The following is a 125,097-nucleotide window of genomic DNA, read 5'->3' as shown; positions in this document are numbered from 1 at the left end:
GCCAGGAGCAAGTATGGCATCACTTCTGCCACACTCTTGGTCAAAACAAGGTTCAAGGCCGGAAAAATTTACAAGAAGGGGAAGGATCAATGGTGGCCATCTATGGAAACTATCTACCATATCCTGGATTACTTTTCAGGTGTTTAAGAAATTCACATTCCCTTCTTTTTTACTGTTTGCTGATGTGTAAGAAAGTAAAATTAAAAATTAAAGTAAGAAAATTAAATAAATTCAAAAAAATTTAAAAAACGAAATTCACATTCCCAATAGCTTTGTGCAAAAAGTGCCTATTTCCACAAGCACTAGATAGTTCTCTCTTAATTTTGCAAAAATGTTAAGTTTCCTCCCTTCTCTTTCATATCCTTTTCCCCCTTTCTATCAAATTATCTGTTTATCAGTTTGTAGGAGTTATTTGTAAAATACAAAAATTAGCTGTTTGCCATGTTGTGGAACAAATGTTTTCTGCTAGTCTCACAATAATGTTTTGGTTTGTTTTATGGTATCTTTGGCCATCCAGAAATTTGTACGTGGTTAATCTTGTCAGTCTTTGTCTTGCCAAGCAGATACTCCTTCACCCCCAAAGTTATCCAAATAATCTAAATGTTCATGTGTCTTAATATCTTCAATGCATTTGAAACTTCATATATGATTAACATAGGAAAACTAGCTTTGTCTTCTTTTAGAAGAATACTAGTTATGCCAGAATAATTTATTAAATGTGGTTTCCTTTTCCACTAATTTGAAATATAACCTTTATCACATATTAAATTTACTATTTATATTTGTCTCTATTTCTAGATTTCTCTTCTATTTACTTATTGATCTCATTTATCTTTGTCATTTGAAAAATAAGTTTGTTTTAATAATCAAAAAATACTATGACAGTATTTAGATTTTGAAAAAAAAGAAATGCCAACAGTAAATTTTTTTTTTTTTTTTGAGATAGAGTCTCACTGTTGCCCTGCCCAGGCCAGAGTGCCGTGGCATCAGCCTAGCTTATAGCAACCTCAAAATCCTGAGCTCAAGTGATCCTTCTGCCTCAGCCTCCCAAGTAGCTGGGACTATAGGCATGTGCCACCATGCTGGCTAATTTTTTCTATATATTTTTAGTTGGCCAATTAATTTGTTTCTATTTTTAGTAGAGACAGGGTCTCGCTCTTGCTCAGGCTGGTTACAAACTCCTGACCTCGAGCGATCCACCCCCCCCCAGCCTCCCAGAGTGCTAGGATTATAGGTATATGCCATAGCGCCTGGCCAAATTATTATAATTTTAATAGATCTATGATACTAAAGATGGTTATAAAGTTATACTTATGTGCCTCTTTTCTAGAAAAAATGAAAATTTCTTTAACCTTTATTAATAGTGGTAGTACAATATGACAAGAGGAAAGGGATGAGCAGTATTCCTAAGGAGTTCTTCTACTAGAGATTTTTCAGAAATATATTCTTTCATACATTCACAATGAATTCAGCATTATGCTAGATGATGTAGCCAAACACAGTCAAGGCATGGGTATTGTTATATGTACTTTCCAGAAAGCAGGCAGCAAACTGAAACAAATTAGAGAATAATTTAAGGCAAATGATTGTCTGTAAAACTACACTGAAAATTTTTCTTTTGTGAAGTATTATGTAAATAATTTCATTAAAAGACCATGTATTTGATTAAATTATCCTGACATATAATCTTTTGTGCTTGGAGAAGAGAAGGGCCTAAAACATTAAATATGACAAAAAGCATTCTCTAAACTCCAAATCTCTTGCAGACATGTGATATTCAAATCCAAGAGAAAAAAAAAACGTTCATGTCTTGGCATTTAGTGTTTCATCTTGCTACATTCTAGGAGAGGAAATTTTAGTTTTAAGTCACATTCCTAAAAGTCTACTCTATCTAGCCTTATGTTGTTTGAACTAACCATTAACTATGTGTAGCTAGGACTTAAACTGTAGCAGCCTGCTGAATTTCTGGATCTTAATCTGGCAGGCCTAGCACAATATGCAAGGTAAACCATTATCTAGTCAGTTCTTGAGTTTCTGGCTTTCTGAATAGGATCACATGTAAGGGCTCATAGAAAGTCAGCTATCTGGAGAGTGATCATAATTTATTTCTAGGAAGAATAAAACAAAACATTGAGCCCTTAGCTGTGCAGAGCCTGAGAAAGGAGTCACTTTATGAGATTGCTTTCAAAATGTGCTTAGATGAAATAGCTGAGTGTATCAAGTCCCACTGAGGCTCAGACGAGAGTTTTGTAGGAAAGAATCGCACAATACAGGAAGATTGTTTGCTATGTCAGACGCCTCAAAATGCAATCAGAAGTGCAAAGCTATTTTAGGTTACTTCATGTTATCTTTGGGGAAAAGACAAAGGAGAAGAAAAGGTTATTTTAAAATACTTCCCTGATGCTGGTGGCATTGGAAAGAAATTCTAGACTAGAACCATGCTACTGTTTTCCTAATAGAACATCTTAACCCCGTCCACTTCCTCTTTCCAATGTGTATGAAACAAGCAGTAAGATCAAATTTCTTTTTCTGAAACAACTTATAAATACATGGAGCAGATCTATATAGCCTTGTTTCTCTGGTTTTCTGTGAAACTTTGTAAAAACATATTTTTTAAGTTGTTATGGGAAATAATCCTACCTCCAGGTTTTTTACTTCAAGAAAAGCTCAGAGATACTTGACTGGATCCAGGGAACAAGAATTTAGAAGAAACTGAGATATGATTCCAAGTGCTCTTTTTGACTTTGTTTGCTAGTTCCATAAAATAGCGCTATAATATACAACCTGCCACTCCCAGAGTGGTAGAATTGCTGGCAGAGGGAAAGGTTTTTACTACCTCCAATCACCGGTAATGCCTACCATTTTTTTCTCTTGTTTGTCTCTGACATGGTACCAGCAATAACTAGTTAATAGCTATCCTAGACCTGGTTGTAATAAACTCTTACCACTGTGAGTCAATCTTTTCCTTCTTTTACTTTCTTTAAGGAGCTAAGGGTTTTGTTGATGGTTTGAGTGAGGGGAAGTAGAGCTAATTTGAATATTGGTAGAGTTTTTGTTTTTATTACTTAAGCTCAGTTCTAACCAAACAAATCAGATTTAAAGTAGAAGAAACTGACCTTATTCACATAACTTGTTTTGCTATGTCTTCAAAGTACTGAGGGCTCATACCCCCCACCCCCAGGATATTGCTCTGTTGCCCATTCTGGAACACAGTGGCAGTCATAGCTCACTGCTACCCCCAACTCCTGGCCTCAAGCGATCCTCCTGCCTCAGCCTACCAAGAAGCTAGGAGTATAGGCACACACCACCATGCCCCGCTAATTTTTTAAAAATCTTTTTGTATAGACAGGGTATCGCTCTGTTGCCCAGACTGGTCTCAAACTTCTGGCCTCAAGGGATCCTCTTAGTATGCTTTTTAAAATGCACACTAAGACCATCCATAGTCAAAAGATGAATTAAGCACCCCGTGGTGGAAATGGAAGGATAACAGATCCCTGAAGGTGTCCACCTCCCCATCCCAGGAGCCAGTGATTATATCTGGTTACATGGCAAGGGGGAATTATATGATATGAGAATGCCTCAACCCACCAGTCGTTGGCTTTGAAGATGGAGGAGGGGAGCAATAAACTACAGAATTCAATTGACCTCAAAAGTGGATTCTCCCTTAGAGCCTCTTAAAGGAAACAGACCTGCAAACACCTTGATTTAAACCAGTTACACCCATATCAGACTTCTACCCTATAGAACTCTAAAATAATACATTTGTATTGTTTCAAGCCACTAAATTTGTGGAATTTGTCTCACTAGCAGAATACTAATACAAACTCCTCCTAAGGTTCTAGTAACAGCTGTTTAGAGTATGGACATCAGCTGGGCTGTTAAGCCTTTTTGTGTGGTAAAAGCCCACAGTGGGGTCTGTAAAACTCCTCACACCCTTTCTAAAGTAAGGGATCTGGTAAAAACCCCAATTAGGATCCTTTCTGTAACACTGCTGTGAAGGAATGAGATCAAGCTCAAAGTATTCACATTACAGCATTTAAAATGTTCCACACATCTGGCTGTGGTCCTTACCCTGTGTTTCCTTCCATCTAAGTCCGTTGAAGAGGCGATTCAGCACTAACAGATTCTCTGACAAAAATACCAATGGAATTAGAAAATTCTTTCCCAGATGCAACCTATTGTTTCATCACTAAGCTATCACACACCACATTGTTTAAATATATTGTCCCATGTCTCATGTAGTGCTTCTGACTGAGCCCTGTGAGTGAGTTAGGGAAAATTAAATACAGGGATGCTCAGGCCCGACCTTGGAATAATAAAAACAACATTTCTTAGTGGGACCTAAGCAAAGGTATTTTTTTTGAAGTTCCCTAGGTGGTTCTGATGCAAAGTAAAAATGGAGAACTACTGGTGTGATAGTAATGTATGCCAGAAACCATGACTTTTATAATAAACAAGTTCTTATAAAAGAATAAGCTAGTGCATAATATGATACCACAGAAAACCAAATGTACAAGTAGAATTGTTCTTGCACACTTAAAAGAGTTCCTTGGGCTAATCCTCCATGAAGAAACTAAGACACTACCCTAAAAGGATTTTTATCCTCATAGGAAGCAGATAAGACCGATTGACAGACTGTGACTACTGTTTACTTTTCTCGAAATCGACGTGCTTCTTTCCAAAATTAGGCTACATATCTGTAATGAGAGGAGAAAATATATGCCTGCAGATCTCTTGTGAAAAATTCCACTTAGTTTAGAAAACTTTTTGCTTGCTTTTCCACATTTTCTAAAAAGCATCTAAGAAATTTGCCCAACAGCATGCCAAGTAAGAGAAAACTGTGCTTGGATATTACCGTGATTCCACAAATTCTACCTTGATAAAAGTAATGAAAGAAGTTAGATACTTGACTGCATTGTGACCACCCTCATCATCACCATGGGCACTGCACCAGCTCGGAAGCCCAGGACTGTATTGTTTGAGAATATTCAACTCTTTCCTAGAAGAAAAGAAAGAAGATGGACAAAACTCATGCATTAAGCACAGATGTTACTAACCTGCAAGACAGATTAAGTCCATAGAGCACATACACATAAATACAGACAGAAAAGGCTGGAGAGACCAACACACACTTAATATTCATGAGGTATGAAATACACTAGAGGCACTTAATATTCATTACTATCAATGTATATTCATGATATACTAAATATACAGGAGACCAAACATTCACAGGCCGTAATTCTGCCACCTGGTGGTGACACTCAACCTGGCCCCACCTGTCCTGCCCGAGAAGCGGAGACCTGCACCTGTGCCTGCTCACAGGCGCGCCCCTGCGTCGGAATACAGCTCCTTGAACGCGGGGATCGGGACGACTGAATTCCGTGACACACACTAGGAGCTCAATAAATGTTTGCTAAACGGAAAAGGCTCGATTCAGACCGTGCAGAAACCCCAAATTACATATTTTCTCCAAATACTTAATTTCCAAGCATTATTTGTGGAAATCTGTGACGGCTAAATTCGGGGTACGAGGGTTTTTTGTACGCATGTTAGGCACATAGCCGGCGACACGTAAGGCGCGGTGACACCACCGCCGTCCCCGCCGCGCGGACCGCCGAGCACCGGGCATTCGGCGGGGTAAACGCCGCCGCCCGCCGCCTCTCTCCGCCCAGGCTTTGGGAGCTGGCGCTCGTGGACGGCCGCCTTTGCGTCCCACTCCGAGGCCCAAGCTCGCCGGCGTGTCGCGAGCTGTTCCCGCGCGGCGGTCTCCCTGGGGCGCGGACTCCACTCCGCGTGACTCCGGCCGGCCGGCGCCTGGGCCTTCCGAAATCGCCGCCCTCAGGGCGGCCGCTCGGTCCTTCCGCGAGGTCACCGGCGGGGCAGACCGAGACGCGCGAGTGACGTCATTAATCACCAAAGAGACGCCCCACGGCCGGGCCCGCCCCCGTCCCCACGCCGCCCAATGGGCGTCGCCGCGGCTCGGAGCGCGGCCGCGGGAGGAGGCGTGGGGCGGGCGGCCGGACGCCGAACGGCCGTTCACGTCGACGCGCTGACGTCACGCGCCGACGCTGGGGACGTACCTGTCGGGCGCCGGACTCCTGCGGCTTCTCTTCCCCTTCCGCGGGTCAGGGCTGGTCAGGTGCGGAACCCGCAGCCCCTTTGGAGTGCTAGTTCGCCGGCGGCCCGGAATCGGGCTGGGTCATGAGGCGGAAGGGCGTGGTGGGATGAAAGCCATTCCACACTACTCCTGGAGTTAGAGCACGGATTCGGTGTTAGTCTTGGGAGAGGGAAGTGAGGTTGGAGGTTTTTATTTTTAATTTTGGGTAGAAACAGGTTGACTCCAGGGCCCTCCGGAGCGAGAGGATTTAACTTAATGCTGCTCCCGCGTTCGAAGGCGGACAAAAAAAAAAGTCCCACCTGGCAAAATTTCTCTAATTACCTACTCTGTAGAGAAAGCCAGGTGTCTTAAGTCGCGCTAGTTTTCGTGGTGTCGGGCTTCGGGTGAAGCTCCCAGGGTAGCCAGGTTTAGGTGTGAAGCAGATGCAGAATCCAAAGGCAGCGCAAAAACCAGCCACCGATTTTGCTATGCCTCTGAGCTGCGAGGTGAGTTGCATCGTACGAGTGAAGGTTTGTTAGCTGTCAATGTTCACAGGTTTCCCGGTCACCTGTGAAGCCAGGGCTCTCATCTTGGTTTCTCATATATCAGATGTACCTACATCGTGTGGATAGGTACGTTATGAATCAGGATGGAAACGCATCCTGTTTATGTATTGTACCCTCCGACATTCTTTAAAATTTCACCCGTTTCCTTTAGGACCTTTGAAGCAAATGAAAGTGGGTTCCAGGAAAAGATTAATTTTGAACGTAGAGGTTTTACTTTCGCTAAATTTGCCCAAATCTAAAAATAATATTCTGTTGTTCTATCTTTAGATTTACATGTGTATATAAAACATTTTTGTGTATATATGATATTTGTGTTTTGATCTTGAACTTGTTGGATCAGAAACTACCATAGAATCTCAGAAATAAACTTTGCATGTGGCATGCTTTATTTGTATGGCATTTGAAAACTGTGGATCACATAAAAGATAATTACATATACATTATGCACATTAGAGGCCGATATTTGTTTTCTTTGGAAAAAATTCCTGTTTATGGGAATTGAATCAATAGTGACCATACTTTTTAAAATATATAACTCAGAAGTTCAGTTCTACAAATGTAAACTTTGAGTGATGCAGTTCATTTACTACATCACTGTGGCTTGTGTACTTTTTAAATATTTTCCCAAATGCTTTTCCTCTTATCTCTAGAGAGTTACTTTAAAAGATTATCTTCTTGATCAAGTCGGTATGGAAATAATTTAACTGTCAGTCAATTCTGCATGCCTACATGCACAACTGTATATATTTAGTTCTACAAAACAGTATATATTTAGTTCAAGAGTACATATGGGAGTTAAAATGCTTATGTATATATTGTCAACTTACATCTTAAAAGGTGCTGCTTGTTGTTTTGTTATATAGTATGGCTTAAAGACCATGTGTGTGACCTACAAGTATTTTCTCAAATGGAGTTAGCTTATATGACCTCTAGTTAACAGGGACAGCCTGTGTTGGCAGAATCTATCACAGGTTGCATACCCTTTCCATCCCTTACTTCCCCTCCACCTCAAAGACTTTGATACTTTGAGTTATTTTGTTTAACAGGTCAGTATGAATGTATAGTATCTACATCTTTACATGGAAATTGTGCATTAGCATGTGTTATTAGTTACACATACCTCATTAGGAATGTAAATATTTAACCTGGTTTTGGATGTGTATGGTTCAGGAGCACAGATTTGCTGAGGTTATGTGTTTATGCTAGTATAATAAATTGGCTGTTTTCCAGTCATGTTGGGGATAGGCTTCCGTTTCCTGTTGTGACATGTTGGTAATAATTTTCAGACCACTCAGGGAGCCAGATTTGATCTCTGTGGTCGGTCATATATCAAAGCAGTATCCTGTGGGGTTTGGCTACTAACAAACACTGCTTTGTAGAAGTTCCAGCTTAGTTTGTAGTCAAACTTGAATGCAGGGATCTAAAATGTATAATATGATGTAATAAGTGTTAATATTTATTGAGTGCATGGTATGGTTCAGGCTCTTTTCTAAGTAATTTTTGTGGATTATCTCAATTTTCACACCAACTCGATGAAGTAGGTACTTTCACTATTCCCATTTTACAGGTGGAGAAGCGGAGGCCCAGGGGATTTAATTAACTTGTTCAAGGTCCCACAGCATTAAGTTTCAAACTGAGCCTGAAGCCTGGCAGTATGATTTCAGAGCTCTGGCTCTCAATGGCTGTACTATACTGCAGTTTAGACTAGTCAAAGTGCTATAGAAAAAGATAGTATGAGAGACATGGCACCATGGATTCATTTATTTTTTAGTTAAAAAAGGAATGTAAAATTACAAAAGTATGGAAAATAGTGTTTTTAAAAGAAAAACTCATAATCTTGCTACTCTAATAAACTTTGTTTTTTATATGCACATTCACATCTGTACACAAACATTGTAATTATGATTCATTTGAATTTAAAGGTAAATCTTCAGTTAATTATAAAAAGGAGGACCAACCCCACTGCCCCAGTTACATTGCAGATTTGATCTGCAACTTTGGAACCCAGTTAGATATATTTCTTGACATTTCTATGGGAAATAGTTCAACAGTTTATGTCTTTTAAAATCATGAAAATTATTTGTCAAAGTCTCAATCTTCCACAGGATCTTTTTTATCAGATTAGTGTTTTGTCTTTCTATTTTGTTATTGTTTCAGCCTTATGTTTGTGTACTTTTTCCTTTGTCTTTTTAAAATCATGTAGCAACTCCTTAGGTTGTTTCTATGTCATGGCTATTGTAAATAATAGCATTTAACTTTTCAATGGTGTAGAAAGATTTTGTACGTGCATGTGTAAGAAATTTTCTTCAGAGAGCTATTTCTTTTAGCAGATTATTTATTACTTTTTGAAGAAAAATATAAAGCATAACAATTTAGACATACAGGTAACTGAGTGGACAGTAAGGATAAAATATTAAGTAATATTACTTTCAGGAGAAATCAGTTTCATTATTATCATTTTGTATGTGTTGGCAATTTGTATTAAAATAAATTATTTCTGTTTCAGTAAACCTGTGAGTCTGATTAGCAAACACTTCCACCCTTTCCTCTATTTGATCTTAGTCTTTTGTCTTTTTTTTAAATAAGTCCTATTGTGTATGTGTCTTTTATTGTGATACTTCCTATGGTTCATGGAAGTAGATGGAGTTTAACAGTTTGCTCAAACATATCTCTACATATGATACAGTTTTTGCATTTTTTTGTATTACCAAAAATGAAAGAATACTAATTTTACCTACTTTTGGACAGCATTCAGTGACCCTGGCCTAATCTATAATAGGTCCTTTAGATATTGAATATCTCTAATGTCTTCCATAAATGCACTAGAAAATGAAATCACTGTATCTGAAGAAAGAAAATCCTATAAAATCTGTTTAAAATCAAATGAGTGTAGGAAGGATTAGTTTTGTTGATTTTACTTTGGTACTTTGAGGACTTGTTTTAAATCAAACCCTGCTCAGTGTTGATATAATTGGTAGACCACACTTAATTCCTATGTTATAGTAGTGACCTTTGTAATCTATCTTTTGTAATGTTTTAGATTCTGAATTTTCCTCAAATGATTCTGTAATAGACTGTCTTTGAGTTATTTGAGCTATGGAATTAACTTTCTTGAAAGCTATATACATACTTTTTTAGTGTGCTGCTTTACTATATAAATACTTTTCTCAGTATCTCATTAATTTGATACATCTCAAAATATTTAGAAGATTTAAAATGTGTATACTTTATATCTAATTTCTTTTTCCATTGACTTCAAAATAAAAGTGTTATCTGTGTATAGATAATTAGTATTAATTAGTAAATAGCTCTGCCTAATTTTAATTTAAGTACTGTACTTCCTGTTTTGTTTTGTAATTACTTGATTTAAAAAAGGAGAAAAGATCCTTCCCTCAGTATGAAATCAAATGGAAAAAAAGAATATGACACAAATTTCCATTGGGGATGCAACAGATCCAGCTGCCTGTTAGATAAATATTTCTGTCCAGATATCCTGGAATTATCACGTATGCAACATGTCCACCTAGTTTTCCCTCTGTACTCTTTTCCATCTACTTTCATTTATTGACTTCAATTTCTAGAAAGACACAAGTTTTTTCATTAAAATTTGAGAAATAAATTTTAGACATTAGTCATTGATGCTTACCTTTCACTTGCTCTCCATAAATCCAGATTTATTGATATTTTTTCTTTGTGACCCCTGAATATACATTCTTCTCTGTTTTCACTGTGGCTTTAGATCGTTTATTATTTCATATTGGAACAATTCCAAACTAAGTGGTATGCCTGCTGTCTTCAGTCTCCTCTTCTTGGTACATTTCTTGCACAAATGCAATTATACTCTTCTCAGAACCTAGCTTTGTTTGTATCATTTCTTTGCTCAACCTTCTCCACTTTCCTTTAATTTGGCATTCAAGTTCTTTGATGAGTAGGCTCTGATTTCTTTTTCTAGCTTCCTCTCTCACTCTATCTCTACATGAGCCTTAGTGCCTTGGGCTCCAGGCCAGCATTCCCAAAGTGTATTCTCAGAAATACTATTGTTACGTGGGCTTGAGGAGTCATTCCCTGGTAAAATAAATTTGAGAAATTTTTCATGTATTTTGTTTATGATAATGTTTACTACAGAACCTTTTTTGTACTGTTAGCCATTACAATTCTAGATGGGAATATGATGTATTGCCCAAACTTATTGACCATGAAACCTTTTGTTGGATTAGTATTCTGTGCACATAGTCACCTACAAATATTTCTGTTGTTTTCTCAGCTCCATAGTTTGACTCAAGCCATGAATTTTGCTTAGATATCCTCTTCTCCCATCTCTGCTTCATTAAAATCCTACTTACCTTTCGAGGACCAACTCAGGAGTGTCTGTTCCAAAGAAGTATTCTTATCCTCAGTCATAGTGGGATGTAGTCTTTGAGCTCTTATTAACAATTCTTGTGTTTTCTACCATGCACTACCTTTTATTATAGGGATAAATACTAATTTTTTGGAAGATATTATAGCATCTGTCTTGAGGACAATGTATAATAATTTATGCTCTAGTTTACTGAAAGCCTTAGGGCCTATACAAATATGATGGCATTAATACAATAAAAACTGTGTTTATATTTGTTAAAATTTTTGGTACATTGGTAGCTATTCCATAAACATTAGTAAATGAATATAAGTGATTGTGTTGAAATTCATTGTCACGTTTTGATCTGTTCTTTTTTTTTTTTTTTTTGAGACAGAGCCTCACTCTGTTGCCCCGGCTAGAGTGCCATGGCATCAGCCTAGCTCACAGCAACCTCAAACTCCTGGGCTCAAGCGATCTTTCTGTCTCAGCCTCCTGAGTAGCTGGGACTACAGGCATGCGCCACCATGCCTGGCTAATTTTTCTATATATTTTTAGTTGGCCAGTTAATTTCTTTCTATTTATAGTAGAGATGGGGTCTCGCTCTTGCTCAGGCTGGTTTCGAACTCCTGACCTTAAGCAATCCTCCCGCCTCGGCCTCCCAGAGTGCTAGCATTTGATCTGTTCTTAGCACAAACAATTCTTGAAATGTTTATATGAGAATGCTCCTTCCATACAAATGGCTACATCTGTCAGGATTTCCCCTCCCTGCTCATGAGACTTTTGTTCTAATTGCTGACATTGAGGATTTTTATTTCCACTTTCACCCACATTGTTCCTACTTTTTTCTTTAGCTTACTATTCTGATAGTTGACTGACAAACCTTTGGGGCTTGGTCATGATCCTCAAACCTACCCAGTCTCCTTTGTGGCAGAGACAAACTTTGTTGGGAACCATGAAAAATGAGTGTGCCTGTGTTAGGCTGTGGGTCCCTTAGCCACTTATTCCCTGGGCCTTCCTATTTGTGCTCCCCTATTCTCAAAACCCAAATTGTAGTGGCATACTGCTTAGCGTTTGCAGTTTTGGGGCTAGATCGGTGTGCTGCAGGTAACTTTCTTTATAGTCTGACTTTGAATAGAAACTAAAGCCTGGATGTATAATCCTGAAGTTTGAAAGAACATTCTGGTCTTGAGTTCTGTGAGTTGTAGGAGACTGGAATTTGTTTGTGCCAACTGTTTTCAATCAGCCTAATTGAGAATTTAGTGGATATCTTAAATTTCTTCTTTACCATTCCCCACATTTTATTAATTACCTGGTACTCTTAAATAGTTCTCAAAACTCTCTGTGCTTCTCTATATTGCTGTGTCTTAGCTTGACCAGAAAAAACACACCCAAAGTGTTTTTCTCTTCTCTTACTCAACTCAGCAACAATTAACACACAAGACTTCTGTGAGTAGATGGGGAGGGGGGTACCCTACACACCAGGCAGGCATTCAGTTGTGTGGCAGCCACCAGCTGGGTGTCCTTCAGTTCCTACACTGTCCACCTGGAGATGGTGTCAGATCCCACAAGTTGAGGGCTCAGTCCTAAAAGACCACCCCCCTTCCCACTTGCAATGCCCATGGCAAGCCCCAGGCTATTTTAGCTGTGCTTCTGAGCAGCTGGCTATAAATCAGGGATCCCATGACCCCCTCCTTGCCTTCAACTATTTTGCTAGAGCTGCTCACAGAACTTACGGGAACACATTTACCAGTTTGATATAGAGGATGTTACAAAGGATACAGGTGAAGATATGCACAGGGTTAGGTATGGGGGAAGAGAGGCAGAGCTTCAGTGCCCTCCCTGGGCTCACCACCCTCCAAAACCTCCATGTGTTTAGCTATGTGGACTGTCTCTGAACCCAGTCATTTTGGGTTTTTATGGAGGCTTCATTACATAGGCATGATTGACAACTATGTAGAAATATGACTGGACAAAAAGGGTATGATCTAACACTAATAGACTGAGTGGAGAAACCCAGTAAGACCTGTCCGTTCAGATCCTTCTTGGCTTCTCTGTGCAGCATTCCCTCCTCCATGATACGGGGTAAGACCCCTTCTGAAATGAGGGTCCTGTGACTCACAATCAGAAATGTGGTAGAAGGTGAAAATCCTGCCTTGGGCTGGTGAAAAGAGGGAAAGAGAAGTTCAGAGAGAGAGGTTCTTTTTTCTGAGGCCTAAAGTGCCCCGACATCATTAGAAAAGACTATAAAAAGGGGTATGGGATTTATGAGCCAGGACCTGGATGAAGATCAATGTATATCATAATATCACATTTAGTTCAAGTATGCCCTGTCTCATGTTTAGAATTGTTTAAGGGTCTACTCTCATCTGACTCTTTTCTCTCTTTGTGCCACCATGCTTGGCTAATTATTTTTTTTTCTTAGACACAGGGTCTCATTGTGTTGCCCAGGCTGTTCTTGGACTCCTGACCTCAAGTGATCCTCTGGTCTTGGCCTCCCAAAGTACCGGGATTACAGGCATGAGCCACATGCCTGGCCGCCTCTCTTATCTGTAGTCTTCAGTCTCTTGCCCTTCTGTCTATCCTCCACACTGCTGCTGAGTGCTGGCTTGCCGGAATTCACATCTGATCATGTGGTTTCTCTATTTAAAGCTCTTAATGGTTTCCCCTGCATATAGTGGAGGATGTAAGTTTCTTAGTGTGACACATGAGTCCTTCCCTTCGTGGTCTGGCCTACGTACACCTCTAGCTACTCCCCAGTCCCTTACTGCTAATGTAAGCTACCCAAACAGGTTTCGTTATCATACTTCTGTGTTTTTGTACGTACTCTTTTATTGTTGTTGTCTGTATTAACTTTTCACCTCATCTTTAGCCTACTTAATTCATCCTAATCCTTTAATATTCTGCTTAACCATTCCCTCTCTTTAAGTTGTTCAGACTTTTCCAGCCAGCATGCTGACTTTTTCTCAGGGTTATTAAATACCTTGTGTATGCATCTCCTATGATGCATGTCATACCATATTTATAGTCATTTGTTTATATGTCTGTCACCTTCTTGCCTTGGGAACATGAACCGTATTCATTATGCCAGCACCTGGCTTTGTGCCTCCTACATGCTAGGTGCCCATTTAGTAGCTATTGAATGAATTAATAAATGACTGAAAACTAGCTGTGGCTACTAGCTATTAGTGATCCTATAAACTGAGATAGGAAAAGTGGGACAAGCAAGTTTGGGGCAAGTGTTTAGGTCTTGTTGAATTTTAGCTCTCATACGATATCCAGGAAGAGATGTACCATTCACTTCTTTTTTTTTTTTTTTTTTGAGACAAAGTCTCACTTTGTTGCTCAGGCTAGAGTGAGTGCCGTGGTGTCAGCCTAACTCACAGCAACCTCAAACTCCTGGGCTCAAGCCATCCTCTTGCCTCAGCCTCCCGAGTAGCTGGGACTACAGACATGCGCCACCATGCCTGGCTAATTTTGTGTATATATTTTTAGTTGGTCGATTAATTTCCTTCTATTTCTGGTAGAGATGGGGTCTCGCTCAGGCTGGTTACGAACTCCTGACCTCGAGCAATCTACCCGCCTCGGCCTCCCAGAGTGCTAGGAATACAAGCGTGAGCCACTGCACCCGGCCTATTTTTACTTTTTTTTTTTTTGAGACAGTCTCGCTTTGTTGCCCAGGCTAGAGTGAGTGCCATGGTGTCAGCCTAGCTCCCAGCAACCCCAAACTCCTGGGCTCAAGCAATCCTCCTGCCTCAGCCTCCCGAGTAGCTGGGACTACAGGCATGCACCACCATGCCCGGCTAATTTTTTCTATATATATTCCCATTCACTTCTTATGTACTTGTTATTTACTCATACTATAAATATTATTATAGACCTCCCCAAATTTTTTTATAGATATAGACAAGATTATTCTAAAATTTACATGGAAAGGCAATGAGAAAGAAGAATAAGGTATGAGAAATCAATCTACCCAATTTCAATCTTCTTATATAGCTATAGTAATCAAGACTGTGGTATGGACATAGATAACACACATAGATCAGTGGAATAGAACAGAGAACTCTGAAATAGACCCACATAAATATGCCCAACTAATTTTTGTCAAAGGCGCAAACCAATTCAGTGGAGGTAGACACCTTTTTCAGCAAATGGTAGTATAGCAATTGGACATTCATATGCCAAATAAATAAGCCTCAATCTATGTCTCATACCTTATATGTATAAAAAGTAACTCAGAATGGATCACAGATCGAAATGTAAAAAATGTTAAACCATAAAACTTTCGGAATAAAACACAGGAAAATCTTTGGGAGGCAGGGCTGGGCAAAGATTTCTTTGACTTGACACCAAAAGCATAATTGATAGAAGAAAAACTGTTTAAACTTCATCAAAATTAAATATTTTTGCTCTGTGGTACACTCTGTTGAAAAGATGAAAAGACAAGCTAGAGGCCGGGCGCGGTGGCTCACGCCTGTAATCCTAGCACTCTGGGAGGCCGAGGCGGGCGGATTGCTCAAGGTCAGGAGTTCGAAACCAGCCTGAGCAAGAGCGAGACCCCGTCTCTACTAAAAATAGAAAGAAATTAATTGGCCAACTAATATATATAGAAAAAATTAGCCGGGCATGGTGGCGCATGCCTGTAGTCCCAGCTACGGGAGGCTGAGGCAGGAGGATCGCTTGAGCCCAGGAGTTTGAGGTTGCTGTGAGCTAGGCTGACACCACGGCACTCACTCTAGCCTGGGCAACAAAGTGAGACTCTGTCTCAAAAAAAAAAAAAAAAAAGAAAAGACAAGCTAGAGAGTGGGAGAAACTATTTGTAAACATATCTAACAAATAACTATTACAAGTATCTACAATATATAAGAACTCTTAAAACTCAATAGTACAAGAGCAATCCATTTAGAAGATGGGCAAAAGATGTGAACAGTCATTTCACTGAGGAGGATACACATATAACCATTGACACTTAAAAAGATGTTCAACATCATTACCCATTAGGGAAATGCAAATTAAAACAACAATGAGATACTACTACATACTATCAGAAAAACTAAAATAAATAGTTAAAACACTGAATGCTAGCAAGGATGTCAAAGAACTGAATCACTCATGCATTGTTGGTAAAAATGTGAAATGGTTCAGCCACTCTGGAAAACAGTTTGGCAGCTTCTTAAAAAACTAAACATGTGACTTCTATGTGACCCAACTGTTTCAGTCCTCAGCATTTATCCCAGAGAAATGAAGACTTAAGTTCACTCAAAAATTTGTAGATGGATATCTATAGCAGCTTTATGCGTAGTTGGCAAAACCTAGGAAAAAAAGTTGTTCTCTGGTGGTTAAACTGTGGCACACCTATGTCATAGAAGGGAAGGAGCTGTTGTTAGACACAGCAACCCAGATGAACCGCCAAAGACTCGTGCTGAGAACAAAGAGCAGAAAGTAACGTGTGGTTTCATTTATGTAATGTTCTTGAAGTGGCGATGCTATAGAAATAGATAACAGACTATGGGCTGCCAGGGGTTAACCAGGGGCTTGTGCTCTGGAGAGAAGAGACTGGCTGTGAAAGGGCAGCAGGACAGATTCCTGCAGTGACGGTGACGGAATGTCACGTCGTGCATCTTGACTCTATCAATGTCAGCATCCTGATTGTGATATTGTACTAGAGTTTTGCAAGACGTCACTATCAATAGAAACTAGGTACAGGATTTCTCTGTATTATTTATACAACATGAAAAACTACAATTGTGTAAAAATAAAAAGCTTAATTAAAAAAACTAAACACATAATGTGTCAGATATTTTGCTAACTGTTGAATATGCAGTATTGAGCCAGAATGGTGGTTTTTTTTTTCTTCTTAAGTTGTCAAATTTATAGAAATGCAAACTTATGCAGGTTAGAGTTTAGTTTATTTGGAACAGAGTTGCATGCTTTTTTATAGAGATCAGGAATATAATTGTCTAAGAGGTGTTATGAAATTAATTTTTTAACAGTTTGAAAGAGTTAAATTTCCAGTTATCATTTATGATTTTTTGAGGGACTTTTAGGGAAGAAATGGAACAGATATAGGTCCCAGTACATAGAAAGATTTAATTTTTGTAGAGAGATTTTTCAATGCTGTCTAGCCATTGTTCACTAAAGTATGTTATCACATGTATCAAACACTTCTTCTCTGATCATGTAAAGAAATGAAGAATAGGGTGTCTATATTCTTTGCAAAATCTTAGCATACATGCTTTGATGCATCAAAATTAAAATGATTTTTTTTTTTTTTTTTTTGAGACAGAGTCACACTTTGTTGCCCAGGCTAGAGTGAGTGCCATGGTGTCAGCCTGGCTCACAGCAACCTCAATCTCCGGGGCTCAGCGATCCTTCTGCCTCAGCCTCCCGAGTAGCTGGGACTACAGGCATGCGCCACCATACCCGGCTAATTTTTTGTATATATATTTTTAGTTGGTCAATTAATTTATTTCTATTTTTGGTAGAGACGGGGTCTTGCTCAGGCTGGTTTCGAACTCCTGACCTTGAGCAATCCGCCTGCCTCGGCCTCCCAAAGTGCTAGGATTACAGGCGTGAGCCACCACGCCCGGCTCTTTCTTTTTTTTTTAAATAGTGACAGGGTCTCACCATGTTGCCCAGGTTGGTCTGGACCTCCTGAGGTCAAGTGATCCTCCTGCTTCAGCCTCCTGAGTAGCTAGGACTACAGGTGCATGCCACTGGCTCCCAAATTTAAATGATTCTTGAACTATTACTGTTTATTTTTTGAAAAAGCCTTTTGGTTATTTACTGAAAGGCCACAATATTTAATTTTGGTTGCCTCTATGGAACTGCAAAATTCTTTTTTTTTTTTGAGACAGAGTCTCACTCTGTTGCCCAGGCTAGAGTGCTGTGGCATTAGCCTAGCTCACAGCAACCTCTAACTCCTGGGCTCAAGCGATCCTACTGCCTCAGCCTCCCGAGTTGCTGGGACTACAGGCATGTGCCATCATGCTTGGCTAATTTTCTTATATATATGGTTTTTTTTTAGTTGTCCAGCTAATTTCTTTCTATTTTTTTGGTAGGGACAGAATCTCGCTCTTGCCCAGGCTGGTCTTGAACTCCTGAGCTCAAATGATCCACCCGCCTTGGCCTCCCAGAGTGCTAGGATTATAGGCGCGAGCCACCGCGCCCCGCTGGAACTGCAGAATTGTTACTGTGGACAGTTATTTTCATACTTTTCTATTTCAACATTTAACTTAGATATAAAACTCTCACTATAATATACTCTAACAAATCTCAGTATAATAGGCCATCTTTAGTAGAGGTAACTATAAAATATTCCTAAAGTTACAAAGCAGTAAATATTTAAGTTTTTCTTTGAAATTTATGTGCTAGTTTTAGTTATTTCCTCCAAGACCAGTTTAATACTATTATGGAGAGGATTCATTTATTGAAAATTGAATAGGCTGGGCATAGTGAATCACACCTATAATCCTAGCCCTTTGGGAGGCCAAAGTGGGTGGGTCACTGGAGGCCAGGAGTTTGAGACCAGCCTGGGCAAACATATTGAAACCCCACTACAAAAGATTTAAAAAATTACCCAGGTATAGTGGCACTAGTCCCAGATCTACTGGGGAGGCTAAGGCAGGAGGATCACTTGAGCCCATGAGTTCAAGGCTATAGTGAAGTATGAACACACCATTGCACTCCAGTCTTGGCAGAAAAGAAAGAAAAGGAGAGAGAGGGAAGGACGGACTGAACACATTTCTCTGTTTTTTTTTTTTTCCTGTGCATGTTGGCTGTCATTGACACATTTCTCTTTTGACTTCATTGATTGAATAAACAGTTTGACATTTCTTGTCATTATGTCACATGCTAAGAATGGAGCCATGCTCTCAAGGAGCTCTCAAAACTTCACCTTTTCCAAAGTGATCTTTAAGTTAGGAAATTTATATATAAAATCTGTTTGATAGTTATTATCAATGATATTCTATTTTTCAAAAAGGAACAACAGAAGTTTTATAAATTTTTATTATTTAAGGCTCAGATTATTTTTCCATGTGCAGAAGGAAAATTTACTGAGAACAAGTGATTGTCTTAAAATACTCCCAGGTGTTCTAGAATTGGAGTAAGCTTACTTTTATTCTTTTTTTTTTTTTTTTTTTGAGACAGAGCTTCACTCTGTTGCCTGGGCTAGAGTGCCGTGGCGTCAGCCTAGCTCACAGCAACCTCAAACTCCTGGGCTCAAGTGATCCTCCTGCCTCAGCCTCCTGAGTAGCTGGGACTACAGGCACGCGCCACCATGCCCGGCTAACTTTTTCTATGTATTTTTAGTTGGGTAATTAATTTCTTTCTATTTTTAGTAAAGATGGGGTCGCACTCTTGCTCAGGCTGGTTGGAACTCCTGACCTTGAGTGATCTGCCTGCCTCGGCCTTCCAGAGTGCTAGGATTACAGGCGTGAGTGAAGTTTCTTGGACCATCATCTCCAGCATGATTGCTAGCTAAATGATGCTAAGCGAGTGATCCCAGCTGAAGCCATGTGGGGCAAAAGAACCACAATACATGCTTATATATTTATGAACTTAGAGAAAAGTTAGATGATAGTTGATAGTTTAAACTACTTGATAGTAGTAGATAGTTTCCATAGATGGCCAACATTGATCCTTCCCCTTCTTGTAAATTTTGTCTGGCCTTGAACCTTGTTTTGACCAAGAGTATGGCAGAATTGATGCCATACTTGCTCCTAGGTTAGCCTTTAATAGGACTGGCAACTTCTACGTCTTCCTTATTTGAAGCCGGCTGTTATGTAAGAGGTGTGACTACCCTGAGACCACAGTGTTGTGAAAAACCCAAGCTCGCTATGTGGAGAGAATTCTGGAGTAGCACTAGGGCACCAGATGTGAGTGAAGTTTCTTTCTTTCTTTTTTTTTTTTTCCTTGAGACAGAGTCTCTCTGTTACCAGGGCTAGAGTGCCATGGCATCAGCCTAACTCACAGCAACCTCAAACTCCTGGGCTCAAGCAATCCTCCTGCCTCAGCCTCCCAAGTAGGTGGGACTACAGGCATGCAACACCATGCCTGGCTAATTTTTTCTATATATTTTTAGTTGTCCAATTAATTTCTTTCTATTTTTAGTAGAGACGGGGTCTCACTCTTGCTCAGGCTGGTTTCCAACTCCTGACCTTGAGTGATCCATCCGCCTTGGCCTTCCAGAGTACTAGGATTACAGGGGTGAGCCGCCACGCCCGGCCTACTTTTATTCTTTATCTTCCATCTTCTGTGTGTACTTACTATGACATGTCTAATAAGTCTTGTTTTACAAGGCTTACTGGTTGACTGCTTTTATGATAGTATCTTTCAAGTCTCCCACATGCACCTTTTAAGTCTATTACTAATGTCATCACATTTATGTTCAACTCTTATTTTGAACAAGTAAGTAGATGTATTTAAAAATCAAACTATTTAGGAGTAATATTGGTTTAAAAATATAGAGAGTAAGAACAATGAAAATATATGCTTATTTGAAATTGTCACTTACTTTGACAATTGTCACTTCTTATTTTTTTATTGGCTGATGTTTGACCATAGGCTTTGAAGATTGAAATTTTAAAATGATGGAAGGCGAATGAAAATATTTAAAATTATTTTTTTAATTACAGTATTTATTTTTTAAATTAGGTAGTACTTGCACCTGTTAAAATATTCAAAATGAACAGTCTCTCTCTCACACCTGGTACTTGAGCCATATTTTCCCTTCCCTTTAGTCAACTTTCTTGGAAATCCCTCCTGAGATAGTCTATACATACACAAACAGTTGTGCACTATGTTTTTTACTCTACTTCCCCCTATTTTTGTGAGGAGAAAAAAATCCCACATATATTATAGCTTACTATAAACATTTCTCTGTACTTTACATTTTTTAACTTAATAATTGATCTTAGAGATTCTTTTATACTACGACCTGAAGAAATTCTTCATTTTCTGTGTAGCTGTATAATGAGAATAAAATTATTAAATTATCCCCCAAATACTTAATAGATATAGCTATTATTACAGTGAGTGAATGCAATTTTTTTTAAATATAGAGATTATAACTTTCCTTTTGTGATGTTAAGCTAGATGATTTTTATTATATGTTTGGAAAATGTTAAAACCATTCCCACCCTCCTTTTTTTTTCCAGATAATCAGACAGCTAAATGGAGTCTGAGCAGCTGTTCCATAGAGGCTACTATAGAAACAGCTACAACAGTATAACCAGTGCGAGTAGTGATGAGGAACTTTTAGATGGAGCAGGTGTTATTATGGACTTTCAAACTTCTGAAGATGACAATTTGTTAGATGGTGACACTGTAGTTGGTAAGTTTGGTATTACAACACAATGTTTGTAGTCATGAATATCTACTAATAAATATATACATTGTTTTATTGAGGTTGAATTTTTTGGTAACATTTTAAAAGAACTGAGGTGAAATTTACATATAATATAAACTTTTTTTTGTTTGTTTTGGGACAGAGTCTCACTCTGTCACCCTGAGTAGAGTGCCATGGTGTCAGCCTAGCTAACAGCAACCTCAAACTACTGGGCTCAAGCGATCTTCCTGCCTCAGCCTCTTAAGTGGTTGGGACTACAGGTGCATGTCATGATGCCCAGCTAATTTTTCTATTTTGAGTAGAGATCTAGTAGGGTCTTGCTCTTGTTGAGGCTGGTCTCAAACTCCAAAGCTCAAGCGATCCTGCCTCCTCAGCCTCCCAGAGTGCTAGTATTACAGGTGTGAGCCACCACACCCATACCCAGCCAACATAAACTTAACCATTATAAAGCAGCAGTCCCCAACCTTTTTTGGCACCAGGGACTGGTTTCATGGAAAACAGATTTTTCCCTGGACTGGGGTTGGGGGTGGTTTCAGGATGACTGAAGCACATTACGTTTAGATTGTGTAGTCAAACCTCTCTGCTAGTGACAATCTGTATTTGTAGCCGCTGCCCAGCACTGGCATCAGTGCCTAAGCTCCACCTCAGATCATCAGGCATTAGATTGTCATAAAAGGAGCCACAACCTAGGGCCCTCACATGGCAGTCTACAGTAGGGTCCTCGCGCCTATGAGAATCTAATGGTGCCAGGCGTGGTGGCTCATGCTTGTAATCCTAGCACTCTGGGAGGCCAAGGCAGGTGGATTGCTCAAGGTCAGGAGTTCGAAACCAGCCTGAGCAAGAGCGAGACCCTGTCTCTACTATAAATAGAAAGGAATTAATTGGCCAACTAATATATATAGAAAAAATTAGCCGAGCATGGTGGCGCATGCCTGTAGTCCCATCTACTCGGGAGGCTGAGGCAGGAGAATGGCTTGAGCCCAGGAGTTTGAGGATGCTGTGGGCTAGGCTGACGCCATGGCACTCACTCTAGCCTGGGCAACAAAGTGAGACTGTCTCAAAAAAGAAAAAAAAAAAAGAATCTAATGGTGCCACTGATCTGACAGGAGGCAGAGCTTACGTGGTGATGCCAGCAGTGGACAGTGGCTGTAAACACAGATGAAGCTTCGCTTGCTCACCCACCCCTCACCTCCTGCTGTGCTGCCTGGTTCCTAACAGGCCACAGACCAGTACCAGTCTGTGGCCCAGAGTTGGGGACTACAGTTGTAAAGTATACAATTCAGTGGCGTTTGGCACGTTCACAAGTTGTGCAACTGCCACTTCTATCTAGTTTCAAAACTTTATTTATTTATTTATTTAGAGACAGTCTCTCGCTCTGTTGCCCGGGCTAGAGTGCCGTGGGGTCAGCCTAGCTCACAGCAACCTCAAACTCCTGGGCTCAAGTGATCCTACTGCCTCAGCCTCCCGAGTAGCTGGGACTACAGGCATGCACCACCATGCCTGGCTAATTTTTTCTCTATATATTAGTTGGTCAATTAATTCCTTTCTATTTATAGTAGAGATGGGGTCTCACTCTTGCTCAGGCTGGTTTCGAACTCCTGACCTCGAGCAATCCACCTGCCTCGGCCTCCCAGAGTGCTAGGATTACAGGCGTGAGCCACCGCGCCCGGCTTCAAAACATTTTTATCACCCCCCCCAAAAACCCCCACATTTGATAAACTTGTAAGTTTAAATATAACATAATACAGAGAGGTATACAGTTATCAAATCATAGTGTAGAAACTGATGAGTTTCTACAAAGTGAATGTTCTCATACAACTATTCCTCAATCAAAAAAAAAAAAAATTGCCAGTACTTCCAGAATTTTCTCTTGTTCCCCCTTCAGTTAAAGGTAACTAGTATTTTGATTTTTGTCTAGATTAGTTTCGCAGGTATTTAATCCTTACATAAATGGAAACATACTATATATGTTATGTCTGGCTGCTTTTATTTATGTTTTGAGATTATCTGTGTTGTTGCAAATAGCTGTAATTAATTTATTTCCATTGCTATGTAGTATCCCATGTGTAAGCATACTTCAGTTTAGTTATTCTACTCTTGATAGATATTTTGTTGTTTGTGGGTTTTTTTTTTCTTCAGATTTTGGCTATTACTAATAGTGCTGGTGTGAATTTTCATGTACATGTGTTTTAGTGCACATATGTACACAGTTCTATATGATTTATACAACAGAGTGGAATCATAGAGTATGTGTATCTCATCATTTTCAGATATTGTCAAAGACATTTTCAAAGAAGTTGTGGCGTTTATATTTCTACTAGCAGTGTGTCGTAGTTCTAGTTGCTCTGCATCTTTCCCAATACTTGCTATTATCAGTTTTTAAATTTTTGGCTATTCTAGTGTGGGTCCAGTAGAAGTCTCTCATTTTGGCTTTAATTTATGTTTACCTGATGGCTTGTGCCTTTTTGTATATTTATTGGCTTTTTAGATTGCCTCTTTTTTTTTTAAATTAATTTTTAAAAAAATATTTTTTTTTTGAGACAGAGTCTCACTCTGTTGCCCGGGCTAGAGTGCCCTGGCGTCAGCCTAGCTCACAGCAACCTCAAACTCCTGGGCTCAAGCCATCCTCCTGCCTTAGCCTCCCGAGTAGCGGGCACTACAGGCATGTGCCAGCGTGCCCTACTAATTTTTTTCTATTTATTTTTAGTTGTCCAGCTAATTTCTTTCTATTTTTAGTATTGACATGATCTTGCTCTTGCTCAGGCTGGTTTCCAACTCCTGACCTTGAGCCATCTGCCGACCTGAACCTCCCAGAGCGCCAGGATTACAGGTGTGAGCCACCGCGCCCAGCCAGATTGCCTGTTTTGATGTGCCTGTTTCAGTCCTTTTCCCTATTTCATAGACGTTCATTATGCATTCTGGTTGGGAGTCCTTTCTCAGATACATTTACAGTGTTGCAAATGTCTTCTCTCACTCTGTGGTATGTCTTTTTACTCTCAAAAGAATCTTTTAATGAAGATGTTATCAATTCAGTTAATCTTTTCCTTTATTTTTAATATGTTTTTGTATTCTGCTTCCTATACCTCAAAGTGACAAAGATATCCTCCTGTTTTCTTATAGAAGTTTTATTTTTGTGCATTCACATTTAGATTTATAATCTACCTGGAGTTAAATTTTGTATATGCTGTGAGTTTAGGATTCAGATTTGTTTTTCTCCCCCAATGAATTTAACTAGTTGATCCAGCACCATTTATTGAAAAAAAAAACCTTCCTTTTTCCAGTGTACTACAGTGACATTTTTGTCATGTATGTGTATCAAGTGGCTGTTTTTCCATAGGTCTGTTTCTGGACTTTTCTGCTGTGTTACATTGAAATATTTGTCTATCCTTATACCAAAACCCAGCATATATATAGACGAGTTTTGTTTTTTAAATTTGTCTTTTATTGACCTATAGCCATTTGCATTTAACACGATCACCAATATGTTTGGTTTCAAACCGTCCATCTTTCTGTTTTCTGTTTGTTACATCTGTTCTTTCCTCTCCCCTTATTTCTGTTCCCTCCAATAACTTGATAGTTATACATTCACTTTTTGTTCAGTGGATTACTCTAGAGATTATAACATGCACCTTTGTTTTAGTAGTTCTATTATTTAGTACTTTTACCACTTCCTGGAAAATGGAAGGACCTTAGAATACTTTACCTTTTTATTTTTATCCTCAAGGTGTCCCAAAAGTCACCATACATAGGGAAAATGGGAAATTGTAAATTTTGAAAAAAATTTGTAATGAACATTTTGTAAATAAAAGTACATTTAGCTACAATTTCCCATTTTCCCTACGTCTGGTAACTTTTGGGACATCCTGTGTTTTTATTTTTCATATATTTTAAACTGTACAAGACATTATTGTTTTGTAAGTCAAAGTCTATTTAGATTTAGTCACATCTTTACTTTTTCTATTCTTCATTCTGTACAGACAGAAGCATTTTCATATTTCTGTGTGGGTTATCTTTCTGCATTGAAGAATTCTCATTAGTATTTCTTAAATGACCATCTGCTAGCAATACATTCACTCAGTGTAAAAGTTTTTTTTCACCTTTGTTTTTCTAGTATATTTTTGCAGCTATATTCTAGATTTGTAATTATCTTCTTTGAACACTTCAAAGATGAAGTTTTTTTATTGCATCTTGAAGGGTAGTGTGTCTTTTATTTTTTCCCTCTGGCTGGTTTTAAGACTTTTCTTTGTCTTTGGTTCTCGGAAGCTTAATATGATATGTCTAGGTGTAGCCTTTGCATTTATCCTGACTGGGTTTATTAGAGCTTCCTGAATATGTGACTTGCTTTTATTTTCCATCTTCATATAGTTTTGACAAGTGTATTCTCAAATGTTCCTTCTGCTATTCTGTCTCTCCTCTCCTTTTAGGACTCTTAAGTGCATATGTTAGATCTTTTCAGTATGACCCTTATATCTCATACTCTTTTCTGCATTTTTCATCCTTTTTTCTTTTCCTGTGGATATTTCAGACCATTGAGTAAATATCAACGAGTATGATAGCTGGATCATATGGTAAGAGTATGTTTAGCTTTGTAAAAAACTGCCAAGCTGTCTTGCAAAGTGGCTGTACCATCTTGCATTCCCACCAGCAATGAATGAGAGTTCCTTTTGCTCCACATTTCTTGCCAGTATCTGGTGCTGTCAGTGTTTTGGATTTTAGCCTTCTAATAGGTGTGTAGTGGTAGCTCATTGTTATTTTCTATTGAGTTTTGAATTTTAGTTATTTTTCAGCTGTAGAATTTCCTTTCCTTTATTTTTTATAGATTTCTATACTCTTGGAAAAAAAGTTATACTATCTGTTTTTTTGAGCATATTATTCACTTGTTTAAAGGACTATGGTTATGCACCACCATGCCCAGCTTTTTTTGGTTGTTGTTTTGTAGACACAGGGTCTTGCTGTGTTGCTCAGGGTGGTCTCAAACTCCTGGCCTCAGGTGATCCTCCTGCCTTAGCCTCCAAAAGCATTGGGATTTTAGGCATGAACCACAGCACTCATCCTATTATAGTTATCAATATTTACCATATTATAAATTAAAATAGAACTTTATCAATTCATTTAAAAATAGCAATAATAAACTCATGTTGTAACAATAAGATTTTAATGAAAAAATAAAATCTGTATTTCCAAAAATAAATTTAGTGAGAAGGGTGGCATTGTTTTATATTTTTGTAAATGTCTCTACTATCGGCTTAATAGAATCCACTGGAGTCTCATACATGCTTCAAATTATTGTGATATGTTGTTTTGGTTGAAATATGCAATAAAATTCAGCCTTATACCAAAATATAGTTAGAAAAGGAAGAAAAATTTAATAGCCTTTCAGATCATTGTGGGTATTCTTCTTTGATATTATATGAAAACCTGACAAGTGGTAATTTCTTAAAGGTTAATTGCAATGTGGAAAGTGTATTAATGAACATTCTGTGCTGTGTTAAATGAAAATACATTGGCCTGTTTTGCACTTTGAATGGATCTATTACCCATACATGATTTTATAATGTCATACATTAGCCATTTGGAAAATTGATTCACTGATGCATTGGTTTGCTAGGGGTACCATAACAAAGTACCATAGACTGAGTAGCTCAGACAACAAATTTATTTGCTCACAGCTCTTGAGTTGGCACAGTTGATTTCTTTTGCGGTCTCTGTCCTTGGTTTGTAGATGGCTGTCTTATCCTTATGTCCTCCCATGGTCTTTTTTTCCTATGTGCATTTTGTCCTAATCTCCTCTTTTTATAAGGAGACCAATCGTATTCAATTAGCCCCCCACACCCACCATGATATCATTTAACTTTAATTACTTCTCTAAAGAAGTAATTTGGACCTTATCTCTAAATATGTCATATTCTAAGATAAAGGAGTTAGGACTTTAGCATACAAATTTTGGACGAACACTCTCGTCAGCTCATAATAGCTAATGTATACAGCGCATACATTTCATTACACAAAATCAAGAAGTCACATCTTTTACTATATTGCCACCAATCCCATCAGAAAAGTCTTTAACTGTTGGGAAGCTTTCTGGCTCATAGTGGTGAATACAAGTTTTCCAAAATTTAATTTTTGCTTGAGAACTCAAATTTTTATTATTAACAAATATTATCAGTTGCTTTAATTGAAAAAAACTGGCTCACTTGATTCATGTTGAGAAAATGGCAGATTCTGAGGTCTAAATAGCTACAGTCAATGTGTCGGCTGTTCTTTCAGATAAAAATGGTGTTCCATGAAAAAAGTTCAGCTTGTAATGCAACGTTCATACAAGTGCTTTTCCTTAAGACAGAACCATGGTACAGTATAATAAGCAAAAGTATTCTACATCTTCTTCCCACTTTGTTAGAGTATTAAAAGGATGTATACTCAAGAGTTGCAATTTAATGAAATGAATAACATTTGCTGTTTTATCAAGAACTCTTGGAAGCTTTTCTTTTCCATAAGTACCTGGCGGTCAAAAATACACTGAATTCCAGAACATGATGATGCACTGCTTAGATTTGTGATAGGTAAAGCTGTTTTACCCACTGCTGCTTTTGTGCTATAAAAGAAAAGTCAATACAATGAAAAAAAGAAAGAATGTGTGGTCTGCTGAGCAATCCCTGCCAACCACACCTGGATTCCTGGAGCCTGTAAATATGTTACCTTGTATGACAAAAGGGACTTTGTGGTTGTGATTAAAGATCTTGAAGTGGAGAGATTATCCTGGATTGTATGGTGGCCCCAGGGTAATCACATGGGCCCTTAAAAGAGGGAGGCATGAAGATCAGTCTGTAGCAGCAGACAGACAGTGGAAACGAGGTAGAAGTGATTTGAGGAAAAGGCCATAAGCTAAGGAGTGAAGGTGGCCTTTAGAAGCTGGAAAAGGCAACGAAACAGATTCTACCCCAAATCCTCCAGAAGGAACCCTGCTCTGATGACACCTTAACCTTAGACTTCTGATCTTCAGAGCTGTAAGAGAATAAATTTATGTTCCTTTTTGTTGTTGTTGTTGAGACAGAGTCTCACTCTGTTGCCTGGGCCAGAGTGCCGTGGTGTCAGCCTAGCTCACAGCAACCTCAAACTCCTGGGCTCAAACAATCCTGCTGCCGCAGCCTCCTGAGTAGCTGGGACTACAAGTACGCACCACCATGCCCGGCTAATTTTTTCTATATATTTTTAGTTGGTCAATTAATTTCTTTCTATTTTTATTAGAGACAGGGTCTCGCTCTTACTCAGCCTGGTTCCGAACTCCTGACCTTGAGCGATCCTCCCATCTTGCCTCCCAGAGTGCTAGGATTACAGGCATGAGCCACTGTGCCCTGCCAATTTATGTTCTTTTAAGCTACTAAATTCGTTTATTACCAAGGCAATAGGAAACTGATACAGATGTCTTAGTATTACTTATTGAAAATGTTTTTAACCTCACAGACCTTCTGAAAATTAGATCTTGGGGATCTCTAGGGGGTCTATGGGCCATATTTGATCATACTTTTGAGAATTTTGTTTTAAGCTGCGCAGTGCATGCTGGGCAACTGAATAAGGTGGCTCGCAATGTTCTGTTACAAACTATAAGAGTGGAGGGTTTGAATAAAAAGGGTAAAATCTGCACGTATATATCTCCAACCCAGTTTTCTTCAAATGTTATGTGCATACAGAAAAAAAGTTGGAGGGAAATATACCAAATAATGGTTTTTCTCTTGGTGATGGAATTTGGGTACTTTTCATTTTTCTTTATACTTTTCAGTGTTTTCCTAATTGTCAACAGATTAGCTGCAGAATCATAAAACTGAAGCTAAACTTCCAGGTCATTATATAAGCTATATTTGTCAATGTAGGAGGATAGAACAAATTTTATTAATGTTTTTAAGCTTGATTTATAACTTTACATATTCAGTCATATGGTAAATGGGTCTTCTGTTGTACTGTTGCCCTGGGCCTTGTGAATGTGAGGTTCGAGCTTGTGCCTGGCTGCCGTTTCTCCAGGTCGTCATAGTCTTTTGCCTATAGGAGCAATTATTACTGTACTTTGATTCTTAAATTAGCCCTCAGTCCCTTTAGAAAGTCATACCTTACTTCCACGTTGGAGTTAAGGGCCTCTCCTATGTAGTAAACTGTATTGCTTCTATTGTGTTTGCTTTCTTGACTTTATTGTTATGTCGTGTTTGTGTATAGCCTGCCCTCTTCCTTGATTAAGCTATGCCTTTTTTTAGTAAAATTATCCTAGTAATTTGTTATTTTCCTATGTACATAGCTCTGTTTAGAGCTGATCCATTATATTTCGATTACATAGTTTAACTCTTGATGAACAATCTTATTTTCCTTATTTCCAAACTTTGTGGAAAAGGAATATTTATATATCCTGTATGGCCACATGTGTTGTTTATTGCTTTTTGTTCCCTTCTTACAATGTCTAATACACTGGCATGCAGATAGTAGGAGCTCATTAAAAGTTTCCTGTTTTGTAAAATATTCATCTATTTACCATGTTATATTGTCATATTTTATAACTTTTAGGGGCGTTTTTTTCTTTTTATTTATTGACCTAATATGACTATATAGAGAAAGGTTTTGGTTTAGCTGGACACCTATAAAGTTGGTAGGATATTCAGGAGAGTAGCAGAATATATGTCACTTCCCTGTATTTTTATATCTCTATTGCATAGGGGCCACCAAAATGGTAGTGTTTCCCAGCAGGAAAAAGGGACAGGATGGAAAGCCAGGAGGAATCTACAGAAGATAATGGCTACATTAGTATCTAGCTGCTTGACACTAGTCAGTGTCACTATGTCCATTTTCATTTTCTTATCTGAAAAATGAAGAGAAAAATATTCTACCTGATTAACTCAGATTAGTTTTGGAAACAACATAAAAGAATATGGTAAAAGAAATGGTGGAAGTGTTGCTGCTATACATCTGGATCCTTTGTGGTAATTTTGGCCTGAGTGCCCAAAGTTTAAACCTATCCTTTCTGCAGCTGTCAAACAGACTCCATCATGACGTTCAGATAGATCATCCTAGGTTCATCAAAATCTTACATGGTTAACTTTAGGACTTGAATTGTGTTGGAGAAATGACTAATTCTAGGACTAGGGCAGGGAAAATACAAGATGAGGACAGAGTGTCTTGTAGTACGAGAAGTAAGGATGTGCTCAAAAAACAAAGGGATTGGGGCATGTTAAAGGAACCCAGGAACTAACCTGAAAGAGCACCTAATGGTCACAGTTGGAATAATCTGAGCAGCAAAATAAGGAACGTCATGGATTATTGCCCAAAGTATAAAATGAGCCCATATAAATGATATAAATAAGTAAACGGGGCAAGAGAAACAAGTTTTCCTTGTAGAAGAAGCTCATAATTTATGTAGCTACTCCATCCTTATGGTGCAGGTGCTTAATTTTCCCTCCTTCTCCCTTGAAAAAGAGATGGGCTCTACTTAGTGACTTGCTCCCAAATAATAGGGTAGGGAAAAAAGGCAAAAATAGTAAATGTATAATGGAGAAACCTGGCAAACACTATCTTAGCCTGATGGTGAACATTAATGTCCCCCGTGTTGTCATATGGATGTCGCGTACCCTGCTATGTTGCAAGAAGAGCACACTACCTTTGTGGTCTTCTTTGTAAAGACCCACAACCCCAGTCTAATCACAAGAAAAACGACAGACAAACCCAGACTGGGGGACATTTTACAGGATATCTGACTAATCAAGGTCATGAAAACAAGGAAAGACTGAAAAACTGTCAAAGACCAAAGAAGTTTAAGGAGACATGATAACTAAATGCAATGTGGTATCTGGATTGCAACTTGGAATAAAAAAGAGGACATTAATAGAAAAACTGCTGAAATCTAAATGAAGTCTAGAGTTTACTTAATATACCAGTGTCAGTTTCTTAGCTTTGACAAACATATCATGGAAATGTAAGATGTTAACGGCTGGGAAAACTGAATGGGAAATATTCACTTTGTAATTTTTTGCAAATCTAAAAGTATTCCAAAATAAAGTTTATTTTAAAAACTGTGTTAGAAAGAGTTAACTTTTAAATAATAAAAGAAAAATGTGCTTATTATAGAAAAATATGAATGATGAAAAATGTAAGGTAGAAAATGAAGATCACCCATAAATTTTACACCACCCAGATAACTGATTATTTTGGTATATATTTTTTCTAGACTTAATTCTATGCATATTCCATTCAGCCAATGATTATTAGTCTCCTCTCTGGGCTAGACAACATGGTAGGTACTCAGGGTAGAGCAGGGAATAAGAATGGTCTGAATCTTTTTCTTATGGAGCTTATACTCCAGTGAACGAGAGTACTATTAAGATAAACAGTCCCATAAAAAAAACAGTTACAGTTGTGATATGGTAAATGCTATAAGGAAGAACGGTGTGAGGGGAAGTCTAAGATATGTCATTTAAGGTGAGAAATGAAAAATGAGTACAGGGCAGGCTGGTGAAGGAAGGAAGTGGTGGGGTGTAAGTGCCTGGAGCTTGGGGGAGAGGGAAGGAGCTTGGGGCTTTAGAGGCACAGTGGCTCAGTGTAGAGAGTGAGTGCTGGAAACAGGGTGGGGGAGAGACTGAGTCTGAAGAGGTAGTCACCCAAGGTCCACATCACGCATATTAAGATTTTGGCACTTTTTCCTAAGAGTAGCGGGGAACCATTGAAGAATTTTAAAGCAAGAGAGTGATAGGATCTTGGTCATTTTAAAGGTCATTCACCTGTTGTGCAGGCGAATGTTTTGTTAGGTGGTGAGAGCACAGAGATAAATATAGTGGTTTAGAGGAGAGATGATGGTGTCTAGGTCTGGCATTGTGACAGGGGGAATAGACAGATTCAAAATAGATCTAGGGGTAAAATCAGCCAGAGCTGCTGATAGTTTTGCTGCGGGGCAAAGGGGTAAAAGAGAAAGTGTTGTGTTATTCTAGCATATGCAACTGATAGTGCCATTTATACAGTGGGAAGTTTTTTATTTAATATTAAAAACATTGCCTTATGGTACAGAAGCTTATTTTAATGGTTGCATAATATTCAAATACACAAATGTATTCTAAGTTCTTAGAAATAAAAACTGGGAGGAAGGCCTTTATTAACAGCTGTTAATGTGTAATGAATATAGTGTTTTGAAAGTTGTTGGTGGAACTGTTGCTAAAGATAAGTGTAAATGCTGCTAAGGCAGTTGGAGTTGATTGTTTTTTATGAGTAAGTATAATGAAGCTCTTTGATAGTAACTACAGGTAGAAAACATTAATAAAATGAGGCTATTTTGTTAATAAAATAATCTGAGTAGTTTTTTCGTAAACATAGTATCCTTGTATGTGGATTTATAAATAAAAAGAAATTTGTTATAGAATAGCTCCAAGAAGTATTCTGAGTTAGAATAATCTGACTTTGCCACAGAGTTTCAAAGGTTGTATCTGTGCATGTTGTTTTCAGTAGATGACAAGTTGATTTTAGTTTTTATCTGGCATCTGCCTTTAGCATTGGGCGGTACTATTCTATCTAGTGAGACATTTGGCTCTAAAGTCAAATTTGGCACCATAAACTCTTAAGCCTCATGAAATGATTACATTGTAAATCTTTGGTAAAGAGTTTTTTAGAAATTTTTAAAGTGAAGTTAACAAAACACTGCAGCTACCAATTAATGGCTGTCTATTGGGAAAAGGTCAAAGCTCTTTCAAATGGTCTACTTAGAATTATTTTTAGAAATAAGTAATTCTAAAGTTCATCTGATAATTTATTCTAAGCAGGGTCATGTCCTTAATACATTTGACACCCTTCACATTCTGTTGCCAGCTACCTTGTAAACATTTTCTACACCTGCAACTCTAGACTGTTTTATTTAGAGCAACCTACTTAACTTACTTAATATATGTGGAAGTAGGGGACTGCCCAAATTTATGTGTTTATATACACTAAGGTAATGCATTTAAGGGAAACGTACCCATACTAAGTTTGTGAAGTTTGTAATTCAGGATGTTACTAATGAACTGGGCAAAAGAATTTGGTGTTAATAAACTAGTGCCCTGATAAATTAGCCTGAGATACCAATGGAAAGCCAGTCAAATACTGAATGGATATCATCAGGAAGGCTGTTGGAAAGAAGTGAGCTTAACTTTTATTACAATACACAGAACCTGGTGATTTGTACCTCATATATGACTTGTAATTACTGTCATTGCACTGAAAAAAAAATTTTTTTTTTTTAAAAAAGGTCCAAAGAAAGTTAACTAAAAATATTACTTTACCTCTTCACTCTGTCTCTCTCCTGGATGCCATGATGTAATGAATTAACTTCTGTGCATAGTGAATACTACTTACGAGCTTTCCTTAAGAAAATAGTCAAGTTATGTTTTGTATTGTGGTTCTGAGTAAGAATTTCAGTTGAAAAAAATTGCAGGAAGGTGGGCAAGTCACAGCTACTTGGGAGGCTGAGACAGGAGGGTCGCTTGAAGCTAGGAGTTTGAGGCTGTGATTGTTCCTGTGAATAGCCACAGCACTCCAACCTGGGCAACATAGTGAAACCCTATCTCTGAGGAAAAACAAAAAAAAGAATAAAAAGGCTGCAGGAGTTATGTGCCAAACCTATAAAATCATAAGCTGCTGAAGTACATACAGTTGTCCTTCGGTATACATGGGGGACTGGTATAACAAAATCCACGGATTCTCAAGTCCCTTATATAAAGTGGCATGGTATTTGGATATAACCCATGCACATCCTCCCAGTGTACTTTAACTCATTTCTAGATTACTTATATACATTTATATACAATATAAATAATATGTAAATAGTTGTACTGTATTGTTTGTAGAATAATGACAAAAAAAAGGTCTGCACATGTTCAGTACAGATACAACCATCCTTTTTTTTCTTCCTGAATATTTTCAAGCTCCAGTTGGGTGAATGCATGGATGCAGAACCCACGGATATGGAGGTTCAGTTGTACCTAAAATCATAGGGAGTCTATGGACCTGTTTAGACAGCTCTGAAATACTAAAAGAGGAAATTCCTTGGAAAAAGCAGTGCTTACAAAAAATGAAAGTCAGTGTAGAATGAAACTTGTTACCTACATCTGATTGAGATTGTAAATAATATTAAACTAGAGGAATTTAGATAGGAAAAAAGAAGAAATCCACATTAGATGTTAATAGAATTAGAGATATTTAGGATAAATTTCTAACTCAAGGACTTCATAATTGTGACATTAACACATCAGAAAATCCATAAAACATAATGCATTTTATACAGTTTAATGCATAATTGTACAGTTTAATGAGTAATTACAAAGCAAGCATCTTTGCCTCCCATCCAGGTTAAGAAAATAAATCATGCCGGGCGCGGTGGCTCACGCCTGTAATCCTAGCACTCTGGGAGGCCGAGGCGGGCGGATTGCTCGAGGTCAGGAATTCGAAACCAGCCTAAGCAAGAGCGAGACCCCGTCTCTACTATAAATAGAAAGAAATTAATTGGCCAACTAATATATATATATATAAAATTAGCCGGACGTGGTGGCGCATGCCTGTAGTCCCAGCTACTCGGGAGGCTGAGGCAGCAGGATTGCTTGAGCCCAGGAGTTTGAGGTTGCTGTGAGCTAGGCTGACGCCACGGCACTCACTCTAGCCTGGGCAACAAAGCGAGACTCTGTCTCAAAAAAAAAAAAAAAAAAAAAAAAAGAAAATAAATCATAATGATATTCCAGAAGCCTCCTGTATGTACTTTCCTGATCATAACCCTTTCCTGTTCCTCTAAAGCTAAATACTATTTTCTCTTTGTCTAATCACTTTCTTGCTTTACTTCATGGTTTGATCATCTACATATACATCCTTGGGACCATAATTTAATATTGCCTATTTTTGAAAGTTAAATAAATGGAATCATACAGTTTATATGCTGTTTCTTGCTTTTGCACATTATAGTTTTCAAGAATTTATCCATGTTGTAGGTAGTAGCTGTTTGTGATGTTGCTGTAGACTGTATCATTCTTTTTTATGAATATACTACAGCTTACCTTATGCATGTTATTTTTGATGGATCTTGAAGCTCTTAACAGTTTTTGGTGGCTCCAAACAATGCTACTTTGAATATTATACATGTATACTGGTATGTGTGTGCACAAAGTTCATTTGTCCTGGGTGTGAACTAGTTGGATCATAGGTTATGTTTTCCGTTGTGGTGTTCCAGTTTATACTCACACCAGGAATGTAGGAGAGCTTCCATTGCTCCACATTTACCAACCACTTGATATTGTCAGACTTTTGTCAGTCTGGCTATGTATGGATTCTGATTGTAGTTTTAATTTATATTTTCTTGGTAATCATAGAGATTGAGCATCTTTTCATCTTGGCTATCTGGAAGTCCTTTGTGGAATACCAATTCAGCTCATCTGCCCATTTTTCTATTGGGTTATCGTCCTAGAAATTTGTGGAAATTCTTTATTTTTCACACACATTTTTTGCTGGATAAATGTGTTGTAAATAGCTTCTATGGGTTGCATTTCGTTCTCATAATGGACTAATTATGAACAAATGGTCTTAATTGTAGTGTGGTTCTATGTATTAATCTTTTGTTTTATGGTTAATGCTTTTTGTGTCTTGATTGAGAAAAATGTCCCTACCCTGAGGTCATGAAGACATTTTTCTATACTATTTTGTAAGAGCTTTGTTTGTCTTTACATTTAGGTCAATAATTGAGTGATTTTTGTGTGTTTGTATGTTAGGGTATATTAAATTTTCTTCCATGCAAATAGCCAGGTGTCCCAGCATCATTTACTAGGAATATCATTTTTTACCCACTGTTATATAGTGTCACATCATATACATGAAGGGCCCATATATAGGAGGATATATTTCTTAACTCCCTGTTTGGTACTGTTGGTTTATTTTTTTGTCCTGATAATGGTTATTTGTGTTTTTTTCTTCTCTTTCTTCTCTTTCTCCTTCCCCCTTTCTTTCTTCTACTCGCTCCTTTCCCGCCTCCTTTCCCTTTCTTCTGCCCTCTCTCCTCCCCCTTCCCTTCCCTCCTTAATTTGTGTCACTGTAGATTTATCAGTCATTATTAGTCTTTCCAGTGAATTGGTTTTGCCTCTGTTCTTTTCTATTATGTATTTGCTTTCTGTTTCTGTTATTCATTTCTGATTTTATTTCCTTCTGCTTTTTCTTTGGATTTATTTTGCTGTGTGTTTTGTTTTTGTTTATTTGGTTTTTTTCTTGAAGTGAATGGTTGGCTCCATAGTTTTAAGCCTCCTTTTTAGGTAAATGCATTTAAAGCTATAAATTTTCCTTCAGATCCTATTTTATCTCCATGCCATAAGCCTTTATTATCATTACCACTAATTAGGTGTCATTTTTTTTAACTTCTATAATGATATCTACTTTGGCCTATAGGTTATTTAGAAATACAGTTCATAATTTCCAAACACATGAGGAATTTCTGGTTATGCTTTTAGTTGACTTATAATGTTATTGCATTGTGGTCAGAGAATATACATAATATAATTTCATTGTGTTGAAATTTTTTGTGACTTGCATTGTGGCCCAATTTTTGTAAATGTTATAAAAATTTTATAAATGTTATAAAAGTCAATTTTTATAAATGTTCCATGTATGCTGTAAGAGTACATAATGTGAACTTTTTGGTTATGGTGTTCTCTATGTGTTCATTAGGTAAAGTTTGTTAACTCTGCTTCCCTATTGATTCTTCTCCTTGTTTGTTTCTATTAAGTATTTTACAGTGATGTGTTAAAAACTTTTTCACTACATTTGTAGATTTATCTACTACTATTTTTTGTCATTCTGTCAGTTTTTACTTTATATGCTTTGATATCCCATATTATTAGGTTATATCTTCCTGGTGAATTGAGCCACTTTTATTTTTTTTTTAATGACTCTCTTTCCAATTATAGTTTTTTTTGGTTTTTTTTTTTTAACTTTACAGACTACTTTGATGCTGATATAGCTTCCAAATTTTCTTTGGTTAGAGTTTACATTTTTTTATCCTTTTACCTTTAGCCTTTATGCATCTGTGTGTTTTAGTTGAAACTCTTGTAACCATATACTTGGACTTTTAAAAAACCCAGTTAGGTCATATTTATGTTTAATACATTTAAAATAAATATTTATTTTAAAATAAATAATATTTATTTTTTTAATTGGAGCATTTAGTCTATTTGTACTTAATGTAAATATTGATATTTAGGTTTAAATATTATTTCTAAAAATTAGGACTCTTAAAATGTTTTGCTTAGTTCTTGTACTAGTTTGTGTTCATGCATGAGTACATTTGACAAATTCCTTGAAAAGGAATTGTTTAGACATTTAAAAAATTGGCTATTTTTGGTTCTGATTTTGAAAAAGTGATTGTTTTGTGATGTTTGTGAAAGAAAACTCTTCCTATTTTTAATACTGTCATTTGTTATTTGCGTAACCCCCTGTGTAAGTAAAACTTCTTATGTTTATGAGGTATGAATATTGCAAAACCATTTTGTTTTTTCAATTTATTTTCTGGCTTTTTAGTTTTTAGAATTCCCACTTCTTTTTTTAAGACTTTAAATAACTTTACATCTAACTGTGTGTCTTGTTGATTGTCCTCCTTGAAAGCTTTTCCATGTTTTGTTTTTTTTTCCTGATACATTTTCTTAGGGAGTATGACTGACAATGCAAGTTAAAGCTTAGTGTAGTATCGTGTGTCCAAATGTAAATGTAAAGTAGCCACACTTAATGGATTTTAAGCTACAATTATTTAACCTGCTGCTTCTAGTACTAACATATTTAGTTTGAGGAATAAAGGAAAGAATTTTGTATTAATATTTATCTCAAGGGATTTTATTTATAAGCATTCTTTTTTAAGCCTTTTCATTATAGAAAATTTAAAGCATATAAAACTATAGCAAATAGTATTATGCACCTTTTTGTCCTCATCACTTAGCTTAAGTAGTTATCAATTCATGGTCAATTTTGTTTCCTTTCTACTCTCTCCTGAATAATTTTGAAGCAAATCTGAAAGTATCATTTTATATAGAGAGATAGATGGGTATACGTATATATTTCATTATGTATCTCTGAAAGATAAGGTTCTCTTAAAGGTTGAACAGTTACCATATTATCATGTATTCTGCCTCCTTGGTTTACAGATCCAGAAACATATTCCAGAGAGGGTATGATTTATCCAGAATCCCACATCAAGTTGACATTAGAATGTAGGGTGCATTTGAAAGAGGAAATATCCTCTCCCCTTCTGAATTGTTAAGTCCTGTGTGTGCTCCTTCTTTCTTCAGAGGCTCTACCCTGAGCATTCTCCCAGAGTTGTGTGCAGGATTCTTGATTTGCTTCTTCTGCTCTCTTTCCACTTCAGTCCGCCCCGTGGTCATTCACTTCATTAGCCTGGCAATAAAAGTCTGTCAAAGTCCTCTTTTGTGTCAAAGTCTTCTTTTGCCACACCTTCCACTCTACCATGTCCTTTCTAAAGTGTGATTTTTAACCTAACAATTCTTTTAAGAGAAAGTGGCAGCTATGGACCCCCTAATCATGACAAATTTGTCTAAATCTGAAATTTAGAAAATTTTCAGATTATTATAAAAGTAGCATATTTGTTAAAAAAATTAAAACAGTGTGGAACTATATAAACACTGAATGTACCCCACTTCCTCCCTACTTCTACCTCATTCCTTAGTGATACCAATTGTTGAGTTTGATGTGTCTTATTCTAAATGTAACTCTATATAAATATAATTATATATACACACAATTTTTATTTTTTAAAATAATTCAGATACGGCTACAAAACTTCTACTTATGAAGCATTGTCAATATTTATTTTACAGGAAGGACATTCTTCTCCCTGTAGTTAGTGCTAGCTACCATTTTCATGGTTTATGATCAAGTTGCAGATCAGGAAAAACAAGTTAAGCGAATGCCTACAGATACCAGGAAAACTTGTAGATTAATTTTCATTTTTATGTAAAGGCATGTAAGAACACAAATAATATCATAAAAACTAAATCATTTATAAATGCCATATTATATATGTTTTTAGAAAGATCATATGATAGAACATACCAAAGAACCACAAACAACCAAATTTACATTGAGCTAATTTATAATTTAGTAAAGTTAGCTCTTTGTCAAAGCTTTCCTTATTTAAAAAATTATTTCAGAGAAAATTTGAAAAATACAGAAAACAAAGATTTCCCACTGTCTTATCATAAACGTTAATAGCTAGAATCAGGTTTGGTATTCCTATGGCAGTAATTCTAGTTTCAGATTCCTTTCCTGGAACCCTGTCTCCAAAATCCCAGGTAGGATTTTGTAAGAAGCAATGTTTGTCTGAGGTTCAAACTTTTTGAAACATAGAAACTTGATTTAGCCTATATAATTAAAAAAAACCCAAATAACGAAAATGTACTAGACAAATTAAATATAATTTCCCTCTTGTCTTTACTGCCCTCTCTTCTCTCTCCCTCCCTCCAGTTTTCATGTAAACAGGATGAGTTGGAGTGGACCTTAGAGGTTGTATTATTTGTCAATGGGAAAAAAAGCCAAAATCCGTAAAATAATTTTAAAGAGATTTACTCTGAGTCAAATTTGAGGACCATGACCCGGAGCCACCCTCAAGAAGCCTTGAGCAAGTGGACTCGCTGTGGCTGGGTTACAGTTTGGTTTTATACATTTCAGGGAGACAGGGGTTACAGGTAAAGTCATAAATTGATAGGTGGGAGGCATACATAGCTTGGGCCCCGGAAAGGTGGGCCATCTTGAAGGGGTGGGGCTTACAGGTTATAGGTGGGTTTAAAGATTCTTTGGCTTGTAATTGGTTAAAGACATTAAGCTTTGTCTAAAGGCTTGCAATGTTTTAACTTAAGAAGTTGTTTATCAGAGATAAGCCATCAGACTTAGATTTGTTGTGCTAGTTGAGGACCTGTAGGTTTGTCTTGCATGCCCTTAGGCCTGTTGCTAGGTTACAAAGGAGGTCCCCAAGAAGGGAGGGGGGCATGATGAGGCATGTCTGACCTCCTTCCTCCTGGCAGGCAATTTAGTTTTAGGATATTCCTTTGGCCATGAGGGGGTCCATATAGTCAGCTCGTGTGTGTGTGTGTGTGTGTGTGTGTGTGTGTGTGTGTGTGTGTGTGTGTGTGTGTGTGTGGCGTGGGGGGGGAGGGTGAGCCTTAAAATTTTATTTTAGTTCACACATTCAATACTTAGGAAAACAAATTTCAAAGAACCCCTGAGTTCTATGGAATTGCTTTTAATGAACAGCACCTTTTAAGGAGCCATTTCAGGAAGATAATCTTCTAGTCTAGAGGAATCACTTCAGAAGGATACTGTAAAATTTTGAACTCAGATCTTAAATGAGCATCAGGGGTTTTTTTGTTTGTTTTTTGGAATGACAGGTTTAAATAAAAAGAGTTGCTTTGTTTCTGAATTTCATAAAAATTTATAGCAAAGACAATTGGACTTACCTCACTTCAAGACATATTTTACTAAAAGCCTTTTTTTTTTTACGCACAAAATCTTTGTAAGATGGGGAAAGTAGGAAGATAGGAGAGAGAGGGAAATCTCCTGTTTAGTAAATCTCTTTTGCATAGTTTCTACACACAATAGTCAAGTTACTTAGTGTGTTGATAAGTTTTCTTTCTCTACAAAAGCTAGAATATCTTTGTAGCTAGCTCCCCAAAAAAGGAAAATAAGAGGCTGACTGAGGGGGTTGGTGAGATAAACCACTATTCAACTCTAAAGTTATTCAGTTTTTAAATCTTCAATAAAAGGCTGCTGTCCATTTTAGGCAATTAAGAATAGACTTAAAGTCCCTTGAGAAGCCTTTGGTATGTTGTAGTTTTTATGATTATGACTCACCTGACATTACATAAATTAGCACATTTGTATTATAAAAGCACAACCAGAGTGTTGCTTCCATTTTTCCACATTAGAAATGAAAAAGGACATTGTCTACCTCCCGAATTTCCTTTTTACATCTCTGTGTTAAATACTTTGTTCCCTTCTTTATTTTATCTTAAAATCAAAAAGAAATAATGCTTCTATTGTCTTGCTGTAGTTGCCACTGGTACTACAGAAGCTATATTGTGAGTGCTTTAAAATTCCCAAACCAGTTTTGTCTGTTATACTTGGAGCTTAGTCATCATCCTACGTAGCAGGACCTGATTAAGAAGGAAGGCTGTTCCGCCTCTAAGCCTTGCTCGATTGTAGCCACTAGCAACCAGGCTGCAATAATTTCCCTTTGATGACATCATCCACTGTGGAAGAACCCAGTTGCTTCAGCGATTCGAGCTACAGTTCTAATCCTCATCGAATATGGCATCTCCCTTGCCTGCTGCAGCCGGGGTGAAAGAAATGCCGCTGGCCTTTTAGGCTAGCAAGCCTTTTCTTTTTCTTCTTCTTCTCCTTTTTAAAAATTCTAATCATGGACGCTTCTTCCGATCCTTATTTGCCTTATGACGGGGGAGGAGACAATATTCCCCTGAGGGAATTACATAAAAGAGGTAATACCATCCCTTTGCTCTGAATCCTCTGTTGGTATGTTTTGCATGCGGCTGGGCGGTTCTCTAGTTTAAACTGGTTCTGGTTTGTCCTTTAAACGCTGCAGTGTGTCGTTTAGTTGCCCGGGGTTGTTAGCAAAGGGAAAAAGCAACCTTCCGAATGGTTCTGTAGTCGTCCCTGATTGTTTTCTGTGCCGATTAGTACTGCTTCAGATCACACTGGGCTCCGACTCCATCTTCTGTGTGAAAATCCTCTTGCTGTTTAACTATGAAAATGAATTAATCCGCTTTTACAGCTAACTAAAGTCATGTTGGTTGGCACCTGAAAAGCAATGTTTTTCTTCCTTCAGAAAACTGTGCTTCCTTTAATTTACACAGAGAAGTCCAGTGTCTGTACCATTATATTTCAGCTGCTGCCAATTGCCATGTAGCTTTTACACCACAAAGTAAATTTATAGTAAAAGCTCTATCTACATTTTAAAATGACAATAAAGATGAACAAATTTTTATATTAATATTTTCATTTAATGTGTATTTCAGCTGGTGAACATACTATATTGTTTTCTACAGGTATCTTGTGGAATTTGATATGATAAAACACATTTAGGGGGCTTTTTAAGCATCAGAAAAAATAATAGTAACTTGTGAGAATAGAAGAGCACCATGCACTCATGTAAACCTGCCTTAGTCTCATTAAAACTGTTAATTACTGCCCTTATTTTTCTTAAATTGAGTATTCTAAAAATAGACTGGTTGACATTTGTTCTAGAAAAAAATTGAACTTAAAAATCTCTTAGATGACTTCATTTATTAGCCATATTAGTTTGAATTACTGTATATTGTAAACTCACTTTATGATTTAACCCAAACTTTTATTTATAAGTAAATAAGGAAGTCATACTTTTCTTCAGCATAATTATCATGTTTTATTTAAAATATACTTTGTATTCTGATAATACTTTTTCTTAGTATTATTCCATTAGAATTTAAAAATTATAATGTACATAAATACTTATTGGTTGCATCATGTCTGTTACACACTATTTTAGGCTCTGAATAGTTGTAACATTATTTATCCTGTAGTATTATATAGTTAGTAAAAACTTGCTCTTTACATTTTCAGAAAAACCGTATGAAGATCATGTTACATATATTGTGCTTTCTCTTACAGCATTGCCTTCTTAATAAAATTTCTCTCTCTATATATATATATATATAGAGAGAGATTATGTTAGAACATTTGGGGGAAATATCTAAAAGCATAAGGAAGATAATAATTTCTCATAATATCACCACCCAGAGATGTTGGGGTTTTGTTTTTGTTTTTATTCTTAATGTTGTGATCGTAAGTTCTCCTTTTTCCTACGTTCCCATGGTCTATTTTCTGGTAAGGACTTCTTTAAACAGGAGCAAGGTGAATGAATAGTGACTTGTTCATATGTCATATTTATTTGCTAATTGGTAATTAAACTGTAAAACAAGACAGGCTGTGCTTTCCCTGAGCTTTTACCACATCCGGTTGTTAATGATGATAAACCAGAAGACCTGGGCTTGAGAAATATAAATTCCCTGTGTGAAGCTTGACAGTCTTTGACAGAACTGACTTATAGACTATCTCTGTGTAAAATATACAGATAAGAAATAAGCCAAAACTTATGTGAGAGTAGCTATGTTTACTGATATCAGCAAAATATAAGCTTTTTATTTCTATTATATTTCCATAAATAATTCTTTAGGAATCTTGCTTAGGGACTAAATCAATCCCACTCTTAGCAGCCCAAATAGATTCCTTATCCTTTGATGAGACTTACTGTATTAATATAAGCCAATGTTATTTGAAAGTAGCATTGTGTATTTGTAGTGCAGATCAATTATTAGGCCTATTTGACTATACTGTATTACCTAAAACATGCTGTAATACCCTAGTGTCCATGAGTAAGACACCAGGATATTATTTGTTATTTTTCTTTTTTCCAGTTAAGAAGGTTCCAGTATTTATATCTTCTGGCCTAAGAGTGTACGTAAATGCGGCTTAGCATAATGGTAAACAGAATGGCTTCTGATCGAGACAGCCCTGCAGCTTGGTAGCTGTGCCTCAGTTTCCTCAGCTCTGAAATGAGGCTAATGATAATGTTTACCTATGGGATGTTATGCGGATTCAGTGTGCTAATGCTTGTGTGTTTTTTCCACCAGAACATTATGGGGTACCATTTGTTATTTGTTTTCCATAAAGTAGCCATGGGTCAATACAAAGGAACTGGTGGAGACAGGCAGCTATCATAAATCAGACAGACTGAATCAGCTTCCCTGTGAGGAAGGACAAAACTACAATGATTAAAATTGAGCTTCAGGCTGATAATAAGAGGCAGGTAATCAACTTATGAAATTGTGAAGGATATGGATAGAGTAAGCATGGATCTGCTTACTAAATCCCCAAGTGCTGCAGCTAGCTGGGGATTACCTTTGTTGGGTGAATGTTTTTTACTTTTTTTTGAGACAGAGTGTTGCTCTGTTGCTCTTGGTAATGTGCAGTGGCATCATCATATCTCACAGCAGCCTCAAACTCCTGGGCTCAAACAGTCCTCCTGCCTCAGCCTCCCAAGTGGCTGGGACTATAGGCATGCGCAACTATGCCCGGCTGATTTTTCTATTTTTAGTAGAGAGGAGGTCTTGCTCTTGCTAAAGCTGGTTTCAGACTCCTGAGCTCATGCAGTCATGCCTCCTCAGCGTCCCAGAGTGCTAGTAGCATTACAGGTGTTAGCCACTGCCTGGCCTATTGGGTAAATTAAACTTAACACTGCACTCCCAGGTGAGATGATAAATAATGAGCATGTTATTGCTAGATTAGAAATTAAGATGACATTTCAGAAATAGCCATCTTTGGTGATAAATTTCCTATGCAGAAACAATCAAGCTCTCTCATAAAATGTTTCTTTTTTATCAGGAGACAAAACTGTTGGTTTATTTGGACTGTTAGTTTTACACTTTTACTTTCTTTTTAATTTATTCATGCAGTTTAAGTAGTCTTGGGAGTTAAATTTCTTTCGTCTACCAATCCCTTATAATGAATTTGCTCTCTTGGGCCTTGAGCTTCCATTTACTCCACGAGCCACCATTTGTCTGTGTCTGAGTTGTTTCACTTAAGGTAATACGAAGCTTCCAGTTCCACCCATGTTTCTGCAAAAGACTTTGTGTGTGTGTGTATATTCATGGGTACATGTGCAGTTTTGCTGCATTGATGTACTGCGTTGCGGTAAAGTCAGGGCCTTCAGTGCATCCATCACTAGAGTAGTGCACCTCGTACCCACCGAGCTACCTCCCACCACCCGTCTACCCCCACTTCCGAGTGTGTCCATCTCCGTTCCCCACCCTGCTCCCATGTGTGCGCATCAGCTCACACTGCGAGAACGTCGATATTTGTCTGTGTCTGAGTTGTTTCACTTAAGGTAATACGAAGCTTCCAGTTCCACCCATGTTTCTGCAAAAGACTTTTCATTCTTTTTATGGCTGAATAGTATTTCACTGGGTATATATACTGCATTTTCTCTATCCAGTCCCGTGAGAGGCATTTAAAATTTATTTGAGGCCGGGCGTGGTGGCTCACGCCTGTAATCCTAGCACTCTGGGGGACTGAGGAGAGAGGATTGCTTGAGCTCAGGAGTTTGAGACCAGGCTGAGCAAGAGCAAGAGCCCGTCTCTACTATAAATAGAAAGAAATTAGCCAAACAACTAAAAATAGAAAAAATTAGCCTGGCATGGTGGTGCATGCCTGTAGTCCCAGCTACTTGGGAGGCTGAGGCTGGAGGCTTGCTTGAGCCCAGGACTTTGAGGTTGCTGTGAGCTAGGCTGACACCATGGCCCTCTAGCCCGGGCAACACAGTGAGACTCTGTCTCAAAAGAAAAAAAAAATTTATTTGAATATTGTTTCATTCAAAGTGAGCTGTTTGTATATATAAAGCACTACTACTAGGTGCTGTGGAGAATTGTGGTGATAAGAATAGTAATTAATATTACTCATACATGATACTTATTAGAATTTACTATTTGCCAGATACTCTTTTAAGTGCCTTACATGTATCAAATCGTTTTAATTCTCATCACAACCTTGTGAAGTAGGTACTGCTATAATCTCCATTTCTCAGTTGATAAAACTGAGATTTAAAAAAATGTTAAGAAAAGTCAGGATTCAGTCCAGATATTTGGCTCATACTGTAATCATGAGGCTATACTGCTTCTCACTATGTATATCTCTGTAACAACTCGTGTTTTAGGTCTGGTAGGGACATAAAAAGGCTTCTCAAGTTTGTAAACAAAACCTGAGAGAGTTAATAAATTTCCAGTGAATGACATAGACTGCACGTTCTGTGGGACTTCAGGGGAGAAAGAGCTCAGTCTCCTTTTGACAAGTATAGTCACAGAAGGCCGTCTCCAAGTACATAAGGGAGTCTGATAGGGCATTTTTGGTGGAGAGAATAGACTGAGTAAATGCTGTGACAGGAGGAAATGCCTAGTATGTTGTTCCCTGATTAGCTTTTGTATCAAAAGTAATCCAGTAGTTTTCTTGTGGGTCAGCGAAGGAGATAGTATATAGAGCAAAGTGAAAGGTGGAACAGTGCCAGATCCTAGGGGACTAATGATGGGCTTGAACCCCCAAAAGTGCAACCTTGCCATTGAAATAAGTTTGGGGTCTTATTCTTTCAAGTTTCTACTTGAAAACATTTCTTGACATTCATTAGCTCAGTGATGTGTTTAAATAAAGCTTTTTAAATTCCAATTATAATAGATGAATTTGTTCATTTTTCTTCCCTCCTAAAATTATCAGTACCTAGCATTTTTGTACATTATTTGGAAATTCAGGTGTTATATGATATTCTTATTGCCAGAGAGACATTCTGGAGGCTTTTTGTAAGTGATTTTAAGATTCAGATCCTTATTGTACTTTTATTACCCCTAACCTTTTATCCAACTACAAGATTAAATCTCTTCTTATAAATTAACCCATCTAAGTATCTGCAAATTAAAAGAACAACTAAAGATTCTTTATTCGGTGTCAGAAACTCTGTATTCTAAAGCAATAATATAAAACAAAGCCTGTTTTAAAATTCATTTTGCCCATAGTATCTGAATTTCAAGTCTTCAATAAAATCTGGTTCATATTACTACCTCTAGCTCTGTTTTCTAAAAATAACTAACACTGTACTATGATTCAGATCTGTTCACATTTTGAAATCTTGATACACAAAGCATTTCTGACTTATAACAAGCCATGAGATGGTATGAAATTAATCATAGGACAGGTCTTAATGTGAATAGCATTAGGTCTGTAATGCTATTTTTCCAGCATTGAGGTTTCTGCTTTGTGCCTACACAGTAGACTGGTAGCTTAAATTGTACCTTAAGATTTTGTTTTTGTGTTTAATTAACATATGTTTAATTTATAGGGTTTTTAAAAAATTTATTTACTGTTGTTTACATTTATTTTACGCTGAGTCTGTTTCTGTGCCATAAGTTTTTGTTTCTTCAGGGATATCTTTTCCTGCTGTGCATACTCTTCTTCTGGTTTGGGAACAGTTTGTTCCTTTTTAGTAAGGGTCGTCTCGATGTGATGGTGGAGCTCACATAAGGGTTAAACTGACCGTGAGCTCTGCAAGTCCTGTGGTGCATGCTGGGTGCTTTGTTCACCTGGATGTATACAAGGATCGTAGAATCTGCATCTAAACCCTTAAGTTGGGCATTGCTGTCTGCATTTTTAAGCATATGCTGCAAAAATTCACTCTTTTTGGGTCACCAACCCTGTGTTCAGCCCCACTGTTTGATCTGGGGACACGTACCAACTCCACCATTGTGATTTCAGAATGGTGCACATTGTTTCTGTCAAGTGACATCTCTCAGATACTTGGGGCTTTTTGTATATGCATTGATGGCCTGGGCTGCTTCCTGGGTGTTCTTGAAGTGAAATGAAGATTTGAACCTCTTTTGCTTGATTTTGTGGGGTTTTCCTGGGTAAGTTTAAATAGCAAACCATTTTCACAGATGCTTAGAAAAGGTTAATTTTTGTTTTTTTGTAGTCCTTTTCAACATTAATTAGGTCATAAAATGGATTTACTTTAGTATCCTAAATTTTATAAATTCATAAATTTTATGAACTTTAGCAAATTTCATAAACTTTTTTACTCATGTAATATACAGATCATCTCATATGCAGGGATAATTAATGTGGAACTTGTTTCCAGTTATACAGATGTCTTAATATCCACTTTATCATCTATACCTAAGGGATATGGCTTTTTATTGGCAACAGTTGGCAACAGAACAGAGAAGTAAATGGTGAATTATGTAATGGGCTCAGCATTGCTACTGACTAGTTGTTTATTTTCAGTCAACTCCTTTAGGATTTGGTATTAACTTCCAAGTCTTTTCAGTTTAGACAGTTAAATATGACTGTGAATGACTGAACAGGTTTTAAGAGCACATCCTTCATTTATACTGTTCATTTATCCAGTAGACATTTAACTGACCACCTGCACTGTGCTTGCCATTACCTTTTAATCTTCGATTTGGAGTCAGCTAACGTTCTGGAACTCCCACTATCAGTTTATAGCATTTACTTTCCCCTGCCTTACCAGGATGACTATTTCTTATCAGTAAGGTCACGGGGAGGAAAAAATAGACTGGGGACTAAATTTCCTGCTCTGAATATACAGAAGCGTCTTGGTTGTCAGGGAATACATAGAATTTTGGATTTCTGCCTTTTCTATAATGTTTTTTAAAACCTGTATGTTTTTTGTGTGTCTGATACAACTGTAATCTACATTATGAGTTTTAAGTGGCAAGGATCGCTACGCTCAAATATTTGGAGATTGACCCTGGAGGTAATAAGTAACAGTTTTATTAAATAACTATATGCCTACTTTTTATGTAAAACAATTATTTGGATATTCTTTTTTGAGAAGAGTTAGGATGCTGTCGATGTGACTGTGCAAGTTACTAACATACTGAGGTTAAAGTGCAGCAGTTAAGCACTTTTTTTTAGTTCAGCAAATATATGTTGAAGGCTAGTGGGTGAGAGTATATCTTTATGGGAAAGCAAATAATTTCACTAATGTCTGTATTTTTCTAGTTCAGTGTTTGTCAAACTGTAGATATTAATATGTTGGTCATGAAATCAGTTGAGCTGTGACCAGTATTTAAAAAAAGAAAAAGTAGAAAGTAAAATAGCAGTATATACCAGATATTAAGTAAATATTGTTTAGTAAACTTTGGTTTTACTTAGGCACATATCTATTATAAATACTATATCAATAAGAAAGGTTTCTTCCTGTGAGCCACAGTCAAATAGTTTGAAAACCAATTTCTAAGTATACAGCTGGAGAGGGGTATTGGCGTGGGGTAAAGGTAGGCTTCCTGTGGCATAAGATGACTGGAACATCCTAAGGGTGAGAATGAGGGTGTGTTATTGTGGTAGATGAAAGCATCGGGAGGTGAGTACTGGGAGCAAAACAATGCCTCTTATGGCAGCTTTTTTTATTGCAGCATTTTTAGTAATAGAAGAACAAATGGGCTGGAACCAAAGACAAAGAGGGATGGTGCTGGTGAAGGGTGGGGTTGTATTAATTGTCCAGAAGCTAAGAACATGTGCCCTGTGGTCCCCCACACCCATACCAGTCCTTGGCCTCTTAGGGACCATACAGCAGAACTCCACCACCACCCCCACACCCCCCCCTTTGTCTGTGGAAAAATTGTCTTCTGTGAAACCGGTCCCTGGCGCCAAAAAAGTTGGGGACTGCTACATATTCCTATGTGTTTGGTGAGGAGGCATCACCTAATAGTTTTCTTTTTTTTCCCCCTACATCAGACTGGTAATATGCCAAAATTATTCCGGCTCAGCCTCCTGAAGTGCTAGGATTACAGGTGTGAGCCATTGTGTCCAGCCCCAGCATCATTTCTTGAAAAGACAATTCTTTCCCCATTGGAAACTTTCTATAAAGAATAATGAATAATTTTAAACTTAATTTTCCTATAGATAATTTTTTAAAGTCTTTCTGTTTAGATTACAAATATTAGTAAATAATGGATTTATATTTCCATGGATACGCTTGAATTTTATAAAGTTCTGTGGAAAAAATAAACAAGGCAAAAAGTCTTCTTAGTAAAGCTATTTTTGCAAGAAAGTTGTAAGCCAGTTTTAGTTTATTGATTGGATACTTTTTCCTACTTGCTAAGGTATTTCAGTGTTGGCAATTTGAAGTATGAAATGTCCATTATGGAAAGCTTGGTCATTGACTATGCATTTTAGGAATTTGTTTCTATGTCCATACCAGGCATAATGAATTAAGGTATCTGTTAAAAATCTATAGGATTTTTGCTCAATACACAATTGTAGAACTCATGCCCAAATTTGTATGATACTTTTTTCCTTTCTCTCTGTGTTATATTGTTAATGTACTGTTAAGATTGTTAGGATCTAATTAAGATTAATGCCACATGAGCAGTGTAATGCAGCCTGATGAAGTTTTAAACGCCAGAATATATGAGCAGAAATAATAGCTTGTGTTTATTGATTTCTTACTATTTGTCAAATATAGTATTGCTTAATGTTTTTCATTATTTATCTCGTCTACATACCATACTCTAGAAGTGGGTGAGAAAACCAAGGTACTCCAAAGAGACTAATAAGTAACTTGTGCTGGACCACAGAGCTAACATGTATGTGGCAGGGCTGGAATTTGACGCTAGATCATTCTGACCGCAAAGTGCATTAAGGTCATGGGGTTTCTCTTCTGGGCCACTCTGAAGGAAAAGTGATCTTTTTTTCCAGTCTTTTTTGTTATTGTTTTTCAGCCAGTAAGTAGTAGAATTAGGTAGTAGAATGCTAATTATTGACATCTGGTAGTCAGCCTTCCAAAATAGTTCCTGATTTTTTTTGTCTTGAATTTGGGAGCTAACTTTCAGATCGTACTTTCTTATAATCCAAGATCTAGGGATGTAGCTAGCAGGAACTATTCTATATCCATTGGAAGGTTTAGTTGTTAACATTAATTGGCTCCAACTGTCACTGTGCTCAACATTTACATTTCTGGGAGCTAGAGTTTGATTGGTCTAACTTGGATCATGTATATTTTCTTTAGCTGGGGAGGGGAGGGTAAATAGCTTCACCAAGACTGCAAAGGATAGAAATGTCCTTAATATGATTGGGTTCTGTTGCAGAAAGAAGGGGAAGGAGATACCAGGTAGGCAAAACCAACAAGGGTCCATTATGTAAATAACAACCCTAATGTGAGGATAATTAATGGATAATATGGTTATTTTAAGTTTAGAGATACTGAGTATCTGGGAGTGGAGTTGGGGGAAAATTAAGAAAAAGGAAAGACTTAAATATTTAAAAAATTAATTGAATGTATTAATAATGAGTTAATTATAATTAATTATAGCTAAACTCTCTTGCTTACTCAATTCCCTTTTTTCCCTTCCCCAGCAAACCTCATGTGGTTGGGTAGAACTGGTTCTTCATCTGGCCTATTGTAGAAACTCTAAGCCATTTTACTTAATGCCTTTTGAAACCCAGAAACCCATCTTGTAACTCAAAAGTATTGGCTTTTAAGATTTTGTTTTTTCAATGTGTTTCAGAAGCCTAAATATGAAACTCGGAGGCCATAATGTCGAATTTGGTTCTCTGTGTTCTGTTGTGTATTTCCTTTTCTATGACAGTGGGTGTCTCTGACTGAATGGGTGGGGAGAAAGTGTGTGGAGGGCACAAGAAAGTAGTATAGACTAAGGGACCTTGAGTAGTATTTCCAAAAGATATTCTGCTACATCTCCACAGCCATCCTCACAGCTGAGTAATGAGATCTACATATGCTTTGAGAAGTGGCAAGTCCAGGGCAAATCCTGTCGTTTTAGGGCAATAAAATCTAACTGTAAGAAGAGCTTTTACTGAGGAGAAGGAAAGGCGTAATCAGGGAAGCAGCCATCTCACCACCTTCACCTCATCCCAGAGCCCTCTTCATCTTCTAGAGCTTCCTTCCAGATATCAGTTTTATTAGAAAAGCCTTATTAACATTTCCTAATTAACCAACTCTTGAAATATTATTTTAGGAAAAAGGAGAGATGCACTTTATGTAGGAGAGAACTTGAATTTTGCGCTTGTGGCAATACCTAAAAGATAAATGCTTCCATTCATGCATAAGATGAAGTTGAGAGTTAAAATTAGGTAATTTATATCTTATACTGTTGCTTATTAAAAAATGTTAACACATATAATTTATTTCTATTTATCTCATTTTAATGTAAGTTGAACCTTATGCAAATCTAGGTTGCAACGAACTGTACACAAATGATGCATTAGGAATAACCATCATTATCAGGAAACAAATGGTTAGGAAGCATAATACCTGTAATATTACTCCTGTGTCGGGTATGTAGGCATTTCTGAGATCCCATTAGAAAAGGAGTAGTCCCAGTTTAGTATGTTTGGCAGAAGAAATGATAAAAGAAAATTTTGAAGTGTCACATACTAAAGTAAATCTTTGTTTAAAAATTTCTGGTTTTCAGATCTTTTGAATTACTACCTAGTTTTGTAAGGCAAGATGTCAGTTTCTGCAGAGTAATTACTTGAGTCACTGAAGTCACGTGCCTGACGTCAATGTTTATTGTGCTGCTGCACCTCATTCTATCTCATGAGAATGAGAATGGCCTTCTCTGCTCTTCTGCTTCCTGGTTCATCGGGCTATTGGAGAAAAGTCTGTTTTGTTTGCTTATTATCTTCCTTGTGCAGATAGCCTGGAAATTTTTTTCATGGGGCTGGTGATGTATCATGGATGTTAAGTTGTATAGAAATGTTTTGCTTTTTATTTTTTGTGAAGAGTACATGGCCATGCTTCTTCACTTCTACCCAGAGAAGGGCAACGTAGGGGGAAAAAGTTTAAAGCTTGCAAAATATTTTATAATAGATTTCTTTAAAAAGTAATTTCAGACTTACAGAAGTTGAAAAATAATACAAAGAACCCCATGTACCCTTTACCCCATTCCTGAAATGTTAACGTTTATCACATTTGTTCATTCTGTCTCTGTTCTTTCTCTCAGTGTGCAGTATATAATATATAGCATTTTATATATTGACATATGTAGTGCATGTATACACTACATTATTTTCTGAGCCATGTAGAGAGTAAAATACAGACGTAATGCACTTTTACCCTTGACTGCCTCAGTGTGTCCTTAAGAAAGGACATTTTCTTATGTATAGCAACAGTACATTTTTCAAAATCAGAAAATTGACATTGATGCAGTACTATTATCTGATCTGTACACCATTTTCTAATATGCCAGTCGTCCCACTGTGTCCTTTAGTACAAAAGAAAAAACACTCTCTTCCTGGTCCAGGATCTACTCCTGGAGCACATGTTACGTTTAGTATAGTCTCCTTTAATCTAGAGCAGATCCTCAGTCATTCTTTATCTTTCATAACCTTGACATTTTTGAAGAATACAAGCCATTTATTTTGTAAAATTTTCCTTAGTTTGGGTGTATCTGGTTTCTCCTTTTAAGACTCATTTTATGCACTTTGGGCCAGAACACCACAGAAACGTTCATTATAACAGAAAGCCTTAATAGGCTGCTGACTCTTCCTTCCAAAAACATTTTCTAAATTATTTTTATTTAATATTATCATATGGAAAGCAGAGTCAGATTCACAGATTTGTCAAGATATTATAAATGTTCTATTGTATTTATTCTCCAGTTACTTTTTCTTAAGAAAATTTGTGGCCTTTCAGGTAGCTTTTAGAAAGCGGAAATTATTCAGTAAAATTTGGATGAAGGTGTAGGGAAGAACTTAAGGTTAAGAGCAGCGGTCCCCAACCTTTTTGGCACCAGGTACCGGTTTCATGGAAGATAATTTTTCAGCGGGCCGGGGGTGGGGAGGGTGGAGTTTCAGGGTGATTCAAGCGCATTGCATTTATTGTGCAGTCAAACCCCTCTGCTGCTGATGGTCTGTATTTGCAGCTGCTTCCCAGCGCTGGCATCACCGCCTCAGCTCCACCCCAGATCATCAGCATTAGACTCTCACAAGGAGCACAACCTAGATCCCGCACACATGCAGTTTACAGTAGGGTTGGCTCCTGTGAGAATCTAATGTCCCCACTGATCTGACAGGAGGCGGACCTTCCTTCACTTGCTCACCTGCTGCTCACCTCCTGCTGTGCAACCCCATTCCTAACTGGCCGTAGACTGGTACTGGTCCACAGCCCTGGGGGTGGGGACCACAGGTTTAGAGTATGCGACGTATGTAAATGAACATGGGTATTGCAATGCAGGGACTGGGCGTTTATACCCTTAGCCAAGAATGGTAAGTTACTCATTTTTGGAATACTTCTGCCAAAACACTGAAAGCAATGTACTAGTCTCCTTTTAGAAGTTTTACACCTTTCCAAGGCAAGCATTCAAATGCATTCAATAGGGAGATAAGCGAGAACCCTGTTAATACCTGGTAGAAGCAAGTAGACATTTAAGTTTATTAGTATAGTATTTACAAGTACAGTATATACATTTATTACTTTGTTTAATATATTAACCCCTTCTATATTCATGTCTTGCTCCTGTTACCTCTTTGAATTATCGAGAAACAGAGCTTGCAACCTACAGTATAGCTCATTTGGCTTATAGCTTAACAGTAATAAAACTAGTTCTTAGCACTGACCCGGTGGCTCTCTGTTGCGTCCCTCCTCCTCCCATCGACCAGCTGATTTAAGATCTCTGTTCTAACCCGAGCGTGTTTATAGTGATTAGGGAAAGTTCAAATTCAGGCTTTGCCACGTGATAGTTTGTTAAGTGACTTAATATTTATGATTATTTCTTTATCTGTAAACAAAAGGGAATGAGTCCATTTAAACCATAAAGATTGCAAGAGCAGTCTGGGAAATTTGCTCCACTCCCTAAAAGTCAGGCGGGGCACGGTGGCTCACGCCTGTAATCCTAGCACTCTGGGAGGCTGAGGTGGGCAGATCACTCAAGGTGAGGAGTTCGAACCCAGCCTGAGCAAGAGTGAGACCCCCGTCTCTACTAAAAATAGAAATTAATTGGCCAACTAAAAATATATAGAAAAAATTAGCCGGGCATAGTGGTGCAGGCCTGTAGTCCCAGCTACTCGGGAGGCTGAGGCAGGAGGATCGCTTGAGCCCAGGAGTTTGAGGTTGCTGTGAGCTAGGTTGATGCCACCGCACTCTAGCCCGGGTAACAGAGTGAGACTCTGACTCAAAAAAATAAAAAGTCAGAATAAAATGGTTGGTCTTATGTTTTATTTTTACAATGTTCATTTAAATATTAGCATAGTGCCATTCCCTTTATTCTTTATCAAATAATTAGTTACATTTTCCTTAAAATAGCATACTTCTAAATAATCTCTATTAGTTTTTGGCATAAAATCTATATTACTGCTAAATAATTTGAGGATGTAATTAATAATCACTTATGCTAAAATCACCTATTTGAAATTATGTATGAGGTTTTCAGAGTTTTCAGTGCTTTGGAAAAGTTTCAAATGCTTCTTTATTTATATATGTTTATTATAAGCTGCAGCATATATCATGTAGCTTTCAAGGATGCTGATATATACTTAATATTTAAAGATGACTTATCCAAAGTTACTCGGTTGTCCAGGATTAGAACCTGGGCCTTTTGCTAACACCTTTTTGCTCTTTTCACTTATATGATGGTTGAATCTGTTAGAATTTCTCTATTTTCATAACCCTATGAAAATACTGTTTGTGTGCTTATTTAGAAAAATAATTATTTAGATCAATCTGTAAGTGCAAAGTAGGAAATGAAAGTTTGTTCTCTGTTTCTAACAATTCTACTCCCCAGAGGAAACCCTTATTAACATATTACCTCATATATGGTCATACTGTTTTCTCTGTATTGATAATTACACATGTAAAGCATAATTTTTAAACCAATAAATTTAAAAAATAATTTGCATATTATAAATGCTGGTCTACACCTGGCTTTTTTTTTTTAGACAGAGTCTCGCTCTGTTGCCCTGGGTATAGTACAGTGGCATCACTACAGCTCACTGCAACCTCAAACTTCTGGGCTCAGGCAGTTCTGCCTCAGCTTCCTGAGTAGCTGGGACCACAGGCACATGCCACGAATGCCCAGCTAATTCTTTTGTTTTTAGTAGAGATGGGGTCTCACTCTTGCTCGGGCAGGTACTGAACTCCTGACCTATTTATTTAATTCATCACCAATGGGTGACATTTCTGTTGGTTCGAATTTTTCAATATGACACATCATGTTTCAGTGAAATCTTTAAGTCTTTGGGCACTTGTTGAATCAATCCCAAGAAATAGAAATCTTATCTTTTGATAGATGTTTCCAAACTGCCTCTCAAAATGGTTGTATCAATCTTTACTTCCACTGTCAAGTTGAGCAGTTTTCATGTATTTCTTATCCTGCCCATTTTTTCCCTCCAAACTCTTTTTCTAACAGTCATATAAACTATCTTTTTTTTTTTTTTTTTTTTTTTTTTTTTTTTTTTTTTTTTTTTTTTTTTTTTTTTTTTTTTTTGAGACAGAGTCTCGCTTTGTTGCCCAGGCTAGAGTGAGTGCCATGGCGTCCTAGCTCACAGCAACCTCAAACTCCTGGGCTTGAGTGATCCTTCTGCCTCAGCCTCCCGGGTAGCTGGGACTACAGGCATGCGCCACCATGCCCGGCTAATTTTTTATATATATATCAGTTGGCCAATTAATTTCTTTCTATTTATAGTAGAGACGGGGTCTCGCTCTTGCTCAGGCTGGTTTTGAACTCCTGACCTTGAGCAATCCGCCCGCCTCGGCCTCCCAAGAGCTAGGATTACAGGCGTGACATATAAACTATCTTTTACAGACTGTATTCACATCAATTATTTCTTCTTTTCAGAAATAGGTGTAAGCATGTCTAACATGGAATGTGTAGCTGTAGTTCTCATTGTGAAACGACAGCCTAATTATTTCAAATTGTAATTTAAAATTCATATTTTAAGGAAATTTTCTCAGATTAATTCCATCTAGTTTTAGGTACTGTAGTCCCAAGATTTCTTTGTAACAAATTAAATATAGGCAACATGACTAAAATTTTGTTTTATAGTACTTCAATATTAGAACTTTGTTTTGAAATGTAATTTTGGATTGGGAACCCACAAGTCGTACCTTGAAGTCAGTATTTTTTTTTTTATTATCTTTGTATCTCCTATACTATATAGAAAACTGCTATTCATATACAAAATTCTCAATAAGTATCTTCAGTTGAGTGTGGTATGTGCTGTACAGATTTTAGATCATGAGTTGGCAGTTGGCAAATTATGGCCCATGTGCTAAATCCCGCCCTTCACCTGTTTCGTAAATAGAGTTTTATTGAAACACATTCATACCCATTCATTTACATATGTGTATGATTTGTTTTGTACTCCTGCGGCAGAGTTGAGTAGTTGCAACTGTGTGGCTTCGAAAGCCCAAAATACTCTCTGGCTCTTTGCCGAACCCTATTTTAGATTATAAGCACTTTGGCATTAATATGTTGTTGTTTTCTTTCTGTAGCACATAGTAAGATGTTCTACCCACATTGTGCATAATTTATGGATTTATTCAAGGATTTATGCAAGTGCAACTGCAGAAAAAATTCCTAGAAGTGAACTTGCTGGGTTGAAGAGTATTTGTGTATATTAAATTTTGATAGCTTTTGTCTTCCCAAAGGGACTATTCTAGTTTATACTTAATAATTTTGTGATAGGGCCTTTTTCCACAACTCTTTTGCCCACTCAGTGTGTTCACACTTTTTTAAATCTTTACTAATCTGATTTAGGAAAATGATATTGTGGGTTTCATTTGTATTTCTTTTTATGGGTTAGATTGATCTTTTTTTCATGTTTAAAAGCCATTTGTGGCTGGGTGTGGTGGCTCATGCCTCTAATCCTAGCATTCTGGGAGGCCGAGGCGGGCGGATCGTTTGAGCTCAGGAGTTTGAGACCAGCCTGAGCAAGAGTGAGACCCTATCTCTACTAATAAATGGAAAGAAATTAGCTGGACAACTAAAAAATATAAATGTAAAAAAAACAAATTAGCTGGGCATGGTGGCGCGTGCCTGTAGTCCCAGCTGCTCGGGAGGCTGAGGCAGGAGGATTGCTTGAGCCCAGGAGTTTGAGGTTGTTATGAGCTAGGCTAACGCCACGGCACTCTAGCCCAGGCAAGAGAGTGAGACTGTCTCAAAATAAATAAATGAATGAGTGAATGAATAAATAAAAGCTATTTGTATTTCTTTTTCTTGAATTGTCTTTTAATGTCCTTCCTAGTACATTTGTTAAGTATGCTATACTCATATAAGATATACAGTAACCATGTGTCAAAGATTTATTTAACTCTAATGAGGGAACCAGCATGATGACAAGGCTGATTCAGAGGATGATAAATGCAACTGATATGTATATAGGCAGTGAAAGAAAGAAATTTCTTACAGGGCAAAAACAAAGAAATAAACAGAACCACAACTCTAGGGTTATTTTTTTCTACTGGACAGAACTCATTTTTGTTTTGCCAGTGAAAATAACCATTTTCAATTTATCTTCTGCAAGTCATTTTCTAACATTACAGAGTCTATCTCTTAATAGTAAATAGCAAGGCATGTATAGTTCTCTTCTCTAGAGCATCAGATGACTATTAGGCATGCTTGTTGTTGATGCTCTAGTATGACTTTGAAAGGACATGCCAGAATCTTTTTGCCTTATTTTCAGGTTTGGGGCAATTTTTCTTAACACTTTCCTCTATTTAATTGAAATTATTTCAAATGATACAATTTATGTATGATTTACCAATGAACTTCTAAGATGGTTACAGAGCTCACTATTGTCTCTTGTCAAACATACTCACCCTTCTTTTTTTGCTCTCTAGGAACTCATTATACAATGACAAATGGAGGCAGCATTAACAGTTCTACACACTTACTGGATCTTTTGGATGAACCAATTCCAGGTGTTGGTACCTATGATGATTTTCATACTATTGATTGGGTACGAGAAAAATGTAAAGACAGAGAAAGACATAGAAGGGTAAGTTCTGCCAATGATACCAGACTGCCAAAATGTATGTTATAGATTAAAGTAAATATAAATAAATTTCTGCATTTCGTATGTGATATATTTTTTCTCTAAGAGTTTGTATGTTTTGTTTTGTTTTATTTTTAGTTTACTTATACCCCATATCTTTCCAGAAAGGATTTGAGGTAGCTTAAAAACAGAGAAATATTAATACATAAGAAGACAAAAGTAGGAAGGAAAGGGGAAGACACAATGTAAGAGTTGCGGGGAGAGCAAACCAAGTGCAAGATGGGGAGGTCAGCATGATTTTTGGCTTTGAGCAGCCCAGCAGTTAAGGCAAAAGAGGAAACTTGTTGCATAACTCTTATTAAAAAAGAACAAATGTACGAGGAGATGGTTTTGTGGGATTTTGCTGTTTTCTTTTATCCCCCTTTCTAGTATTAGATTCCGAGATAGCTCTCAAATTGGATCCTGAATAAGGCTTATTGAGTGTTGTCATGAATCACTAAATCAAAAAAATTTTTTTGGCTTTAACATAAAATATAATTTATGGATCCTTTTTGTTGGTAATTGTGACTTACTGGCATAATGTAATCCAAAATACATTTTTCGAAAAAGAAAAAAAATATTTTTCAAAAATAGAATTCTAAGTCTCAAAAGACCCTATATAATTTTGGTGTCAGCAATGTACTTGTAAGTGAAAATTACTGTTTATACAAATTAATTATAACCTTTCATATTGTATATATGTGTGAAATCTGAAATTGAAATTAGAATACATTGTTTATGAAAGGTACAGCTTCTAAAATTAATCAGATATTTACCTTTAGGACATCATTGGATAAAAGATACAATATATAAAATCAGTGTTCTAATCCAGTGATTCTTACACTTTTTAGTCTCTAATCAGTGATTCTTACACTTTTTAGTCTCAGATCCTCTTTAAACTCTAAAAGAAGACCCCAGGGAGCTTTTGCCTATATGGGTTATATCAACTGATATTTATCATAGTAGATAGTAAAACCCAGGAATTTTAAAAATACTTACTCATTTAAAAATAACAGTAACAAAAGCCATTACATGTTAACATAAGTAACATTTTTATAAAAAGTAACTATATTTTCCAAATAAAAAATATTTAGCAATAGGATGACATTGTGTTACATTTTTTAATGAATCTCATTGTCTGCCTTAATAAAAGACTTGGATTCTCATATCTGCTTTTTTTTTTTTTTTTTTTTTTTTACATTCAGTGTTATCTGTTGTTTTGATTGAAGTATGTGAATAAAATCCAACTTCACAAATAATGTAGTTGGAAAAGCTACAAATATTTTCTTTTTTTTTTTTTTTGAGACAGAGTCTCACTTTATTGCCCAGGCTAGAGTGAGTGCCGTGGTGTCAGCCTAGCTCACAGCAACCTCAAACTCTTGGGCTCAGGCGATCCTCCTGCCTCAACCTCCCAGGTAGCTGGGACTACAGGCATGTGCCACCATGCCCGGCTAATTTTTTCTATATATATTAGTTGGCCAATTAATTTCTTTCTATTTTTTTATAGTAGAGACGGGGTCTCCCTCTTGCTCAGGTTGGTTTTGAACTCCTGAGCTCAAAAGATCCACCTGCCTCAGCCTCCCAGAGAGCTAGGATTACAGGCATGAGCCACCGTGCCCAGCCTACAAATATTTTCATAATCTTTTTAGATTATCGTGCATCTTTGAATATATCCAATAAAGTGACAAGTGGTAGTTTCATAAAGGTTAGTTGTAACGTACACTCTGAAACTGTATCAATGAACCTTGTCTTCTGTTACATTAAAATCCATCGGATCACCTTGAACTTTCTACATGATTTTTGTAACATCATACAATGATCATTTAGAAAATATTGATTTACCAATTTATGCAGATCTTTCAAATGTTGACACTTTTCATTATACAATATCACAATACAATATAAAAATCATAGTGTTGATATCACCACTGATTTCTTCAGAAAAATCTTTAACTATTGGAACCCACCATCCTCAGAGTGATGAATACAAGTTTTCCAAAATTCTAATTTTTACTTGAAAGCTCCAACTCTATCATTGGAAACAAACACATTTATTTTACTTGAAATGACAGTATTCCTTGGTTCATTACTGAGAAAATACCGGTCAGATTCCCAGCTCTGAAAAACTATAATTCAATGTCCATCTTTCTTTCAAGTAAAACTGGTATTTCATGTAAGTGTCTTTGCAACTCAAATAAATTACACATAACCTCATACTTCGGTATGCAGCAGAAATGCTTTATAGTTCTTATTTCATCACGTAAAATATTAACAGTACTCAGTGATTGAGGCATTATAATTTTTATTGCTTCATTAAAAATGTTCATAAGTGAAACTGGCTCTTATTTTTGTACTGGGGTGCATGGCAGTAAAAAATGTAATGACTACCAATAAATACACTGGGTGCCCCTGCCTGATTCCTAATACGCAGCCAGCAGTTTTGCTATTGCTTTTGCATTTTCAGTAAAAAGGTAACACGGTGAAAACAGACACATAATGTCTTAGTATTGTTATGAATAGTTCTGATCGTGCATACCCCTGGAGAATGTCTCAAGGACTCTCCAGGGTGTCTGTACCATACTTTGAGAACCATTGTTTTAATCCAAAATACCTAAGTGAGACACACTATAAATCCTGTGTCTTGGATGATTATTAGATAAATAAAATTGTACTTAGAGGTATATATTCAAACCATATTGTCTTGCTCCATTAGTGTAAAAGATAGTTATGTGTACCAATTAAAGTTTGAATTTGATTCAATTTAAAATGGTCTATGTCAGACTTTATGTGGTTTGTGGACTCCATGGGCTGTCGAAACCGCAAGGGGGTTTCAGCCTAGGTCCATTTGCTCACCATATAAAGAGCCACTTACTGAAACAATGTAGACTGCCAAGGAAGAAAGGAATTTTTTTAATATGAAAGGAGAATCACCCTAAAATCTGTTTGTCCAATGAATGCATTGGAGCAGGTAGTAGTGTGATCAACAAGGTTGTGGGGCATGGTGAGTCTGCCTGGGGCCCTTTAAAATCTCAACTGTTTTGCAGAAATTCTGCCATTTCTGGGAAACAACTCAAAATTTCAACTAGTTAGTTAAGGGAGAAGATTATAAAAAGACATATAGGGGTAATTGAAATTTGTTCATAGAGCTGGTCACACTTGCACTCAAATCTTGAGGTTCTTATTAAAAATGAAGATATCTGGGTAAATGCTTGTCACCTGGTTTAAAGGTGTAACAACCGTCTAGCATAGTGACTATATCCCAAACTCACCTCTTATGTTATTTAGTTCAGAAAGTACTGTTCTATGAATGGTAACTGAGAAAAATTGCTAGATTCTAGAATTGTGGCTTCTATTCATAGTTTGAAAAACGAAGCGTAAACATTTCTAATTTCAGATCAACAGCAAAAAGAAAGAGTCAGCATGGGAAATGACAAAGAGTCTGTATGATGCGTGGTCAGGATGGCTAGTAGTGACACTAACAGGATTGGCTTCAGGTAAAGAACATTTTTAAAACAATCCTTCTTTAGTTAACAGAACTTCAGTAGTTCTCCCCACCTCCCCTCAATTTTTTTTTTTCAGGTGTACTGTTGGATTTTAAAAAGCATTTTCCTTCTCCTTCAAAAAATCTTCTTAAATGTAAGAATAGGAGGCACGAGACTTCCAAGTCTAGTCTTGGTTCTGTCTCTTTAAGTGTCTATCCAACTTGGTCGGTCTCTCTAGGCTCAGTTTCCCTATCTGTAAAATAAGTGTTTTGGACCAGGTGCCCAGTAAAGTATCTTTTGATGTTAACATCGTAATAGATAGCTAATAATATTTATCAAGTGCTCCTTATGTGTCATGCACAGTTCTAAAAACTTTACACATATTTAAAACTCATGGCAATCCTATGGTGCAAGTGCTGTCATTACCGCCGTTTTACAGAGGAGGGGGCTGAAGCACAAGAGAAGTGAAGCGACTTGACTAAGGCCACATAGCTGGTAAGTGGCCAGGGCAGGGTTTGAATCCAGCCAGGCAAGCTCAAGAGCCTACTCTCAATCACCATGTGGTGTAGCACGGCCACAAAGTCCCTGTGTGTGAGATTTGAGAAATAGAAGTTGAGGATCTGAAAACAAAGGTTAAAGAATGTTTTAATCGCTTTCAGCTTCCACTGTAGAACATTATGTCCAGAAGAACATGAAAAATTAAAATTTTTATGGAGAATGAAGGGAAGCCCTTTTCTCTCTGATATCTCTAATTGGGTGCACCCAAGAATTTGGTGGCCTCTGCGTATGTGACCCATTGATCTTTTTATATAAGAAGGATATACTATAAGAGAGACCATAAATTTGTGTATCTTTTTATTCTATCAGTAAAATAATCTCTCTTACATATATGATTTTCTTTAAGAAAAAAACTACAAATCTGAGTGTTACGAGTTCCACTAATTATTTCTAATTTTTAATGAGATTGACATCATTTTTAAGTCTATTGATTAAGTTTTTGGATTGAAACATATTGGTAAACACCCTAACTTCAATAGCTAGATTTATAAATCTCCTGTCTTTTGAAGATATTTCAGTATCTTTTAAACACTCTTGTTTTGGATCACAATTGATTTGGATGATGTGACTGGCTTTAACTCCAAAGAATAGCAATTTTTATTTTAAAGAATGGCTAGTTACAGTTTTTAAAAAGTAATATAAACTTACTTATATTTAAAATTGAAGATCTTAAATTCATATTAGAGTCCCTAAATGACCCTATATTTATAAGGAGCCCCCTGCTTTTTACCAGTCTTTATAGTTCTCAACTCCAAAAAACGGAGGTTATTTTTTTTACCATCTCCAACGCGTTTTCACAGGGGCGCTGGCTGGGTTGATAGACATCGCTGCTGACTGGATGACCGACCTGAAGGAGGGCATTTGCCTTAGCGCGCTGTGGTATAACCATGAGCAGTGCTGCTGGGGCTCCAATGAAACGACGTTTGAAGAGAGGGACAAATGTCCACAGTGGAAAACCTGGGCAGAATTGATCATAGGTCAAGCAGAGGTGAGCCTCGCTTCGTCTCCAGATAATTGACATACCAAAATGTCTCCAGTTCATTTAACTATAGAATTAATCACATATTGGATGATTGGTTGTACCCACATTAAAGGGGAAAAAAGAAGAAATGTAATAGAGTAGAATGAAAACTATGAGAATAAATTACAGCAAGAAAGAAGTAAGTATTGTTTCAGAACCATTTGTATTACTTGTATTAGTCAACTACATAGTCATGTATGAGTCTACTGGATTCTGATGCAAATATGTTTATTTTGAGTTGTAGGAGAAAAGTGATTGCAGTAGGATCTGTGTAAAGTTAATATGAAGTCAGGTTATTAAAACTAATTTATATCACTAAGGTTAGGAAGTATGGATTATGAAACTATGAATTTTCAAAAAATGTAAGATAAGCCTTTTAAGTGGAGAGAGTTCAGAGATTTTTCTCTGTGGCATTGCAGTGTTATTTTGCCACTCTAATGTTCTGTAAATAACATTCCAGAACTTGTTGTTGGTTTTTTTTTTACATGATCACATATGGATATATTTTTAAATTTTTGTTATAGCTTTAGAGCTAAAAAATATATATTCATTGGTAAAATGTGCAGTGTGCCATTTCTCAGCAGAGGTTGAAGTGTCGCTGAGATGTGTTGGTAACAAGACTTTGGGATCAGGAAAAGGCTAGGAAAAAGATTAAATGAGATTAAGGCTCCTTAGTATGTATAGGAATTAATTTTTGGATTCTATTTAAATATTTTGTTCATGTAAAGATTTTATTATTATCAAAATAACCCAGGAGCCTTTTACACATTTTACCCAAATTTCTTATGTGGTAAACACTTGCATTATTGGTGCGCTGTAAATTAAATTCATATTCTTGAACTATTTGCTTTTTAGGGTCCTGGTTCTTATATCATGAACTACATAATGTACATCTTCTGGGCACTGAGTTTTGCCTTTCTTGCAGTTTCCCTGGTAAAGGTATTTGCCCCATATGCCTGTGGTTCTGGAATTCCAGAGGTAAGCCTGGGTACATCCTGTCATTAAACAATCAGTGCGATGCTTATCTTTTTGCCTGTAGGGGAAAAAAGTAGTTTGGGTGAGGGGAATGGTTGGTTAGTAATATGAAAAAGAAAATTTTAAAAGTATAAGCTGATTGTAGACATTATTGAAAAATAACTCTTCCCTATAGTCATTTTAACATTTACTGTGAAGGTTTATTTATTTATTTTTTTCTCTCACCTCTAATTTAACACATGACCAAGCAGATTTTCAGAAGACTTGGTTTAACATCTGAAGCCTGGAAAAAATATCTTGTGGCCTAAAGTTATTTGATGGATTAGTTGATATTTTTGCTGTTATGACCCTAATTTTAAAACATTCATTCTCTTTTTATAATTGTCTTTGATTAGATAAGTTAATGATTCTTGAATTTGGCCATTGTATACTTTAAGAAAGCAATTGATCATAGTGGGTCAGTATTACAAACTTTTAGGCCTTATTTTTCAATAATAATTTAAGGGAGAATTATACTTAGGATTAACTGTGTTACAGCAAGTGTTACAGTGGATGGTCCTGAGGACAAACCAAGCGGCACTTGGACAAAGTTTTATTTGCAGGTGGGCTCAGAGGGGCCTCGCCACCAAATTCTGGGAACCATCTACCCAATTTTTCCCACTTTTATTAAGTTGGGGTGGTCCGTGGGGTGGGGTATCAGGTGCAGGTTAGTTGATGTGTCAGATAATAGGTTAATATTACGTTGATGCGCCAGGCAGTAGATTCAGTGTTATGCTGATGCCAGGCAATAGACTAGTTGATGGGCCAGGTAACAGGTTAGTGTGTGGGTCTTCCCTGAGTGGTGGGGTCTCAGGTGCCCAAAGTGCCAAGTAATAGATGAGGGTTCCCTTATCAATTGAACTTAATGTGAGCTCATTTCTTTCCCTTTTTTATTTTTCTGTACTTAAATAAGTTACCAGCTTTTTCCTAACATATTTCTTTTTAAAATAAATTGTAATTATTTTTAAAGCTGTATTAAGAATATCTTTAATTAAAGCAGTATCTTGTGATATTTAGCAGTTGTCATTCATCCTTCTTGACATATAGAAAAATATTAGAGATAATTACAGTACTCTGAGAAGGCATAATATTCTTTATTTTTGACACAACATCCAGAATGTATCTAAAATATGTTGCGCTTATTTCTACAACAGAAATTTTCAAATTTGCCTTTTCTTGGTTATATAATTATAACCCTGGTAATTAAAGTTTGTATTCATTTTAACATGGCCTGATTTTTTTTTTATTTTTATTGAGACAGAGTCTCACTTTGTTTCCCAGGCTAGAGTGAGTGCCGTGGCATCAACCTAGCTCACAGCAACCTCAAACTCCTGGGCTCAAGCAATCCTGCTGCCTCAGCTTCTCGAGTAGCTGGGACTATAGGCATGTGCCACCATGCCCGGCTAATTTTTTCTCTATATATTAGTTGACCAATTAATTTCTTTTCTATTTATAGTAGAGACAGGGTCTCACTCTTGCTCAGGCTGGTTTTGAACTCCTGACCTTGAGCAATCTGCCCGCCTCGGCCTCCCAGAGTGCTAGGATTACAGGCTTGAGCCACCGTGCCTGGCCTGGCATGATATCTTGATTTTGTTCATAAGGTTTGCCTTCTAGCCTTGTTTGGGTAGAGAATTAGAATATGATACAGATTTATTATGTGTAGCTTAATAGGTAAAGTTCTTGAAAAATTAACTGTGAATTGTTACATAATTTGTTAAAATGTGCAAGGTAGTTTTTGGAAGTTAAACAAGAGAATAACTTGGATTCATTAAATTCTCATGTTTTTTAAAGGAAACTAAGCTGCTTAATCTTTCTTTTGTAGATTAAAACTATTTTGAGTGGATTCATCATCAGAGGTTACTTGGGAAAATGGACTTTAATGATTAAAACCATCACGTTAGTCCTGGCTGTGGCATCAGGTTTGAGTTTAGGAAAAGAAGGTCCCCTGGTACATGTTGCCTGTTGCTGTGGAAATATCTTTTCCTACCTCTTTCCAAAGTATAGCACAAATGAAGCTAAAAAAAGAGAGGTAAGTGTCTTTTGTAGTTCATTTGACAGAAAAATAATCTGTTTATACAGACTGTCAGTGAAGAATTTCCTAATGTAGAGATCATTTTATATCTAATCTATATTCCAGTTAGAATTTTTATTTGACATTAGTTTGTGTTTCTTTTCCTTTTTCTGAATAATCTCTAACGTCTTTCTGGAATCCATTGCCAGTGCTCAACTGCTCTATTTTAGAGAAGCTTGTGATAGACTAGCTGGTGTCCATTGGGTTTCACTTGAATTTCACAAAGATCTTTCCATTTATTTTCACTTTAAGTTACATCTTTCCTCTTCAGAAGTGTTTTCTAAGGATAACATTGTTTTTACTCTTATTTCTCAACATTAGTATGTCTCTAGGGTTGAGAAATCTTCATAGCTGTGTTTCGCTCCTGGAGGCGTGTCTGTTAGAATGGAAGTGGTTGGTCTCTGATATGTAGAGCTCTATCCAGGACCATGGGGAAGTCCTGAGGGCCTTTAGGATATTTGCTGGATTAAGGTAGTGAAAGCAGTATAGATTCTTAGAAAGATAATTGCATATAAATGCTTAAAGAAATTATATGTGTAATTGGCTTCATGCTGGTAGAAAGTGGGCCAGCGATAGACAGGGAGTTGAAGAGAGAGGACCCAGAAGAGTGTTGGTGGACTTTTTCTCCCTTTAGCTTTACTGTACAGATTCTGGCTGTGGAGACTGTAACTTGAGGAGACGTTATTTGTGCTTTCACAATGAGGGTCTCTGTATTGACAGTAGCAGTGTTTTCAGAGGAATTAGAATAGTGAGAATATATTGAAACTCACCAGGTTTTAAGTTCCCTGGATGTCTTGCTAGGATTTGGAATAGAGTAATTATTAATGGTGAAGCAGTTAGTTCTAAAATCTATAGAAATGATATCCTATTTTAAAATAAACAAAACTCCTCCTTCAAATTCCAGTTAGCTCTCCTCTGGTCTTCTCAAACATACATCTTAAAAGCTGTCTGTGTTCATTGCTTCCTTACATCCTATTCACGTTAATACATCTGGCACTAATATTTTTTGACTGAATAGCGAATATATGAATGACCTGTCCAGCAGGAGAGGGGAAAAAAAACTTTCTAGAATTCATGAATACTTGCCTTTGCTTGGGGAGGAGGGAAATGCTCAAGTTAAATTCATAAGAGGGATTTGGAAAATTCAAGTAACATGACGAATTTTTATTTGGTATTTTTCAATTTATAAGAAATTATGAAATAAGCCACATCCCCTCTCTCTAGGTGCTATCGGCTGCCTCCGCTGCAGGTGTTTCTGTAGCTTTTGGTGCACCAATTGGAGGAGTTCTTTTCAGCCTGGAGGAGGTAGGTGAAAAGTGCATCAATTAAAAGTGTATAGAACTACCATTAAAAATATATTTTGGCACACATTTCAGTTTTATAGCTGATACAACAGAGACTTCATTTTAAGTTTTCAAATTTCTTTTTATATGGTTGTTTTTCACTCATTCTTACATAAAAAGTAATATGCTATATATGTTCCATACCTGGGGAAAAATATCTTTAAAATCTATTTATGTATAAATATTAGTAATTATTTAAAATTTACTTTGTTTACATACATATTTAAAAGTAAGAAGATGTGAATTTGGCTTAATAGAAGACACTTAAAACTCTATTGGCTAAATTATCACCTGTGTTTCTATTTTAAAAGTTTTCATTAATTCTTACAGTTTGTATTATGTGATTATTTCTGTTGCAGTTATTGATGTTTAAGGATATAATTTTAGTCACTTCAGTGGATTTTTTTTTTTTTGGTTTCTCATTGGGTGGGGTTTAAGACTTTTTATTGGTTTACACAAAAATGTGACAAGGAATGTTTTTAAATTTACATTTTTCTTCTAGCTTGTGTTCTGTTCTTCTTTTTTTAATATAGAAGAGGCAAACTAAATATATCTTTATAAGCTAACATGAGTTGGTATGGTACCTTTATTTTTAACTACCATGATTGAATTGGACATGAAATTCATTTTGGGAAAAAAAACAATGCTAGGTATTCTAAATAATTATTAGACACTGATGATCAGTTGGTATTGTGAATTTGTAATGATGTGATAGCCAAACATAAAAAAAATTAATATTTCTCTTATTACAGTAAAGTTCATTACATGTAAATTATAGCTGGGTGTGGTGGCTCACACCTGTAATCTCAGCAACTCAGGAGGCTGAGGCAGAAGGATCCCTTGACCCCAGGAGTTCAGGTCTGCAGTGAGCAATGATCACACCACTGCCCTCCATAGAGAGAGGCTCTGTCTCTAAAAAAAATTAATAAAGTAAAAAAATTCTAACTACAGAAAAATTTAGAATTAGTTGTGGCTAAATTTAGAGATCTGATATTTACCATTCAAGTCATAATATATCAGAAACATTTTATAAAATTAATTTTTCTTTTCTTTTCTTTTTTAGGTTAGCTATTATTTTCCTCTCAAAACTTTGTGGAGATCATTTTTTGCTGCTTTAGTGGCTGCATTTGTTTTGAGATCCATCAATCCATTTGGTAACAGCCGCCTGGTCCTTTTTTATGTGGAGTATCATACACCCTGGTACCTTTTTGAACTGTTTCCTTTTATTCTCCTAGGGGTTTTTGGAGGGCTTTGGGGAGCCTTTTTCATTAGGGCAAATATTGCCTGGTGTCGTCGACGCAAGTCCACGAAATTTGGAAAGTATCCCGTTCTCGAAGTCATCATTGTTGCAGCCATCACGGCTGTGATAGCCTTTCCTAATCCGTACACCAGGCTAAACACCAGCGAACTGATCAAAGAGCTCTTTACAGACTGTGGTCCCCTGGAATCCTCCTCTCTTTGTGACTACAGAAACGACATGAACGCCAGTAAAATTGTCGATGATATTCCTGACCGTCCGGCAGGCATTGGAGTGTATTCGGCTATATGGCAGTTATGCTTAGCACTCATATTCAAAATCATCATGACAGTTTTCACTTTTGGTATTAAGGTAAGTGCTAACGTGAGGTGATTTTAAGTACTCTTGGCGTGTTAAAATTTATGTGTGGAATGACAAATGGAATTTTTATCTGAGAGTTGTTTCATAACTGTAGACTGAAAAAAGTAAACCTTTTGAGTTTAAGTACTGAACAAGATAATTCCATAGGATATATTGTTGAGCATGTTGTTTGTTGCTATGTAACAAACTACCCCAAAACTTAGTGGCTGAAGATAACTACTTATTTTGCTCTTGATACTGGGTCAACAGTTTGGGAAGGGCTGAGCTGGGCATTCTTTGCTTATAGTCTTTCATGCAGTTGTTATCAGACACAGCTAAGGCTGATCGTCTCAGACACTTCATTCAAACATCTAGCACTTGGGCTAGGAAGATTCAGACGGTAGGGGCTAGAACATCTGGGCTCCTGAGATTGATTGGTCTCTCTCTCTCTCTCTCTCTCTCTTTCATTCTCTCTCATTCTCATTTTTCCAGCATGGTGACCTCAAGATAGTTGGATTTCTTACATTGCAGCTTAGGGTTCCAAAAGCAGTTGTCCCAACAACAGGGTTGTTTCTAACCTAGCCCAAGAGGTCATGCAACAGGATTTGTTCTATTCTGTTCATTGAGGTAGGGACATACACTTAGTGGGACAGGTATCAGAGAATTCATGATCGTGTTCTAAAACTTCTTATATTAGTTTCCTATTGCTGCTATGGCAAATTACCACGCACTTAGTGGCTTAAAACCATGCAAATTCATTATCTTATAGTTCTGGAGGTCAGAAGCCTGAAATGGGTCTCACTGGGCTAAAATCAGAATGTCCATAGGGTGTTTGCGGCTGTAGGAGAGAGTCTGTATTTTGCCTTTTTCGGCTTCTAGAGGCTCCCCACATTCCTTGGCTCATAGCCTCCTCCTTCCATCTTGCCAGCATTGGCTGGGCAAGTCTTTCTCTCTTCTCATCACTCTGACACTTTTTGAAATCCACCTTTTAAAAACCCTTATGATTACTTTTGGCCCACCCAGATAATCCAGGATTATTTCCTGTTTTATAGTCAGTTGATTAGCGACTTTTATTCTATCTGCAACATTAATTCCTCTTTGCCCTGGAACATGGCACATTCACAGTCTCTAAGAATTAAGATAAAGCAGGGTGTGGTGGCTCACACCTGTGATCCTACCACTTTAGGGAGGCCAAGGTGGGAGTATTGCTTGAGGCCAGGAGTTCGAGACCAGCCTGGGCAATATAGCAATACCCCATCTCTACAATAAAATAGAAACATTAGCTGGGTATGGTGGTGCACAACTATAATACTCCCAGCTACTCAGGAGGCTGAGGCAAAAGGATCACTTAAGCCGTGAAGTTTGAAGTTGACAGTGAGCTATGATGATGCCATGGCACTGTAACCTGAACAAGACCTTTTCTCAAAAAAACCCCCAAAAGATGGACATCTTGGGAAAGCCATTATGCTGCCTGCCATACCTCTATAGGGTGTTAGCTTGAAAGGACACTGCAGAGTCATTTAAATTCCTAAGCTTAGGAATGCATGCCTTTTTCCATCAAGGATTTAAGGCAGATAGGCCTTATGCCCTGGGGCATCGCTGCTTTTGGATTTATGAAAGTAAGAATAAAATTTGTTGATGAGTGATCTGTAGTAAATACAACTTTCTTATATGACAAACAGTGATATATATGGAGAAGCAGATGGCACTTGATCCTTGTTCTTTAAATTATTCGCCCTATAGTTCACATATTAGTATTTGCTAGTTGACAGCGTTCTTTCACAGGTGTAAATCATGTGGAGTAACAGCTTTATTTGAGTAAGATTGGAGTAGTGTTAGTTTTTGTAGTAAAGTCTCTTTTCTCTTGTCCTCTGTGTTTAGTCCACTGAGTGTCAAGAGTTAATAAAAAAAGCCTTGAAGTTTTGTTTTTTTTCTTGGGAAACCAAGTTGAAGGAGCTGTGAAAGCTCCTTTTTGTACAGTAAATTGGTTTTCTATAAAGTGCAACTTTCTCATCATCAGTTGAACTACAAGAAGCTGAAGGCAATTGGTAGGCCTTTGTTAAGTCCTGCCTTCCACTCAGCTCTGGCTCAAGAATTATAACTGGCAGGAGAGTGCAAAACACGCTTTGATCCTTTCTACTGTGTATGCATTTAATGAGCCTGATAGACTCAGACATGCTGTCATTTTGTGTTCAGTTTGTTTCATATCCAGAACAGTTTATAGCTATTTTGTGTTCAGTTTGTTTCATATCCAGAACAGTTTATAGCTATTAGTCTCTCAGTAGTTTTTAAAAGATCTTGCTTATGGTGTTTACTATTCCTATACCTCATTAAATTTGATCTCTATATATATTTTTTCTTTTTACTTGATTCATATATACAGGCATACCTTGGAGATTTTGTGGGTTTGGTTCCAAAGCACCCCAATAAAGCGGACTTTACAATGAATTTCTTGGTTTCTCAGTGCATATAAAAGTTATATTTACACTATACTGTAGTCTGTTAAGTGTGTAATAGCATTATATTTTTTAAAAATGTCCATACCTTGATTTAAAAATACTTGATTAATAAAAAATGCTAACAATCATCTGAACCTTTAGCAGGTCATAATCATTTTGCTCATGGGGGTCTTGCCTTAATATTGGTGGCTGCTGACTGATCAGGGTGGTGGTTGCTGAAGGCTGGGATAGCTGTGGCAGTTTCTTAAAATAAGACAGCAGTGAAGTTGACTCTTCTTTTTTTTTTTCTTGTGCTATTAAAGTGGAATGACTCTTCCTTTTGTGAAAGATTTCTCTGTAGCATGCATTTGGTAGCATTTTACCCACAGTAGGACTTCTTTCAAAATTGGAATCAATCTTCTCAAACCCTGCTGCTGCTTTATCAACTTAAGTTTAGGAAATATTCTAAATCCTTTGTCAGGTGTATACCAGGTGTATATTCCACCTTAAGCAACCACTTTCTTTGCTCATCCTTAAGAAGCAAATCCTCATCTGTTCAAGTTGTATCATGACATTACAGCAATTCAGTCACATCGTAAGGTTCTACTTCTAATTCTAGTTCTAGTTTTCTTCCTGTTTCTACCACATCTCCAGTGACTTCCTCCACTGAAGGCCTGATCCCCTCAGCGTCATCTATGAGGGTTGGAATCAGTGTCTTGCAAACTCCTATTCATGTTGATATTTTGACCTCTTCCTATGAATCACCAAAGTTCTTAATGGCATTTAGAATGGCAAAAACTTCCAGAAAGTTTTTAACTTACTTTGCCCAGATCTATGAGAGGAATCATTATCTATGGCAGCTATACCCTTACCAAATGTGTTTCTTCAGTAAGACTTCAAAGTTCAAATTTCTCCTTGATCCATGGGCTACTGAGTGGATGTTGTGTTAGCTGGCATGCAAGCAACACTCATCTCCATCAGCGCTCCTAAGAGACCAGGTGCATTGCCAATGAGCAATATTTTGAAAGGAATCTTTTTTTTTTTTGAGTAGTAAGTCTCAACAGTGGGCTTAAAATATTCAATAAACCATGGTTTAAACAGAGGTGGTGTCATCCAGGCTTTGTTGTTCTATTTCTAGAGCATAGACAGAGTAGATTTAGCATAAATCCTTAAGGGCCCTAGGATTTTTGGAATGGTAAATGAGCGCTGGCTTCATCTTAAAGTCACCAGCTGCATTAGTCTTCTAACAAGAGAGTCAGCCTGTCCTTTGAAGCTTTGAAGCCAGGCACTGACTTCTCCTCTCCAGCTATGAAAATCCTAGATGCCATCTTCTTTCAGTAGAAGGTATTTTCATCTACATTGAAAATCTGCTGTTTAGTGTAACCAACTTCATCAGTGATGTTAGCTGGATCTTCTGGATAACTTGGTGTAGCTTCTATGTCAGCACTTGCTGCTTCACCTTGGACTTTTATGTTATGGAATTGGCTTCTTTCCCTAAACCTCATGAACCAACCACTGCTGGCTTCAAACTTTTCTTCTGCAGCTTCCTCACCCCTCTCAGCCTTTACAGAATTGAAGAGAGTTAGGGCCTTGCTCTGGATTAGGCTTTGGTTTAAGGGAATGTTGTGGCTGGTTTGATCTTCTATCCAGACCACTGAAACTCCATCCATATCAGCAATAAGGCTATTTCATTTTCTTATCATTTGTGTGTTCACTGGAGTAGCATTTTTAATATTCTTCAAGAACTTTTCCTTTGCACTGACACCATGGCACAAGAGACCTAGCTTTTGGCCTGTCTTGACTTTCAACATGCCTTCCTCACTAAGCTTAATCATTTCTGCCTTTTGACTTAAAGTGAGAGACATGCGACTATCCCTTTCAGTTGAATTTAGAGGCCACTGTAGAATTATTAACTGGCCTAATTGCAATATTGTTGTGTCTCAGGGAATAAGGAGGCCCGAGGAGACAGAGGGAGGATGTGGGAATGGCCAGTGGGTGGAGCAGTCACGATACACACACTTACTAAGTTTGTTATTGAATGAGCATGGTTTGTGTTGCCATAAAACAGCTACAATAGTAATGTCAGAGATCGTTGACCACAGATCACCATAATAGATATAATAATAATGAAAAAGTTTGGAATATTTTGATAATTACCCAAATGTAACACAGACACACAAAGTGAGCACATTATTAGAAAAATGGCACCAAGAGACGATCTATGCGGCGTCGCTGCAAACTTCCAATTTGTGAAAAACACAATTTCTATGAAGCACAATACAGTGAGGTATGCCAATATGTCACTCAAAATATCTGGGCACTCCGTAAGATTGCCCACTTTATATTGTACCAGATAAGACAAATAGCATCTAATATCTTATTTGTAAATGTGTAGGAAGGACATAATCTTGGGATAAAGTACAGTGCTTCAAACTAGTCAGCTCAGTTTTATTAAAAATACTTAATATAGTGTCCTTTTTTCCCTTTCATTTCACCATGGACTAATGAAAATTTTATTAGGAAATGGCAATAGAGAACCTCTGAGCTAAAGGATAAACAACCCTTGAATTATTTTCTCTTTGTCTTAGAGAATGTGGTTTTGCTAATTTATAATTGAATTCGTGGAATTAAGGTACAAGATTTTGCTCATAGTTTTATTTGTACTAGGATTTTGCTATATGAGTAAGATGTGCAAAGAATCAAAAGCGTTAGAAGCAGATGCACAGCATGTAGGTTTCAGCACGTAAGCGAGGATCCCTGCTCTGTTAAGAGTTCTGCTCTGGTTACAGGTCCCTTCGGGCTTGTTCATCCCCAGCATGGCCATCGGCGCGATCGCAGGAAGGATCGTGGGCATCGCGGTGGAGCAGCTGGCCTACTATCACCACGACTGGTTCATCTTCAAGGAGTGGTGTGAGGTTGGGGCCGACTGCATCACACCTGGCCTGTATGCCATGGTTGGGGCCGCTGCGTGCTTAGGTAACGCGGCTGTGCGTGCTTGTGTGCGGATGGATGCGCTCAAGTCAGAGAAACGAGCGCGTGGGAGCGCGTTCTCAATTCCTGGGTGGATTGGTGGGAGAGGGAAGGGTGCGGGACGGAGGGAGGAATGTTTTATTTATTTATTTATTTAACTTTTTAACTTATCTGTATTTGTTACAAGTTTTAAGTGGATTGTGACATGGGCACTACATTTCTATTCACAAGCCTCACTTTTCTTTTTTTTTTTTTTTTTAAGAGACGGGGTCTCACTCAGGCTGGTTTTGAACTCCTGACCTTGAGCAATCCGCCCGCCTCGGCCTCCCAAAGTGCTAGGATTACAGGCGTGAGCCACCACGCCTGGCCAAACAAGCCTCACTTTTCAAAACAGTTTTACAACACATATGGGCAGGGCTTATAATTTTGCTCCTCTAAACAGTACTTCTGGCCAGGCATGGTGGCTCATGCCTATAATCCTAGCACTTTGAGAGGCTGAGGCGGTGGATTGTTTGAGCTCTGGAGTTCGAGACCAGCCTGAGCAAGAGCAAGACTCTGTCTCTACCAAAAATAGAAGTTAATTGGACAGCTAGAAATATACAGAAAAAATTAGCCGAGCATGGTGGTACATGCCTGTAGTCCCAGCTACTCGGGAGGCTGAGGCAGGAGGATCGCTTGAGCCCAGGAGTTTGAGGTTGCTGTGAGCTAGGCTGATGCCATGGCACTCTAGCCCAGGCAACAAAGTGAGACTCTGTCTCAAAAAAAGCAATACTTCTTTGGAAAACAAGCCCTGTGTAGAGTTTCAAGTTGCTTTACTTTAAACATACTTATTTCTAGAGGACTAGTAGTACATGCAGGAGAGTGGAATGTTTTAACAGAAACGAACTGTAGTACCATTAGGGTGTTACACAGTACTGGTCCCACAACATTTGTTAATGTAAAAATTTATTGGTAGTTAGCCTGTTTGTAATCTTGGATCTTGGCTTACCTATAACAACTATAACGTGGTACTTAAGATTAGCCTTATAGCAAAGTTTCAGGATAGTTTTACTTTGGGTTCTGCAGTGATTTATTGTTAGCCTTAGTAAAAGATTTATTCATCAGTTCTCTGCCATCTAAGGTGCATTTATAGCAAAATCAAAAAAGGTAGCCACTCATTGTAATGAAAAGCAAAATACCTACATTAAGTATTTAAGAGTCTGTTATCTGGCTGGGCGTGGTGGCTCATGCCTGAAATCCTAGAACTCTGGGAGGCCGAGGCGGGAGGATCGCTTGAGCTCAGGAGTTCAAGACCAGCCTGAGCAAGAGTGAGACCCCATAGAAAATATTAGCCAGGCATGGTGGCGTGCACCTGTAGTTCCAGCTACTTGGGAGGCTGAGGCAGGAGGATCATTTGAGCCCAGGAGTTTGAAGTTGCTGTGAGCTAGGCTGACACCATGGCACTCTAGCCCAGGCTACAGAATAAGACTCTGTCTTAAAAAAAAAAAAAATTATTTCTTCTTATATTTAAAATGTCAGCTAAACTTTGTTTATAACATTAATAGTTAGCACTTTGACTGTTTTTGTTCAGTGACTCGAAATTATGTGATTATTGATCTTTGAAAGTGTGATATCAAGTAAAAGTGAAGGACAGAATAATTTTTGCCAGAGTAGCAAGTATTAGCATCCACTTTCTTCTTAGCACTGTGCTAGATACAGTGAGTGGTACAAAAAGAATAAAACGTGGGCCCAGTCTCAACCACAGTCAAGCTGGGAGACGAGAGCAACACTGAGGATGCACAGCGAGCGATGTGTGACGATCATGTGCAGTGCTCAGAGTCTAGATAGTGCAGGGACGTGGAGGAGAAACGAGCTCAAGCAGTTGGGAAAGGGTGGAACATGAGCCTTATTTTAAAGGATTAGTAGAATTTAAAGAAGAGAGGACTTTGTTGAAGATTATAATGTGAAGACAGAGGAATTGGGATGGGAATAAATTTAGTATTCTGGGGCTTTAAGGAAACTGGCTGTAAGTAGAGTACATTTTGAGTACTTTTGGGAAATGAAGTTGAATTGGTGAGAAACATTATGCAAAGACAACCTGATTTATGTCAAGATGAATTTATATTTGGAATTGGTCAGGTTTGTGGCAGTCTGGCTATGCAATTTTTAGCTTGATGACTTTGGCAAAGTTCCTTTACTACTTTAATGTTTAATTTTCTCATCTATAAAATGGAAATAACAGCTGTTGATCTCCTATGATTATTTTGAGGATTATATGAGATAAAATGCACATAAAGCTGTTAGCATAGTGCCTGGTAAAATAACTGACTGGGATATGCCTGGTGTAGAGTAGATATGTCATATATAGTAGGTTCTTTCTCCCTTCTATTCTTAGGTTAAAAACAAAAAGGAAGAGTTTAAGCTTAATACAGAATGAACTGGTGAGCCTTGGTTGATTCTTTTTGAGCAAAGGAGCAGCCTGGTGAAAATAGGACTTAGGAAAGATTGACCTGGGAGCATGGCTTATAAAGTGGATTGAAGGTAGTGGTCCTGGAGCCAAGGAGGTAAGATAAGATGGCATTAAAATTAAGGAACAGGCCGGGCGCGGTGGCTCACGCCTGTAATCCTAGCACTCTGGGAGGCCGAGGCGGGAGGATTGCTTGAGGTCAGGAGTTCGAAACCAGCCTGAGCAAGAGCGAGACCCCGTCTCTACTATAAATAGAAAAGAAATTAAGTGGCCAACTAATATATATAGAAAAAAACTAGCCGGGCATGGTGGCGCATGCCTGTAGTCCCAGCTACTCGGGAGGCTGAGGCAGGAGGATCACTTGAGCCCAGGAGTTTGAGGTTGCTGTGAGCTAGGCTGACGCCACGGCACTCACTCTAGCCTGGGCAACAAAGCGAGACTCTGTCTCAAAAAAATAAATAAATTAATTAATTAAAAATAAAATAAAATTAAGGAACAAAGTCTTCAGGTTGGTAATAGTGAGACTACTGGGTAAGGGACTCATGGACAGATATTTTGTAGAGGAAACTAGACAGGACTAGGTGACAATCTAAATGTTAGAATAAAGTAAAGGGATGAGCCCAGAATGACACCTAGGTGGTTTGGGAGGGTATGGTACCCAGTGTTGGAGTCAGGGAAGTTGGAATGAGGATCTCTTTGGGGAAGAAGAAGAGTTTGGTGTTGAGTTTGTGTCATTTTTTGTGACAGTGGGTCATCCAAAGTCTTTTTACAGCTGAAAAATGAGACAGACACATTGGTGAGATACGGTATGCATAATTTGAGACATGGAACAAAGGCAACAGTGAGTAGAAAGATGTGGATTAGGGAGGCATCACCATAGAGTGATAGTTGAGAATGGTGATTTGGGTAAATGATGAGTTTTCTCTGGGTGGATATTACTTCCGTTGTTAATATAAATCAGAAGACATCAAAATATTTTACTCATTTTGAAAACATTGAGAGAAATTTATTAAATTAATATTTTACTCACATATGGATTTAATTTGTAAATTAGTAGCAAACAAGATAACCATGGTATGCTTCACCAACTTGGAAATTAATGTAATTTAGAATTACTAATTCACTAATAGAATTAGTAAATAAGGTATTATAAGGGTGAGATTATGTCTTTGCTACAGCAATAAACCAAAATGACAAAACTGTTTCAATCGAGTTTTATATGAAGTAAATAGGTTTTAAAATATTTTTAAAATATTTTAATTTTTTAAATTTAAAATAAAATAAAATATTCTATTAAAATATTTTAATAGTCTTCTTTGTCATAAACAAAGAAGAATTGGTGCTTCTCTAGATCTTTTTAAAAGTAGTAATTATTATCCAAAGAGAGGAGTAGTGATTTTTGATGATGATGCTTTTCTCTAGGTTCTGTTTACAGTTTTGCTTTCAACTGCCTAATGCAAAAATTCTGGTAACACGTAACGATGAGGATCCTGCCTTTCCTGACCCGTGTGCTTATTGTTTCAGGTGGTGTGACAAGGATGACCGTCTCCCTGGTGGTTATTGTTTTTGAGCTCACAGGAGGCTTGGAATATATCGTTCCCCTTATGGCTGCTGTGATGACCAGTAAATGGGTTGGAGATGCCTTCGGTAGGGAAGGCATTTATGAAGCGCACATCCGATTAAATGGATACCCTTTCTTGGATGCGAAAGAAGAATTCACTCATACAACCCTGGCTGCTGATGTCATGAGACCGCGAAGGAACGATCCTCCCTTAGCTGTCCTGACACAGGACAATATGACAGTGGATGATATAGAGAACATGATTAATGAAACCAGCTACAATGGATTTCCTGTCATAATGTCAAAAGAATCTCAGAGATTAGTGGGATTTGCCCTCAGAAGAGACCTGACAATTGCAATAGGTACCTTTTTAAAATACTAAAATACACACACACACACACACACACACACACACACACACACAGACATGCGCGCGCGAGATAGATTTCTAGAAGAAAGGAAAGCAATAGAATTTAATTGGTTGGCTTTGCAAGGGCAAGGGATATTAGTTTGTGTCTCTTTAAAGTCTTATGTTCTCTGGAAAAGGAATTTAAGCTTCAATGGATTTGGTTTTCTGCTAAATATAGCTTTATGTTTTCATTTGACATTGTTAACAGAGGTTAGAGTCAGGTTCTCTTTCCGCAAGCCTTGTTGATGCTGGTTATTCATAATAGCATGTAATATAAGGCCTTAGCCAAATGTATTCCTGTATTTAATAAAGTTGCCTGATTTGAATACAAATTATTAAAAATCCCGTCTTCATCAATCTCTTTAACATTAGATTAACAAAGTTTTGCGGGTGTTAGGTTTACAATATTAATTTATAATATTTAGTTTGAAGTGAAAAAAAATCATTGAGATTTTGTTTGTGGTCAAATGCCAGGTTGAAAAGTATATCAGTCCTGTCGTATTTTAAACCATTGTTCCTGAAAATATAGGTTAGAGGTATTAGCCATACTGTATTATTTCTTGGAGATGAACTAAATTTTTTCTGCAGAGGAACCGGTTGTGTTCCTCCAAAATTTGTTAGTCCTGTGGCATCGATGAGGAAGGCCAGTGAGACTTTTACTCCTTTTCAACACAATCTGGCTCCTCTTTACCCCGATACACTTTCAACCTGGCATTTGAGCAGAAACACTTCAAACTAGATATTATAGTTTTCTGTAATAGAAAAAGAAAAAAGTACTGAAATTAAGAATTATTAATATTCATTATCCCACTAATCCTATGGATATAGTTTTTAAAGTTTTGTCACTGCCTTAAGAGGTAGAATATTGAGATAAGTGATAACATTGGTTTTAGAGAATAGGAGTACTATGGCTGTGTGAGATGTCAGGCCATGTCATCAGAAATGTTAGTCATGTTCCTTTCTGAACACAGCTTAAATGTTTACCCACATATATTTTTGTAAGGTTTTAACTTTTTTTTTTTTTAATATTTTAAATTCTTTTCTTTTTTTCATGCCACATTATAGCTAGATTCACTGATAAAGGTTTTAACTTTTTGATCAGGAAAAACAGACCTGTACACTATGTTTTGAATATATATACACATACATATATATATGTAAAAAATAAAGTTATACTATGTATACTTGATATATATAATACTTCATTGAAGAACAAAAAATTTTCCATGATATCTCACAAATCAGATCATTGAAATATACTAAATTAGATAAATTCCCCTGTTTGATACTAAATCAGAATTTTATAGAATATTAAATCTAAATAAGAAGTCTCAATTTATTTAGGGTCATTAATATAGGAATGCTGGGACTTCTAAAAATAATTTCTGAGTCCATATCAGAAAATGAAAACTGTGATATTCTCTGCTTCAAAGGCTCTTGAATGAATGGCATCAAAAATATTTTAAAAAATTAAACAACCTAGCAGATATCCTGGCAGTTTAGTAAATGTTCAATAAATGATGCTTCTTAAAATAATCCCTGTATTATAAAAATGATACCCATTCAAAAATGTTATTATTTTTAATTGACAAAAAATTATATAGTGACGTTCTGACTTATATACATTGTAGAATGATTAAATCAAGCTAATTAACATACTCATCACCTTACATACTTACTTTTTTTATTTTTTTTATTTTTTTTGTAGAATTTTGCTTTGTAACATACTTACTTTTTGTGGCAAGAACACTTAAAATCTCTCCTTGGCAATTTTTGAATAAATTGAAAGAATAAAAATGGTATTCTTAAATTTGCGAAGTCAAAGAGGCTGAATGTTCACTTCTGGTAACTTGTTTGTAAAAGGAACATTCCAATAAATAAATGAGTTCGTTTTTAAAATTTTTTTTCTAAAATTAGTGTTTTATCATTAAATGTTTGTTTAAACAATCAGTATATTTTCATTGATGGCATGATATTTCTTATTTTATGGGTGTTTAAGATTGATAATTATTTTGTATCATACTTCGCATCTTTTTATTTTTTATATCTATTAACGAATTATTTTAGTTATCTGTTTATCTAAGAACTGAGGTCTCACTCTGTCACCAGGCTGGAGTACAGTGATGTGATCATAGCTCACTGCAGCCTCAAACTCCTGGACTAAAGCAGTCCTCCTGCCTAAGCCTCCAGAATAGCTGGGACTGTAGGCAAGCACCATCCCACTAGGCCTGCTATAATTATTTTTAATACTTTTGTCTTTTAACCTATGCTAGAGTAAAAGTGATTAACACACACACCCTTACAGTATTAGAGTATTCTGAATTTGACTGTATATTTGTGATAACTACCTAACTTCACTTGCATACAAAAACTGTACACTTTTACACTTTTCATTTTGTGAACCCATTAACCGTACATCTCATAGTATTTACACTGCGCCATTCAGTTGTCAGACTCTTCTTATGAGCTAAAACCAACTTAATGGGCGTTTTTCAAAAACCATTCATGTCAGTTGCTAATGGACTTTCTTCTTTTCCATGCCATCCATGGTTATGCTTTTAAGGTGCTCTAGTAAGTACTGGCTGTTAGCACATTGCTTCAGTGCTTTTCTACTCTAATGTGTTACAACACAGTTAAGAAGGCTATAGCAGTCAAAAGGAATTAAGAGCAGTGCAATGTTTACAGTAATGACTGCTTCTCAATTTAGGACTGACGCTTATATTTTGGCTTAGGTATTTTTGTAGCCAAATTCATGCTCAAAACATTTTTACTATAACAAATACCTATTTGTACACACTGAAATACCTATTTGTACATACTCAAATACCTATTTGTACACACTTTGAATAATACTAACTCAGAAACATAAAGCTAATGACCATTTTGTTTTCAAATTCTCCCATTTCCGGGTTTCCCTCTTTGTCCTGTGGTCTCCGACCTTTTCTCCAAGCTGCTACCTCTCGCCTGGCTTTAATGTGGTGGGAGGGGAAGGAGGCAACAAACAGGACAGATGCTCCTGAAGCAGGGCACACTGGATAAGGAGAAATCAGCAGAGCCTTTACAGATGAAACAGCCCGAAAGATCCGGCTGTGTGCATTACACGCATAATTGTGGTCTCAACCCCTCTGTAATGCTTGTGACTCATCTAGAAGATTAGACTTTAACATCAGAAAAGAAAACCAGCTGATTCACAGGGACGGAGCATGCAGCATGGTCAAAGCAAGGGTGAAACTCTCTCAGTCCCACCTCTGGTGAAGTGACCTTCAGCATAGGCAGGCTTCATTCGGTGATGGGTCCCTTAATAAACTGCTCATAATTGGTTCAAGTCTTAAAATCCCATATTCCAAACGTGCCTCCAATATTAGAAAACAGTTTCAGCCCCAGTAAAGCAAATTGTGAAATGGTATAATTATACCAGAAACCATTTTATTTACATGAAGGTGATTTGTTTTTGGTGGATTCTAATTCAATTAAATATAAGAAATTGCTAAATAGCTTTTCATTTGATGCCTTGCTTGGTTAAGGAGACAATAGAAAGTAAAGGGACCAGGCCGGGCGCGGTGGCTCACACCTGTAATCCTAGCACTCAGGGAGTCCGAGGTGGGCGGATTGCTCGAGGTCAGGAGTTTGAAACCAGCGTGACCAAGAGTGAGACCCTGTCTCTACTATAAATACAAAGAAATTAATTGGTCAACTAATATATATAGAAAAAATTAGCCGGGCATGGTGGCGCATGGCTGTAGTCTCAGCTACTCGGGAGGCTGAGGCAGAAGGATTGCTTGAGCCCAGGAGTGTGAGGTTGCTGTGAGCTAGGCTGACGCCAAGGCATTCACTCTAGCCTAGGCAACAGAGTGAGACTCTGTATCAAAAAAAGAAAAAAGAAAAGGGACCAAAAGTCGTAGGGTACATTTACTTTTTATCTCTGAATAAACAGGTTGCCCATAAAAATAACAAGATCTATTAATTAAAAATTTTTGGTCTCTTCTATCTCTTTTCAGAAAGTGCCAGGAAAAAGCAAGAAGGCATCGTTGGCAGTTCCCGGGTGTGTTTTGCGCAGCACACCCCGTCTCTTCCGGCAGAAAGTCCTCGGCCGTTGAAACTCCGGAGCATTCTTGACATGAGCCCTTTTACGGTGACAGACCACACCCCGATGGAGATCGTGGTAGATATTTTCCGAAAGCTGGGTCTGAGGCAGTGCCTTGTAACTCACAACGGGTAAGTGTGGTGCCACGGAAACCGGCTTACTCGCCGGAGTTTATGGTCCTTTGTAGCGGAGGAGCCTGTGTAGTTATCAGCGGAGAGTGGGAGTCAGCTCGCAAGTGGAAAAGCCTGTCGATAGTATGGTTACAGATACAGGACCAGTCAGTTACATTTCACACTTACCAAAGAATAAGAAAGATCAACTGCCCGCTCTTTGCCAAAACACAGTGACATTTGAGGCGCAGAAACATCTCCAACAGGCAGAGCACGTTGAACTTAGAGCATTTCCTCTCTTAGAGGAGTAGTGGACCTAGCTCATGGGGAGCAGTGCAAAACCCAGTTTTCTTTTTGTAAACATTTCATTTTTAGCACATAAATTTCTAGTACAGTAATAACTTTCTAGATATTTTGCTATTTACTCTTTCAGCCAGCATTCGATTTATCATGTAATGAAGGAAGAACATATAATTAAATTTGTAAATTAGCTTAAAGCCTCCTTTCACAAATGCTTTGTTTCCTCTTGTCTACCTTCTCCACAAATCTCTTACATAAACCGCTGGCGACCGATAAACACCCAGGCATTTAAATGTATACGCTCATAGTTTACTTTTCTTCTTTTACACATCAGCTGCCAGCGTCTCTCCACGACAGGGATAAAGGAAAGCCACACGTAGAAGGGTCGTGGGGCGCGCAGGACGCCGCAGCAGGCACGCTCCTGCTGCCTGGCCGGCTCTCCTCTCTCCCTCGCCCTGGGCTCTGTTGCTCTTTCCCCGCCCACCCTGTCTTCAGGCCCCTCTATTGCCGTCATTTTACTGTTCCTTACTGAGATTCCTAAGAACTGCTTTCTCTGAAGGCAGGTAACTGAAAGGCAAGGAAGGAGAAGCAGAGGGTTTGGATTATGCACACACTGCATGCTGGCTAGCCCTGGACTAAATGCTGAATGCATTCAGAATCACAGCAGGGGTTTTTTCTTTTTAACATTTTGTACAAAATATCATGGGTGACAGATTACATGACCCCTGTCTAAAGAAAGGAGGAAAAAAGAACAAGAAAGAAGGAAACACCTTTATGTTTTTCTCATCTAACTTTGCAGGAACTCTGCAAAATAGGGAGTGGTACCCCTACTTTACAGATACAGTAACTGAAGCTCAAAAAGGTTTAATAATTTGCCGAAAATGATGTGGCGAATCACATGGATCTGAGAATCAAACACTTGCAAATTTAAAACCCAATCTCTTGCTGTTTTACACTGTAATTAGCTGATAGAAAAAAAAAAACCCTCTTTCTTTGTGATTTCTTAAACTACTAAAATATTTTTGGGCCAATATATTAGATTGGATTGGATTACAAATAAAAATATAAAGCTAGAAAATTAGGTCCATGTTTAGTGTTTTTCACCGTGCTAACCAATTAAAAAGTACTTTTTGAAATAAGAAACCATTAAAGGGATAAAGCTCTTAATTAAGAGCAAGGAGTTTAGAATTATTAAATATCACAGATTCTGATTGGAGAAGAGATGTATATAATGAAATATTACTGTTGCTATTTTCTTTTGTTTAATATTGTTTAATTTTTAAAATATTGGTACCAAACTTCATTTTAAAAACTTAGTAAGTATTCGTTAAATGGGGTGACTTTTCAACAGCGTTGCTGCCCTTGGGCCCTTTTAATTGTTAAGTGGCTCAGTTGGAACCTAAGCTGAGTTGTTACAAACTGTTATTTGCTTCAGGTTGTTCTCTGTGCCTGGCATGGTTTGTTCTTTTATGTACTAACAAATATAAATGTTGTTCTCTAAATTATGAGTAACTGTGATCACAGAGCTGCTATATGGGTTTTCCTATTTCAGTTCACTAATTAATTCCCAGGTTTTTGGCAGCATAGATATCAGAAAAGAAAATGTTTGAAAGAAAGTATAAAAATAACAAAGTGGGCAGAGAGAAGGGAGGATAGCTAATTAAAATTTTATCTGATGTTGCCTGTTTGTATGGAAGGGGGGGAGGGGGCTTTTTCCTAAGGGAATATGTTTAATTGCCATGATCATATTTTCCTTATTTCTGTTCATCAAGGAAAATCAATTGATATATATGTGGGAAGAAAAGAGATCATTTGGGAGGTGGCCCTTGGGACTTTTGGAGTATGTAAGGAAGGAGGGTGTTTTATTTCCACCTACAGTTAAATGATTTAAAACACAGGAAGAAATCATGTCTTGCGGGTTTTAGTGGAGAGTATGAAGTTCTAGGTAGCTATCAACGCCTTATAGTTTATACTGGGTCTTAGAGCTGAATAATAGTCATCTGGGAGAAGAGACTCAGCAAATCTAGAACCTTAGATGCAAGGAGAAAAAACAGAATGCAGATGGGGGAAAATGAGTATGTAAATTATAAAGATGTCAATTAGTTACTGATTCTACGCATTTTATATTTTAACTTAGCAGAATGTCTCTTTTAATCTTCGTGGGACTAGTGGGATGTTAATAGGAGTTACTCAAAAAAACATCTTATGACTGTATAAATTTGGAAAGTGTTGAAATAAATACAATTGAGGTTCTTTACTGTGGAACTTCTCTGAACTTTTAAAATATTGATATTCTTTAATTCCCAGATAGGGGGTAATGGGAAACACAGTTTTCTAAACTAATTTGAAAATGTAACCATTTTTTGGTGGGGGGAGGGGAGAAGAACTCCTGGGCTGGTGTCTCTTAGATCATACTTTGAGAAATGCTGAGTTATGTTCTGTTAACACATCATTACTTATTAGCTCAAAAGGAAACAGCAAATAACTCTTTATATGAGTCACATTTTACATTGATTTTCCTTCTACTCCCTAAAATTAGTAAAGCAGCACTGAACCCCTGGCCTTTTTATTCTCAAATCACTATTCCCCAATAACTAAACAGAAGAACTATGTGTGTTTCTGTCTTTTATGGGCGATTACTTTGTAACTCTCTAAATTTGCCACTTATTCCTTATAAATTTGTAACTTTCCTCACCTGTACCTTGGCATATTTACTAATATCAGTGATACTAACTGAGCTTAATCATTCTGTATAATTGGACAGAAAAGCATGAGTTAGAATTAAACTGGTGTTACAGTATTTAATTAATTGCCAGGGTTTTCACATTTCCTGACTCCAACCATAAAATCAAATGAATCAATGGCTTAAAAAAAAAAAAAACCCTGAAAAATTTAGTCAGTGAAGAACATTTAATGAGTGATTGAATGCTCATTTTATACAGTTTCTGAGCTTTTTTAGAGGAAGTTGCCCCCATGCTCTGAGAACTTTTCAATTTACCTTTATTCTTAAGGATCAGTACAATATTTTTTTTAAAAAAATAGTGAGAAAACATGAGCAAAGAACCAATTTCTGCCTTTCCTCTTCTCTACCCTCCTTGCCCCACCCCCACCCCAGCTGTCATACTGAGTAACAATTTTATAATGGACATCTCTGTAGGACCAGACTGCTTTGAAGTCCCCGGGTGACATTCTTCAAGAAGCCAGAATGTTCAAAGGCAGCTTAACAGGAAAGTTGACTGAACCAGATCATCAGGAAATGTGCAATGACCCAGAAGGGCATTTTGGATAGGCTTTCAGAATTTAAAGATTAACTCTTTTTCAAGGTTTTTGTCTTTTACTGTTTATATGCCACATACTGCAGTTGAATTCATTAATTTCCATTATAAACTCTGTAACCAGAATTTTGTCTTAATAATTAAAAGCAGTCTAATTAGTTTTAAGTGTCCTCATTAGGAGAATTTGTATCCATCGTTTTGCTTGATGTGATAATGATGACATGTTAACTTAGAAATAATTATTATTTGGGGGGAAAAAAGCATAAAGTAAAAGTCCTTTTGATCCCTAATCATAAATAGGTTTTATTAGCTTATTTTAAGAAGTGGCATTCACAGTTCCTGACAATTAGGGAGTGTTTCTGTTGGTCAGCACTATTTATTTAGTTTTAATTTGAATTTGAAATAATAGGAAAATCCAAGAGATTTCTTAAGTCTTCTCACAGACAATAAGGCTAAGCTTTCCCCCATCCTTTCACTGCTGAGGCAAATCCAAATGACAGCTGTTGTGTTGTGACATTGTAGAAATTGGAAAAATATTTTCTTCTGTGAAAGAACACTGAAAACGGAGCTCTACCTGTCAGAGGTTTATAGCTGTGTATCAATATTAAGTTTCTTTTGTACTTTGCTTTGTAGTCATCTTCATTCCAAACTTTCATAATTTTGATTTTTAACTTAAAAAGAAAAATAACCCACTAGTATTGACAAATAGTATTGTATCACTTTTGAAAGTCAGTAGAGTTTATGCAAAAGGAGTCTAGAATTTTAAATCATTTTTGTTTTTATTTTTCTAAAGTTCATGAGAAGCATTCTTGTCATTCATGTTTTTGTTTTGTTTTCTCATTCTTTATCATTATGATTGGAACCGCTTTTAATTTAATTTCTCACACAGTTATTAGCATAATAATCTGTTGCAGGATTGTCTTGGGGATCATCACAAAGAAGAACATATTAGAGCATCTCGAGCAACTAAAGCAGCACGTCGAACCCTTGGTGATTAGATATATCAGATCTCCTCATTAGACACCTTAGAAGTCAGGAAGCATGAAACTTGTGAACTGTTCAGTTCTCTTGCCCAGATATCTGCTGAACAAAAATATCCTGCTATGCTGCCAATTACATTTGTATCCGATACATTATGTCTGTAAGATAAATTAGATAATGTGTAAAATTCCATTCATAGAAAGTAAGCAAAAGTTAACACCTCTCATGAAAATCATTAGTTACAATTTAAGAACTGTGAACAGTTTGGTAGTTGAATGAGTAAATATTACTGAACATTCTTAAAGTGAACATGACAAATCAGTCCACCTTAGTGGATATACACTGGTCTCAGAAGACTTCTGACTGGTTAAAAATGTCTGCCCTATCACCCCAAGCCCATTTTTTTGTTTTTCTCTTTTATGTTCCCTAATCTTGTGGTAGTCTTATTGTAAATCTAAGCTCCTAAAATGATTTAAACTGAGCTTAGTGATTAGAATTGCTGACAGTTAAATGGATTTTTTAATGGGCACACTAGAGTGTAATGTGTCTATATTCGTGATCATGACATTCTTTTTCTGCTATACCCTCCATATCTTCAAAGTCACAATGTGTGTCCTGCCATTTCATTAGTGAATTGTACCTAGATTATGTGTGTGCCCCTTTTGTATCATGTTTCTAGAATGCTATAAGCAGATTTGGGGTCAAATGCATTGGTTTTAACTGGCTTCATGTCCTAGTGATTTCATGATTACAGATAAATTTTGAATTATCTACTGAATAACATAAAAATTGTCTGGCTTTAGCAATTGATGCCTAAAATTATTTTGCCCTGCAATTGTCATACCTATACGAAACCTGTGCCAGTTCGCTTAAGTACACAACTAATTGTGTATTCCTGTTGTATGCTAATATTTCACAAGTGTTTCATGCATCCTTTTTTTAAAAACTACTAACCAGAATAATATAGTAGCTACTCATTCATTCTGCTTTCTGCTTCACCTGTAATCTTTTAGGACTGCTTCTTGATTTTTCACCTGTCTTTTAATGTAAGCATTAACAACTAAGACTTTCATAAAAGCACTGTATCTTAACTTTTTTGGCCAAAATCAAAATAGGAAAACATTGATAAGTGTACTAGAAACGGGTTGTCTTATAGATTTATTCTTGGGGTTCTGAAGTTTGGGATTGAAGTTCTGTGTTGACCATTTTATATGCATTTTATTTCAACTGTATGTGCTTTCATGAAGATTCTGCATACACATGGGCAATCCTTAAATTATCTTTTAAAAATTGGTTAATTTTGGTTAAACAAGAAGTGAAGTGTTGAGGGGATTTGGTCATCAGACATTTTACTGCTTTCTTGATATGATGGGAATGAATTTTCCTTCTCAAATGGAATCAGCCTCATTTCCTGTTCATACCTTTTCCCATTTTTTGTTACTTTTTTGTTGGCATACATTAATCCAAACAGCTCTGCCTCGATGGGGCGTGCAGTCCTCAGAGTCCCCGTGGAAAGGCCGTCATACTATTAGTGACCATGATACTTTTGATATCGAGGATGATTGCTGGATAATTTTATTACCTTTACCAATAAAATACATTTTGAAAATACAAAATCAGGCTGCTTGCTTTGCTCTATTTCTGTCAACAAAAAGGACTTAGCTGTAGACTTAGCGTCTCTTCCCTCCCCGCCCCTTTTATTTTAATAGCAGTCTTCTGTTTGTCCCTTCCAGGCGCCTCCTTGGCATTATAACAAAAAAAGATATCCTCCGTCATATGGCCCAGACGGCAAACCAAGACCCCGCTTCAATAATGTTCAACTGAATCCCATAGACGAGGAGAGAGAAGAAACGGAAGAGGAAGTTCGTTTGTTGAATAGCACAACTCTTTAACCTGAGGAAGTCGTCCACTTTTTTTCTCCTTAACAAAAAAAAAAAAAAAAAAGGAAATATAAAAGCTGGGCATTTGCAACTTGGTTTGCAAATAATGCTGGTGGCATGGAGGAGTCTGGGGAGGGCAAGGAGAGAGAGAAGGAAAGAAGTGAGGTGTTTCCCATCTGACCAAGAGCAGCAAATCGGTGGCTCCTGGAGGATGTGCGGGGACTGCGGGCTGCGCCTCAGAAGGGAGGACGCCGGAGTCCTCGTCCCGGAGCACCGGGCCTGTGACTCCAGCATGGCAACGACGCGTCACCGGTCCCTGTTTCTGGAGGGATTCCTTTGAATTGAGCCATCTATAAAACTGCAAGGTCTTGCCCTTTTTTATCAGAACTGTTCTGTTTAATTCATGAATTGTATTGTTGAGCATTACCTTTCTACATTCCAGAAGAGCCTTTCTCTCTCTCTCTCTCTCTCTGTCTCTCTGTAACGAAGCCTCTTTAAATTGGTGTACCCGTTTGAACAGTCCTTTCTCATATTGAGATGTGCTGTGATTTTACTGAGGTCTCCTCACAAGAAGGGAGTGTTTCTTGTGCCATTAACCACGTAGTTTGCACCATCACTAAACGCTTGGAGCAGTGCACATGTACCACGACAAAGGCTGGTCAGACAGGTGACAACATCTCGGATGAAGCACTAACGAAGTCTCTCAGCTTGTGTGCCGCGTGATTCAGAATCAAACAATGAAACTCGATTTTAAAGGATAAGCAGGTTCTTTTTCTCTCAGACTTTATGGATAATGTGACCTGGTCTTATGCAAATTTTCTATTTCTAAAACTTCCATGATGTCTACAAGTGCTGTTCAGCATAATTAACGCGCTGCTGCCTCGACAGTGAAGAGAAGGAAGCATCGTTTAGCTGTGTCTGATATTAATTGCATGTTACAACACTGGAATTTTTTTTTCCTTGAAATTAGAATCAGTCATTCTTTTCTTTCCTCAAGGTATATCTACTGCTGACACTGAAGAAGAAATGTAATTCATAACTTGCACTAAATGTATATTTCTTTTCTTAAAAATTTACCATTCTTATTTATATTTTTATGGATTAAAATTTATAAAATACAGATCAGTTAATATCGCACTTAAATAATTTTACCTTTTTAATGTGATATTTATAGACTAATTGAGACTTACAAATATGGAGATACGAACAAAGTTTACAGTGGGAACGGGTTTAAAAACAGGCTTTGTTTATTTCTCAGTGATCCATGTGTGCATCAACCTTTTTCTGATCTTTCACTGCCATCTCCTGGATTGTCTTCCAACCTATTACCTAGAAAGATGAAACACTACAAATTACTTTGCAGATTACAACCTAAAGTTATATAGTGTTAGCCTTTTTTAAAATATCAAACAAAAAATGAAAACAATAAAATCGCAAAGGGAGTTAAAATTTTAATCTGCACATAACCTTTGACTCTTTGGGTAGGTTGCATCCTTATGAGAAGTAGATGATGGTTTATGTATCAGCAGTGCACATTTTTGCAGGATGAGTTAAAATGCACTAGAATATGTTTGGGATTTTTGTTTTTGGAAATGTCTGTTTTAATCATGGTCTTAATTCTCAACTGGCAAAGGCAGTTTACTCAAAGAACTGGCCTAAATATTCTGTGATTATACATCTTTGAAAGGAAAACAAATTTTTGCAGACAGACATTTTCTAAAACACAACTGGCAATGAGCCATTTTTACATTTTGGAAGTGATTCTTCACTTCCTAGTTCTTAATAATAATATGCCTATAATATCATATAAAATCCATAAGATCCTAAAGACTTATAAGATCATGAAGCCATATAAGAGTGATGATGGAAAGTTGAGCAAAATGTTAGGAATTCCGTGAAACAGTCTTAGCTGTGCTATCTGCCTAAATCAGTATTTTGTCCTCATTATTTCCCTCTTTATAGCCTCTTCAAAGTTCTTTTGGCATCCAGAGTGGAGTCATTTCCAAATGATGGTTCCGTGTACGTCAAGCTTGTCCTAAGTGTGTCTGCCATGTGGAGCCCTGCTAGACTGTGAACTCTCAGCATGGCTATGGATAACTTAGGTGCTTGTCATGACTTATGAGCCTTCAAAGGAGAAACCATTCTTACATTAAACTTCACATGGATTTTATTTTCCACGTTCCCCTGTTTTGAGTTCAGGTCCTACTTTCACTGCCCATCCTGCTTCAAAGACTAACATTTCAGGGTGGACAATAAAGCATTAATTTTCTTCTTTGGTACATTTCTGTCCCTGGTGTGTCTTACTGCTGAAATACAGGACAAGTGCCGGATTTTTAATGCATTCAGTGGTTTTCTTTGGTGTTACTATCTGTCCCATTTTTCCTTTTGATACATTGAGGTGTGTCTTCTTGAACAAACGATGAAATAGTGGGGACCATGAAATTGTTGTGCCTGGCTAATTGGCAAATTAATTGACCAATATAAGTAGCGCCTTATTGGAGTACCCTTTTTGAGAAGGTATGATGAGAATGGGCAAGGGTGTCAGCATCTCTTCCTTATTAATAATTGTTTTCAGTTTTGGTTCATGAAGAATGCTTAGTTTGTTAATCTGTGATGTTGCCTAGAGCTGTATTTATCTGTTTTTATTTATACTAGTGTAGTAAAGCTGCATATCATTACAGTAAAAATGATTACTGTGATGAGTTAATCAGAAGCCTATTAAAATCTATATGACAATGTGTGGTTTGGCCTTTAATTACATCTGTAACAGTCCTGCTCTGTACTGCTGCCCTGTGCAGTGTAGGCCAATATGCTTAGCATGTGGACCCTCAAAAAGATGATAATGATGACGCTTCTCTCAGGTTACAGGCCGTGTCTGTACTTTGCGAGCAAGGAGCAGCAGAAGAGTCAACGCTGGGTTGAATGGCAGGATGTGCGTGTAGCTAGCAATAGTGCAGAGCCCCATTTGTCAGTAGAAGTTGCAGGTCTGCAAGAAACGGATCTCCTTTCAGTTTGCTTTCAAAAAGGTGACTTTTTAAAAGAAAAGTTTATTGTATTTGCATGAAAACAGGTCAAATTTACATTTTTTATAATTATCTTGGATATTTGCTAGTAGAACTGCCTAAAGGGAGTGGTAAGTAACATTTTAATAATATTTTAATAGTCTTCTAATAATTAAACTTTTAGGCCTTTTCTTCCCGGTTCTTCCCACAGTCAGGAATAGCTGGGTTGAGAGGAAAAATAAAATTAAAAACAACAACAAAAAAATCTTTTAGTAAAAAGGAAAACACTTCAAGTCCAGAATGATCCTTTATCATTCATTCATTCACTGAATGTGTACTGAACACTTAGTCTGTGCCAGGCACTATACTGTTTTCTTGAAGTTTGCATTCCAGTAGGAAAAGGAACAAATACCAGATGGTGATAAATATGGATTAATTCAGCAATTTTCTTTAATTATTCCTATCATTATTAGCATACAAAATCAGGCAAAAATCTTTCTACTAGAATTTTTTTCTTTTTTTTTTTGAGACAGAGTCTCACTTTGTTGCCCGGGCTAGAGTGCTGTGGCGTCAGCCTAGCTCACAGCAACCTCACGCTCCTGGGCTCAAGCAATCCTGCCTCAGCCTCCCGAGTAACTGGGACTACAGGCATGCACCGCCATGCCCAGCTGATAATTTTTTTTCTATATATTTTTGGTTGGCCAATTTCTTTCTATTTTTAGTAGAGACAGGGTCTCGCACTTGCTAAGGCTAGTCTCCAACTCCTGAGCTCAAACAATCCACCCACCTCAGCTTCCCAGAGTGCTAGGATTACAAGCGTGAGCCACCTCGCCTGGCCAAAATTTTTCTAATGGAGAAAAAGTGAAGGTATGTGCGCAGGTGCACCCTATTTTTGTGGAGGGTGATCTGGGAAGGCCTCACGGATAAGGAAATATTTGAGCAGAAACCTAAAGGGTGAGGGGATGACATTTCAGTGTGAGACAATGTCTAGGAAGAGGAAGTACTGCCTGCAACATCCTGAGGTAGGGCATTCCTGCCAGTGTCAGGGATCGATCGCCTAGTAGTCACGGGCGGGAAAGGGCCACGAAGGAAAAGGGGGAAGAAATAAGGAAAGAGGTTGGGGATGCAGGGGCTCGATTGTTTTCCAAATAAAGTGGGAAGCCAGGAAGGCAGAAAAGTGACACAACCTGACCTGAAATGACCTGACTCCTTTGTTGGGCACAGACTACAAGGGGGTGGCAGTGGAAGAAGACCAGGTAGGAGGCTCCTGGGTAATTCAGGTGAGGTATGGTACAGGTTTGAACCTGACTGGAGCTGGTGCAGGTGGGGAAAGTAGTTGGATTCTAGATATCTTGAAGGTGGTATAGACAGGACTTTTTTTTTTGAGACAGAGTCTGGCTCTGTTGCATAGGCTGGAGTGCCATGACGTCATCGTAGCTAACACCAACCTCAAACTCCTGGGCTCAAGTGATCCTCAGCCTCCTGAGTACTTGGGACTCCAGGTATGTGCCACCATGCCCGGCTAATTTTTTCTATGTATTTTTAGTTGTCTGGCTAATTTCTACTTTTAGTAGAGACAAGTCTCGCTCTTGGGAGGCTGGTCTTGAACGCCTGACCTCAAGCCATCCTCCCGCCTCGGCCTCCCAGAGTGCTGGGATTGCAGGCGTGAGCCACCAGCCTGGCCACCAGGACTTGCTAGTGGGTGGAATGTGGAGTGTGGTGAGGAGTCAGGGACGTCTGCACGTTTCTGGTTTCTGGTCTGAGTAACGACAAGACAGTGGAGTGGCCACTGAGTTGGGAAAGACTTCAGGAAGAATAGACTTGGGGCTGAGCGTGTGTGTACGGGGGAGTTCTGGCTTTAGACATTAGGTTTCAATGCCTTTTAGACTTCCACGTGGGGATGTCAAGTAGGCACGAGTATGTACGAGACTGGTTCAGGGCAAAGGGCCAACCCGAGAGCTGAGCAGAGCAGACGTCATCCTGAGACAGGAGGCTGCCACGGACTGAGTGTGGACACAGAAGAGGCAGGAGGACTGAGCGCTGACACGTTTTTGCTTAGATTTGGGGAGCTGAGCCAGCCGAAGATGGGGTTAGGGTGAGGAGTGGTGCCCTTAAAAGAAGCCAGAGAGTCTTGGTTTCAAGGAGGGTCAGCTGTTGGGCACTGCTGACGAGTGAGGCACTTGAGGCTGGCAGCTGGCCCGTGTGGAGGTGACGTACACCGGGCAGTGGCAGCAAGAGCGTAACTGCAGCGAGCGCGACGCAGACTGGAAGGGAGGCGCAGAGGGTGGCGAGTGCGATTCCTACGAGGCATTCAGAAAAGGAGTGTGTCTGAAGACGCAGGATGTGCTGGCTTTGTTGTTGTGGATGAAAATGTGCGAGAAGGAAAGTGATGAGATCAGATTTGTTTTAAGATGCAGGATAATACAGTTTGTTTCTTGGGCTAGAGTGCTGTGGCGTCAGCCTAGCTCATGGCAACCTCAAAATCCTGGGCTCAAGGGATCCTTCTGCCTCAGCCTCCCGAGTAGCTGGGACTACAGGCATGCGCCACCAAGCCTGGCTAATTTTTTCTATATATTTTTAGTTGGCCAATTAATTTCTTCAATCCACCTTCCTCGGCCTCCCAGAGTGTTAGGATTACAGGCGTGAGCCACTGTGTCCGGCCATCGTTGAAGTGCTTTTGATTGCCTGTATTTTTCAGTGAAAGAAACAGAATGGGAGAGGACATTGAAGTTTGAGGAAGAATGAGAAAGTCTAAGATCAGTGGCACCCAGCACGGCCAACTTGGGGTTAAAGGTAGACCAGCCGTCATGGGTGTATTTCTTCTCCAGCTACCTGATGCTGAACAGACTCAAGTAAGGAATGGGCAGTTATTTGGCTTAAGGCTGTAACAGAAAAATACGACAAACCGACCAAGAGGCAGTGGAGGATTGGGAGTGACTATGACGGGGCATAGAACACAAAGGCCAGGTGAAGAGGGAGCCAAGGGTGCAGTGGTTAGATCGATGAATTGGAGGGTATTGCTGGGTTGAACATTGATGAGGTAGTAGAGGAAAAGGGATGGGAAGATGCGCCGTGATACTTAGATAGTAGGATGCTTGCAATTTGCGATCAGGGAGTTTTTCATTATTGGTACTGACAAGGTACTAGTTTGTCGATCAACCCCTAGCCTGGATCATTGAAAGAGTAAGTCAAGGATCTGAGAGGTCAGGATCTTGCAGGGATCATCTGCATAGATATTAACATTAAAAATTAGGGTTAGAGTAGTTTGGACAGAATGACATCAGGCGAGGTCAAAGGTTGAGCTTGTGCAAGGGTCTCATGCTGCTGCTGGCTCAAGTACAGCAGCATCTCCCAGGTGGTTTTGTAGCTTTCGTTTTTCCTTGGGTGTATCATTCTGTATTTCTGTTTCAGGCTTATATAGAAGCCATTGTTGAGCTCCAAAAGGTGAGTTTAGCTAAATTTGAATTGAGTAATAATTTTCTATTAAATCTTGGCTGGGTTAAGGTGCTTCATTCATAAAACAGCCTAGCCACTTTTAAAATGTGTTTGGAGAACAGAGGTATACAGATGCCATTTGGAAGCTACTATAGCCATTGAGTGCCCCGATCCTAGGTAGATAAAAATACTTAGTAAAATAAGTTTGAATGGATTATGCCTTTAGGGAAGGAAAAAGATAAGAAAGGTTTGGTGTCCTACCGAAAGGAGTTTGGCTCTTTCTTTTTTTGAGACTGTCTCACTTTGCCCTGGCTAGAGTGCCATGGCGTCAGCCTAGCTCACAGCAACCTCAAACTCCTGGGCTCAAGCGATCCTCCTGCCTCAGCCTCCCGAGTAGCTGGGACTACAGGCATGTGCCACCATGCCCGGCTAATTTTTTCTATATATTTTAGTTGGCCAATTAATTTTTCTATTTTTAGTAGAGACGGGGTCTCGCTTTTGCTCAGGCTGGTTTCGGACTCCTGACCTTGAGCAATCCTGCCTCGGCCTCCTAGAGTGCTAGGATTTCAGGCATGAGCCACCACGGCCGGCCAGGAGCTTGCTCTTTAATGAAGAATGCTCAGTAGTTGGACGATCAGTACCTCCTGAAACATGTGATTAGCCCCCTGACACAACTCGTGGGAGTTTGAGACTGGAAGTCCGCATTCCTCACCATATTGTTGTCCTCAGGAAACCCTGTTCACAACAATATTATCCAAATTATAACTGCCATATTGAGATTAGTGTCCAGTTTCTGTCTTGGCTGCGATATACCTATCCACAGCCAAGATACAGTCACATCAGGTTTCTGTAAGGAATGGATGAAAAGCTGATTCACCTCTTTTGTCCCTTGATAAATCCTTTTGGAATCCATACTGCTGATCACAAGGCATATAAAAAAGTTATACATTTGAGACTGTTGGATCACTAAATGGCAAAATCTAGTATTTCTAGCTAGGCAAATCTTTAGCAGGTGACACCTGAATTTGGATAATATTTTAAGAATATGTGTGTGAATATTAGGTGCAATATTTAGAAATAGGCACTTTAGAAACTAAAGAAATCCAAGGAAAAAAGCTCAAGAGCTTCTAAGTGTTAGATTATATAAAAACCAATGTAATGTGGTCATCTTTTCTAATCAAAGTATGTGTGAGCCAACTGTTACTGTAATGTTTTAACATAAAACAGTTGTCAGTTCAGACGGGTGCAGGGCCTGGAGCTACTTAATAAGTAAATAACATGGCAGTTCCTTAAAACTCTGAGAACTCCCCATCAGAACTGTAAAAGTTCCTGTACAGCTATGAAAGGGAAGTTGAGGATCTTTTGTTTCATTTTAATTATTATACGAAATATGCCTTCTTTTGAAGAGAACATCTTGGCTGCCTGCAATGGCAGTAGTCAATGAATACACACTCAAAGTTTGTGTTGCTGAGGGGGATACAGTTATAAAATGTTTGCCCTTAAAACGCTCACAGCCTGAGGAGATGAAACATGCCACTCATTTAAAATCCTAACTGAAAGTCTTGCCTTTTAATAGTGTACTCATCCCCTTATATTTCAAAAAGTACCTCAAATCCATTTTAAGGAAACAGCTGACAGAACTTTGGAGAAGTACTATTCAACAAAAGTTCTTCCGGTGAGTCAAATCAGTCTTGCACAAAATGTGGGGTTCAACGAGATGACTGAGGGCCTGCCTATCTCGAACTTCCTATGAAGAGGGAACAGCTCGTAACCCTTTAGATCAACCCATGACACTTGCTATTCCGAATTGTGGGGTTTGCCCTTTGCTTTTTTTTGTTTTTGAGACAGTCTCACTCTGTTGCCCAGGCTAGAGTGAGTGTCGTGGTGTCAACCTAGCTCACAACCTCAAACTCCTGGGCTCAAGCAATCCTGCTGCCTCAGCCTCCCGAGTAGCTGGGACTACAGGCATGCGCCACCATGCCTGGCTAATTTTTTTCTATATATATTAGTTGGCCAATTAATTTCTATGTATAGTAGAGATGAGGTCTCGCTCTTGCTCAGGCTGGTTTCGAAATCCTGACCTCGAGCAATCCACCCGCCTCGGCCTCCCAGAGTGCTAGGATTACAGGCGTGAGCTAGTGCGCCCAGGCTTCCCTCTGCTTTTAAGGTGAACGTCATCAAGTTAAGGAGGATCTGATTCTGGTAGAACAAAGCTCTCCACAGACTTGCACTAAAAATCCAGTGAAATAACTTGCAATGGAAACTTTAAAATCTAAATGGCATACTGATTATATAATATAGTATATACTATCTGCATACTGATTATATACTATATACTATCTTATACTAATACTATGCTATATTTATTAGTAAATTAGACTGAGTCAAAAGAGAATATACCTAGTGGGCTAACTGGAGTACCTGTTGGGAGACCACATGCATCCTGAGTTTCCTCCTCCTGTGTCCCTTCTAACTCCCCAGAAACCCAGCCCTTAAAGCTGTAGCTATTAACTCAAAGCTCAGAAGAAGTATATTTTTAATTGTCCACAGGGTACACACTGAAACAGGACTCTGTGAGGAGAAGATATGCTAGTTATCCACAGGCATTTAGGGAGTGATTTCCTGTGACCTGTCAGAGGGTGAAAATGTGATTAGGTTGTCACCATTTAGATGACTGTCACTTATTTGCAGATGAAGAAAACACTTTATAAAAGAAGAACCTTCTAAAATTTTTAGCAAATGTTTCTAATTTATTTTTGTATTCCTTAAAAACAGAACAAATCACAAGTTTAATACCAATACTTTAAAATATTGTAAATCTCACAAAGCTACTGGTACCTCCCACTCATGTTGCAAGTTGGTCTATGTTTTCTTTACTTCTGTTTGCCAGATGATCTTCAATAATTTCTGCATACAGATTCCTCTTCAAAAGATTATATGCAAGAGGTAAAAGCTGGCCAGCAACTTTATGAAAATACTGAAAAATAAAAACATTGAGCAGAGCATACAGCAGATGTCTTCATAAGTAGCAGAAAATGCACCAAACAGGCATGTGTTTGACAATGCCTACTTCCAAAATCATTTCAGCTACTCTGTTGACCAGGCACCTGGCATTCTGTCCAAGAGGTAATCTTGGCACTCTAAAAGACTAGAGGCATATCTTGAAGAAAATTAAGAAAAGCAGTTAAAAATTTCAGCGTTCCTATTCCCTCCCTTACCCCAAACTATGCCCTCAAATACTTTTCTTCTTCTCTCCAGTATATTCCCACCAATCAAAAGTTTAAGCTTTATTTTCCTTTGTTCCTGTTTGGAACAGCAGTGCTCAATGCGGGTCTTCACTCCCTTCCCCATGTCCTCAAATTCCTCCTTTCTCACCTCCTCCACGTTAATGAGCTGAAGCCACTTTAGACTACTGTTACATGTGCTGGCAGAACTAGCAAGGCTCCCTTTTGTTGATAAACATCTAACATGCGGTAAGTACTGTGCTGAACCTTTTCATAACTCTTCTGCATTATTAATTCTCACAACAAGTTTGCTGTCCAGCTGGCGCACATCGCACAGCTCTCGTGTATGGCAGGTCAGGCACTGGCCTGACGGGGAGGTGACTCATCCTGGCCTTGCACATTGACTGCTTTTCCTGATAACCACATGCGTGGCATGTGGAGAAAGACAGTGTAACATGGGTTATAGCACGTTCTTGAGATGGACTGCCCTGACCAGGGAAATCAACTTCACCTCGTAACTTAACGGAAATGCAAGTTCTCAAGACCCACCCAAGAACTCAAACCAGGGGCAGAGCACCAGTCTGCGTCTGAACAGCCCTCCAGGTGGTGCTGTGCTCACTGAGGTTAGACAGCTACAGTTTAGTGTCAGAAATTTAGTCTCAGGTTTCATCCCAGACCTACTGAAACAACTTGCATTTTAACCGTATCTCCAGGTGATTCATAAGCACGCCACAGTTTAGGAATTACTGTGCTGATTTAAACACAGACTCTGGAAACAGACTGCCTGTATGACTGTGAACAAGACACTTTGCCTCTCTACTTGATTGCACAGTCTCTGTGTGCACACATGTGCAGACATATTTCACAGGTAAGACACAGATACAAAGGTGTTAGAAAAACTGCCACTCTTACACAGCTGGGGAAGATGTTACAGGCACGATACTTTATTGCCTCTTTGACCATGAGGCAACTACAGTTGAGTAAGCAGTGGTTAAGTAAATTTCTGATTTAATAAGAAAATAATGATAGAATAGCATCTATTTGTAATAATTTAAAACATACTTAAAAATAGTATTTATTCTTCATCTAAGAATGCAGGCACAATAACAAATATCCCCTACCCACCATGGAAATGAAGCCTCAGGAAAGGTGTGTGTACACACCCACGTATAAAGCAACAAATACACATACCAAACTAAAAGGCATGTCTTTATGTCTACATAAGTAAATTCACTATAATGTCAAAAATCTTGTTATTCACCTTTGCCAGAATACAAGGTGAATTTCAAATAAGTATTTTTAGAACATTCACTTACTTTGAAATACAAGCTGAATCCATATCCTACCTATGTTGGAACCTGGGGACGTAAATGTGCGTGTGTGTGTGCGTGTGTGTGTGCGCGCGCATGGCGGGGAGGCAGGGGAGCTTTTTTCTACTCACAGGGGAACCGTAGCAGAAGAGGTCCATGCCCAGCTCCAGGCCCATGCCGTAGTCACACTCGTCATTAGCAAACTGCACAAAGGTCATCATCTCCTGAATGGGAGCAAAAGCTTTTAGTCTCTCCTCATCACTTGCAGCCTCAACTATTGTCTTGCAAATTCTCTTGAGATCAGCTGAAAGAAATCAATATAAAAAGATTACACAATTTAAAAAGTGATTTTAACTGTCTTCAAAGGTAAAGAGACTATGACCACGGTTTTTCCAACATGACTTCGTACTAGTACGATTCATGCCACCTGGGCAGTCATCTGTAGCACTGTAAGTTAGAATGGCAATTTTATAATTTTTCTACTTAAGCCATTTTTTGTATTAGCAAAGTATGACTGTTTCATAATGGATTTAGTCACAATCAAGATTTTATATAAACTTACAAAGGCTAGTGCAGGAAATTGGCAAATTTGGCCAAACTTGGCTCACCCTGTTTTTAACTGCCATCCCACTAAGAATGTTTTTGCATTTTTAAATGGTTGAAAAAGAAAGAAGCAAAACAAGAATATGTAATGTCAAAAGTTCCAAGATAGTTCAGAAAAAATGAGGCAATAGGCTAAAATTCTTTAAATTCTACCATATTTTGAGCACTATGAGGCAAGTACGGTGCTAAACATCTTACATATTCTTTTGTACCCTAAATACCCCTATGAAGTGAATATCATTATTTTACATTATATTAAGTAAAAAATCTGCAACTAGCTAAGCAGTTATTTTTGGGTAATGGTATGCACGCTACAGTCAGAAAGACCAAGTTTGAAATCCAGCTCCTTCATTTACTAGTGCTACACATTCTAGATCTTTCCCTTGTGAAAATGGGAATAAGACTTACTTTAAGGAGTTGGATGAGGATTAAATATTATGTATACATCACTTATCATAGTGAATCATAACACTGACATCTAAGAATTGCTCAAAAATGGTACCTTATTTGCCAGGTTACAATGTTATCGTACGAAGCTTCAAAGGGGATATATTGGTTAGGAATAAACTCAAGGGTGATTTGCTAATCACAGTCACATTAACAAACTGCCAGTCAGTTACACCTCCTGGCAAACACTAGGCAAGAGCAAGATTAGGTCCTTAACTTTTATGATTTGCTATAACTTCTTATTCAAAATAAGTAAACCACAGAAGGATCTAGAATATTAGACTTGGACCCAAACCAAAACCCCAGAACCCAAACTAGCGTAGGATAATAGGCTTTACTCCAGGGCACTACAACTTAACGTCCACCACACCCTTAACGTTTTAGAGACCGCCACTCTGTGACAACTATTCTCAACCTTTCTCAAACGAGATGGTGATGCTTTCTAAAACTCTGGATGGGCTAGTGAGCAGACAGGCAGAGGGTGAGAGCCAAGCAGAAGACTGAATCTTAGCTAGAGCCCACACTCCCTCCCGTAAGAGACTGACTACCTCTGGCTTCAAGGAGGAGACACAGGACAGATCAGCCTGTCCAAGAGAAATACAATGGGCTACATCTGTACCTAAATTTTTTCTAGTCTCCACATTAAAAACGAAACAGGTAAAATTAATTTTAAGATGTATTTAACCGAATATTCTAAAATATTATCATTTCAACACAAACATTTACTGTTTGAATTTATAAATTTAAATTAAGCACAATTACGAATTTTGTCCTCAGTTGCACCAGCCACATGTGAAGTGCTAGTGGCCACTGTATTGGACAGCTCACTTCCCCCACGGAATTCCTCTACAGGGGTAGGGCACAGCAAAAACCATTACATATGAATAGCTGTCACCTAAAACAACTCGACCTGTGAGCTGGAGACTGCACAATCACATTTGAGAGCAGCTGCTTTAAATAAATGGTTAAAATGCAGATTTCCAGGTCCCACTCCCAGCAACCGGTAACAACCAGAGCTAGGCTAGTTAGCTCTGTTCTGAAAAATGGATGGCCAAGTATGTGTGTGGGCAGGAGTGCTTGGCTCTTCCTTGAGAAGATGCTAATTTTGATTCCCTTTAGTTTTATCCCCCTGGAACAGAATGATAAATAAAGGCATACCTAAAGGGATGTTCACAAAAAAGGGAATGCAGGGAAGGGGAAAAGAGAAGTGACTTTTCAACATAGCAATAATTACATTTTGTGCAATAGTCCATTTTCAAGGTGTCTTTGAACTTATAGATGAAGTAGTTCAGGATCTTGGGCTTCTGGAAAGCTAATAGTTTTACATGCACATGGAAAAATGTTCACAAAAAACTATTTGAATGCACACCATCTCAATAATTACTGTTTTACAAGCTCACTGTAATGTCCACAGGTTACAAAATACTTCAGAAAAAGTAACTCTAGGACACAGCTTAAAATTCTTTAAATTCTTAAAGATAACTAACCATATTTTGAGCACCATGGGGCAAGCACTGTGCTAAGGACCTTAATACTTTTTTACATCCAAAATACCCCTGTAAGTAAGTATCATTCTCAACCCCATTTGACAGATGAAAAAGACAAAGTTTAGTGAGGTCAATTAATTTGCTCAAGGTCACAAGCTTTGAATCCAGTTTTAATTCAGGCATGACAGGCTCTAAAACCTTTATGACTAAGGTCTAGTGACCATCTCACAAAAGCTATATGTACATACTTCCCAGTATAAGGAAAACCTTTCCTCCATATATATTAACATATACGCACATGTTTACATGTGAAATATATTACCATCTGTTTCGGGGAGCTCTCTGTACCCAACATCATTTTTATCTACTGGAACAACCAAGCCTGCACCATGAAAGGTCTTTGTCACGACCTAAGTTTAAGGAAAAAAAAAAAAAATAGACAATTTAATCATGGTAAATAGACCAAAAAAAAAAAACAAACCCAGAACAACAACAAAAAAAACCTCCCAAAAACATACAAACCCTCAACATTTTTGCCAAAATACAACATTCAATGACATTTTATTTCACTAAGTTTGGACTTGGGGGTTAAAATTTAATATTCTTTCTTTCCTTTAAAATTAACTAAAAGCCAAGCACACGAAGTAATTATAAAACAGTGAAATAACTGGCTTCTAAGAATCGTGCCAGCCGTTAGGAGTCTGCACGCTGCCTTGCTAGGGAGAACCCGACACACCCATGACAGGAGCGAGCCGGGCATCAGCTTCTCTAAAGTCAGGTAGCTTCCAGATAGAAAGCGTAAGAACCTGGGTGCAAAAGGAAGACAGAAGCAATATTAACAGTTTTGTCAGCAGGAAGATGTTGCAGGATAGAATTCCTCTCATTCATCCTAAATCTGGACCCCAATATTTTTGCCTGGAAAATTCAGGGTTATTTGCAAATTTCTCAAAAGTAAGGCAATTTCCAGTGTTGTGGTGCAGTTTTTGGAGGCAAATCACATAGCCAGTAACATTTTAAGTGGTAATCTTCAAAGATAAAACAGGCCCAACTACAGCCACCACCACAACCCTCCCGTCTACATTCTTCCTTTATTCACACTAGTGGCATATTCTTATGTCTTTCCTTGACAAAACATGTGCTTCAAATATTCCACTTCTCTGTGCAGGCTAGTGAAAATATCGAAGACATAAGGCTACAACTTCCAAAAATTAAATTGTAAAGTCCTCTCGCCTAAGTCTCTATCTTAAAACTTATTTCACTCTAATGCCTCCACTCTCCTGCTCTCTTGGCTACTTTCATTATCCTTAATTTAAGCTGCCAGAAAGGATAGAATATTCAGAAGAAGTTTTCAGACAACTGCTCCCCATTCTGGAAAAAAACAAATGAAGTAACTGCCTTATATCTTAATCTTTACATCAAAATAATTTGCGATTGGATTTCAGGATTAAATGTATAACCATAAAACTACTAGATGAAAGACAAATATTTTTTATAATTTTGTGTTAGAGAAAGAAAAGACTTAGAGTTGACTATATACAAATAAGTCAAATCAAGAACAAAATTAAGAAAAACTGATGAAAAATATCTGCAACATATATAACAGTAAAATAAAGATTGATGTATTTGAACTATAAGGGAGTCTTACAAATAAAGGAAAAGTCTAACATCCAAATAAGAGCACAAGAAAAAGACTAATTCTAACCCTGACAGAAAAATGGGCAAAGTCCAAGCAGTTTACAAAGAAATACAAATGGCCAAAAGAAGTGAAAATTATTTATGTTTATAATCAAAGAAATGCTAGCTAAAACAATGAAGAATTATTTTATACCTATGAGCATAGAAAAGACTAAAAGGAGTAGGAAAAAACCCACAAAATTAGAAAAAAGCAAAGAAAAACTACATACACATACACACAAACACACTTGAACTACTCGACCTGGTAATACTAAATCTAGGAATTTCTTCTTGGGAAATAATATAGTGTGTGAATAAAGATACAACAGGATATTTTTGGCAGGGTTGTCTGTATCTGTGAAAAATCTTCAGCAACCTAAACTCCAAACATAAGCACAACACGCTGCAGCCACTCAAAATTATGAGGTGGCTGCAGCTAAATTGCTTCCAATTTAGCAATAGGAAGTGGTAATCACAATATACTCATAAATGTAAAATGCAGGTCATAAAATGGTGATAACGCAAGAAAAGGAAGCGGTAAGATAGCTGCTGACTGTCTTTCCCCACTCAGGCTGAATGACATAACAAAAACCATGGTATATGTATTTTCACTTTTTTTTTTTTTGGAGACTTGCTCTGTTGCCTTGGCTAGAGTGCAGTGTCGTCCTCATAGCTCACTGCAGCCTCCAACTCCTGGGCTAGAGTGATCCTCCTGCCTCAGCCTCCTGAGTAGCTGGGACTACAGGCACCACCACACCCAGTTAATGTATTTTTACATTTGCCACAAATGAGTAACTGTCTAATTGTTCATAAAGAGGTATCAATTATTAGATGTCATCAAAATCCCTATTATAAAGAATAGGATTACACACTTAGGAAAACTCTATACAAGGGTGGGTAATATCCTGAGGCAGCAGATCCGAGACAGACAGCATGAGACATCCTCATTTTACAGCATCATTTAACCAACATTTTGAAAAATTAAAAAATCTAGATATGAAAAGGTAAAGTGGCATATTAATAAGAAGATAGGATGGAAAAAATGCTAAATATGTAAGATGTGAATTTAGGTCTCAGATCTGTCATGATTTGGGGCAAGACAAAGACTCTATAAATCTCAATTTTTTGATCTATAAAATATGATATGATTCCTGACCGGGTGTGGTGGCTCACGCCTATAATCCTAGCACTCTGGAAGGCAGAGGGGGGTGGATTGCTCGAGGTTTGAAACCAGCCTGATCAAGAGCAAGACCTTGTCTCTACTATAAATAGAAATTAATTGGCCACCTTATATAGAAAAAATTAGCCGGACATAGTGGTGCATGCCTGTAGTCCCAGCTACTCAGGAGGCTGAGGCAGCAGGATTGCTTGAGCCCAGGAGTTTGAGGTTGCTGTGAGCTAGGCTGACGCCACAGCACTCACTCTAGCCTGGGCAACAAAGAGAGACTCTGTCTCAAAAAAAAAAAGATAAATTCCTACTTTGCAGATTTGTTGTGGGGTCAAAAGATGTAAGTCGTAAGAACTTTGCACGCCAAAGTACCATAACGTATTGTCAGTATAAAAACACAGATTTCCAGTGTGCTATATAGTGCTCTACTATACTCAAATGGATATATTACTGCTCTCATACACAAAGACAAAGCTAACTCACATACTAGTGGAATGGAATTTTTCAGGAATAGAAAAATATGAAATGAGGATCTCACAATAATATAAAAGAAACTTATACATATAATAGACAAGGATCTGAAAGTATAATCACCAAAAGGGGAAGATAAAATCACAGTTGTCTTATAAGTTCTTTTTCTCTTTGTATTTGTTCTTACCAGGTATTTCTATATGAAGAACAAATACTAAAAAGAAACCTCATGGCGGAGGGGGCCAGGACAAACATATCTATGAAATTTAAAACCTAGTCATATCTGATTTACAGTTATAGGGAAGAATTAAGGAAATCTACTCCAGAAAAATAAAGGATTGTAGAAAAATGAAACAAGGCTAGAAATGCTACCCTTCCTTGTAGTCATAAGGTGGGAGAAGCTTACAATGACCAGAAAGGTGAAATAGTAATATATATATATTTTGAGACAGAGTCTCACTCTGCTGCCTGGGCTACAGTGCCATGGCGTCAGCCTAGCTCACCTCAACCTCAGACTCCTGGGCTCAAGTGATCCCTCTGCCTCAGCCTCCTGAGTAGCTGGGACTACAGGCATGCGCCACCATGCCCAGCTAATTTCTTTCTATTTTTAGTAGAGACAGGGTCTCCACTCTTGCTCAGGCTGGTCTCAAACTCTTGACCTCGAGCAACGTCCTCCCACCTCGGCCTCCCAGAGTGCTAGGATTACAGGCGTGAACCGCCGAGCCCAGCCGGAACACAGTATCTTTTTTTTTTTTTTTTTTTGAGACAGAGTCTCGCTTTGTTGCCCAGGCTAGAGTGAGTGCCATGGCGTCAGCCTAGCTCACAGCAACCTCAAACTCCTGGGCTCAAGCAATCCTCCTGCCTCAGCCTCCCGAGTAGCTGGGACTACAGGCATGCGCCACTATGCCCGGCTAATTTTTTCTATACATATTAGTTGGCCAATTAATTTGTTTCTATTTATAGTAGAGACGGGGTCTCGCTTTTGCTCAGGTTGGTTTCGAACTCCTGACCTTGAGCAATCCGCCCACCTCGGCCTCCCAGAGTGCTAGGATTACAGGCGTGAGCCACTGCGCCCGGCCGGAACACAGTATCTTAATGTAATTTAAAAGTGCCACACTATAATGAGTTTCATTAAAATGTATGTTTTCAGAAAGTATTTCTGTCTTTAAGACTAAAAGAAGAATTGCTAAGACTGTAATTTAGTGCCCACAATCTATGAGAATATCACTCCTGCAGCTGAACCAAGATCAGAGAAGAAACTGAAATAGGATCTTCAATAACTAAGCACACTGAGGTGCTTCATTATCAGTACTAGTTTATTCAGGATAACAACCCTTCTCTGGTTGTCGTGTTCAGATGAGCCAGCTACAGCAGACGCGGGTGAGAGGCTGGAGGAGATGGGGGAGCCTCCTTCCAGGAACAATGCTTGTCCTCTCCTGAGGTTATAAGGACAAACTCCTACAGAATTCTCATTTACCCCAAAGCAGAATTCTTCCAGCTTGCCTGTTAACTTACTGATATTTGCAACAGAAAAATTAAAAGGATCCAAAATCCAGAAGCATTTCCAGAACCCACCAAAAGCATCTAGCACTAAGTCAACAGACTTCAGCCATTAAATATTAAATTTCTTTATGTGCATATGTAAATATCATCATGTACAAAGCTGCTTTCACTTTATGAAATGATTAACTGACAAACAAGATTAAGAGAGTGGTAAACGCCAGCACGAGTTATGCCACCGCAGCAGCTACGAGACTCGACCCCTACACCCACCTGCAGGAGCCATCCGGCCCTGCTTCAGGGCTGCCCTCCCAGCAGTCAGGTATGGGACAACCCAGGCAGGGCCCGAGGGTCGCCTCCCAGCTCTCTCTAGGGCTGGAGAAGAGAAGGGTACAGTACACATGCAAGGAAATCGAGAGAAAAAAATCTGCTAAACAGCAAAGCAGAGACTAACAGATTGAAATCGTACTTTCTTATCTCTCTGTTTCATCTTCACAGTTTTCTGTTCCAGTGAGTACCCCAGTTCTCTGGATGCTTCTGTGAGTCTCTCATCTATGTTTTTCAAGAGATTAACTTTCTTTTTATCTGTTACTTCTTTAAGTTTTTTCATCAAAAATAATCTGCAAAAGAAGCAAAGGCCCTCATTACCTTCCAGGCCACTGCTAAGTACACAGACCTTTGGAAGTTAAGGGAGCTAAGTTAAAAATGTCAAAATCCATGCAAGAAAAAGTCTGTAGAATAATTACCAACAGTTTTCTCAAAATGCCTAATAGTTTACTTCAAACAAGAGAAATGCAGTATCAATAAAAAGCTGCCAGTTGCAGAAATTGCAAACATGATTCAAGTTTGTATCATTTCTCTAATGTCTAAATAAAGGTATAAAATATTTAAAAAGCTAAGATTAATCAAGCTTTCAGTTATATCACTTGAGATTTGGATATGGCATAACACTTTAGAAAAGTCTGGCATAAGAGAAAAAAATAGTATGTAGAGATCAAAGAGGATTTTTTATTTTTAAAGGGGCAGATGACACTGATACAACACTCAAGGTCAACAGATTTTTTTTTTAAATGTTCAAATTTGTGTTAAGAAAAACCTTAGATAATGTGAAAGGAAAGCTACTTTATAAGCTTATGGAAAAAAAAAGTATAATCCAAAGTAGTTTTTACAAAAATAACTTTATGTTTATCACAGACAGATTAAGATTTTTGCCAGCAGTGTAAAAGGTCAGGAGTAGCAGAGCTAGAAGCGGCCTTCAGTTGGACACACAAGGCCGTCTCCTTTCCCTGCAGCCAGCACCAGACTCCCAGGACGGAGCTTACCCCTGCCATTACCAACGCTGCAGAGTCTGCATTGATCGGTATTCACGCAACATTTTTATGGGCTGAGAGCACTTTTTTTTTTTTTTTTTTTTAAGAACTCTTCCTGTGTCATGAGAGCACTTTTAATGAGTGCTATTCTTAGCTCCGTTTTACTATCAGGAAACTGAGGCACAGAGGATGATCAACTTACCCAAGTTCAGAGCGCTAGCAGAAATAAAGTGCCACAGAAACACAAATCACCAACACCCGCATCTTCTGATTACAGCAACAGTTATGCTAAATCTTACCTTCAGTCATAATCAACTGTGTATCAAGAGGACATATTTACAGTAACCATGAAAAGCAAATTTGGTCACGTCAGGCCCCCATAGTCTTTATCAGCCTCTGGCATGGCACAGAGGACTTTAAGTACCTGGTGACATGCATTTTCATACTTCCATGCATACTCTGCTCCCTTACCTAAAACACCCATCTTCCCATTCTTTCCAGTAAGTTCTTATGTCTCTATCAAGGTCCAGATAAAATATCTTCTTATTTCACCACTATTTAAGGTACTTAGTAGCTGCCATCCCATACTATCACATTATGCCTCTCTCTCTGTACCAATTAAGCTTTTGTCTCTGCTCCAAACCTCCTGTCCAATACTTTGTGATGCTTAAAGGTGCAATATGCAAACTGAAACCATAAACATTTTGTGCTATGTTACATTAAATCCACTGGAATGCCCTGAACTCTGATTTTTTTTTTTTGAGACAGAGTGGAGTACTGTGGCATCAGCCTAGCTCACATCAAACGCAAACTCGTGGGCTCAAGTAATCCTCCTGCCTCAGCCGCCCAAGTAGCTAATTTTTCTATTTTAAGTGGAGACGGGGTCTTGCTCAGGCTGGTGGTCTTAAACTCCTGACCTCCAGTGATCCTCCCGCCTTGGCCTCCCAGAGTGCTAGGATTATAGGCATGAGCCACCGCACCTGGCCTGAACTCTGAATGTATTTTTAACCATGCATGTTTTATACCATCACGCAATGATCATTTGGATACTATTGGTTCACTAAGTTATACACATCTTCCAAATGTTGAAACTTTTCATTATATCAGATTCATTCCATTATATAACATTATGAAAACACTCACATTAATTAATATTACAAATCTCATTAGAAAAGTCTTTAGGTAGTGAGAAGCTGTCAAGCTCACAGTGGCATTACAACTTTCTCCAATTTTTGTTTGAAACCTTAAATTTTATTAATGGCAAAAAATAGTTGTTTTCTTTGGTTCATTTGAGAAAACATCTGCCATGCCTGAAGAGTTCATCACTCTCTCAAGTGACAGTGGGGAAAAGTTCAACTCACAACTCAAGCATGTTAAGTGTTTTCAAGACAAACCACAGCACTTCAGGATGCAGAAGAGCTTTCTATGTATTTCTGATTTCCTCACACAGAACCTTAAAAAGATGTATTCGATGGTAAAGATCTAGTATATTTATATTGCTCCATCGCTGACATTCTTTTCTCCTTAAAAAATTTCCTATGTTTTTTTTTTAGATATGGGCTCTCGCCATACTGCCCAGGATGAACTTAAACTCCTGGGCTCACGTGAACCTCCTGCCTCAGCCTTCTGAGTAGCTGGGATACAAGCCTGTCACCATGCCCAGCTCCGTCACTGACATTCTTTTTTTTTTTTTTTTTTTTTTTGAGACAGAGTCTCACTTTGTTGCCCAGGCTAGAGTGAGTGCTGTGGCGTCAGCCTAGCTCACAGCAACCTCAAACTCCTGGGCTCAAGCGATCCTGCTGCCTCAGCCTCCCGAGTAGCTGGGACTACACGCATGCGCCACCATGCTCGGCCGATTTTTTCTATACATATTAGTTGGCCAATTAATTTCTATTTATAGTAGATACGGGGTCTCACTCTTGCTCAGGCTGGTTTCAAACCCCTGACCTTGAGCAATCCGCCCGCCTGAGCCTCCCAGAGTGCTAGGATTACAGGTGTGAGCCACCGCGCCCGGCCCATCGCTGACATTTTTAAATGACACCTGCATAATATCACTGCTGTGTATAACGAAATAACTACTGCTAATCTGGTGCCACTGCCTTGATTCCTGCCAACGTGCCAACAGTATTACCTGCCATTACCTTTGTGCTCCTAGTGCAAAAATAACTATTTGTATAGGTTATCATCACAAATAGTTTTCATCTTGGGTAAGGGACTCTAGAGGTCCTTGAGGTCAAAACTATTAACACATTTATTTTAGGAAAAAAAAAACAGATAAAGAAAAAAAAAGTCAGTGGACTTTGTTATCCAAAGATATTTTAAAATTTTGAGTATGTTTAGATTTTTTTCCATGTACACTGACAATATGAAATATCATTCTATACTATTCTATTATCTGCCCTCTTCAAAACAAAGTTAATGAATCAATATCAAAGCATTATAGCATAAGGACATTTTATATTTACCTGATCTTCCCTATTACTGGATACATGTTGTTTCCAATTTTTCATTTTTATAAATAATCTGTGATAAACACAAATATTTGTGTACCTGTCCAAAATTCCTTTTGACAAATTGCTAGAATTGAAATTGCTGACTTTAGGGGTATAAATGTGTACTTAGCACATTACCTGGCAATGTTAGTTATCTGTCAAGAAATCTCAGAGGCCGGGCGTGGTGGCTCACTCCTATAATCCTAGCACTCTGGGAGGCCAAGGCGGGCAGATTGCTCAAGGTCAGGAGTTTGAGACCAGCCTGAGCAAGAACGAGACCCTGTCTCTACTATAAATACAAATAAATTAATTGGCCAACTAATATATATATAAAAAAAAAAAAAATCAGCCGGGCATGGTGTCACATGCCTGTAGTCCCAGCTACTCGGGAAGCTGAGGCAGCAGGATTGCTTGAGCCCAGGAGTTTAAGGATGCTGTGAGCCAAGATGACGCCACAGCACTCACTCTAGCCTGGGCAACAAAACAAGACTGCCCCCCCCCCAAAAAAAGAAATCTCAGAATATGGTAGTTTAAACATTTTTCAAACTGTTCTCTACAAAGGTTTTATCAATTAATACATCAGTAAGGTTTCCTATACCCTAAACATCATGGGTGAGTACCATTCTTCAATCTTTACTGGCTTAATTAGCATTTCTTTAGCTACTATTTAATCTTACAGAGAGAGCTACTATTGTCCCTGTACATAAAAACAATTTGTTCATAACTAGAACTCCTGAAAAAAAAAAAAAGAAGAAAAAAAAAGTAAAAGGAAAATATTTAAAAAAATAATTTGTTCATAACAATCTGCCTTGAAAGATCTCATAATTTAAAAATATAGAAAGAAATTAGCTAGCTGATTTTCGTAAAGGAAGGTAATAAGAAGTATTAAGTATAATACTTAAAAATAGTTATAATACTTGAAAAGTACTAAAACAGTTATATCTCAAGTAATCTTTTACCCCTATGTTTGAGATAAATTATTGGAGGTAGTTCCTTAAATACTCACTTGCTGATTTTCACCTAAGTTATAAATAATGTCATTCATATGTATTTTCTTTTTTCCTTTTCTGTGTTCCTCAATAAACTAAAAAAAAAAACCAGTCGGGTTATTTTAGTTAACCAATATATTTCTTTTTTAAAAAAGATTTTTATTATGACAAAACTACTAATACAAATGAAAAATGAGGTGTTTTTACATGCCAAGGTATTTTTAGAATGAAGAAATTTATGGAGCATCTAACCTGTGGGGCAGGCACCGTGCACAAGACAAAGCCTCTGCCCTTGTAGAACTTACATGTTAATGCAAGACACGGATAAGTAAACAATCATAGTTTCTAATAAAGATGACACCAATTTAAATGATAAATCCAAAGGGCTTAAAAGAATTATATAAATTATGAATATCAAGCAACATTTTTTATTTTTTATTTTTTTGAGACAGAGTCTCACTCTGTTGCCCAGGCTAGAGTGAGTGTCATGGCGTCAGCCTAGCTCACAGCAACCTCAAACTCCTGGGCTCAAGCAATCCTCCTGCCTCAGCCTCCCGAGTAGCTGGGACTACAGGCATGCGCCACCATGCCCGGCTAATTTTTTATATATATATATTAGTTGGCCAATTTATTTCTTTCTATTTATAGTAGAGACGGGGTCTCGCTCTTGCTCAGGCTGGTCTGGAACTCCTGACCTTGAGCAATCCGCCCGCCTCGGCCTCCCAGAGTGCTAGGATTACAGGAGTGAGCTACCTCACCCGGGCTCTCAAGCAACATTTTAAATGAAACTAAAAGATATTAGAAGAGAAAGAACCTTTTTGACATCTACAACATAGCTGCCTTTAGATACACCAGTATGTACACAGGCAGCACAGTCTAGTGGTTGTGCTGGGTGGACTTAGTTTGAATTCTCTTTACTGCAAATTTGCACTATCAAATCACAGGGAATAAAAGCCCTTTAATGGGAGATTATTAACAGAGGCCACATAGTACATTATCTACTTATATCTGAAGTGATAAAGATTGCTTTCTTCATTTAATGACAATGCAAACTACACAGCCACTGACAAATGGCTGTAAGTCACGCCTGTGGCTGATACAGTATACAGTACAGACTGGCTCCCTCAGCTCCATTCCAACCCTTCCACACAGAGCCTGCTGCCTTTCACACTTCTCTTCAACGCAGGCTCCGCGTGGGACCCAGCTCCTCCCCAGCAGATGCAATTCTTTTGAACTCTGAAAGGTAGGAGAGATACCAAGTGGAGGCTGTGCTTCTGCTGTTGCCACAGTGAGCACAGCTGTGGAGGCGCCTGACTGTTCCGGAGCAGCTGAAGCTGAGGTCTCAGCACCAGGTTCTTAGCTTCGTGGGACAGGCATCCATTTATTTTACGGGCATAGGTTATTATCAAAGACAACGTGGTCCTAGAGCCACCTGCTGTGGTAGCAGTTCTTGATTTCCAGCTTCCTGATGGCGGCAGAGACATAAAATCCATGGGTGAGCCAGCCCTGCCACACGGCTGTCCTTCCTGGAAGCTCAGACTGCTCCGTCAGCCCTTCCAAGGATTTTATGAGCACCTACTTTATTCAACCTTTCTGAATTATACACAGTAAACTCTTATAATGAACTCTTAATGACTGCATTTATCTAAAAAAATCTTTTGATTTTGCCATGGGACATGTGAGGTCAAGATTAAGTATTATTTTCATTAAATGGTTACATAAGAGGCGTATTTTTTGATGAAGAGTGGCAAAATGAAGTGTAGATAAGAAACTATCTGCAAAAGTCATATGATCTAGAGAAATGATCTCTAGAAATCTACAATTGTTGGCTGGCCCCAATTCCCCTTTGTAACAGATATAGTACAAAAATTATAAACAGATATATAATTATAAATAGAAATTGAATATTTTCTTACTTGACTGCAGCAAACACATTATCTCCACTTTGAGCAATCATACAATTTTTCTTTGCTTCATTTATACCAACGTATACAGGAAGTTCATCAGGAGAATCCCTGTTTAAGCAAAACATATTAAAAATTAGCTGCCCATAATTTATACTATCAGGCAAGTGAAATTTTAGGTCTATAGACAACTATTTATACCTGTATTTATTTTTTTATTGGAACAAGTTTGCCGAGTTTAAACTCTAAGTTTCTCAGGAATATCTACAACAAATCTTATTTATATAACAGAATCTACAATTAAGATTCTTAGGACCTAGTTGCCTTTATACCCAAATACAAAGGGGGAATAAGGCCTGTTAAAGGAAGTAGGAAAAATTATACACACCATAATTTTAGAGTTTGTAGAAAAGAAAGAAGAGAAAAAAAGGAAACAGGACAGAGGATTATAAAATATTAGAGGTAAAAGGATCCTGTTCATGTATATAGCCAAATCCTTTTTATTTTAAAATTGAGGAAACAAATACAGAGAGGGTAAGTTACTCAGCCAAGGGCCTAGTAAGTTAATGTCTAAGCCAGAAGCAGAATCCATAAAACCCAATTCCCAGTCCCATGTGCATTCTACTGTACCATGATACTTCTTCTGGGCATGTTGGTCTATTATCTTACATTTAAATTCACTGGAAAGGACAGCATCTCTACAGTACAAGTGGACAAGGTATTTTCCCCCTGGCTACCTCTATTTCTTAACATTCTAACCATCTTGCATGCATTCATTTAATCCTCACAATTGCTATCAGGTATGTACAATCATTATGCCATTGTTACAGGAGAGGAAACTGAGTCATGGAAAGTCACGGTCACTAATGACTGTCAGAGGGTCACACTGATAGGCAATAGGGCCCGTCTGACCTCAGAGCCCACTTTTAACTACCAGTTGCCACTCGACGCCATGGAAGCACATAGCTTAAGTCACAACAATTGCTCTAAATTATCTTTCTTGGGCTAAAAGAGCTCTTCTGAACCCAAAAGGGAAAAAAGTTTATAACCACAAAGGAAGAACCAGTGGTATTAAATCTAAAGAGTTCACTCATCCTAAGGAAGGTTCATGTGGTAACAGTAAGAACACCACATGGCTCATGCACCCATGAACAGGGGAAAATGTGCACTTCACTTGGGCACAGTCATACTCATTAAGCAGGACAGCAGCTGTGTTAGAGAAGAAAGGTCCTTTACCTGAAATACCCCATATGGTACTGAGTTTTATTATCTCCAATAATAATGGTCTGGAACTCAGGAGGATCATAGTAAAACCTCCAGTGAAGTTTAAAATTCAGGCCTGTTGATTTTTTCTTCATTTTATGTTTTCCAGCAAGGATATCATAAGGACCCACTAATTGAAGTCCAAGGCTTGCAGAAAGTGAATCTACGAAGAAAATAAGTTTATTTAAACAATACTTTCTGGAGACAGATAGGAAATAATGTCCTTTTTTTTTGTTTGTTTGTTTGAGACAGAGTCTCACTCTGTCACCCCAGCTAGAGTATAGTGGCATCATGATAGCTCACAGCAACCTCAAACTTCTGAGCTCAAGCTATCCTCCTGCCTCGGCCTCCCAAAATGCTAGGATTACAGGCATGAGCCACTGTGCCTGGCCTACTTTGCATGATTTTTTAATAGCACATGATATTCCATTATAAAGAGGTGGCTATTCATCGATTCTATTGATGAACATTTACTATTTCTGATTTTTTTTCTATTCTAAAAATGCTTCAGTGAACATCTTTGCTAATAAGTGTTTGTATACAGTCATAACTATTTTTAGAGAACTGCTGCACAGTTCTATTCTGATATATTGCCAATATTCGATGTACCAATATACATTTCCATCTATAGTGTATGAGTACTTCCTAGTTAAAAAATTTAAACAGGCCGGGCGAGGTGGCTCACGCCTGTAATCCTAGCTCTCTGGGAGGCTGAGGCGGGCGGATTGCTCGAGGTCAGGAGTTCGAAAACAGCCTGAGCAAGAGCGAGACCCCGTCTCTACTATAAATAGAAAGAAATAAATTGGCCAACTAATATATATATATAAAAAATTAGCCGGGCATGGTGGCGCATGCCTGTAGTCCCAGCTACTTGGGAGGCTGAGGCAGAAGGATTGCTTGAGCCAGGAGATTGAGGTTGCTGTGAGCTAGGCTGACGCCATGGCACTCACTCTAGCCTAGGCAACAAAGCGAGACTCTGTCTCAAAAAAAAAAAAAAAAATTTAAACAGTACAAAAGGGTATGTAGTGAAAAGTAACTTCACGCAACCCATCATCAGTTTCTTGTGTATCTTTTCAGAGAGAGTAACCACATGAAAAGTATATAGGGATGTGTGTACCCCCTGACCCTTCTTTAAAAAAAAAAAAGACTAAGGGGAGCATGCTCTATACACTCTTTTAACTTAATGCATTTCAGGCATCATACTATATCATTTCCTAAAAATCTATCTGTATTTTAAAAGTATGAATATCTACTGAATAGATGTGTTATTAATGGGCATTTAAGTCATTTCCCTTTGTTCCAATAAATATCCTTGAACATAACTCTTATTTCATCTGCTCCCTAAGTTCCTAGAAGCAGAACTGCTGGATCAAGTGGAAACTCCTGCAGCACAGCAAACTGCTTGCTTTCCTTCACACTCCCAAAGAACACCATGAAATTACTGACCTTTGCCAATAGGTGACAAAGGTAAATGGCATATTACACCATTAATTTATATTTCTCTTACTATATTTCTCTTGTTAAATTTATCTTTCAAAATGTTCCTTGTGAATTGTTCATAGCCTTGGTCCAGTTTCTTGGTAAGCTTCCTTTTCCACTTACAGAATCATTCTGGAACAACTCACCAGCAGGCTTTTCAGGATCAAGCTCTTCACAGAACTTCCAGAAGTGATAGAAATCTTCAGGGAAAGAGAGCTTATAATGATTTTCTACTTCTTTTCGAAGGTCACTGGAGACATCAGCTTCACAGGATTTACTCTTCTTCACATCAACTGTCTTTTCACACTGAAAATTGGCAAACAAAACTTAATTCTCCAAATTAACTTCAGTAACTTTCCTTGCATCACAACATTGCTCATTCTTGTTCACCAGACACAATGGGATACATGTGTTTTCTTTAAGACTCTCTAAGTGATATTTCTGAGTAAAATCTGGGGGTTCTTTTGGGCTAAGAAAAAAGAACAGTTTATATGGTGATGAAATGGGACCCACCTGTCTTTAAATATACTTCTCTAAAAGAAACAAAAAATAAGTAAACAAACAGTAAAGAGCAAGAAAAGAGGAATAAAGAAAAGGCAGGTTTTGCCCTCTTTTATTTAACAAGATGTCATCATGGCTTTTGTTTAAATTCATTGATCACACCGGAAGCAAATTGTCAGAACTTGATTTAAGGGATTTTCCAGTTAAAAAGTCATTTCTTCAGCAAAGTCCACCGAGAGTTGTGTCTGGCCTGCCTTCAACTTTAAAACAGATGCCTCCCTTTCGACATTCCAAATAAGAGGAAAGGTCAGTGACAATGCTGAGTATCAACAGTCCCTAAGGAGGTTAGCAGAATAGCAGTAAAGTCTAGGCCAAAAATCTAGTTCAGAAAAGCCTTTAATGCCAGGATTAGGTTATAATACTCATCTCTAGCACCTCTGCAATACAGTTTCATTATATAAGTGTGCTAGGTTTTAACATGCTTATTAGATATTTGATAACTTTCTGTAAAGATAATATGCTTAGCTGGAGGTTACTTATCTTTAATTTTCTAAGTAGCAATCCGGTTTTCTTTCTAGAACCTAGATCCTTTCTTTTTGGATTAATCTTTTTCCTTCTGATTCTTCCTATTTAGACCAGAGGTTCTCAACTGTGGGTGATTTTGACCCCCAGGGGACATGTGGTAATATCTGGTGATGTCTGTCACAAACTGGAGATATGGGGTATCAGTGCCGCCTAGTGGGGTAAGAAGCAAGGATGCTGCTCAACCTCCTACAATGCACAGGACAGATCCCCTCAACAAAGACCCATCTGGCCCCAAATGTCAACAGCATTAAAGTTGAGAAATTCCACCCCTGATGTTTCTCATATTTATATTCTTCCACTTTCCTAATAGGCTCAAGTTTATTGATATTAGGTATCAAAGTCTACAAAATGCATTTATGAATCAGATGACACATACAAGAACATTCATGATGGCACTGATTCTAAGAGCGAAAAACAGAACAAATGAAATTACTGTTGGCAGGAGAACACAAGTATAGGAAAAGTTGGGCCTCCCTATATGCAGACTTCATATCCCAGAATACTGTATTTTCCCTCCAAGTTTGGTTGAAAAGAAATCCACAGATAAGTGGACCTCACCAAAGGTCAAACCATATTGTTCAAGGGTCAAGTCTATTTCCTTTTCATTAAGTGTAAATGAAAGAAAGGTTTTCAAACAATAAAATACTACACTTGGTTCCACAGAGCCAACCTCAGGATTTGAATATGCACAGATTTGGATATACGCAGGGGGTAAGGTGTCCTGGAACCAATCCTCTTCATACACCAAGGGACAACTATACAGCTATACACTATGGACCAATCTTAATATATTTAATGAAAAAAAAAGTCCTCAAAAATTATATGCAACATGATAGCCTTTTATGAAGTTCAAAAACAAGTAAACACAAAATTCAGATTAGTAGTGACACTGAATGAATGTGGGTGATAGAAGTGAGGCATACATACACTGATGTACAGCTGTTGTCAGTGTTTCAGAGCTTGGGTTAGGCAATGGGTTCACAGGTGTTTGTTATTAATATATTACTTACCTTAAATAAGGTAAAAAAAATCTATGAATTGACCAATAATCAAAGCTTATTATGCCAAAGATTATTCGCCTCAGGCCATAAAAAAATTAAATTGAACAAAAAGGCTGTAGAAATATGGATCCCTAAGTGAATGTTGATAGCAAACAATAGTAATAATAAAGAAAATAGTAAAAACAATAATACTTAGTGAGCACTATGTGCCATGCCACTGTTCTAAGCACTTTCTATGGATTAACTCATTTAATTCTCAACTACCTTATGACCTAGACACATTCACTTTACAGATGAAAAAACTGACCTTAACTTTCCCTATACCCTTACTAGGAAGTGGAAAAGAACGAACTTAAACCCAGGTTTAAATCTGGCTCCAAAGCACAGATCTTCAACCACTTCCAAATACAGAGAAGTAGGAACGTAACAAATCCTAACCTATCCTGTCTTCTGCTTTTATAACTGTCTTTGGTAAGACTTCCAAAGACTGGCTCCAAATTTAGATGTTGGAAAAGCCAGTTCTGCTGCATAATGCTTAGGTTGCTTGGGTTGACTCCTGACTCTCATTTCTAGCTGACACCTTGCATGAGTTACTTAACCTCTCTGTGCCTTGTTTTCTCACCTACGAAAAGGACATATGTAGTATCTGTATCATAGAGCTGTTCTGAGGAATAAGTTATTATATGTAAAAACACACAGAATAGTCCTAGCACATAACATATAAATGCAGCCCGTTATGGTTGATTATAATAGTGTTTACAGACTCGTCTTCATTTTTGGTATTGTATTTCTAACTGAACCTATCATTTTTTTCAGCTATCCTTTAACCCACATGCTAGCTCAGCATCTCAAAATCCTTAACTAGAACTGAGGACAGCTGTCCACTTCAGAGGCTACACTTATCCTTTATACCCTGGCGTTCCTGCACAACCCAATATGAAGAATGCCTATAACCATGGCCCTCTAACAGTACTTAAGTCCTCTTAACACTGTCTCACCTTGTCCAATTTATAATACAGCCGGAGTAGTTTTTCTAAAACTTTAGTTATCACAATGACTCTCCTTTCCTGCCTGAGTCCCCTTACTGCTACCGCAGCGGTTCTGGAACTTCTGAAATCGTATGACAGTATGAGAGAAAGCACACACTGTCACCCTCCCTCATGAGTGCCCTTATGATCCGGTCCCTCTTACTTTCCCATCTCCCAGGCTCAAGCCAGCAAGACCGCTCCACTGTGCCCCCAAATCCCCTTCACTTTTACGGCTGGGGAATCTCTTATTTTTCTCCTCTGCCTTCGAAAACCATTTTCACACGTGAGCTGCCTTAAGTCTTCCCTAACATCCCCCAGGACTTGTTAAATCCTCCGGCGTTTCCACAGCACTTTTCTACACACCAGCGTTATAACCCCAAACAAAGTTAGAATACACCGCAGATTCACTTGTGCCCGCCTCTCCCGGCGGAGGCTCCACGCAGGGCAGGGGCGGGTGGGTTCATGCCATGTCATGTCTGGCATGTCATCGATGCCCTATCAATCTGGCTGGCCGAATCGGTGAACCCGGGGTCGGCTTACTCTGCGCCCCAGGACCCGCGCCAAGAGGGGTCAGGCACAAGGTTCCCGGCCCAACGCGCGACAGCTGCCCAGCGCAGGACCGGGGCGGACCGCAGCTCCTGGGCACACCGCCGGCGCTCAGTCATCACCGGATGAATGAAATGCGCTGTCACCCCAAGTGCCTCACGGAGCCCACACAGCCTCCCCGGCAGTACCTGCTGTCCCTCCACGCCGGACCTGCGCTTCCCGCCGCCGCCGACCATTCTGCAGCCGCAGCGCCCGCGAAACCGCGCGTTCCGCAGCCGCTTCCTGGAGCCGCCGACTGCTTCCGGGTTCAAGAGCCGCCAATGCGCACGTCTGCGCCGCCGCGGGCACGCGGGTGTGGGGAAGGCCCCGCCCAGGCCCCGCCCACCGCGGGGCAGGGCTGGGGGAGGGGCGGGTTCGGTTCGCGTCGCCGCTGCCTGCCTCTCGGCGCCCGCTGAGGCGCTTTCCCGCGCACGTTTGAGCGCGCCGGAGACGCCCGCCGGCCGAGCCTGAGGGTCTCGCTAGCGGCCAGGTTCGGTGCCCGGCGCTGCCCTCGCTCCGGCCGCCTCGTTGTTTTTCTTCATTTGCATTTATTTAAAAGATGAATCTTTCTCTCCATCCCTCGCGCCACTGCTGTCGCCGCCCCCGGTTCATCCCGGCGTCTCCGGGAAGCGGTCGGCGTCCGTCCCTGCGCCGGCGTCTGGGCGCGCCCGCGCTGGGAAGTGGGTCCGGCGCAGGCCCTGCGGAATGGGAGCCCGCGTCCAACGGGGTCCCCGGTGACTCCCGTGCACACCGAGGGTGAGGGGTCAGCGCCCGACCGGGTCTCGGGGCCGCCCGCACCGCACCGCCGTCCGGGAGCGTCCCGCGCCTCGGCCCTGAGGGGGTCGTGTCCTCAATCTGTGTCTGCCTTCCTCTTGATTTTATACCCTCGCTTTTTGTTGTTTTTTTCCACACTATATCAATAATCACTTTATTATTTTTTTTTCCCAAGAAGTTCGAGAGAAGATTTGTTATTTTATTCCAGTAGGTTTAGGGGTGCAAGCGTTTCTTGTGCTAGAGATGGGTTGTAGCACGCGGGGTCAGGGCTTTGGGGGCGCCAGTCACTTTGGTGTGCGCTGCCCCCCGCGGGTATTTATCCCTTTATCCCTCGCCCTGTCCCACGCTCCCCCCGTCTTTATTTCCAGGGTGCATTACACCGCGTTACGACCGCATGCACCCGTCCTTTTTTTTTTTTTTGAGACAGAGTCTCACTTTTTGTTGCCCAGGCTAGAGTGAGTGCCGTGGCGTCAGCCTAGCTCACAGCAACCTCAAACTCCTGGGCTCAAGCGATCCTCCTGCCTCAGCCTCCCGAGTAGCTGGGACTACAGGCATGCGCCACCATGCCCGGCTAATTTTTTGTATATATACTTTTAGTTGGTCAATTAATTTCTTTCTATTTTTTTAGTAGAGACGGGGTCTCGCTCAGGCTGGTTTCGAACTCCCGACCTTGAGCAATCCGCCCGCCTCGGCCTCCCAGAGTGCTAGGATTACAGGCGTGAGCCACCGCGCCCGGCCTATGCACCCGTCCTTATTCCTTCGTCTTGAGGGACAATCCTCCGGGAGTTTCTTGCAGAACGTTGCGGTTTTTCCTCAGCGCATGCGTGTCTGCGTTTGCCCTCACCCCGGCCGGGCAGGGTTGCAGGTGGAAAGTGACCTCCACTGAGAATGTTGGAGGGCACATTACCCCACAGTATTGTATCTTCCAGTGTTGTTGAGAAACCCTGTCATTGTGGTTCCTGCTCCTCTATAAGTGGCTGGTTTCCATGCAACCTGCTTTTGTTTCTGTTTTGTCCTGTCTCAACGAGTTTTAGGGTCTTTATTCCCATTGTGGTAAGACAGTCATGTGTCTTGCTTGTGGGTCTTCTGAGCTAGCCCTTAGTGTGGTTGTTTTCCGTCTTGAAACATATTCTTCTTCGGCTCTGGGGATTTTTCTGGTATTGTTTGTTAATTTCCTCCACCACCCACCTCTGTGATTATACCTGTTCTTATTCTGAAATTCATTATTTAGCCGTTGGACCTTCTTGACTGATGTTTTTTTCTTTTCTTATTTGTCTTCTTTTTTTTGAGACACAGCCTCACTCTGTTGCCCGGGCTAGAGGGCCGTGGCGTCAGCCTAGCTCACAGCAACCTCAAACTCATGGGCTCAAGTCATTCTCCTGCCTCAGTCTCCCAAGTACCTGGGACTAACAGGCATGTGCCACCATGCCCGGCTATTTTTTTTTTTCTATGTATTTTCAGTTGGCCAATTCATTGCTTTCTATTTTTTAGTAGAGACAGGGTCTCGCTTTTGCTCAGGCTGGTTTTGAACTGCTAACCTCGAATGATCCACCCACCTCGGCCTCCCAGAGTGCTAGGATTACAGGCGTGACCCACTGTGCCCGGCCTGTCTGTCCTATTTTTTGTCTTCATCTTTTTGTTCTACTTTCTAAATGACTTTTACAACGTAGACAACGCCTGTCAAATTACTTCCTTTTATTATACCTTAGTTTCTAAGTGCTCTTTTTATTCTCTGTTCTTTTTATAGCATCATGTTCTTTTTTTTCATGGATGTAGCTGTTTTTATCTCTGAAGACATAAATTACAGGGTTTTTTAAAGTGTTGTACATAACTCTGCACTGGCTTTGATTCTTTTCAGTCTTTTTCGGTTGCTCTTGTGTTTGGTCTCTGTCCTTTATGCTTCCCCATCTTATGTGGCGATCCTTGCTGTCAATTCGCATGTAACGGTAATGCTATAAAAGGTGCTCTGGGGACATAGGCAAGGCTGGTCAGGCTGCTGGGCAAAGTGTAAGATGATGGGGCCAGGGCCCAGCTGTTTGTTCTGTGACAAACAGTAATCTTCTAATTGCTTGCTTTGGGATTATATTGCTTTTTTGGACCCCAGTCTGGGAAGGAGGCTGCCGATCTTAATCACTTCAGCATATACACTGTATTAGTCAGGGTTCTCCAGAGAAACGGAACTAATAGGATAGTCATATCTATATCTATACCTCTCTCTGTTCGGTCTATCTATATATAAATTCACAGGATTATGGGGGTTAAGTCCCACAATCCGCTCTCTGCAAGCTGGAAACCCAGAAAGCTGGTGTTGTAGCCTGAAGCCCTGAGAGCCAGGGAGCC

The 125,097-nt window shown here is 38.3% G+C and overlaps 2 protein-coding genes across 11 annotated transcripts; one reads left to right on the top strand and one right to left on the bottom strand.

The window, feature by feature from the left end:
• Positions 1–6,070: 6,070 nt before the first annotated feature.
• Positions 6,071–93,264, top strand: CLCN3 (chloride voltage-gated channel 3). 8 transcript variants are annotated; one of them, XM_012770645.3, is made up of 14 exons: positions 6,071–6,142; positions 21,166–21,341; positions 58,792–58,949; positions 62,380–62,479; positions 63,826–64,013; positions 64,902–65,024; positions 66,883–67,089; positions 68,356–68,436; positions 69,538–70,083; positions 75,299–75,485; positions 79,450–79,848; positions 83,894–84,110; positions 88,579–88,654; positions 90,379–93,264. In XM_012770645.3, the coding sequence occupies exons 2-14, from the start codon at positions 21,182–21,184 to the stop codon at positions 90,535–90,537; spliced, it is 2,601 nt and encodes an 866-aa protein (XP_012626099.1). In that variant the 5' UTR covers positions 6,071–6,142; positions 21,166–21,181; the 3' UTR covers positions 90,538–93,264. The 8 variants fall into 8 exon arrangements, with proteins under 8 accessions (XP_012626099.1, XP_012626097.1, XP_012626102.1 ...); XM_012770643.3 differs by having other exon boundaries at positions 6,071–6,606; XM_076010722.1 differs by lacking the exon at positions 6,071–6,142 and adding an exon at positions 6,613–6,732.
• On the bottom strand, positions 91,669–122,264 carry HPF1 (histone PARylation factor 1). Of its 3 annotated transcripts, XM_012770654.3 has the most exons (9): positions 122,133–122,264; positions 118,430–118,589; positions 116,778–116,967; positions 115,554–115,652; positions 109,316–109,466; positions 104,356–104,443; positions 101,628–101,800; positions 99,801–99,939; positions 91,669–91,854 (listed from the first exon to the last, which is right to left on the bottom strand). In XM_012770654.3, exons 1-8 carry the CDS (start codon positions 122,178–122,180, stop codon positions 99,808–99,810), a joined length of 1,041 nt encoding a protein of 346 aa, XP_012626108.1. In that variant the 5' UTR covers positions 122,181–122,264; the 3' UTR covers positions 91,669–91,854; positions 99,801–99,807. The 3 variants fall into 3 exon arrangements, with proteins under 3 accessions (XP_012626108.1, XP_020135843.1, XP_075866839.1); XM_020280254.2 differs by lacking the exon at positions 91,669–91,854 and having other exon boundaries at positions 99,692–99,939; XM_076010724.1 differs by lacking the exons at positions 91,669–91,854; positions 104,356–104,443 and having other exon boundaries at positions 99,692–99,939; positions 101,628–101,720.
• Positions 122,265–125,097: the final 2,833 nt, after the last annotated feature.

Source organism: Microcebus murinus, chromosome 15 (genome assembly GCF_040939455.1).
Source record: "Microcebus murinus isolate Inina chromosome 15, M.murinus_Inina_mat1.0, whole genome shotgun sequence".
Lineage (NCBI taxonomy): Eukaryota > Metazoa > Chordata > Mammalia > Primates > Cheirogaleidae > Microcebus > Microcebus murinus.
This window is presented reverse-complemented; position numbering and strand designations above follow the sequence as displayed.

Coding starts and splice junctions, on each gene's coding strand:
- CLCN3 (XM_012770645.3), top strand. CDS start 21,182: ATGGAGTCTGAGCAGCTGTTCCATAGAGGCTACTATAGAAACAGCTAC. Junction 70,084..75,298: donor TTTTCACTTTTGGTATTAAG/GTAAGTGCTAAC, acceptor CTCTGGTTACAG/GTCCCTTCGGGCTTGTTCAT. Junction 88,655..90,378: donor AGCAGCACGTCGAACCCTTG/GTGATTAGATAT, acceptor TGTCCCTTCCAG/GCGCCTCCTTGGCATTATAA.
- HPF1 (XM_012770654.3), bottom strand. CDS start 122,180: ATGGTCGGCGGCGGCGGGAAGCGCAGGTCCGGCGTGGAGGGACAGCAG. Junction 118,590..122,132: donor CCGGCGTGGAGGGACAGCAG/GTACTGCCGGGG, acceptor GCCAATTTTCAG/TGTGAAAAGACAGTTGATGT. Junction 99,940..101,627: donor TCTTCTGCTACGGTTCCCCT/GTGAGTAGAAAA, acceptor TTTATTTTTCAG/TATTTTCATAAAGTTGCTGG.